General features: G+C 56.6%; 3 protein-coding genes across 6 annotated transcripts; 2 read left to right on the top strand and 1 right to left on the bottom strand.

The window, feature by feature from the left end:
- Nucleotides 1-946: 946 nt before the first annotated feature.
- PLD6 (phospholipase D family member 6) lies at nucleotides 947-2,735 on the top strand (the record flags this gene model as incomplete). Its single annotated transcript, XM_050906177.1, has 2 exons — nucleotides 947-1,325; nucleotides 1,428-2,735. Coding segments are annotated over 2 exons (621 nt in total), but the record flags the coding sequence as incomplete, so codon positions are not given.
- Nucleotides 2,736-10,175: 7,440 nt separating this feature from the next.
- On the bottom strand, nucleotides 10,176-92,936 carry MPRIP (myosin phosphatase Rho interacting protein). 4 transcript variants are annotated; one of them, XM_050906335.1, is made up of 24 exons: nucleotides 92,667-92,936; nucleotides 81,320-81,397; nucleotides 79,068-79,133; nucleotides 56,716-56,867; nucleotides 53,505-53,589; nucleotides 48,628-48,838; nucleotides 47,095-47,611; nucleotides 40,948-41,089; nucleotides 40,284-40,400; nucleotides 37,587-37,643; nucleotides 36,136-36,204; nucleotides 35,820-35,909; nucleotides 35,251-35,360; nucleotides 30,213-30,798; nucleotides 29,171-29,287; nucleotides 22,280-26,149; nucleotides 19,222-19,369; nucleotides 18,498-18,615; nucleotides 17,604-17,763; nucleotides 17,363-17,482; nucleotides 16,767-16,853; nucleotides 15,926-16,088; nucleotides 15,389-15,474; nucleotides 10,176-11,321 (listed from the first exon to the last, which is right to left on the bottom strand). In XM_050906335.1, the coding sequence occupies exons 1-24, from the start codon at nucleotides 92,784-92,786 to the stop codon at nucleotides 11,250-11,252; spliced, it is 7,341 nt and encodes a 2,446-aa protein (XP_050762292.1). In that variant the 5' UTR covers nucleotides 92,787-92,936; the 3' UTR covers nucleotides 10,176-11,249. The 4 variants fall into 4 exon arrangements, with proteins under 4 accessions (XP_050762292.1, XP_050762293.1, XP_050762295.1 ...); XM_050906338.1 differs by lacking the exon at nucleotides 22,280-26,149 and adding an exon at nucleotides 14,104-14,169 and having other exon boundaries at nucleotides 11,259-11,321; nucleotides 47,452-47,611; XM_050906337.1 differs by lacking the exon at nucleotides 22,280-26,149 and adding an exon at nucleotides 14,108-14,169 and having other exon boundaries at nucleotides 11,263-11,321; nucleotides 47,452-47,611.
- A 12,798-nt stretch (nucleotides 92,937-105,734) lies between these two features.
- Nucleotides 105,735-109,729, top strand: TNFRSF13B (TNF receptor superfamily member 13B). Its single transcript, XM_050906320.1, has 4 exons — nucleotides 105,735-105,873; nucleotides 106,981-107,097; nucleotides 107,753-108,004; nucleotides 109,455-109,729. The coding sequence occupies exons 1-4, from the start codon at nucleotides 105,735-105,737 to the stop codon at nucleotides 109,727-109,729; spliced, it is 783 nt and encodes a 260-aa protein (XP_050762277.1).
- Nucleotides 109,730-109,933: the final 204 nt, after the last annotated feature.

Genomic DNA, 109,933 nt, shown 5'->3' on the forward strand with positions numbered 1-109,933 from the left:
TCACGGGCAGCCAGCCTCTGGCTCACGTGTCATTTTTGAGCCAGGGCAAGGAAACCACTAATTTGACACTTACAAAATGCCCGCAGGAAAGAAGGGGGAGAGTTGCTGAAGTCTGTGAACCCAGGGCTCCTGCATAGCATAAAAACAGATGTGTTTGCCTGCCAGAACAGATCTATACGCAGGATTACCAAACTAATTGGGCAAGTTCCCGCAGCTTGCAGATTAGGCCGCGGGTGCTCCTTTTGCCATCAGCGATAGCTGGAATGTGCACGCTCCTCTTAGCACAACTTAATTAACAAAAAAGCATGTCTGCAGCCATCTTTCACTACCCTTCCTTCCCTCTAAATGATACGCCTTAAAGACAAACTGATTAAAGCAGGATGTTTCTTTATTCTGGCGTGATTTCCTTTTCTGCGTGGCCGAGCAGCGTACACCTGGGAGGGAGGTGGGAGCGGTGCGTGCCACAGCTGCAGGCTGCCAGACAGAGACCCACCGCCGGCGCTGGCTCTCTGGTTGGGCTGCAGTTACAGCCAAAGCCTTTTTGCACTAATTCTGCCACCCGTGTCCCCTCAGCCAGGCAGGATCCCGCTTAAAGGATCTGTTGAGTGTACGCAGCGTAGCCGGCTGGTGGTTGGGGAAGGGTTAGTCAGGTGAGGAGGACCTGGAGCAGCTCTTCAGTGCATCCAGGAGTGCCCGCGATCCGTCTTTCCCTCACCCCCGAAGCAGCCCAAGCCCCCGTGGGCCGAGAAGGCGGGCGGCTGGGGGCTCGGGGAGGCGGCTGCGCCCCGGGGCCGCTCGACACCCACCGCCCATGCGGCGGGAAGCTCCCTGAGGAAACTTCCCGCCGTCGTAGCCGCGCTCGGAGCGACCGCGCATGCGCCGGCGGCGCGGGAGAGGCGGCGGGGACATGTGGGCGGCGGGCGCGGAGCGGCGGGCGGGCCTGGTGGCGGCGGCGGCGGCGGCGCTGGCCCTGGGGCTGGCGGCCTGGCGGTGGCGGCGGCGGCGGCGGCCCGTGCGCGAGGTGCTCTTCTTCCCGTCGCGGCCCAGCTGCACCGAAGCGCTGCTGGCCGAGGTGGCGGGGCCCGGCGCGGCGGCCCGGGCCTGTCCCTGCCCGCTGCCGCGCGGTGACTGCTCCCTCAGCCGCCTCCTGCGGCGCCTCCTCTCCGCCCGCCGCTCCCTCGAGATCTGCCTCTTCGCCTTCTCCAGCCCGCAGCTGGGCCGAGCCGTCCAGCTCCTCCACCGCCGCGGTGTCCGCGTCCGCGTCGTCACCGACGCTCAGTACATGGGGCTCCAGGGCTCCCAGATCGGCCTCCTCCGGCACGCCGGTGAGGGGCCTCTGCGGGGCAGGGCACGGCCGGGCGCTCGGGGTGGCTGTGGCCTGGGTGACAGCTTCACTTACCGCTGAAGAGGTGGTTGTGTCTTTGTAGGGATCCAGGTGCGCCATGACCAGGAGAACGGTTACATGCACCACAAGTTCGCTATCGTGGACAGGAGGATGCTCATCACAGGCTCCCTCAACTGGACCACGCAGGCTATCCAGAACAACCGGGAGAACGTGCTGGTCATGGAAGACGCCGAGTATGTGAAGCCTTTTCTGGATGAGTTTGAAAGGATTTGGGAAGAGTACAATCCCATCAACTACAGATTTTTTTCCAAAGACAATAAATGATTGAGCTGCCTCACAGGCCTGGTGGAGTACTTCACAGATAGCATTCATGAACTTAATTATTATGTATAAACATCATTGTATTACCCATCTGGGTGTAATTTAGGTAAGCTCCTCCAACGAAGCGAAGTGCTCTCTACCCTGAAGTGCCACAGGTCCCTTGCTGTGCCAACTGTTTGGCGAGTTGTTTAGTGAGGATAGCTGTGATGATAGGACTGCATTCATAGAGCTGAAAACTACGGGCAGGCTCGTTGCCGTGCCCTGGCGCAGACGAGGTATGTTCATACGGTGCCGGGTCGGTGTTGCAACGGTGAAATGGACATTTTCCAACTTGGGATACTGCGGAATGGAGTTGCAGCCCAGTGGCACCTCTGCATCAGTAAAGGAAGAGTTAAGAGGGCTACAGCAAAGCTAGAGTTTGTACAGAGAGATGAAGCACATTAGTTGCATTGCTTGTTGGCATTAATTGTTGAAAGTTTGTAAAAAGAAATTTGTGGGAAACACGAAGGCAAAAATTAGAAGTACGTTTTGATTGTGTACACGTTTTCTTTGGTTTAAGATTCGCACAGCTCCAGTGTAGAAGCATGAGAACAGATACAAGTGACAGCTCCTCTTCGAGCAAGCAAGTCTAGGGAAGTCTGGAAAGAAGAAAGAAACTGTTCTTTGGGATCAGCTGGTCTTGAGAGCAAACACGGCTGGAGTTCGGTCACCGACTTCAGCGTGGAGCGGCGGAAGGCAGCCCCAGCCTACGTAGGTGGCGGGACACCGTGTCCTGGTCTGGTTCGGTGACTTCGACTGCCTGTGCTGGCAGCAGCAGGCTGGGGGACAGCAAGTGAGTAGTAAGAGGGAGGGAGGTAAGATCTCTGTCCCTACAGTTCAGGGTGGAACAAAGATGGGTGTAAACTTAGGAATTTCAAAACTCTAGCATCTGTGTGAGAATTGCTTCATACTGAATATAAAAGTGCCTCAAAATATCTCAAAATGAAAAAAGGTCTTAACAGTTTGTTACCAATGTTGCTTGATACAGTAGTGCTGTGACTGGCACGATTAAATAAACCATTTTCACAGAAAAGCTCAACATCATCTTCTGGTTTTTGCACTCCAGGCAGTCCTTGTGGGTTGGTTGTTCCAAAGATCCAAATCATTAAAAATTCCTGTGGATCCTTCGGTGTTATTTAGGATACATGGAGTAACATCAACAGCTTGCAGATTTGTTCTGTTCTGTTTGAGAAAGTTGGCATGGGTCTGGGGGAAAAGCGTTGCTGTTACCTGTGGTGTAGCAACTATGGAAGCAGCTGAGGAAGGTCTTTCTTTATTAAATCCCGTTCAGCAGCATTAGATTTACGCTACCTTAAACATGTTATTGCTATTAAAATGCTACCTGTTGCATTTTCTTTGTGAAGTGTGACTATAAAAGCAAACAGCTCACTCGTTTTCAGGCTCTGGCCTCTGCCCCGTTCTTTCTGTAGTAGTGTCCTTTTCGAAAGAAACACCTCACTACACAGCATGCAAAGGGTGGTGCAAAAATAGTTTATTACCATATAGTTAATGTAAAGTTAGGTAATTATATTTACAAAATAAAAATGATCAGCTACATCCACGGGAACCTAGCAGGTCACACAAGGTTTTGTAAGGAATAAATACTGTGAGAAAAAGTGATGTTTCTATTACAGTGAGCAGTTGATTGGGAACAGTGGCTCTTAAAATAGCGCTGAAATAAACTGGAGTGGAAGGGAGAAGGGAAGGAGAGAGGAACTCGCACCTACTGAGAAACAGGAGCCTCCAACACCCGTTCCCCTTTGCAGAGGGAAAATACCACGTGTAAGACGTTACTTCCCAGACTAATCTGTGTGGAAAATGCCCCTTAAAAGAGGCCGTTCCGCCCTACAGGACAGGGCTCGAGGACAACCGTGCTTCCTCCTCCTCCCCACCGCCCCGCTGTCATCGTTCCTGGCTTTGAGCCGCAGGGACTTCCAGTAGCTGTGAGGCTGCAGCATCCCGGCGCTGCCCTGCCGCTGCCGTCCCTGCTCCGCTGCCGCTTTGCCACTTGGCCACATCACAGGTCGGAGGCGGAGGGCTGGCCGCCGCATCGCATCGTCGCAGAAACCGGGACGTTACTCTTACATCCTCCCTACTCACAATTCCTTTGGGTCGTTTTCCAGAGTACACGTGGTAGAGCGTGGTGCGTGCGTGGTTTTATCCAGAACGAGTCCCCTTCGGTTACGGGTCAGTCATCGGTTGAAGGTGTGCTCAGACAGACCTAAGGGAAACCTTCTCTTCTCGTTAGGACGGTGGGGGAAGACTGACCATTAGCACCCGAACGGCCGGTGCCACTTCAGATACCACCCACAGACTTGCAGAGCTTCCTCCTCTCTCTCCCCAAAACGTCATCCTTTCAAATAAAGGATTCTTTAAAATCTCAAATCATCCAGAACTCCAGGTCCCAGGAGGGTGGACACGGGTCAAAGACTCTGCATTCCTATCTGCTTTCTACTTACCATAGTCTTTAGTGTTTTACAACATACTTTGCCGTCTCTAGTTTAGAACAAAGAGTGAGTGTTCTTGTCAATCTTGCACACAGGCAGTGTGTGAAGAAAGCATGAAGAAAATAATTGTAACTAACCGCACTCATTATTTACGAGTTCATGGCCAGCTGGCTTAGTTCAGTTGGTACCAACTGGTCTGGCTCATCAGGTTTCTGCTAGTAAATCCCACACCCTCGGTTTCTTTTTAGTAGTCTCAAACTGAGGCAGGGCGAACCGCTGGGGCTGACGCCCGCGTTGTTTCCAGCCTGGTGCTCCCTGCTCCTGCAGCGGTACGTTTGCGTCCTCTTGTAAGAAATGGTTTGTGCTACAGGATCGCGTAAGCTCAACTCAGTAGTAACTACGCTGTACTGAAAGTTATGTTTAAAGTTACATACTGTAAGTTACAGTGCACGTCCATGCTGCTGTAGGATGCTTGTCTGTACGGCGGGGTCTGTCGTTCCCTTGTAAAGTCTGAGAGCACGTTGAATGCGCTGCACAAGCGAGTTACAGCATTACACCGGTGCCTCCCCAACCCCGGGGCTCACCGCGACAGCCCTGAGCTACTGTGCGCGGAGAGCTGTGGGTGCTCTCTCACCGAGTAGTTGCCGCTGCTCTATCCAACGACAGGTAACAGTTTGCACGTGCACGGTGTTAATGCCACTATCAAATTACGGAGTTCTCTGAATGGAACAAAAAACCAACCCCAAGTTTATAGTGCAGTAAGGTTACAGTTCTCAAACAGACTGTACGCAATCTTTGGACAAGTATCTTCAAAACTAAAGGTATAGGTCAGCAGAGAAGGTTTGAAAAGATTTTATAACAGTCATCAAAACCAAACAAAACAGTTTATCAGGGCAGATGGGGTGGGTTGGACACGTTACACTCGGCGCTCCTCTCCCAACCCGCGCGTGGGACGTCTGTGTTAGAACAAGATTTAAAAATGAAAACCACAACTTAGTCACAAAAGAGAACCCTCCACTAATTTCTGAGTAATAAATATTTACATTGCGTGCTTTGAATACTATACAGGTTTTAAATTACTTTTTTAAAAGAGAAGAATAACAAAGCTTTTTTTTCTAAAAAAATGGAAAAAATTACAGAGGAAAGGCAAGCTACACCGAGCGTGCATGTGCTTAAGCGTTCACAACAAACTTAAGTACTGTATCCAAACCATGAAAAAAATGCAAAGGTCTAGTGGAAGTGCAATCAAGTACAGAGTTGGTACAAAAGTGACACGTTTTGCAATGCTGGGGGGCAGCGCTATTAATGCAGTCCAGTCCACCTCTGTTACAGAAAAAAGAAAAAAAAAGAGACTTTTCTGGTTTGCAAGTCAGCGCACAATTCTAGTTTTGAAGCAAATGAACATAATTTGCTTCTTTTTTTATATGTGGGCAAAGAAAAGGTTACATTTAAAGAAGGATCCAGTCTGTTTCGGGTGGAGGGGATGGTGCAAATGGTAGGAAAATCTGATGCAGGGGAAAAAAAATTACTTGAGGCCAATTAGAAGGCGTCTGTGTCTGCACCTTCGTTGCACTTGACTTTTCCTAGACCTCGCATTTCAGTACTATCAGATAGATGCGGTGTCCCGGAGAGCATCTGAAGCAGGGTACGGACGAGGCCTCGCCCCGCGGCGCGCAGCGGGCGCCCGGACCACGCCGAAAGACGAAGCCCACGGCCGGGGCCGTGCCGAGCTATCGCGCTGGGCAGCGGGACGATGCAGACGGACTTTGAGAGCCTCTAGTGCAGGCGGGGAGCTCGCCCTCTTCTCCCCATGCTTTCCCCCCCCTCTCCACACACTCTTCTAGTCTACATAGCCACTGATTTATCTTGAAAGATGGATGAAACCTGGAGCAGGAAGAAGCAATAGGGTAACTAAGGACCATTGGCTTCCCCCCCCCTTACTTTAAAGCACTGCTCTCTGCAGAAATATTTCAGTTTTCATCTGTTTAAGGGTGCTGCAGGTTCTCTCTCTTTCTTTAGAGTAAAGGCAGGTAGTGTATTGCCTCTTGCTTTGGAGAGATGCTTAGATACAAGCGGAGCAGAGCCCGAAGCCTGGAGCACAGCCTGCAGCAGGGGTTCAGAACAGCTGTCTGCATACCACAACATCTTCCCTCCTCCTTCTCCTCCTCTTCCTCCTCCTCCTCTTCTTTGTGACCACCAGAACTCACAGCTACCGCCGTAAGACATCGTATACAGTGTTCCCACCTGATGAAGCGCTGCCCCAAAGGGTGAGGTTGATCCTGACGATGCCAAGGGGCCCCTGATGCACCTTCTGTACAGCAGACCCAGGCTCTCTGTTTTAACTTTCAAAGGAGCCTAACTCCCCAGAGGAAGATGGCTGCTCCTACAAGCTACAGCATATGAGACCACCACCACCACCACGTTCATCAAAGACCCCTTTGCTTAGCGATAAATGTTTTAAACCCACGAAGTGCAGCAATAAGATTAATTGATTTGGCTTGTTAGGTGTCGCTGTGTTCCCTGCGGCTGTCCTCCTGCCATCTAACGCATTTTATTTCAGCTGTACCTGCAGTCAGTGCCAGGGTTTTTTCCCAGCAAACCTGCCTGTTTTCCTTTTCTCAGCTATTTGAAAGTCCAGAGAAGCTGGCCAATGTGCATTAAATACAAGTTCCCCAACAAAAAACCTCTGAGCCGCTGATCCCCCGGGTCTGATCCTGTTCATACAGGAGTCCTAGCGAACCTCAATTCAAATCATTTCACGGCCGTTTCAGGGAGCCCAGAAAAGGGGGAGGGGGGTGATGCCAGGACTGACACTTTCTGTACAAAAACGAACTAGAGGAAAGAGAGGAGAAGAAAATCCAGCTTCATTCCTGCTGGTGCTGGATCCCCTGGCAGTGCCTCACCGGGGAGATGCAAAACACCGTGTGCGTTGCCTCGGGTGAAGAATTGACACAAGTGGCCCAGAAGTTATATATGATCCCTTGCTTAGTGTATGGGCACATCTACAGGAAAGGAGCAAGAGCTGTACAAGTGTTCCTGGGTGACTTTTCCCCCCCACTAAACCTCAGTCTATTTTTATATGTGTATAAATAAGAATACTTCCCCCCCAGCCTCTCTTCACAGGGCAATTTAGGGCCAGAGCACAAGCAGAAAGCGCATCTCTGGACCCTCCCTGCCTCCAGTACCCGCGTGCTTTGCACAGCTCCCTGTGCCGCTGCATTTTTATCGCACCTTCTGCTGCCTTCCTGCGCTACCCACCGCCGCAGTGCTGCCGCCTTTGCCAACACGCTGCAGCGCCTTTCTGCCCATCCTCACCCCTTTTTAAAAAAAAAAAATCATATGAATGTATTTACACATGCTGAGTCAAAAGCTGGGGATGAGCCCCACCTGATCGCTCCGCGTGTGCCCTCCGCTTACCCAGCTCTTCTCTACGTTAAGAAATAAGGCTCGAAGCAGGAGCACTGGCAAAGAAATCAAGTGCTCTTTCTCGCTAGGCTCAAAACCTAGTCCCAGGCAGGACACTAAGCTGCAAGAGAGGATTTCTTGGTATGAGCAAGCGTACAGGGGAAAACATCCCTCCGTGGGAAGCCTCAAGATGCTCAGTGGCATGATGCTGTATCAGAAAGGGTCCATCCTGTGTCCTCCACACCCACCGACGTGCCAATGCAAATAGCAAGGTACATAACTTCTAGTCCTCACGCTTAAGTGCTCCTGAGCAAATGAAGTATGTGAAGAAAAAGTAGGATTTGCTAGGGGACGTAAGAGAGGTCAGGGTCCACATGGCGAGAAGGAGACCAGCACGTGTTCTGCTCGGCTGGCTAAAAAGGACAAAGTCCCACCATATGTCTTGAGAGAAGAGGAGGAGAAGGGCGTCCTCCTGGAGCCAGTGACGTCTTGTAAGGGAAGAGCAATGACAATGACAAAGCCTACATGCCGTCCTAATGCTGCGTCCCAGGGCCTCTGCCAGGAGATCACAGCTGCCAGAGAGCAGAGCTTACCACGGACCTGGAGCAGCCAGGGATGAAGTGTAAAGGTTATCCCTGCTGAGAGCTGGACAGACGACTTTGGATGGGACCAAGTCAGGCACCTGGGCCAGGCGGCCATCTCCTGATACAGTCAGAAAGGCGTATACAATATACAAAACACAGCGGATGGAGTCACCTTCCCACCCAAGTAACAGCCCGAATTTAGATGAACCTGGGCCACAGCACTGACATCTCTGCTGGTCCCGCAATCTGCTCCGCTTGGCAGGCGTTGGTGTCCCTGCTTTAACTTAAAGACTGCCTTTAACTGCTCGTAGATGCCACTGAAGTGTCACGTTCCCAGCTGCTGTGAGCACGGGGACCTGAACACGCACTCGTCACCCAACTGCGAGGTTATACCAGAGACCCAGACCTCTCACTTCTGTCAAGTGCAAGATGCCGGCAGGGAGAGAGAGAGAAACCCCGCACACGACTAGTGACAAAGGTCCCTCTTCTTCCAGAAGTGGACTTCTAAGCACAACACATGCGTGCTTGACCTGGAGAAGGCTGAATTTGGGAAGGGCTACAACCATGGAGAGCTGCATCTGGATCTCCTCAGCTGGAAGGGAAGCAGGACCCCATGCCATGGCTATAAAAAGCCACTGCTAAGCATTACCAACATACATGGGTTTATCAACAACAGTCTATGCTTTAGATGGCCATTAGCTAGCTCAGCGTGGTGAAAGCAGTTATTTCCACAGCCCCAGGACAGCGCTAAGGTGCCTGTTTCCACTTTGAGGCTCCCCAGTTTGGACTCCCATCACGCAGGCGAGAAGCTGACAGCGAGCAGCTTTGGGCGCACAGGCCACATTCCTCCACGGTGGGATGGAAGGAGGACTAAGGCGGCTGCTGACTGATGGGTGAAAGCAAACAGAATGCAAGGAGCAGCACCGAGACTCCTGGGAGCGGCTGATGGCTGATCGGAGAGGCGGTCCAGGTGGGTCATGGCTGGGAAAGCTCCCGGGTCCTCCAACGCTCAGATTACGGCGAGTGGCTGCACACCAAAACATCTTAGAGGGCATGCTGACGAGGGAAAAGTCTTTGTATCCAAGTGGTTGAGCACCTTTCCTACCCCGCTCCTATCTCCAGGACTTCCATGTACACCCAGGCACAGATTACAGAGCATCGCAGCGGGAGAGCATCTCCGTACGTGCTCTGCCCGCTGCACGGTGCTGGTGTCTTGGCTGGGGACAAGTGGGGTTCCTATGGGCAGGACCGGAGTGCTGCCATGCGCTGCCACCAGTGCCCCGGGAGGTGTCAAGCTGAGCACTTGACCATGGCAAGGCCACACAAGCTGGATGAGAGCCTGATCACGCCGCGGTGAGACGATGCCATCTCCTGCTGAGGGTCTGGTGGCTGAAACAGGGACTTGCTGCTCCAAGCGGGAGGATGAAGGCGAACTCTCCGGCACCTGCTGTGGTCCAACCTGGCAGGATTGGAGATGGCTGTCACCAGCCTCGCGGCGCTCACCGCTCCAGAGCTGCAGCGAGAGTTTGCTCTGAGGGCTGCGCCTGTACCGCCCGCCTAACGGACCCAAAATCAGCCACGACAGCACACAGAGCTGCCTGCTTCAACCACGTGTTAAGCGCCTGAAAGACAAGAGGAAGCTTTGCTCCATGTGAAGGCTAGGGCGTATCTTTAACAGCCCAGCCCGATGCGATACGGGTTGTTCGGCAGCTAAACAGGGCTGGGAAGCCAACATGCCAGAGCGCTGCTTCAGCCCTGCTCCCGGCCAGGGTGATCGATGAGGCAGGACCTGGGGTCTTTACACGTGGCATCTTGAAATTTAGCCCGGGATGAAGCCACTGTGCCTGGGCAGCCTTGCTGCAAAGCAGCGTAGGCTGCTTCTAGGAAAACAGCCTCTGCTCGGCTGGCCGTGTGCTGCATCTAGTGCTACCAGCTCCCTCAACTCACTTTTAGTTTGTTTATCGGCCTCACGGTGCTAAATTGTATGCTTTAAATGCAAAAGCTATTAGGACTGAGAAGGTCTGAAGCACATACTGGTTTTGAGATTTTTATTTCAGGAAAAGATTAAAGAATTAAAATAGGAGCTGCCCTGCTGACAAGAAGAGTTGAATTCAAGAAGCTGATAAAAAAGGAGCATTATATGCATTGAGCACTGTGCATTTTCAGTCAATATTGGCTCTACTTTCTACTCTACTTTCCTTTGACTAGGAAAAGGGAGTTTCACATGCGCACAGACCCTGGGATACACGGGACTCAATGAGAGGAAGGGAGTAACAGCAAAAAAAAGAGAGTGCTGGGCTTGATCTAACAGAGGCAAGAAAGTGATCTTACAGCTCGGCCCCCAAAACACCGACTCCGACCACCAGCGAGACGGGAGGCAAAGACACACCGATGGGGCGGACTCGATGGTGCACTTGAGTATCTGCAGCTCCCTATCCCTAACCACCTGGGCAGCCACCAAAGCTCGCCAGGCTTTGGTATCGCCTACATTCAGGATACGGCACAGTCACGGGGCAGGAGAATCATTTCTTGCATCCTTCTCCAGCGAGATGTCAGTGTTGTACCTCCAGGCTGCGTACGCCGGCACGGACTTGCGCTCCCCGACAGCTTCCCCCAGGCTTTCCCCCCTCGTAGGTGCAAGTAATGCAATTGAGATCAATGGTTAGATTAGGCTCCTGGTGTGCTCTGAGCACTGGGTCTCTTGACAGCAGTAAGAGCTAGGTATGGCCGATACCACCCAGGCCCTGCTTGCATACCAAAACGGTTGGTACGACAGAGCTAGCTTATTAACAGGCTACTGAGCCTTAATACTGACACTTAGTGTAATGGTTTACAGTAAAGGAAGGATTCTCCTACAAAGCGCTGAAGAGAGGGGGGAAAAAAACCCACCCCGATCCCTTCCTCTCCCTCTCAGAGTCTCTGGAGCGTCTCACAAGCAGGGAAAGGAGCTGGGGAGGCGAGGGGGCACCGCCACCGCGGCGCCGGGTCCCGTCGGGGGCATCAAGACGAACGACAGCAAGGACAGTCGTAAGGAACGAGAGACAAACGGTGCTGGTGCTGTGCTGCCTCAAGCTGGGAGGTGCGCGTGGTCAAGCGGAGCGGGGAGAACTAGTCTTTCTTCAAGTCCCTGGATTCAAAAAGCTTCAGGCGTTCTTGCACAGTCAGGCCTTCCTTCAGACTCTGGGAGAGACAAAAGACAGACAGCGTCGGACACGGGCGGGCGGGAGGTGGCAGGCATCTGGCACACAGAAAAGGCGTGATGCTCAGGCAAAGGAGACGTGGGCAGCGGGAGCTTCCTTGGCAGAGAGATTAGTGGGACATGCTAAGAGAAAACACACGGTTATGGAGGGCGGTTACTGGTGAATGGCGCCTAGAGAGAGGGTGAGATTGCAAATGAACCAAGCGACGTACCAGAAGCAAATGAGAGGCACACCATGCTGCAAGCGGGATTAGCTCGACTCGGAAAATGACCCCCGGAGCCTGCGGTGCAGCGGTGGCTGGGGCAATTTCAGTGGAGCTCTTTTACTGTGGGAGCCCCGGGCAGGTCAGCTCGGATCTGCTACGTTAAAGCACCACGCTGCTAGGCAGGACCTGCATGCCGGTCCTCCCCACGCCACTGCAGCACCGACTGAACGTGCGTCCGTCTGGGACGGTCCTGGCTCTGGTCAATGTGCGGGCTTTGCTCAAGGAGCCCTGGAAACTGCGTTTTTGTTGCCAGTGACAATCCCACCCTTTCTCTAACCCCACCCTGGGGGGTCTCCCAAGCCAAAGCTGCCTCTACTGCACAGGGTTAGACAGAGGACTCGCTAAATGCTTGCTTCAGGTCTAGCAGGATCTGATGGCTGATCCAATTCAGATGCAGCATTCAGATTTCAAGGCACGACACGCAGCTAGCCAACAGAAAAGCCCGCCCCCGCTAGCTCTCGGCATTTGGATTTGTGAAATCTCTCGCCTACACAGGGGGATCCAGGAGAACAGCAATGTGAGGGCCAGAAACCCAGAAGCAAATTGCTTGCCCCCTGTACGACAGCTTTAACCTGAAACTAGCCCGAGGAGACGTACAAGCCTAAAGCCAGCCTTCCCTCCTTCCTGCAGCCCCAAAGCTGTGGCATAAGAGCTTCAGGGGAGCAGAGCACCAGACAGCGAGTTGTCCCTGCTTGCTGCTTTTGAGGAGGCACAGACATCTCCCTAACCAACAGCCAGGCCCCCAGAGCAATGGCTCTGCTCTTACACGCTATGAAGGCTTTCATTGCTGGGCTGCATCTGCTCTGGGACAGGCAGCCAGCCGCCTGCCTGCACCCCGCAGGTAACCGCTGCCTGCAAGCCGATTCCTTGCAACTTGCAAGGAGATCACTCTTGCAGCTGGAACATTATTTGCTTTACAGACCAAGACATGGCAGCTTCAAAAGGCACAGACCTGAACGCAAAGCCCCTTCTATTAACGGGAAGCCATCTCTGCTTTTGCTTTTACTTCTCTGACCGTGGTGCCAGAGGACTGTACAATCATAGCAGCAGGTTAGACTTTTGGGCTGGGTTTTGTTTAACAGGTGTTTATCAAGGCAGGACTCCATGATAAACTTGGCCCGAGGCTGTGCAGATTCCCATGGTTACTGTATTTCTTTAAATGTTTCTCCTCCCACAGGCCCACAAATACACAACGGCTTTGCGAAGCAGCACGGAAATGAAAGCACCAAAATGGAGTGGTCTGAATTTACAAATGCTGTATGCTTTCTTTTCAACGGGCAGCAGAGTCTCTTGGGATGTGAGTCTCTGAGCACACACTTCCTAAAGGAAGTTTACTTTGGGCCTCTTTAAATGGGCAGCAACGCATGCATTCCAGTTTGTACATCCGATTTCTCATTAGATGGAAGGAGACAACAAAAAACATTAGACTACTCTGCCTGATGGTACAAATTCCAGCAAATTCACCCCTTAGGCAGTCTCACAACCCATTTGAGTTGCTGATGAGGGGAGCCTGATGAAGGGAGACTAATGTAGGATGAAATCTGTGATAAAGGGATCCTCCATCAGACTTCCTGGGGCTCTCCAGCCACCCCTCTGCCACCACGCTGGGGAGCTCCTCTCTTTTCTCTATCCTCTCTCTGCAGGTGCTCTAACCTCAGTCTTTACCACGGGCCAGTAAATTAACTATTGCTCCAGTTAATTGAGATGTCTGGGTCATTAGGATCAGCCTCATTTCTCATCAGCTCCCTCCTTTTGCTGGATGAGCTCAGAAGCCCGAGGCCGGCGTGTGGGATGGAGACGTAGTGCCAAGGGATGGAGAGCAGCGGGGTGGACACTGGGGAGCTGGAGGAATTCTGGAGAGCAGGAGGAGGAGGTTACTGGGCAAGGAAGACTCTTTTGCTCAGGCATGGATCAACCTAAAGAAGCACCAGTTATGGGTAAAGGAAATTTAGGGCAGCCCAGGACATCCCCTCTGCAGCTGAGATGGGAGCCACCATTTTATATGCTACAGGCCTTTGTGGGAAATGCATTTATAGGCATCGCTGCCCCACTCCTCCACCTGGCTAACAGCAAAACGGCTATTTTTCCTACAAGACCTGGATGTTGCTGAAGTTTAGTCTGAGGCATGCAGAGTCATTCAAGCATGCACACTCAGTGTCCCGCGCTCCCAACACAGCAAAGAGGAAAACGTGCCCCACCGTGTCCAAATCCTCTCCATGACGGTTAGCTGTGTTGGCGAGGGTGGGAGGAGCAGGAAGACGAGAAAGCCATATTCCCCAGGGAAGAGCCAGAGAGACTGCATTTCATACGGATCTTGGGTACACTGACTTCCCCCCTCCCCTCCCCGCTCCCCCAGTAAAATAATTAGCCATAAATAAACCAGTCAGTCATTAAGAGAAGAAGGGCTCTCGTTTGTCATGGAGGTGTGAGCAGTGCATGCAAAAGTGGGCCGCTCCAGTGGGCAGCTGCGTCGCTTGCTGGGTGCCGGTTTGTTTACCTACGTGGCAGGGAACCTGGACTCGGGTTCATTTCAGTTATCCCATGAGACCTGCTCAATAACGGACTGTTGAAGGAAAAAGCAAAATAAAGAAAAAAAAACAAAAACAAAACAGAACAAGAAGCTCATAAATCCTAAATGCATTGGCGTTCGCGCAGCCCCAGCCCCCCCGCCCCGGCAGCGATGCGAGCAGGCAGCGTGCCCAGGCAGAGCCCATGCTTGCTCTCCTCTCCTCCTTCCCCCACCAAGCAACACACACCGGGGACCACACGAGAAGTGGTCGGAGTCGAAGTGGTGAAGGGAAACCCAACTTCAGACCTGGCTCAGCAGGTCTGGGCTGCCCCTGAAATGCGCAGAGATTCTCTCTGTATTTACTCGGTGCAGCGCAGACACCCCGAGCTGATGACCTGCCGCTCGCAGAGCTCGGGTGGTGACTGTTTCCCCAGCACGGGCATCGAGCTAGAAGCCTTTTGCCTGCCCGTCTTCTTGCTCTGCCCAAGATCTCAACCACTTCAAACATCAGCATGAGACACCAGGTATCCAGTGGTGAGAGGCAAAGCAAGTTTTGCCCATGCTGATCTTCCTTCCAACTAACCTATGTTTAACGATGACTTCTGAGCGGCTTTATTTGCCCTTTTTATCCCTGTGGTCCCACAGCAACAGCCAGCGTGTAACATGATGTAACTCTGGCTGTCAGCAGGCCAAGCAGGCAAGCTTGGCACAGCATCACCGGGCTTTGGGACCAACAGCAAGTACAGAACGACCAGAGAAACACAGGGCCATCTGCACCATGTTAACACACAAGCAAAGCGTGTGTTAAACATGCCCAGGACCAAGGCATCGTTGTTCCATATAAAGACCAAAAATCTTGCAGTGATGAACACTAAAACTTAGAATGATGTGCACATTTCCACCTATTGACACCGCCTAAATTTCAACTGAAAACGGGGAGCAAATACTGGGAGAGTCCTCCTGTGAAAGACCAAAGAACAGGGTGAACTTCATCCTTTTTTTCAAGCGGGGAGCAGCCTCACGCCTCGATCTCAGCAGGGTCAGGAGTGTGTGTGCCCTGCCGGGCATCGCAGGGGGAGCGGGCCCTGCCTGGCTGCACAGCCAGCCGTTTCACAGTCGAAAGCTCCTTTTTCTTCCCAGTGCCAACGAGGCTAGCACTAGCGACTGGGAAATTCTCAGTTTTCTTTCCCTACCAGTTTCTTCCCCCCTGGGACCCCCAGTGGAGCGTAACGCTGGGCATTCCCATCAGACGGGGCAGGAGATCTGAGCTCACCTTTGACCTGATATTCCTTAGTTGCCGGCTAACACTGGATCTGTCTTTCTTCAAGAAATCAGGGTTGCTTTTTGATTTCATAATATCTGGGAAGAAGCAAAAGAAACGGCGTCAGCGTGGTGCCCACTGCCTTCCTGCAAGGAGCAGGGCTGGGGCTCTTCTGCCCTCCCAGCCCAGGCAAGTGCCCCGATGAGCCCAACTCAAGGAGCGCTGCAATAAGGGCAGAGGGGACTCTCGGGGGGTCTCCGCTCCCCTGCACCGCGTGCACCACGAGGTTTTCCCAATGTAAAATGCCAGAAGGCTTTCAAAACCCATCAGCTTCCCGTCCGTGGGCTGGAAGGAGGAACTGCCACGGGAGGGCAGCTCTGGCGAGACTGTCTGCACGGAGCGGAGGTGGGAAGCAGAATGAAACAGCAAAAAAGCACCATGCCAAGTCCCACACTCGGACCCCGTTACTGCACAAGGGCTTGTACGCCAGGATGCACGTGTTAGCTCGGGAAACCCACAATTGCTCAGAGCTGCTGGAGAAGGACTGACCATATCCCGATACAGTGGTGTTCACAGGGGATTTCTCTCCCTGAGCTTCTGTGGCTGCTTTCAGCTGCTCTTTCAACCTGCTGATATCACAGTCTGCCTTGGCCTTCACGATGCTCAGCTCCGTGTAGATGTCTTTGTACTTGTCACTGGCGTATTTCTTATCCTGGCAAAGGAACAAGAACAACCCAACGGAGTCAGACAGACAGCTGGAGCCGAGGGGTTTGTGAATGCACTGAAGAGGAGCTTGGCAAATGCCGACAGAAGAGCCAGCAGCAGGGAGAAATGCTTGGCAGGGGCAATGCACGCATTTCACACACACTCTCGAAGCCACATCTAACAGCGGTACGGGACTTGAGATAGGCAGAAAGCTGTGAGCCCAGCGGCGAGCATGCAGCGCTGCCTGTGCATGCAGCCCCTTCGTTACAGGATTACTTGTTTGTGGGTTTTAATTTTAGCAAAGACACGGAATTCAAGCAGAATTCCCAGAAATGGCCTTGGCAAAGAGGCCGTCCAGAGTGAACCAGATCTGATGCTGGGAGGCTGGGCAGATCTCTAACACTGATTATTTTTGCCATTTAAATCTGATCTGATGTGACAGGAAATGGGAAAAAACACTGAAGGGGATGTTTTCCCACACAGTCTCCCTTGTAGGGGTAAGTCCTAAGCTGATACAGTCATGGAGTGCTTTGCTGATGACACCAAAATGGGTATTCAGTTCCACTTAGGGGAAAAATTAAATATTGTTTCACATCTGGGTATAAGTGAGCTGAAATCTAAGCACACACACACAGGAGCAGAGCACAGCCCATAAGAGGATTTGCAGAAACGTCCCTGGCATTACCCTCAGTGCTGTCTGCAGCTCGTCTTTGAGGGAGCTGATCTCCTGCTTCAGGTACTGGATTTCTGATTCTTTGACCCGCAGCAGGACCTGTGGGAACAAAAGCAGCGCGTGTTCGCACCTGAGCAGACGCAGCACGATCCCGAGATGCTCGCCCACTGTGCCCAGTGACAACCGAGCCAGGGCTGGAGAGGCTCAGCCCCGCACCGGCTCCACACCAGCACTGCAAAGCTGCTGGTTCACCCATCTTCTGGTTCACACACGAAAATTACTCCTGGGTCTCTTGGGAACTTGCCCAAGCTTGCACCGCTGATGTGCTCCTTGCACACCCCTCGCTTTCTGTCTCCACTGCCTTGTGCGGACTGGATCCCAGGGGACAAGCAGGGGCTGGAGAAGAAAGAGCGGGTGTCTGGCTCGACATGGTGAGAAGGGAAGATCAGGCCTCCAAAAGCTCCCACTGCACCCCACAATGCACAGTGCTGACCAGCCACGCGCACCCGATGCGTGGAGGGATGGATGGCTGTGGCATGCTCCTGGGGGTCCACAGGCACTTGTGCCCGCCAACGCTGCCCCTTCGGCACGGCAGCGGCAGAGCTCACCTCCAGCTCGTAGGCGTCCTTCCCCTGCGTGAGAGGCGATCCAGCAGCCTCTCCCCCGCCCTCCCCGGTCAGCAGGGTCCGCAATCGCGTGATCTCCGCAGCCAGGCGGTTATTCAGCTCCTGGGAAGAGGAAAGCCATTGTGGGAAGGGGAAGCACGGCCACGGCTCGGTGCAGAGCCCGCCGTTGGCCTGTCAGCCCCCTGCCCACGCTGGCTGCCCCAGGCACGGTGGGGACACTCACCTGGTTGTGGGCGTTGAGCTCCTGGTTCTCCCGCTGGCACTGGCGGAGGGCCTGCCTCTCAGCCTCCAGCGCCTGCGCCAGGTGGGCGTTCTCCAAACACTTCTGCGAATACTGCTCCGAAAGCACCTCCAACTCCCGCTGCACCGACTGCAGCTCCTCCCTGGCGAAACACACGCCGGGTAGTGCCCTCCCTGCACACACCCACCCGTGCCCACTCTTCCTCCAGCGCCCCAGGACAACCCAACAGGGATCTAAGCACTGAGAAGGAGGACTTGCATACTCCCTTTGGGAAAAACCTCAAGCCCAGAGCAAGCCAGTCCTTCCCTCTCCTGGCACAGCGGTGCTTGGGCATCAAAGGGGACGGGAGGTCTTTCTCTAGGAGGTTAAATGGCAGGACTTCCTCAGGTTTCCAAAAACTGAGCTGAGATCTATCAAGTTTGCTCTGGGCACTTGGGACTGGGTGCATTTGCACACCTACACTTCTTACGTAGATGCATCAAGGTTCATAAAGCTGCTTGCCTGTTTTGCTCGGCTCCCACGTGAAGACAGCCTTCCCATGAAAAGCTAAATGCTTTCTCCTCGCCTGGTTAGATTTGGTTGAGCAACCCTCCCGCCGCAGCTGCATGAAAAGCAGCACCGTGTCTGCACATCTCCTATTTTTGGTGACCATAAAGCAGCTGAATTTGGGTGGGGACATTGACCTGGAGCCTGAAAGATTACGGGCAACCAGGAGCCTCTGATGGGCGCAGCCAGGTCGGGACCAAGGGAAGAGGTCCCTGCGACAACATGTCTGCCCCTAACTCATTGCCAAAATCAAAGCGGAGAAAGAGGTCTCCCACACGCACGATCTCCCTGCGAGACACAGCAACAGACGGAGGACAACAGCGGTCTTACAGGTATTGCCTTCGGAGGGCCTCAATGTCGGCATTGACGCTGCTGATCTGGGAGCGCTGGGACTTCTCCAGCTCTCGCTCCAGCTCCTCCCGGTGTGCATTCTTCATGGCTTCGATAGCTGCAAGGCACGGCACAGCGTTAGCACCCAGCACCGCTCCGCCAAAGGGCGGGGTTTTTTTGTTCGTTTTTTTTTTTAAAGGAACAAGAACCGAGTCATCCCAGCGAGCTCCCCACTGCTTTGCAGCCCCTTCAGTCTGTGCCCCTGGCTGCAAAGTGGCAAAGGGGCTTCTGCAAAGCTCACTTTTTAATAAAGCCCAAACAATTGTCCAGTTCCCATGTTATCTCCTGAATTGTGGGACTCCTAATGCAGAGACCCTGGGCTCCAGCGCTTTAGAACTCCCTGGGGCACTGAAGAATCAATTCAGTGTGGCAACAGCAATAAATTAACCATGGGAATGACTAACGCCTTTCTGAGATTGAACGGAAAAGGGCTCAGACCCCGTTACAGCCAAGGATAGGAGTACCAAGCCTGGAGAAGGACCAGGAGATGGACCTCCATCCAAAACGTCTCTCCCACCAGCCCTTTCCCATCTCCCTGTGATCCCCACCCAGCCCTCATCCCATCCCACACTCTGCTCCTCTATACTGGAGCAAACACCATCCCCATGTCCCCATCAACACGGAGCTGCCCCACCGCGGGGGACCCTCTGGCACGTCCCCATACCTGAAATGGTGGCAGCCGTTTCTTCTGCCAGCAGGCGGTCTTTCTCCTCCCGCAGCTTCTCCAGCTCCCGCTGGTGCTGCCGCTGCAGGTCCTCGATCTTCTTCTGGTGTGTCTCCTCCATGGCTGCAAAGCCCCTTTCACATGTTGCCTGCAAAAGGGATGAGGGGAAGGGGTTGGCCCGGGAGCGCGGGGCCGGCGTCACAGTGGCGGTGAGCCTGCCAGGTGGGTCGGCGCCCAAATTTCATCATGGGGATCTTCGCCCTCCTCAACCATGGAGGAGTCGGCCGAGGATGGACCTTGTGAGGTCAGAGCTTGTCCTGTCGACTCGAACCCTGACAGCTCCGGTGAAGGGGAAGGACAGGGTAGGTCTGGGGTCAGACCCGATTGGGGAATGCAAATATATGTTAAAAACAACCCAAAAAAGCTTCCTGTGCCCCTTCTTCTCTCTTTTGCAATGCCTGATTTTATGCAGCCACCTCTGGGGTGGAAAACAAATGACTCGTGACCGCAACAGGACCTTAATTCCCAACTGAGTATCGCTTCAAATGCTGCACAGGCAATTATTTGCTAATTGAATTACTAGGAGTGAACTTAGGCCAGGACATGGGAGCAGCGCTCTGGGGATTCAGGAGTCACTAGCCATGAGATCCTGAATTCCAGCCCGGTCCTGCCCCAGGCGCAGACCCCGCTCCTGCCTTTGCAGCAGGACAAATGCAAAAGCCTGTTTGCAGTTCAGCCGCCAGCCCGGCTGCCCCACCAAGGACATCAGGATCCTGGACAGACACATGGCTGCAGGACAGAGGCAGGACATCAAAGCCACGAGCCGGGAAGGGGCACGCACCGGGGATGCAGTGCACGAGCCCCATCAAACATCTGGGGGCAACCCTGATGCCAAGCACTGCACCGGGCTTTTCTCTCTCTTAATGTTACAGGCTGGCTTTATCTCCTGATTTCAATGGATTTCTTCTTGATTCACTCATGTTTTCCAGGGGAAGCAAGAACTGTCACCTAGGGACCACTGGGACTCCATGGGAAATTTAAGGGGGACAAATTCACTCCCCCAGTGACAAAAGTGCTCACGACAGTCTAACACCACTGACCTACGCTCCTCAGCATCACTTTGTTGTCTAATGCTCTGTAACCTATGTCATCCTCATTCCCAATTTTCAGCTCTGGTGCTTTTTTTCCTCCCCTTTAAGTTTTAATCCTGAGGCATTCTTCACTTTCTGAGCCTTGTTTTTCTTGAAACTCATAATTTAGTGCCAGAACCTGTCTGGACTTGGCTGACTACGGAGCGGCACAAAGCAGCCTTGCAGGATTCTTCATTACACCTCTAACGTTGGAGGAAAATGGTGAATGCTCCTCCATAGGTCTGGCTGTAGATTCAGTATTTAATGTATTGTAAATGCATTGCTATAAATCCAGGACATTTGAACATGTACAAACCAGTATCTCGTGTTACTGATGTTACGTTCTCCATCAGGTTCAGAAAAGAAGAATCGAGCACATTTAAACTCGTAAATTGGACAGGTTTGCAACTGCCTGGTTAGCTTTCTAACCGAAGGAAGTTTCTACTTTGCTGTCTGTCCCTCTGCTTCCTACAAAGGTGCACAGACAGGCCAGTTCGCCCTGTTCTCGTCCTGGACCCCTCTGCCCAGAAGATGCTGCTTGCCTTCCCACCAGGCAAACTGCAAGTTTTGGCAGAGCGAAGTTGAAAACACAGGCAGGAGGTCAGGTTCATCGCTTACTGTTATTTTTCAGCCTCTATTTTGGTTCTGTCCTTTTTGCTTCTTCCAAAGCAAGAACATCCCCCGGTACAAGCCACTCCGTTTGGTGCCTGGCTCGCAGGACAAGGCGTTACCTGTGTGTCCCGCTGACCTGAGCCGGGGGTTCAAGAAGGACTTTTCCTTCCTAAGGGTTAAGATGGAGGAGATAGCATGCAGTGAACACCACCACTTCACTCCGATCTCCCCAGCAGTTCTCCCTCCACTGAACACCCGATTCACCCCTGATGGGATGCAGCAGAACGACTGCTCTCCCCAGGCTAAAACCAGATTTTGGCTGGAGCTGAGCCACGCTTTACCCCCAACCCAAACGTGCGCCGAGGATCTCGTGGCTGGAAGCAAGCTCTCCCCCATTTTTGCTGACCCTGAAGAACGACTGCTCCATGGAAGCCTTGCCGGCATGGCCTCTGCGCGCAGCCTGCATCGCTGCCCTTTCGGCTGCCCATTCAACCTGGAAGCCTCCCTTGGTGCTGCCCAGAGTCCTCTACTGCCCTAAACCCACTTCCTAACTGGAAATGCTCTCCGATCAAAAGCAAAACACCAAACCCAAGAGTTTTTTTTAGACGCTGTACCATCTCAGTCCAGTTTTACAGCCAGTCTGACTGGTGGAGCAATGTGAACGATGGCATTTCATTGCCAGTGGGTTTTTCTGCACCTAGCCTGGGTTTCCCAGAACTGTGCACTGTTTGTTGTGTAAAGAATCACTGGTGTACACCACCAGGCTGGTTCTCCTCACAGCCTCGTGCAGAGGAGCTTTGCTTTGGTACAGAATTTGGCATCCATTTGCAGCTACTTTCCTCAGGAACATAGACTTTGAGAGCATTCAGTTTCCATTTCATCCTGCATTTTTGAGGGCAGCAGAGACAGACTGGAGATTTGATCAGACTGGGAAAGACAGAGTTGAGGAATGTGTTTAAAGGGAAGTCACGAACAAAATGTATGCCTCAGGTACGAGGAGAAACACTACGGTCCTCATATTGAAGGAGAGAGTGATGTTATCAAGTTACCTTGAAACTCTCCCTCCCTCTACACGCAGAGACCGCCTCCAATAATCAACCTTCCCACTGAGACCAAACCCTCAGCAATGCATTTAGAATACCCCAGCATGGAGAAAAGGAAAACGCCATGCTTTACAGAGGCCTTTCTAACACTTCGGGGCTTGCTTTGGCATGCTGACTCTTTCAGGGATGCCCCTCGGTTTGGCAAGCGAACCCCAGGACCGAACGCACCCTCCCGCACACTCAGCAGCAGAAAGCGTTAAACGTTATCAAGACCTTTAAGTTTTCAAAGTCTTTCTGGTATTTTTCCCTCAAGGTGGAAGCGTTCCCCTCCAGATGCTTGTTCTCCAGCTCATCCCTCATGACGTTCATCTGGGCCTCCAGCTCCTGGATGCGTTCCCTCAGGCCGTGCATGGAGTCCAGGTCACCATCGGGGCCCTGCCCGGTGCCACCCACCTCGCCGGCCACCCAGGCGTCCCCACCGCCCGGGCCCGCTGCGGGGGACGCCTCCGGGTGCTGCCTCTGGTACTCGTCAAGGGTCTCCTGCAGGCGCTGCAGGTTCTGGCTGTAGTGCTCCTGCAGCGCCTGCAGCTCTTCGCCGTGGATGACCTGCAGCTCCTTGATCTTGGCCTGGAACTTGTCCTCCAGCATTTGCATCTGCTCCAGGTGATACCGCTCCATGTTCTGCTTGTCACGGACAATGGCATCCACCTGGTTGAGGCCCTCAGTCCTCTCAGCCTTCAGAGCATCCTCCGTCCTGTTTAGTTGCTCTATCACGTTTCGAATCTCCTCCTCATACCGTCCCTGCAACTCGCTCAAGCTCTTGCTGTGTTTATGCTCTTCTTCCTCCAAGAGCCTTCGCTGACTGTCAAGCTGGGACACCTTTGCTTTGAGATCGGCATTCTCCCTTTCAAGCATGGCAATCACCTCGCCATACTCACCCTGCTGCTTTCTAAGCAAGTCTTCATACTCATCCCGAAGGAGAGAGACCGTCTTCACACGCTCTTGGCAGAGCGCATCCATGCTCTGTAAGGACTCCTTGTAGGACTTCATCTCTCTCTCGTACTCCAGTCGGACTTTGCAAGCGGCATAACAAACCTGAGCCTGAACAATTGCATCGTGGACTAACAAAGAGGAATACCGTTCAAGGTCTCCCATGCACGAATGATATGAAAGACTCTGAGATATCTTCAGGAGCTTCTGACAGTCTCTCATTGCCTCCTCAGGAGGCAGAGAGAGTAAGGCAACAGCTATCTCCTTCAGAACATTTGATTTGTCCTTTAGTTGTTGGGCAAGATCTTCCTGAATGGAAACAAGAGCTTCACTACTACGGTCTGGCAGGCTGCCAGTCTCCTCCACCTTGGCTAATTCCTGACACGGCACCATTTGGAGATGGCTCCCATCCCAGGAGATTTGGGTTCTTTCTGAAGCATCTTTTTGAATTTCAAGTGCTTCAGAAATCTGGTGCATAACTCTGTCAAAATCAGGAGTCCTGTACGCTTTGATGATCTCCTCCAACATGCATTTATGCTGCTGGAGAGCTGTTTTGGTATTATGGAGGTCTTCTTCGATTGTTTTTAATCTCTGATGAAAAGATTCTCTCATTTTCTGGGCGACAAACCCAAGTTCTGCCTTGATCAACGTAGCATCTGCTACAGCACTGAGAAAACATGGAGAAAAGCCCAAACCTGTTGTTTCTGTTTTGCCCTCAGCTTCTCCTTCTCTGGTGCTCAAATGCATTCTCAGCTCCTCCACCTGGCTCCAGAACTCCCCTTCCAGCAGCAGCTTCTTAGATAGGGCGCTGGCCAAATCGATGGCTGTATGAGAAACGTTTGCCGGCTCCAACAAAACTACCTCAGCCGTTCCCTGGATCTCTCTCAGAAGCTGAGATATCTCAGAGCTTGCATTTTTCAAAGACTCCGCTATTTGGTTGATGAGAGAGGCCTCAAATGCCACTCTCTCAGAAAGCCATCTCAGCTGTCCAGTGTCAAACATTTCCACTCGCTCCTCCTTGGAGACATGCTCCTCTTCTCCCAAAAAACCTCCTTCTGGAGCGAGGCTTTCTGCGATAAGGCCTTCACTCTGCTGATACTCCGATGGGACTGGCGTCCCTCTCAAGGCTTGGATTGCATTTGATAAGGTCGCTTCCATGCTGGACAGAGTAACAAGGAACAAATCACCCTCTTTTTCCTTGTCTGATTTGGGCAAAGATCTTAGTTGCTCCCTGCACTTCTCTAAGCAAGTCAGCGCTTGATCATTTTTCATTTGGAAACCTCCCAGCTCGCTAACGTGATTTTCTATGAGCTTGAACTTTTCCTGCCTCTCGCTCTCCAGCTGTGAGATCAGAGCACTGACTTGGGATAAGCTGGTCTGAAGTTGTTCCCGCAGCTGAGACTCTGTGCTGGCCCACTGATGGTGGAGGGCGATGAGCGTCTCCTGATTATGGCCGTGCTGGCTTTCAAGCTTCATCGTTACATCTTTGAGTTTTTCCTCTGTAATATAAAGTTTGGTTTCCAGGGAATGGATGATTGAGAGATAGGTCTCAGAGTCGCTTGTCCCTGACGATGGGTAACCAAGAGCTGGCTCTGATGACATGCTTTCTTCAGACAGCGATCTGTCTTGGCTCGTGTCTGAAGAGGTACTGCTTGTCCAGTTTTTCTCCGATCCATCTGGATGGATGTATTTTTGGCACTGGATGCTTGAGAAACGGATTCTTTGCCTCTTGGCCCCCAAGATTCCTACATCAGGCTTTGCTAAGGCTTTCTGAACCAACTCTTGGTCCTGGAGCTCTACAGCTTTGGACGGGGAGCCGAATTCCTCCGCTTGCCTCTGGCTGGTCTCAAGAACCTCATCCTCCTCCTCCTCCTTCAGTGCATAAGTCAGAGCTGGGAGGACATCCTGAGTTTGCAGAGGCTGCCCCAGTTGGGATGGATGACTTTCGTCAGCCTCGAGATTGGGGCCAAGGTCTTCCACCTCCTCAGCACATGGACCTGTGCCTACACTAGCTAATTTCTTTAAAGCCTCCTCCTTGGCCTTTAGCTTTACTTTAGTCTCCTCTAAACTGCTATCTAAAGCAACCATTTTAACCAAAGCCTCACTGAGATCTTGATCTTTCTTCTCCACAATTCTCAAGTGCATTTCCTTAACGTGTCTCAGCTCTTCTTCTTTTTCTTTCAGCACCTTCTGCACACCCTGGAACTGATCCGACACCTCCTCGAACGATTGCTCCAGATTGTGGTAGTTGGTCTCTTCCATTTTCAACTTTGCTTGCAGCTTTGCAACTTCATTATCCGACTCGGCAACCTGATTCATGAGCTCGTGGAACCGACATTTGATCTGATCTCTCTCTCTTTCGAGCTCCTTGATGTGCTCTGCGAGTTTCTGGATGCTGGCCTCCTTCATCACCAGCTGCTCCTCCAGCTGGTGGACAAGCTCGCTGCCTTCGAACTTTGCGCTCAGCTTCTCCTTCTGCAGAATCTCCATTTGCTGCTCGCTGTTTTGCAGCTGGTTCTCGTACTCGTTGGCCTTATCCTCCACCTCCTTCAGACTCCGTATTAAAACCTGCTTTTCTCTCTCGCAGCTCTCCAGCAAAGCCTCGTAATTCTTCTGCAGCTTCTCCTCCATGAGGATCCGCGCTTGCTCGCTAGCGTTCAGCTGCCTGCTCAGGTCCGCGATCCTGTCTTGGAGCCGCTGCACCTCCTTCTGATGGTCCCTCTGCAAAGCCTGCTGCATCTCCAGGTCCCGCAGCTCCTGGGTCTTCTCCAGGAGCAGAGCCTCCGCGCTCTTCAGCTTCTGCTCGCTGGCCTTCAGCTGGGAGCTGAGCGCGGCCTCGCCGTGCTGCCACTCCTCCAGCTGCTCTTTGGCTTTCTCTTTCTCGCTCCTCAGGTCGCTCTTGAGCTTGGCCAGGGTCTGCTCCTTGATGGAGAGCTCGGCCGCCGCGTTACTGAGCCTCGCCTGCAGGCTCTGAATCTCGGCTTCGTGGTGCCGGATCACGTCCTTGGCCTCGGCGTAGCTGCGCTTCAGCGACTGAATCTGCTGATTGATCAGCTCTTGACGCTGGCATTGGGCTTCCAGCTCGCTTTGGAGGTCTTGGTTGACTTTGTGGAGCCTCTGCCAGGCACCTGATGGCGAGGCGGCCACCTCGGTCTTAAAAAAATCGATTAAATACTAGATTAGTAACACTCTTGGCTCTCCCTTCTGAGTGTCACACCTCTGGCCAAGCAGGCCATGGAAAAGCTCCTCGCAGCGATTTGGCTGCTACCCACATGCTCCAATTGGGATGATTTGTTCTTGGCACAATTTTTTTTGTTTGTTTTAACCAACTTTTCTTTTTTTTTTTTTTCTTTTGGAATGAGCGACAACTGCTTTCCAGTAACAGAAAACACGGACCACAACATCAAAACAGCTGTACAGTAACAGGCTAAAAGGAAAAAAAACCAACAAAATCAAATAGAACCAAAAGACAATGAAAAAGAAACACCAGCAGTAAAACAGACGGACAGACGAGAGAAAAACGGGAAGGGTGAGAAGGAGGAGGGGATGGGAACAGGTCGAGAAGAAAGGAACTGCTTTTTTAGCCTGTTTGTTTTGTTGTGAAACAAAAAGTGCACAGTTCAGGTAACACAGTCCTACCGACCAAAAGCAACAACAGAAAGTGAGGTGACAGCAAATGACATCATATCCCACCCAAACGCAGGGAGACAGGACAGCCGGCGTGGCGATGTCATTTCTGTGACTGCCAAACAGGACTTAGTGGCTGGTCATCGCATTAAAGAGATGTTGTTATGCTAAAGTTTAAGACTAGGGAGGATGTAATTTCTCTACCTGCAAAAAAAACCAACACAGGACAAAATAAAAAGCCCGACAAGTGAAGGGAGGGAAAAGGTGTGATGAGAATGTAAAATAAAAGAAACCAACCTGTGTGAGATTCAAACCAAAGCAATGGAGCATGCAAAGAGAAAACTCACAGAGAGAGTCATGCAAAAGGTGACAGAAATTATGTATCTTTAAAAAAAATACAGAGACAGGAAGAGGCGAGAGAAGCACAGCGTTAAGCCTAGGAATTTGGCCTGCCTTGCTGTACTCTGGTTGCTGATAAGGAAAGCCCACAGATGTGACACTCAGTTACGTTAAGTTAAATTTCATGCTTTACACCAAAAACATGCAAGAACATCCGCCCGGGACAGGTTAGTACGTGACCCCTCCCGCCCGCCGTGACTGGAGCTGGGGAACGTCTCCGGTCCCTTTGCAAGGAGCAGGAGCCTCCGCCATTTCTCCCAGTAGGGTTCGAAGTTGGGGTGCCCCATCCCGAGGAAGCTCAGAGCGACAGAGGGGTTACACGAGGCCGGAGAGGCTTCGGTGCACAGCACATGCATCGGGGTGGGTATCTCAGTGGCTGCCTTAACGAAACATGCAGCGTCTTTTATGTCGGGGCAGTGCTTGGGGGTCTGTACAGGGCTGGTCATGCTGCCAAGGAGGGGCTGGTGCCCCCCCGGGGCAGCTCAGGAGGGATGGGCTAGCACTAGTCAGGCTCCTCCATCGTCCCTCCCCACAGAGAACGTAGGAACCTCTCTGAAATTAGGCATGATGGAGGTGGGGGGCACATGAAATTCAGAGGGTTCGTCCAAAAAAATGCTGTGATGTTTGCCCACAGTCTGGGGCTGCAGAACCACCCCCCCCCAGCAATTCCACTCCCGCCACCCCAGCAGGGTTTGGTGGGGTTACTCCCTTCTGCCTCAGGACTTTAATCCCTCTGCTCTCGGGGAAACATAAGGGAAATCCCCAGAACAATTAGACTGGAGCAAGCAAAAGCTTCCAACCCTTCCAAAAACCCTCTCCAACTTCTAGGTCAAAGTTTGGGTCACTTCTCACTGCAGCGATGATTTGCTCAGCCCTTCTGCAGACTTCTCCTCTTGCCCCCCCTCCTCGTATCGAGGCGTTACGGCCAACTTCAACATGGCCAATCTGACGGTGGATTCAGCATCCAGCTTTTAGCCCCATTCCCTGCTTTTTCCAGGCTCCAGACAAAGGGAGGTCGGATGCCTTTGCCCCAGGGAAGTGGGAGTTAAGTTACTCTTCCAACACTGCCCAGTGAAAATGCAACTCCTCCAAGCAAGCACTGTCAGCTCAGGGACTCCAGAAATAAATGCATTAATAAATCCTCCAAGGATATCACCGGGAAGGAAGGCAAGATGCCCCTCTACCTGGGCTGGCTCCACTGCCTGTGCAACTTCTTCAGGGGAAATTTCTCCCGTGAGAAATAAGGACGCAAGGTTCAGTGTTGACACCGGGTTTGCTGCCACGGGAGCACAGCGTGCAGCCACACACAGCCACTTCGATCCAGAGCCAGTTTTCCAAGTAGATTTGAGCAGGTCAGAATGCTGCCCCTGCACAAAACAGGACTACGGACCCATGAGAGCAGCCAGAAGCTGCCCTGCAGGCGTCACGGCTCCTCCGGGCACAGACGCTCCCAGAGGAAGGGCTGGAAAAAGTCCGCTTTGTTTGGAGGAGAGGAGGAAAGGCTTCCCAAGAGACTCTCCCGTCTCTTTTGCCAGAACCTCCAAAACACAATTCTAGGCTTTGCTGAGGAAAAGCATCTTGTAACAGAAAAAACCACTGAAGTGATCCAAGACAACAGGTCGTCCCGCTGCAAATCCTGCTCTGGCTGCGGGGAACATGCCCGGGAGATACGCCTGCGTCTGCTGTGTTTGCCCATGTAACCGCCACACGAAGTCCCTGGCGAGGAGCAACTGCCGAGCCACAAGATGCTTAGAAAGCCTTATGTGCACCCCACTGCCTGAGGGGAGTATCTGGGGCACAGAAAGGGGGAAACAGCTGTTGCATAGGCAAACACAGTATAGGATGGATCAGAGATGGACTTTGCTGAGGTCCCATCTGTCTACCATGGCTGTGTTTTGTTTTCCCTCGGGGACGCTAGTAGGTAATGCTATCTTCTGTCTACTGCATCCCAGATCAGAGGTTTTGTTAAGCAGATGATCCTGGTAAGGCTACAGAATTAGCAATATTTGCAAGAAGGTCAAATCTCTCGGAGCCCACTCAGTGGTGCACATCTCTGCGTCAACCAGGATGCCCCCACGAACACCCTGGGACTGAATCCCCCTCGGGCACAGAGGAAGATGGATTTCTCTCTCCTCCCCGCTCTCCTACCTGCAACACGTAGCCCTCCCGGGCGCTCTGCTCCCGGCCCAGTGCCACTTTCAGCTGGTCCTGCAGGTGCCGGTTCTGCTCCAGGAGCTCCAGGGCCTCCTTCTGCTTCTGCTCCAGCTGGAGGGACACGAACAGAGACAGCGTCCAGGGAGTGGGCAGGGGGTCAGCCATAAGAAGCAAGCGGCTCGGAGGGGACGTAGAGCAGAATGAACGGGGCTTTTGATGGCACCTCTGCTTTGCTCTGCTCTGGGATCTGGATTTCATTTTGCAAGGCAAAATCCCTCCCCCCTGAGAAAACTAAGTTACGCATTAGTTTAATTCGTAAAGCTCACTGCAGCAAAGGATGAACGGCACCAGCTCGTGCCAGGCATGACCCCGGCAAATCCCAGCCCGGTTCAGATCGGCGACACTCCTGGTTACTCCACGCCTCCACCCCTTTCATTCCTGCTAATACACCTTAATCCCAACTAACAACAACCTTTGTTATTCCAGGCATGGACCTCTTCCAAGTGAGCTGAGTCTCCTCCTTTCTTTTCCTAAAATCGTAAGATTGTTTGATGTAGGCTCCACAAAAAGGGAACCGTTGTGGTGTGTGCTACAACTCAAGCCACTTCATAGTTCTGTAGACATATCTGCAAACACAACTCTCTACAGCTGCAGAGGCACACAGAATTTTGAGCTTGAATTTAGAGTCTGGTTGATACGCATCCATTGTACCCATCTCATCAGAGGCAGGCTGGCTAACAACCAACAGAAGGGTAGGCTGCGTTGGCTGGGAGGGGGTAAGGAAGTACCACTCGTGCAAGAACAGCCCCTTCTGCATCCATGGGAACGTGAAAGCTGCCAGCAGGGCTGAACGGGAACGGACGCGGATCTGTGCCCTGCCAGCTCCTCAGGGGACCCTACAGCATCCCCACTCATTGCTATTACGAAGCAGGAATAAATGCAGCTTTTTTAAGCCTTGTTCAGGCTTCCTACAGTTCCTGCAGTGGCCTGAAGGGTATTTCAGCAGGCAGCCTGCACCCCACGCACCCCGCTTTACCTCCTTCTCCAGCAGTGTGGTCAAGTGCTGCTTCGTCAGCCCCTCGTCCCGCTCCTCGGTGTGGGCGAGGTGCAGGGGCGCGATGGGGATCTGCTTCTCCTCCCGCAGCGGGGTGGTCTCCACCTGGTGCCAGCGCTGCTCGATCTCCACGTGGACGTTCTGCGGTTTGATGTCCGCCGGGACGGGCAGGATCCGGTCCACCTCCATCCTTAGCGCCTCTTCCGACCCTGCCCCGTCTACGGCATCGATCATCTCGAAGCGCTTGCGCCGCTCCTCCCGCCGCCGGGCCCGCTCCCGCTCCAGCTCTCCCGGGTCAGCGTCGGTGGCACCGGCATCCCTGGGGAAGGCAGCAGAGCCGCTCTTGGAGGAGTCTGCAGCGTTTGCACGCTCCTGCGCCAGGGCTTGCTGGATGGGGCGAAACTCGGCCCAGTCAAAGGTCTTGGACCGTCCTTCTCGCCGGCGCTCCCGGGCACGGCTCCGCTTCTGCTCCGGGTCCAGCTCAGCTTGCTCCGCATCCGGCTTCTCACTCGGCTTTGGACCGGTCTCAAAGGAAGAGCTTGTTTTGCTTTTCTCTTCTGGCAGGGAGCTGCAAGGACAGAGAGAGGGTGAAGGAAAGCATCAGTGGGTGCTCAAGACGGCCAGGAGCTCCCACGCATGCCTCGAAGAGCCGGGTGGAAAGGGGCTGCTGGAAGCCCAAGCCAATGCCATGTAGGTGCCCCCCTGCCCCTCTGTCTCCCATCGCCTCTCGGGCGCAGGAGCTGCCATTGCCCTTCCCCGGGATCACGCTGGTGTGCAAAGCCTTGGTGCAAGCGGCCCTGGCTGCTCCTGGGCACCCCCTGGCCCCCGGAGAGCGGCCGACCCCAACCTCGCTCCTCCTCGGCAGCCGCCCCGGGGCCGGTGAACACAACCCAGCAGCAGCCCGCAGCCGAGGCAGCGACCCCAAACCGTCCTGCCAGGCGGGGAAGGGGCTTCGAAAGCTCCTCCGGTGCCCGCTGCCTGGCTCGCCACCCGCCTCCCCGGCTGCGGGGCTCCATGCACACACGCCGGTCGATGCGGCCATAGTCACGTGCTTGCGGGGAGGATGCCACCAGTCCCACCAAAGTCAGTCTGGCTTCAGAGCTGCGGGGTGGAGAAGCACAGAGCAGCTCCCAGAGGTCTTGGGTAACAGGGGGAAGGTATTCCTCGAGCTTGGCAAAGTCAGGGCATTAAATGGGTTGAAAACTTCTCCGTGCCACTATCTGCACTGAAGGCACAGATCTCCCCCGGGGAAACCAGCCTTGCAGGCAGCACGGGCAGGCACCCCGGCACGGGGGCTGCACGCCGTATGTGCAGTTGTCGGTGCAGCAAGGAGAACAAGAGTTATTCAACACACCGTGGAAGTCACTGAAAATGCCGATTTCTCAAGCAAGGAATGATTTTTAGTGCTGAGTTAGAGGGTGGTGGGTTGAGAGGGGAGACATACTCGTCAAGCAGGGAAAGTTAATAGAGGAAGGCAATACTGTTTCCAACCTACGGATAACCCATAGTGCAGTATTAGCTTATTAAATGTAGACATGCCAGCCTTGTAACATGCAGATCAAAATTAAAAAAGAAAATAGCAGTGTGCTAAGTTTGTAGAGGAAGCCCATCCCGAGGGAGCGGCAGGCATTTGCTGAACCCTCTTTGCTATCAGAAGCCCCTGAGATGCCTCCCGAGGCACAGCCCTGCTGCTCAGGCTGACTCCTGGCTCTCCCCCCTTCCAGTATAACCACAGCATCCCCCCGGGCTCCAGCCTCCAGCGCAGCCTCCACAAGCTTTCTAGAAGGGCGCAGTGGGAAGAGCTGGAAAGCAGCTCCCCGGGCCCTTCGCTGCAGGCAAATCACTGCTAACAGGGCTCTGACCCACGGGACCGCATGCACCGAGACTGCCGTGACTGCGAGGGAGCAGCGGCTGCACGGCTTCTCCTCTCGCCTTGGTAATGCACCCCAGCTCCCGCAGCCAACAACGTCAGGTATGTGCATATGCCCAAAACAAAGAATGGAGCAGAAGAGATGACTCTGCATGGGTCCAGGGCTAGTATCTTCCGATGCACTTCCATCCACGATCAAACTGCAGGCTCAGGAGAGCTGGGTTTCAAGAAACTCTGGCAGTTACAGGCTAAAACCAGCTCGGAGATAATTCCTTCCTCAGCTCTGTCACTTGCAGCTAATAAAATAAACCCAAAAGGCACTACGATGAAACCTCCTCGCTCCTCAACCATTAGAAGATATTGCATGACTCCAAAGCCAGGCACTCAATTTGGAGTCAGTGATTACAGCTGCATTTTAAATAAGTAAAGCGGGGATGAGACGGAGTCTTAAAATGGAGAAGAGTGCTAGGAAAAAAGGGAGTCCTGGGGCCCCTTGGACGTTGTTGAGAGACAGAAACTATGCTGCTCTAAATACCATGTAGAAGAATCTCGGCATTTCTAGAGGTGACATCTCTCGCGAGCTCATTTCAACTCTGCTGCTTTCCAAAGGACATGGGATGTGTGTCAGGGAGCGGAGGGACGGCCGCTGGGAACTGAGTTAAGAGACTCAGAAGACTGACCCAAAGTTTCTCGTTTCATCTCCCGCAAGTGCCCCATGGCTATTAATTTTGCTCAAGCACTTCACATCTCCTCCATCCCAGACAAATTAATTCACATGAAATGGGGGGTGGGTGGGTGTCTTTGCCTCGCAATGGTATTTATAGGTCAAAACAAAAAGGTTTTTTTTTAATACGGGTGGCTGTGGGAGCAGTGCAAGCTGCGAGCGGAGCACGCTGCGTCAGCGTGCAAGAAGCACACGAAGGCTGCAGGGAACTGGGGGAGCGCTGGGGAACTCAGCCTCACTGGGGCTGGGAGCTGAACAAGGACCCAGCGCTGAAGCAGCCGCCTTCTTTCTTGTGGGTATTTTGTATCTGCACGGTCATCGTTAGCAGAGTGTAATTAGTGTCTCGGCAGACTGCAGGGCACTGCTGAGGGCAGGGAGCAGCGCAGCATCTGCCCCCCCGCCCCGAGTGCTGACACACGCAGCAATATAAACAGTAATTACGACTTGAGTAACCGAGAAAATGTGTGTTTGGCTCAGCAGAGACATGGCAGCGGGTCAACGAGACACACGGCAGAGGGCTGCAGGAGTGTGCGGAGTCAGACCAGCCCTGGGGACAGGGTGAACACCGCCGCCCTCCCGGCACAGCCGAGCATCCAGACTAACGTCCCTCTTGCACCCCGGCCACGCTGTGCAGACGTTTGCCACCTCTCCATCATGAGCCTTTGGCAGTCTGTCCTTCGGCTTTCCAGCAGCCCCGTTCACAAGCTGCTCCCTGGGTGCTGATGTTAATGACGTGCCCAAAGCCAGGCGGGATGGGCTGGGATACCCCACGCCACGGCAAAGGGCTTGCGAGCAGGCACCGGGTGAACACAGCCCTGCTTCACGCACGGCGCAGCCCTTCAGCTCACAGCAACAACTTCTCAGCAACGTGACTAACCCACGCCAGACTATACCCCATCCGAAACCAGCTCGGTGGAAAATGACAGAACTGCACCTACAATTCCCTTTTCCTCAGCTCAGGATTGAGATTCTCAGTCTATTTATGCAGCGTAACAAGTTACTGCCCAACTGGTACCTGTGCTTGGACCCTCTCATGAGGGTAAGCCAAGTCAAACCACTTCACGTGGGCTTGGAGCAGATGCAAAGACAGCGAGCACAGGACTACCGTGCTACAGTAACCTCTTAGGCTATAAATATATCTGGCTCTTTAAAGGCAGAGAGGTCCCCTCAAATTTCCTTGGTCTTCATCTTCATATCTAGTCACATCGGAAGATACCAGTGCGGGGAAATCAAGTGTCAAGATCGGGTTGCTTCTTCCCTTCTCTCTGGCTTTTATTTAAAGAAAAAAATAAAGGGGGGGGGAAAAAAGAAAAGAAAGAAAAATAAATGGCAACTGCAGGACTTCCCATCCAAGGTGCAGAAAAGGAGGAGCATGCAGTGAATCACGAGATATACAAACCACAATACGTTAATACAGGAGAGAACACAGTTTTCCAACCTGGGCTTCAGCACGGATAGTTTCAAAGAGAAGTTTTTCCTGGGATTGCATGGAAATCAAACATACACAGGAGTGAGGAGAGAGGCGCCTTCCCCGAGACCCCCGCGAGATCCACCAGAGCTCGGGCAGGGCTGGGAAACGGTGGCCGAGTGCCAAGCGGGATGGGGAAGGAGAGGCTGGAGCATCTCCAGGTCAACAGCACCGGGTGAGAAGAGCCATTCCATCAATGCGGGGACAAACCTGGCAAAAACCTGCTCGTTGCAGCTACGGTAAGGACAGGAGACGGAGTTAAAGGTGAGGACATGTCCACGAAGCCTGTAAGAAGTGGCCCGTACGAGTGTGGCTGGCGCGGTTAGCTGTGAGGAGGTCAAACACCCTTTACCCGCAGCTGCAAGCGCTCACAGAAGGTACTCTGTGAAGCGGGGGGGGCCCTTCCTCTGGCACTGACGGCAGGAGGAGACGCGAGCATTACTAACACGTAAGGGGAATGAGCTGCAGCAGCTATCTGGAAGATCAAAAGAGGAAGGAAGACGATTTGCTGGCCGGACTTTAAAATATATCAGAGCCAAACAGCTTCTAAATTGAACCCTGGGCTCGTGCTGCCATGACCCGCAGAGGGGATGGGCAGCTCATGCTGAACAGTAGCCAGAGGAAAGGGGGAACCCAGCACAACTGAATCCAAGTGGTTTCACAATACCTGGTGGGAATCCAGAGGAGCCTTGATATAGGAACAGTATTTCATATTCCTATGCACAAATTAAAGCCACATTTTCAACCCTTTTTGAAATCTGCACGCGTAAGATCAACTCAGCATAGCAGCATCCCCACAAAGCATATCCAAATTAAGCCCAGAGAGAGGGATGTGAGAAAGAGCCGCAGCTTCCAGGAACGGACAGGCTCAGAAAGAGGAAAGAAAGAGGATAAGGGAAGAGTTACTCCTGCACAGCAAACCAGACAACTGCAGGGGCTGCTAAACTCCCCCCTTTACCTTGTTACATCAGGAGCAGTGGTGGGGCGAACGTGCTTCATGATGGTCTGGATCCAGTTGCGGCGAATGCCCGACGTCATGGCGGAGAGGGTGAACTCCCCTTCCTTCGTCTAGGGAGAGAGGAGGACTGGCTCAGAGCAGCTGATTGCACCCACCAGCACCTTCCCAGCCCCCCCAATACCACCCTGCACTCAGCCCCGAGCACCCAGCGCTGGGGCACAGCTCGCCAGCCACGTGGAGGTGGCACCCAGCCCCTCCATCCCCCAGCACGCTCAAGGTGAGAATTAGCATTTCTCAGCAATCAGGCTAGTTTTGCCGTAGCCGAGACCCTACGGCTGCGACAAAACCTTCCCCTTCCCCCTCCATTTTTTGTGAACCAAAAAACTGGCTCTCAAACCCAAGGCCATAGCTCTCTGGAGCGCTGTGGGGGATGCCAGGTGGCCTCTCGTAGGTGTTTGGGGAGATGTTTCCCTTGCCACGGACAAGCATCCCCAAGCAGCGGCACAGCATGAGCAGCCCCGTCGGCCATCCTGCAGCCAGACTCTTCCTCCTCCCCACATTTTCCTTACGTGGATCTGGAAGCCGTAGTTTCGCTGAACTGGGTACTCGGTAACATCGTAGCACGTGGATAAATCGATTTCTCCATCCAGGTCAGCCGCCTGGAGAGGGAAGAGGTAAAAGAAGCCTTAATGCTTTGCAACCCAAAAGTGCGGTGGGCTCGCGGGGAGGCACGCAGCAGGTCCTCGAGAAGCACAAAGCCCTGAAGAGCGATGCTCCAGGACCTTGGCATTTGGGAAGACAACCTGCCCAGGGTTAGTTTGGGAGCACCTGGGGCTCCCCTGAGAGCAGAGCGCTGGGTTGAACGCCGATGGGGAAGACACTTACCTCCTCCGCCACCGAATCCCGGTAGTATCTCAGGCTCTGGTCGGTCAGCACAAACCAGTGCTTCTTCCACTAGGAAACAACCAAGATGGGGCAGTTACAATCCTGCTCCTTCCCCACCAGCAGAGCCCGGGCAGCTTGTCACAGGTCACCCGGCAGAGATGCCCCGCAGGGAGGCAGCTCGCAGCCTCTCCCCTCCCAGCTCTGCACCCAGCTTCACCGAGAGGCCCTCCCGGGGGCAAGGGGAGACCCGAACAGGCAGCAATGCAAGGGACACCGTGATGGTTTGCACTGCCAGGACCCCGATTTCCCAAGCGCTGCCGCACCGGCAGAGCGCCGGACCCTCAGCGGCACCAACCCTGCATGTGACGGTGAAACACTGTGATAGCCACAGGCGCAGTCAGAGCCTTCCCATTAGCTCCACTGGCAAGACGATGCTTTTAGTGGCTACACTTAAAGCCTTCGAGGGACCTTTTTTTTTTAAAAAGAAAAAAGCAGTAAAACATTCATGTTTTATCTGCAGTACCTAGAAATTGAGTTGGAGCCTATTCCTGGCCCTTGCTCTATACAAATACGCCTTCTGCACGCTCCCAGTGAGGCACAGGCTTATTCAAGACAGCTTTCAGTTAATAAAGCACTCGCTCCAGCAGCTGATTCCCTCTCTGGCTGCCTACAGACGTGCCCTCGGCCCCAGGGCCCAATGCACCAGCGGATACCCGCAGCAGAGCCTGGGCCACGGCGCTCACAGCCGCAGAAGTCGCCCTCATTTTCCCTTGACAGGCTGAGCGGGAGGGAAGGAAATCCAGGAAAGGGGTGGTTTGCAAACAACCAGGGCACCCATGCCGCCTCAGCATCAGCGCCCGTCTCTGACAGAGCAGCACATCCCGCATCCCTCCGGGAATGGACAGGAGGTTGCTTCCCTCAGTGCCAACTCAGAGGCCTCGCCATTTCCCCGGCACTCAGGAGACCTTATCTGAGCCTCATTTACTGACGCCAAAGAGGTTGCTGGGTCACAAGGGAGATGAGACTAATAAGATAAAGGGAACACGAAACCAGCGCTGCTATCCAAGCTGCCCTGGCTCCCTGGAAACCCAAGACACGATATCCAGCTGTGGGGCTTTGAAACCTCCCCAGGACAGAGCACCAGCTATTCCCGCTCCAAGACAAACACCATTTGCACAGGGCTCGTGCACAACCACTGCTGCCTGGCTCCAGAGTTGTACAAATTCCCTGTCGTTGCTCTGCCCAAGCGCCTACATCTGGTTTCTCCCATCTGGAGCATGGCCCAATACTGATCTACCCTGCAAGGACATCGGGGCTTCGTCAGCGCCGAGAGCAGCCCCATGCACAGCCAGCACAGCCAGGATGTCGGAGTGAAGTGTCAGCTGCCAGAAACTGGGACCAACTGCAGCACCGAAGACCGATGCGAAGGGCAGAGCTTCCCCCAGACTCACCTGCCCGTCCTCGTACTGCTTTGTCAACCAGCCCTTCTTGAAGTTCAGCAGGTCGGGCTGCAAGAAAGGAGAGAGGCGATCAGAGGGGAGGGGAGAAGCATCTGCGCCCAGAAGACAACAGCAGTGGCTTGATAAAACACAGCACAGCAATAAAAAAGAGACCAGCAACAGTTAAATTCATGGAATCATAGAATAGTTTGGGTTGGAAGGGACCTTTAAAGGTCATCTAGTCCAAACTGGATCATTATACTGCATGGTGGCTAAACGTTCGCTTCCAGGAGGAACAGAGACCTGCTGTATGGTTTATTCAGGCTGTCCCCTTCCTAGCACTTCTCTTGCAATTTCCTACTGCTACGCCAGCATTACAGAGGAAGGAGAAGCAAGGAATTAGCAAGACTGCAGGCAGTTTTGTCCCTCTATTATATATTACGAAGGACAAAACTACGTGCTATTGATGCAAGGCTGCAGGGTTCAAAACAAGACCGAGTTCCAAAGGCTCGAAATACAGGGAATCCCAGCACTGCACCACCCAAACGACACCTGCTCTTCCCTCCAAAGTGGGTGCATCAGGATGTTGAAGCTCTGAGAAAAGCAACCAAGACAGCGTGGGATAACTCCTGCCAGCCATTCCTCCCAGCCCTGCCCGCACGCAGGGAAGGATGTGGTGGAAATGCTTTCGCTCCCTCGAGGCTGAGCTCCTCCAGCTGCTCCATGTGCTGCAGAGTGGAGGAGGAAAGGATAGCAGTGTGTGAAACGCAGCTGCAGCGTCCGAAATGGGCTACAGCAAGGGGAGCAATGGAAAACTGGGGTCCGGAAGCCTATTCAATCAAACCTATGCTGTGGGGTGGCACATGCCACATTTGAGTGCTCCCACAGTGGCGGGAACCCAGCCCCACTCCACAAAAACACAGAGGAAAGTAAATGCCACCTTGCCCTTCCCGAATCCCTAGAGAATCGGAGGAAGGAGCGGACAGACGCCAGCCTGAGCAGCCCTGGCTGTGATGTGGCTGCAGGCAATAAACTCGCAGAGCCCCATCAGGACCTGCTGGCGAGGCAGCAATAAGCCACGAACAAACTATAGAGAAAATTACATTTGCCATGACTACACCCATCTCTGAAGTAGGCTGTGAGAGCTGGGCACTCTAATCTCAGCCCTAATTTACCCTGAGAGAGTGATACCACCACCTGCGTGCTTCTCCTCTACTGAAGTGCAAGTGGGATCATGCTTCAAGGACCTGGGTCCTGTTTAAGCTCCTTCTTGTACAACAGGGGAGCGTAAAGCAAAGGATCTACATTTTGGATCGAAAATAACCAGCTCCCAACCATGCACTTTTCAGAGAAGGAAAACAGAAGGACTGCAAGTGTTACAGTTGCTCACAGGCTTGTTATTTATCAACTGGGAAGAAGTACACGGGAAGAATCTTCTGCAAAAGCAGATCAATCCCTCCTTAGCGGCATTCATACTACTTTACTACACTTCTTAGTTTCCTTAAAATTTAAGCAAAGGTGTAGAAGCAGCCAGAGAAGAAAGATGCTGCTGAGCAGTATATGCACACGTTTCAGACTGCGCTGCAGCGAGACACTACAGAAGCACCCAGAGTGGGAAGGTTTCTCCTGCAGGTCCCGCTCCTCCATGGAAACCCCTTTGCTTTCCTCTGAGTGCTCGGGCAGGCAGGAGAGCGCAAGCTTTGCCCAAAGCTGCAAAGCTGCTGCAGCACGAAAAGTTTGGGAGCAGCTGCCACTGAAGGGTGTAGACATTAGAAACCAAAAACAGATGAAGCACTTGATGGAAGAGATACCCACGCAGCACACGCCACAGCTCTGCTGTAACCCATCAAGCCTAACAAGGGATGAACTCTCCTTCAGCTTTTATCCTGACAGACAACCGATCTGATCTGACACAGCGAACCCGACGGGCAGGGGAGAATCTTGCAATCACGGTTGCAAGCCAGCAGGCGTGCACCTTTTTCTTATGCTGCTACTTTTATAGCAGGAGTGGCACAATAAAGGCATATTTAATGCAAGGAAAAGGTTTTCTTCCCACTCCATGATTTTCTTGCCTTCTCTAGATGATGTGCATCGCCACTTAATGTGCACTTCTTGCACCTTTTTATTACCACCAAGAATTTAAAAATCACTCTTGTGGCTGTACAAGTCTACATGAAGAGCTACTACAGAAACGCTAAGCTACTGCATTTTTCTGAGAAGTCCTTCAATAGAAGCTGTCCATCCACAAAAAATGCAGCTCGTATTTACAATGGCTGTGTAATCTTTTTGAGAGATTAGGAAGCGTATTTATTTTGTTCCTGCAGAAGGGTGGTGAGTGAGAGGAGAGCATTTTGTGTTTGTTCTGTACTGTTTGCCTCCAGGTCTGGTGAGCATTTGAAATATGCAAAGGTAGGAAAGCTCAGGAGGGCAGGTTCAGCCCTTCCTCGCAGCCTTCGTCCCGCTCACATCCATTTGCAACTGCATAAACATCAAGGAAGTGGCATTAGAAAACTAGGCCAAGCGTTAGCTCTCCTTAACACGCCAAGTGTGAAGCCAAGTCACTGAAACCTGCTCCGAATCCAAGCGTATCCTATGTCCTACGTGCCGGCTACGGGGGAAGCAGAAGACAGTCCAGTTTTCACTGGACCTGCCTGGGAAGGGCCTCTCACGTCCTCCCCCAAGGCAGAGGACGCAGCCCCGGTGGCTCACCGTCATGGAGGACTCCGTGGACCTTCTGTCCAGTGACTTTGCCCGGCGATGAGGGGACAGAGGAGACGCAGACACATCCAGGATGGAGCCCACAGCTGCACCTTCGCAAGTGAAGTCCTGTGTAAACAGCGTTAGCCCAGATCAGCGCAGGAACTAGGACAGCGAGTCCCACTCTCTTGGCTCATGGCATAAAAATCCACGTATTTAAGGGGCATCTCAGGCTCAGAACAACTGTCATTTCATTGGCAATACATTTTTTTTGTCCTTTCAGGCATTAATTTGTTCCCAATATATCTAAGCATATCTGGGACTCTCAACATTGCCTGTTTCTTTTGTTAACTTCATCCCATCCTGATGTGCCCTGCCATGCCGGATCTGAAGTTTCCCTCTTTCTATTTTGGAGGAAGGAGAAAAGACAGCCTGATTTTCCACTCTGATCTGCAGCTGGGCCAAGGGAGCAGAGCAGCGAGCAGCAAACCTGCACAGACTAAGCACACGCAGCAGTTTGGCTCCTGCATGAGCCTGCCTGCGACTCCAGATCCCCTACTCCACCCAGGGACAAAACCTAGAGCTAAATCCCAGAGCTAAACCCTCTGTCCTGGGCTGCCGGATCCCAGGTGCCATCCTCCAAACCCCACCACGAGACCTCAGCTGAGCAGCTTACCCGTTTCCGTGGGAAAACCCTCTTCTCGCTCCTGCCCTGCCGCGTCTCGCTGGAAAGGGCAGCACCGGCCGACACATTCGTTTCCATGTGCTCCGCGTTTTCAATATCTAATGCCTCAAATTTTTCAATTACCTGGGATCGCCTGGAAAACAGAGAGAAAGGGGAAACCAGAGCCGGTTTAAACACAAGAACAGCAACTGTGCTGAGCTGTACAATCCCACAAATTTAAGGGTGCAGAATTGCTCGACCCAGTGTTCATGCACACTTGGCTTTTGGTCCCTGTTTCGCTGCAAGCTCTAGCGTGCAGAAATCCAGGGCAAAACGCCCTGATCTGACATGCACCATTTTACCTGCAGCCAAAGTGGGGAAAAATCTCACGCTACTCAGCTCCACAAATAGTATCTTCTTAAATATCTAGAAAACCCTTGCAAAACCAGCAATAACTTTTTACTTGTAAATTTTACAGCCCTTTGAGAAGCAGGGATTATTGAGCAGCTTTGGCTTAAGCTTTGGCTTTACTCTCTAGCACTGCAGCTATCGACGGCCCCCTAGGCCACAGAGCAGGGACACGTAAGACCAAGCTGGGGTGCAGAGGTAACGGGTGGCTTCGGGTCACCCTGCAGGTTCACTGTAAAAGATGATACCCCGTAAAAACTCAGCCCCGCACAGGTAACTTCCACAGGATTGCACTGAGTGAGGAGTGTCCGTAGGTGCCTCCAGACAACGGGTCTGGCTCGCAGGGTGTGCCAGCTGAAGAGGCATGAGGAGATGAGGAGCACCCTGTGCAGGCACAGCAGGGCATCCCCTGCAAAGCCCCGGGGCTCTACCCTCCTCTCAAACTGGTCTGCAAATCCAGTATGGACAGCAGGGAGCACAACTTGGGCGCTCAGACACTGCCTCGGTGGTCCATCACACCAAGGCACACATGTCTCCGAGGACGGAGGAGAACTATGAAGAAATGTGGATGGAGCAGGAGCCAACCCTGGACCAAACCCAAATGGGATGCTCCTAAGAACAAGCCAAAACCAGGCCTTTGCAGGTGGAATTAAAAGCGCCATTTCAGCATGAAAAGCTGCTCGCTGACCCACAGGAGAGGAAATACTGGAATTTCCAAAGGACCTGCTGGTGTCCAAGTTTGCATGCCCAGGGGTTCGGGCAAGTATCAACCTCAGGTCTTTAATCACAACCTGGGAATGTGAAGCAATAACCCACCACCAACACACACGCTAGCTGAGCTGCAAGGTTTAAAGCTCAATTTCGAACCTCCTCAAAAAGCTCAATCCGGGTGGGTTCCTGACACAAAATTTGGACCCACGCATGCCGCATCTAAACTCGGGGCTGCTTGCTCTGTGTGAACCTCTAATGTGCATGAAAATCACAATGGCAACCAGGTGAAGGGAAACAGGTTATCCAAAAAACCATTTTTAACACTTCCCACAAAAAGAAACAGCAGGTTAACGACTCAAAAAACATGAGATGTTCAGTTTTTAACCAACATTTGCACCAAATTCCATAAATGAGGCGAATAGTCCGAGCACGTCACATCCCCCGGCGAGCTGGGGGCCCCTCACTGCTGCTCAGAGCCAGGCTGCCAGGAGGCTGAAGGCCACAACCAAAGAGGAAGGGACAAAATCAGCGGGGAAGACTTTGCTTTGTAAATTCAAATGTCTCTGATGTTTTTACGGGATATCTGTTCAGCCCCTGCTGCTTCCCAGTTTGCAAACTGGGAGCGGGCAGATCCTGGGCTCTCGCAGAGCTCCCAGTCCCCCTGGGATGTTCTGCTCACGAGATGTCCATTCACATAAGCCAGCCTGCAGAGCATAAATCCACGTCCTCTGTTCCCTGACAGACGGGGAACTGTTTTGGAGTCATAATTTTTTAACCTTTTTTCTACTGGCCCAGCCTTCTCTGAGTCTCAGTTTAGGAGGGAGTAAGAGGTCCATGAATTAACATTGTCTGTGCCCTATTAGGTGAAGGCCTGAAGAAAAACAAATCAGGAGACAAAAAAAAAACCCAACCAAAAACCATAAAACAAAATCAAAAGCAGGTTGATTTCTCATGAAAGGGGCTGCACCACCAGGTTGTTCTACGGCTTGAGATTGAGATGAGATGGTAGCGAAGCAGGCGAAGTAAAGGCGGACACGTCACACAGCAACACAGCAGGAGAAGGTGGAGAGCAACAAGACCTGGAAGAAAACAAGGCTGGAAAATGAATGAACAGAAGAGGAAATTATATATCTGCATCTACATACAAAACAAAATCAAAATCATTCCAGTAACTCGTCATTAAAAAAGGGAGGAGAAAAATAAATCACTGCAACCAAATCACAGCCCCAAGGGTTAATATCATCCTGATTACAGGAAAGAATCATTTTTTTTCCCATTAGCTCAACATTTCAGAGAGGTTACTGCTAGAGATCCTGGGGGGGACGAGGAGGGGAAGGGCTCTCCTCTCCTCCCCACCGCGCCAAGGAGAAAGCTGCTCCCTCTGAACAGCAGCTCCGTGTTGCCAAAACAAGGCTGCGGACAGGTACGAAGAAGCGTTTTAAAAGCTGCGGTGCCATTTAGTGCTTTCTCAACTACAAAGCTCATCCCAAGGAGTTCCTTGGCCATGCAGGCTGTTAATCTTTTCCAGGCCACTAAACCCGAGCTGCAGATCTCGGCTGTTAGGTGGAGGGGTGTGTGCGGTGGGAAGGAAAGCTATAAAGACCAGCACAAGCTATCGTTAAAGTGGTTTTCTTTGATTGGAAGAAAGGGCTTGTTTTTATTGGATTCATTCATTATTTAGCAGCAAGAAAGACAGTGAGTGTCAGGAAAAGGAAGAGGAATTTCCCCAAAAGGTCCACAAAAACAAAGAGGATAGTTTTACAAGGAAAAAAAAAACAAACTATACTTGGGAGAGCAGGCGCTCCTCTCTGCGGGTAGAAGCAGCATTCAGAGCAGAGCCTTACATCTCAAGAAGCTCCAGAGAAGGAATTTGAGAAAGGAAAGTCTTTTAAGTGATTTCAGGCAGCTCTGCTATTTATCGAGGCTAGAAACACGCCTCAGCCCCCTGACCACGCTCCTACAGCAGATCCAGCAGATGCCACAGCGGACTCTTGCCAGCGTGAGCAGAACGTGGGGTCAACTGGGAAAGCCGTGGTTTTAGGGGCTGCCTCCCTGGAAATGTGCAAGAAAAGCCAAGTTTGCCAACCAGAAATCCCAATGCTCCCCAGGGAGCTGCAGGAGGCAGGTGAGCCTGCGGCCGCACACCCAGAGGAAGGGGCTCCGGGTCTCTGCACCCCAAGGACTCCCCACTCGATGGTGGTCTCCTTCCCAAAGCCACTGGCACCCTCCTGAGATGTGTGAGGATCTATCCCTGCAGCTGCAGAGCCCCGTTGGGATACAGGGACCGATGTCCGAAGACGTCCCTGCAGCCCTCTTCTGCTGTGATTCTGTGTGCAAAACAGGCTTCAAGATTCATCCATGGGGTTTCCAAAGAGCTGCCCCTGTTCTTTTGCCCTAGGGATGGGTCTGAGATGGGAGACCGGAGGCATGGCTCGATCTCTCTGGACACAGACTCTCTCCCCTGGCCTGGTCGGGCACCCCGGCGCGATGCGGGCAGCGCGGTGCCGGCAGCCCCGTCCTGCCGCGTGCCAGCAGAGGGAACTCGCACTCTGCCGCTCTGCCAAAATCATGGAGATTATCTCCTGGTTTCTGATTCATGTTTCTGAGTGGCTGCGAGCTCAGACATCTGCATGGGGCGTGGAGACAGCGTCAGGTAGAAATGGTCAACACAGAAAATTTCCAGCACAGTCCTGGATTTAAGTCACGTAATGTCTCTTACTATAAGGAAACAGGACAAGAAGCCTTGAAAAACGGCTTTATCGGGAGCTAAGCCTACAGGTGTGTCACTCAGGATGCAGCACCGGGTCCCTAAAATAATTCTTTTCCATCCATAGCTCTGACACTTGCACTGATTTATGGTGGGTAAACAAACGGGGAGGAAGAGCCAAAAAATACCAAAAGAATCAGAGCAAGTTCGTTTGGCTGCACTGAGAGATGAAAGGCAGATCTGAACGATGCCCGGCTGGCACCTATGGGGTTGGCACGTGGGCAAGTGATTTCAGGCAAGCGTTCCCGGACATGTTAGTGGGTTACTGAGAAGGATTATTAGAAATAGCGTTAAACCCGGGGGAAAAAGCTGACCCCACAGCATGGAAGTGAGTTATTGTATTTGCTCAACCTCAAACAGCACAGCCTGAGCTCGGAGGAGAAAAATGAGAGGGATATGTGGACTAAGTAAACTCATTTAAAAAGCAGCCAAGCCAAGCTGAGCAGGGTGCTGGTGAATGTTAATTCTCTGGTGCGACGCTGGACTGCCTCTCCGTGCCCCGCCATATCCACCCGAGCTCCGGGACACACGGCCTCTCCACCCATGCCACCCACACGGGCCAATTCCCAGGTTACCAGAGGAGAAAGCAAACGTGCCCGTCCCTAAACACTGCCCACTGAGCCGTCCCTGCTCACGGCACACTCCTCCGGCGCTGTGGGATGCAATCCCCGGCCAAACCCTCTGGCAGGTAGGGACCCCTTGCCCTGCTCTCTGCCATCAACCCCCTCCCAAACGCTGGACTGGGCTCAGCCCCGCGGGCAGCAAGACCTCTGTGCCTGGTACAGTGCCTGCTCCTCTCCGTACACCCGTCCTGCTCCGATAAAGGCCCCAAGCTGACATAGGGGAATTTTTGCCAATACTGATAAAGCAATAAAAACCTGTTAACAGCCCCAGGAGCCCAGCTGAGCTGGGAAAAACAGACTTTCCCTGGGAAAAGGCACCCGTCAGCAGGCAATGACTGGGGCTGACATTAAAAAAGGACAGTCTCTGGCAGCAGCATCTTCTCCCAGGCCCCGTTATCTGCCTGTAAATCTGCTCCTCCCTGTCCTCAGCTGGCACATCCCAGCTCCGTGCCGGATCCCAGTGCTGCACGATATCCGCGGGGCTGGAGCAAGGGACTGTCAGCACTGGAGCAACGTGCTGTCCTCTCACACTGTGGACAGGCGCTGGCCAGGGCATCCTGTGCAAGCAAACCCAGCAGGGACACGATCTCACCCACACCTGAGCCAACACGCTGCACCAGTTCAGCCTGCAAACCAGCAGGCACCAGCCCTTCCTCAGCCCTGTCCCCAGCCGGGGTGGCCAAGGGACCTGTGTGGCATCCTTCTCCTCCATCCTGGGGAAGATCCAATTCCCAAGGCAGAGAAAGCCAAACCGTGCTCTTCTCCTTTATTCCCAGTCCAGCACTTGCTGCGCACGCTGCCAGGGCTGGGCTGGGTTTGGGATCCTCCTGCTGACCGGCAGCACCGGCACAAAGTTACGCCATGCTTCCCAGACCCGCTTCCAGCTCTCGGAAGCCAGGCTGGAAAACAGTCCTTTAGGGGCTGGGAAGAAACGGAGGAGAAGTGCCTGCTGAAACCGTGCAAGAGAGAACATGCCCGGAGGAAAACCAGGGCAAGAAAATCAGACTGGCAGGCAGCCCTCTCGCCTGGAGCCCGTCTCCCGGTTTGCTCTGCTGCCCTCACCGCACAAATGCGTCTCTCCCAGGGCAAGTCGAGCCCGTCCTTCGCCTCGCCCAGAGAGCACCAAGCACGCCGGTGCACAGTGCAGGCGCGTGTGCCGATGCCCTCCCCGTCCTCCTCCGCACCGAGCTGTTTTGCAGCCCTGCCTCGGCACTGCACCCGCCTCTCCTCTCCCAGATTAATGCCGTGACATTTTGAAACCTCTCTCAGCTCATTAGGCGGTTGCGTAACGCACCCGGCACTAACACCATTTAGACAGCTAACCTAATTAATGGTGCCAGCTGCCAGCGTGTGCCGCGCCGGGGAAGGGACAGGGAGGGTGGGTTTGCTTGCAAATACAGCCACCGAACGTCACCCACCTCAGTCAGCTATCCCCAAAGCAGCCAGACAGGGTGACACCTGCCCGCTGCCACTACTAAGGACATCCCACCGCCTGGTCGGTGTGGACGGGCATCCTTAAACCCAGGAGCACTGTAACACAAAGGGGCTTCACCCAGCAAATACCACCTGCTCCGTCCAGGGCTGCGGCAGGGACGCAGCCTTGCTGCCGTTGCAAGCATGCAAGGAGGAGATTAGCCACTCATGCCTTACCTTCTCTCATTGCCAAAGAGCCGGGCCACTTCTTCTCTCCCAGGGCTACGGGCCCGGGTTCTCCGCTCTAGCCGCTTCCTCTCCACCTGGAAGGCCTCACGATTACTGATCCTAATGGCCTTGGGAACGTCGGCCAGGGTGGTGTACTGCCGGCTGGCTTTAAAAGAAAGGGGACGCCCCGATTTTTCAGCTCCCCTTCCTACATCTCTGCTGCTGGAGTCCTTGTGCATGGGGCAACTGCTCTTCGAGTCCAAGGAGTTCAGAGAGAAGCTGTGAATCATTCGGTCGCCTGATCGGGTACCTGGGGAAGGAAAGGGCTGGGCATGCTCCTGCGAGGGCGATTTGGGATAACTGTACCTGTTGTTCGGGGTGCTGGGGCTGGGTGGGCTCGGCGGGGGTGGCAGCTGCTGCTCTTCCAGCTTCGAGTCTTGCTTCGTCTTCTCCAAGGAAAAGTACCCACTCTCGACACGCGTCTTCCGCCCACAGTCTATCCGGTCTCCGTTCATGGAGCTCTCGTCTAAGGGACAGAGAAGTCATCGTGCTTGGTTTCAAGTCCGAGTTCTGCTTTTAACAAAAAACACCCTGATTCCACCCAGGACAGGGGCAGGAAACAAGAGCAAAGACGGTCTGGGCCCCAGCCCCACGCTGCACCACCTCTTGCATCCTTGGCTTTTCCACCCTGACCACCCTTAATGCCCACAGAGATGGTGGGACAGTCTGCAGGGAACTGGGGATGCCGGTCCAACCCTTGGGTCAGGCTTGCACGGATGAAAGACCTAAACCTTCAAACCAAGAAATGGATGGCTGCAGCCACCGCTCTGCACCCACGTCCATCCCTCTCCTTCCCAGCCTGGCATCGACCACAGCTCCGCGGGCGCAAGGCGACGGACACCTCGCTTCTGGCAGTCGGGAGCGGGCGGAAAGCATCCCCCATCCGAGCGGGAAGATAAAGGAAATGGCTGCAGCGCATGGGACCTGTCCACGGCTCCGGCAGGAAGAGTCCCCAACCTCTATTGTTCCAGGGAGAACAATGCCACGGCCCCAGCGCCTTCCAGGGACTATATCGGGGAGACCAAATGTAAACAGGGGCCTGACGCAGGGGCCAGAGGAGGAAGCGGCACTCAGGGCTTGGCAGCCCCGGCAGCCGGGCTGAGCGCAGCATGGCCCCGCACCCTCCGGATGCCCCAGGCGGGGATGCGGAGGGTCTAGAAAAGGCATTTTCCCCCTCATTTTGTTCCCAGCACGAGGGCAACATCACCTGCAAGGGCAGGCAGCCCTATCTCCCTGCCGGGGCAGGATTGGGCCCCACGCTGTGATTTTCCAGCACGTGATGCAATTCCTGAACTCCAGCCCGTAATGCCTCGCTCCAGTCCCCGCACAGCAGGGACAAGGTCTGCCTCCCCCTCCTTGCTGGGATGCTCCAGGAACCAAACCCACAGGAAACTTTTCCCTCTACGATGGTTTTCTGCCAGCTCTGCTGCCCGAACTGGGTCACCGCAGCGTCACACCGGTGCTGGCACCCCCGTCCCTCACCTTCCTTGCTGTCCAGCATGGGATCCTTCAGGGAGCTGGCAGCCCCGGCCTGGCCTTGCACCGGGCTCTGCGCCGGGCTGATGCCGCTGCCCCCGTCCGCTTGGTCTTTGCCCCTCAGTTCTTCCTGCCAAAGTGTGGACTTGGTGGCAGGGACCTTCTCCGCACTGGGGATGTTGCTGCTGGTCACAGCCATCTTAGCAGGACCAGGCTCCTAAAGAGAACGGGGGGAGACAGCAGGGTTAGAGGGGTTTGCCCCAGCTCTGCACCCAGGGTCCCTATGGGGTGATCCCCAGAGGCATGGGTCCCACACGGCTTGGGTGCTGCCCACGACGCATGCCACAACAGGACGGGGACAGGGATGGGATGGGGCTGCTCAGGCATGTGCCACCACCGCATTCCCAAGGGGACAAGCTCACAGGTGGAAACCCTGCCCCAGGGCAGCGCGGCAGGGCAATGGGTCAGGAATTCCTTGGCCAAAGGGATCAGCGCCGCTCTCGCAGCCAGAGTGGAAATGTCCCTCACCGTCCCTCCCCAGGGAGGGCTCCCAAAACTGGCCGCACCTCTCCATGCATCCAGCTAGGAAAAGATCCAAGGCAAAGGCGAGCCGACAAACAAAGGAGAGCTTCGGCTGGTGCGGTGGCAGCGGAGGGGCTCGCTTTGTTTTTGGATAGGAACTGCCCATCCCGGTGCGGTGTGCAGGACACTGCGGCCACCAACACGTAACTCCTTGGGAAAAGCTTATCTCCCGCTCGCGCAGCCCAGTCCCGAGTGAGGCAAAGCCCCGGCTCTTCCCCCGCACGCAGGGTCCCACGCAGCTCTGCTTACGCTCCAGCACAGCAGCTCTTCCCAAAAGCCGCCCAGTGCACACGTGGGGCTCGGCATCCGAATTCACCCGCAACGCCGCAGATCCGCAGAGAAACGGGTCTGTCGGGTCCTGACTCACGGGGAACCTGAAAATGCTCCCCTCACCTCCGCCAAAACCCAGTCTGGGGTGACAGTGCACCCTCTGTAATTAACAGATGCCAATAAACACAGCATCCCCCATTTTCCTCTCCATGTCCCCGGTCCTTCTGTACATCCCCGGTCCTTCTGCGCATCCCCGGTCCCTCTGCGGGATGTCTCACGGGCAGCCGCTGCCTTTCACAAATACAGACCAACACCAGGCTTCTCTCCTGGGTCCCATTTGCCAGGACTGAATTTTCTCAGCTTTATAACTAACATCAAAAAAACAAAAGAAATCAAGCTAAAGGACACGGGATGGAGGAGAAAATTAATTCCCTGCCAGCAGCAGCTGTATTGTTTGTTTGTCACAGCTGGTTTGCTACGGGCCACTGATAAAAAGAATAAAACCCAATCAGCGCTGTACTCCTCCCTGGTGCTTCGGCTACCTAATAGGCCGCTTGTTTTAAAAAGGAAATAAAACATCGCATTGAGCTTCAGCTATTTTAAAACAATACCCATCATCTTAAATGCTGCTCTAGCTAACAAGGGGCTCTGGAGTCCATCAGATGATGATGCCATTTTGGTGGCCGCAACCCAGGCAGCCCAGATTTGGTGCATGCCCCAGAAGAGGCAGCAGCTTTCACAACTCGTTTAGGGTTTGGCTTTGTTCGTTAGCAGATGTTTTGCTGTTGTCGTATTAAGCTTCTGCATTAGCAGGTTATTTTCCTTAAAGCCACCAATAAATCAATGACAATTAACTCCCCTCCCAAGTCTCCGCGTTGTGGGAAGTTTCCCAGCTGCTTGTTCCCTTTCCACGGAGCAGGGGGAATCTAGGAGCACCCGAGCCAGCAGCCATGGGCTCGGGACACGGGCTGCGAAGAGCATCCCCTCTGTCCCCCCTCCGTCAGCCGAGCTGCTGGTGGGTTTTAGCCCTGCACCTCCAAATCGGCATTTGCAGGGCTGCGCCGGAGCTGCCGGGGATCTCCCAGGGAGATCCAGCAGGTCCTGGCTCCGTGCACAGCCACAACAAGCAGCAAATGACCTCAATTTAAAAAAAAATCCCCTTGGAAATGTCACTCTAAAGGAATGCAGTGTTGGAGGTAAATGATCCAGAATTCATGGGCATCCCGCTCAAGGGGACCCTGTGTGAGCAGGGGGTCGGACCAGACGATCTCCAAGGTCCCCTCCAACCTCAACCACTCTCTCATTCATTGATCCGAAAGCCCAAAGCTAATCGCCAGCTCAGGATATATATTTTTATATATCCCTTACACACACCCCCATATAATTATTTGTAGATACGTATTTAATTAGACAGAGATATGAGGGCCAAAAAGCAGTCTATAAGCAAGCAGAGAAATTAACTCTTTGCCGCTCAGCAGTATGAACAGCTCCAAAAAGAAGCGTGCACCAAAATTGGCAAAACTGGCCTCCAGTCGCATTAAGTATGCCTGGGCATGCTCTGCTTACCGAGCCTGCCGCACCCCTGTGCAAACCCGTCCTGCGACAGAGGGCAGTGCCTCAAATTCCAGATTTCAGCCCCAAATCCTGCCTCGATTTCCTGGGGACAGCAGCCAGGCAAAGGCAGCAAGCCCAGTCTCTCCCACTGCCTGCACCGCTTTGCCGGAGCACGGCAAAAGCTGCAAGAGAAACCTGCCCTTTTTCCCCTAAGACCGCAACCTGCTTGCAAAGCAAAGGCGAAAACACGTCTAGGATTGCACCTAACAACTCCTGATTGTCCAAAAATCTGCAGCTGGAGCGATATTCCCAGCTTCGCCTGTGTTGCTCCCACCCTGGTGATTTTGCAGGGGGAAGACGCAAAATGATGGGGGGAGCTGAAAATGGCCCTGATGCCCCAGGAGCGCCCAGCTGCAGCCAAGCTCTGCTGTAGCACAGACAAGGAAAAACTATGCGGGAGTGAGAAAAAGCAGAAATATCCATTGTTTTCTTTTTTTTTTTTTAAATCACAAAGGTGTCTGTCCCTCCCTGAGCAGCTCTCAGACATGATCTGCTGCCAGATTAGCGTGAGGTCGTCTTTAGAAAGAAATTAGGCTTTCTCCGCCAGCACACAGAGAGCGAGCTGAACAGTAGCCAACTTCAGGAAAAGCCACTTCACAGAGGGGGATTTGGTGCTGATTTTCTCCCCAGCATCCTTTCTCCTTCCCCGGACCAGCCACCTGCATCGGCAAGATTTGGGAGACAGAGGAAAGATGCTGCTTCTGCCTTTGCAGGTCGCTCGTGAGTGCCTGACACAACGCAGCATCCGTCCGGCAGCAGGTCCCACACGGAGATTTTTTTTGCAAAAGTGAATTTGAGGTTTTTTTCCGGCACCACGGGGCCGGGAGCGATGTGATGGAGAGGGTGGAAGGAGGGTAACAAGCAGGACAGGGCTTGGGGAGGACCACCCCGCTCCCTCCCACGTGAGCTTTAGCTCACGTGGGAGGGAGCGGGGTGGTCCTCCCCAAGCCAAGGAGGGGACAAGTGCCACCAGGCTCCATGCTCACCCCATCCCCAAGCACCTGGGGAGCCCGTCTGCTCGCAGGGAGCCAGCATCCTTCCCGCAGCCGCTTCCCTTATTTGGTGCTCAGGAGCTCGGATCCTGTACCGTTTCCAAGAAGTTGCCATGGTGATGAAATGTAACCCAAAATGATGTTTTTCTGGCTCTGCGCCCCTTCTCCTTTCCGCCCCGTCCCCCTCCTGAACCCAGCCTGGGTTTAGCGTTGCACCAGGGATGGGGTGAGCATCCCTGCCCTGCTGCATCAGCTCGCTGGGGTGCCCCGAATGCGGCAGCCCCCTCCCTGGGGCTTGAGGACGGGCAACTCGTAACATGTCAGCTCTTGGCCATGGAGGGAGGAGGCATCTTCCCTGGAGCATCACTGGAGCCAGCACTCGACGGGCTGTGACAACCCCAGTCCTTGGCAGGGGGTGGCTCAGACTTCCAGCCTGGTGTGCAAAAAAGGATCATCTTCCCCCCAGTTTTTTTTCCCACTGCCCAGAACCTCTTTAGCCGGTGGAGTGGTGGAAACTCGATTCAAACAAACACCGTACAAAACCCACCCATGGCCCGGTTTGCACCAGGACCATCCTGGGGACTTCATCGAAGGGGACCTGAAAACCGGGGCTCAGGGGAGCCCCGATGCTGTTTTCAGTCCCCCAGTGCCACAGGCCAGCTCGGCCGGAGGAGCCCTCCCAGCCGGTCCCCCGCGGCGGTGGGACGCATGCCCGGAGGTCAGGCGGCCTCAGGGACGCGGCTGTTCTCAGCCCCAGTGAGGGACGAGGGTGGCCTCGGGGTCACGTTCCCCATCTGTGGGATTCTCCCCCACTCCGGCCACGTGGGAGCCCGGCAGGAACGAGTGAGTCATGGCCGGCCCTGCTTTTTACCATTTATAGTCAAAGTGAGCACGAAGCCACCGCCGGGTCCCTGGAGAGCCCAGCTCCGGCCCCCGGAGCTCCCAGCCTGGCCCTGGCCTTTAGTATTTTCCTTTCATTCCCATTATCTCTGGAGTCATCTCAAAGAGGGTAACCGGAGCCCGATGGAATTTCATCCTGTTTCTGCCGAAATGGCCCGTGAACGGCCAGCACCTCTTCCCGGTCCCCACGGGGACCACGTGGCTTTGCGGCCGCTCCCGGGACAGCGTGTGCAAGGCTGGTGCCACAAGACAGCACCCGGGGGGGGGCGAAACGTGGCCCCAAAGCAGCCAGGAAAGCAGCAGCAGCAGCGTGTGACCCTGGGAAGTGATGACCAGGAATTAATTCACCCTGTCCTGCTGCCCTGGCTCGCCCCAGCTCTCGCCCTCTGCGCAGGCAGCATCAGAGGGTTGACAGCCCGCTGGTCCAGCTGGTTTGGGGGGGATCTTCCCCAGGAGCAGAGCAATGCCGTGGCCCTGAGAGGGAGGCAAGGGACTAGGCGACAGTGTGTGTCCCCCCGGGGTTACCTGGGGAGTTGGGGGCTCTACCTTCCTCTTCTTCTTCTGATTCTGCTTGTTTGTCCTGGGATAGACTATCAGCATCTCCAACCACCTGCAGGCAGAGAAAGCAAAAGGTGAAGTCTGCGTCGAAGGACAGCGGGCAGGGATGGGAGCGACGCTCACGCTCCACCATGGGGTGTAACGCAGCTTCCCACAGACTGCGGACCCCAAAGCTGTTCCCCCCCACGGGTGGCTCTGACCACACTGCCCGGGGAGACGCTACCCCATCCCACCTCCAGGACAGGCTGCCTGCAAGCTCCAGAGATGGAGCATCCACATTTCACCCCTAAGCCCAGCCTTTCGGGGTTTGTAACTTGGCCTTAAGCACAACCCCGAGCTGGAGCTGGGCACACGGAGGAGCTCAGCTTCTCCAACCTCGTCAGGGTCAACACGGTAAATAGTACCCAGAAATCATCCCCACCAGCTCCTGGGGGAAAAATGAGGCAGGACAGAAGGGGAGGAGGGATGACCCCAGGGTGCTTTGGCTCAAACCCTGCTCACTGCAAGAGCGAGGCCACGGCCAAGGCTGACATGGACAGGGATTCAAGGATCCTGAAAGACAGCCGAGAGGGACAGAGCCTCCGGCAGGACCTTCCCCCTTCAGCGATGCCAACGCCCGCACACTGCACACAAAGCGCTTTTGTCCAAGGAAGAGCAGCGTGAACTTGGCATTGAGAAGTCCATCCCCTGCATAAGTTGCTTGTTTGGGGGACCGTCCCGTGCCCTCCCGCTGCGGCCTGACGACCTGCCCCTGCATCCCTGTGAACTCCACGGGGATCTGTGGACTGCTGGGAAACATTCCTGCTTCAGATGTCCCTGCTTCCCTCTCCTGTTCCCCCACTTCGCACGCTGCTGCTGTAAAGCGTTTTGAGATGACCACATCAAGTGGGTTTTGGTTAAGCAATAAATGCCAGAAGCATGCAACGAACGTAAAACAAATTCTCCCCCGGCCGGGGAAATCTTCCTGTCGTGCTGCAACTGCAAATGAAACCCGCCTGGCTCGGACCCAGAGCGGGACTGTTTCGGGATGATTAATGCTTGCAGTCAGGAGCAAACGCACTCCTTCAAAATCCAGCGCCGGGCCAATGAACAATAAATCAGCCCCACCTTGCTCTGCAATGCCTCTCCCTCTCGCACGGCTGGCAGGACCGGCAACAAAAGGCTGAGCTGCGAACCGGAGCGTGGGGAGAGGGAGAACAGAGCAGGGCACGGGGGTTGGCCATGTTTTGGGGCACAGCCATCGCTCTCACCTCGGCCAGAGGAGAGGAGCCAGCTCCCCCATGCCTCTGCACCCTGGCTCCACAGCCGCTGCAACCCCACCGCTGCAAACGGGACCAGGGGGGCGGCTGTGCCACTGGAGGACAGGTCTGCCGGCCCAAGGCAGTGCACGGAGGGGGAATCACCCATGCTCACGTGTCTCAGTAGAGCAGGGAAGTTTCAACGCATGAAAACATACATCTGATCAAAATCCCAAGCTCTTGGTAGAAAAAAGCCTATTTCAACCACTATTTACCAAAATGGGGGGAGTCACAACCAAAGAAAATGCTTGGAAATAGAAATCATCTCAACAGAAAGCACCGACTCTGCTGCTGCCAGGGCTCAGGCAAGCAGGAGATGCTGTGCCTCGGGAAGAGCGGGAAAGAGAGAGTGCTTCATCCCTTCAACTTTCTGCTCTACTTTCAAATGTCAACAAATTTTGGGAGGGAGGCACCGAGTTCCAGACATCCCACATGGGAAACGTTCGCAGGTGAGCAGCAGCACCGTTGCAGTCCGTCGCCGCGTGCCGGCGGCGCGGCTCTCCCATGGCTCCGTGCCCTCACCCGTGCCAGCTTCAACCCAAGCTGGCAGGTGAGCGATGGACAAAGGATGTTTCTAGGTCACCATCCAACACCTGGAGTCGGGAAATTTACTGCAATTTGTTCATTTTAGTGGCCTAATCTTCAGTGTTGCTGAGCAACCACATCCCAGTGGCAGGCGCTCCTATGAGCAATGATATTTTAATCATCCTCGGAGGTCAGATGCTCCACTGGGACCAGGGGGGTGGGCTGCATCCGCCCCCTCTGCCAGCCTGCCCGCAGGGAGCTGAGCGGGACGAGGCGGGCGCTGCGAAGGCGAATCTGAATGGGGACGGGGTAAATGCAACGCGGGCAGCCCCAGGAGACCACGTCTGCCCAGGGACGGACGAGGACCAGAGGGCGTATGGTGCTCAGGGTCAGACGCGCCAGCCCCGGGGACTACAGGACCTGCCACTGGTGTGGGGACAGGACCTGAGCCAGAGGGTTGGGTGCCTGATCAGATGCTGTCCTAAAAGCATCGTGGGGTCACCCCAGCACCCATTGGTTCCAACTGCGTCCTGGTGTTCACACCCTGTGGCCAAGCTTCTCCCCCTGGCCAGTAAATAGCTGCTTTCTGCTGGGGCTGAAGCTGCCATGACCAGCCCAGGAGAACCTCGGCATCAGATGCACCCCCTGAGCATCCCACAAACGCTCCAGTGTAGCTCAGCTTGGTCCCAGGGGTAAACGCCGCTGGGAGTGTTGTTCTGCAGCAGGGAGCAGGATATTGCCCAACAGCAGACAACAAAACCGACCTGAAAACGGTGGCCTTCATAAGTAACGAGTGACTCAGGAGCATCTCGGCTCCAGGATCCTGGTCAAGGCTCGCGGCAGAGGCTGAGCTTCCTTGAGCAGAGGCTGAGCTTCCTTGAGCACTGGCTCTGAAAGGTGTCCGGCATGTTGGGAAGCCTCAGGCTCCAGCCCAGCACGGCCAAGCATGCGCACTAGGCGCGGAGGAAGGACTTAAATCATCTGCTGCCGCACAGGTCTCCGCTGAAGTCAGTGCTCACGCTCACATCATAAATCTGGTGGCTCGGGGGGTGCTCAGGCCCCTGCTCTGCTGCAGAGCACCAGGCGATGGCAGGGGTCCACCAGGCAGGGGAGCGGGAAGGGGAAAGAAACTCTGTCCTTGCCAAAAAGATGGAGAAGACCGGAGCTGACCATGAGGCAGCAGCTACAGCCGGCCCCCAGGTCTGTCCCAGCAGCAGGCTGTGATTGTCACTTGGGGATCAGCCTGGGTATGCACTGCCACAGCACCCGGCCTTGAGCAAGGTCCTACTTGCCCTCCTCTTCCTCCCGGCTAAGGGAAGAGCCCCACAGCAGCTCGGCCCTGGACCTGCACTCACCCGCTGATGATCTCCTTGTTCTCGGCCCGGATGAAGTGCTCCTTCTCTGGCGTCAGGATGCACAAGGAGAATTTCTGCCCCGTCCGGCTTTCCCCATCCACCACATCCGTGCACTGGTTCATGTTGATGGTGCCCTGTGGGAGGGTTGTTGGCTGCGAGGGGAAGGAGAACAGAGTAACGTTTAAGGAGAGAAGAGCAGGTGAGTGCAGAGTTGAGCCCTAAAACCTCTCCTTGTGGACACCAGGATCCTACACGCCAAGATACTCTGCCCATGAGTACCCAGACCTATCCGTGTGTCATGCCGGCACACAGCAAAGCCCTGTGCTGGACATCTGGGATCACAGACCAGCAGGCACAACTCCTGCCAGCCCAGTCCAGTCCAGCCCAGCCCAGTCCACTGCTGCCAGCAAGACGCTTTTTCTATGCCGAACACCCAGGGAAGGACGGCTGCCCTGCTGCAGCACAGGGACACCAAGGCAAGGCACCGAGTGGCCCGGCTTTGGGTTTTCAGCTGCAAACCATCTGGGGTGGTGGGGTGGCAACTGGGAACAGGGGGTGGCAAAGCAGCAAGGCCCCACTGCCCTCAGCGCAGGCCAGCTCAGGCACTATAGACAGACAGACAGACAGACACACATGCCAAGTTTTTCCCATTAAAGTTAAAAAACATGGAGTTCGCCAGGGAGGGACCGCAGCATGGAAGGGACCTTGTTTGTCTAACAGGCTTTGCAAACACAGTGTCACCTCCCGGCCCCCTTGCTCCAAGCAGACAGAGCAGAGTGGGACAGGCAGTGGCCCCCCTGGCCCAAGGGGATGCGGAGGGACCCAGAGGGGTGTCAGCACTGACGAGAACTGACAGGTCCATCTGGAGCGGCGGCGGTTCATCCGATTACAGCGTGGCCACCCGCTCCCAGTGCCTGGCGCCCGCAGCCCTCCCTCCCCGAGCAGCGATGCCATGTCTCCCCCATCCCCAGCCTGCTTGTGCCCCACCAGGCTTGGTGACACTGGGGTCCTCCCCACATCCCGGCGCGAACCTGCACCTGGGGCATAAATGACCGGGCAGAGGGACCCCTCCGAGCTGCCAACAGCACCAAAGGAGCACCCAAAGCAGCCCGCGGCCACCTCCTCACCCCGCCAAAGCCTCCTTGCACCCTCCAGATGGCCGGGCCAACGGGGAGGCGGATTTTTGGCAGATGCTGTTAACGTTTTCACCATGGAAACTGGCTCCCCTGTCAGTAAAAGCCCTCCAAAAGCAGCCTGTGCCATGCAAAGAAGAGGCAATTGGGGAGAGCTTCGAGGCCCCAGCCTACGACCCCACGAAATTCAGATCAGCCCCCCCGAGGCTGCTAGTTTACCCATCTGCGGGCCATGGGAAATAGCCCCCTTCCCCAGGAAAAGGGCTTTCCGTGTGGCTGTGTCCCCAGGCAGGAACGTGCTACAACAGTCCAGGGGTAGCACGGAGCCATCACGGGTGCTGCAGCATTGGTGCCCAGCATGGGCAAACGAATGGGACCGGTCGCACATCAGGGACACCAAAACCTCCTCTTTTCCTTCGTGGAAACCAGCATCAGCATCCACAGACCCCATGGGAGGGAAGGAGGGAGGGAGGGAAAGCAAAGCCGAGCCCAGACTCCCAGCACGGCGCATGCACAGCTGCCCGCCCTGCACTGCTGTGGGTAGTCGGCTCCTAAGAGGATTTTTTTGTCTTAGACAACAAAAATAAAACCCCGCTTTCCGGGAGCTATAAAAACCCAATGGAAAAACTTTCTCCTGCTCCAAATAGAGTCTTAGAAATGTTTTTGTCTCGCTGGCCTTCGGCACAGTCAAGGCCTCCAGGGTCTGGGTCTGACCCTCTTCCCCACCCAGAGCATTTTTGCACCAGGGAATGCAACCAGGACGAGGGAAAAAAAGGATGAAGGTGGCTCCAGGAGGGAGCCCCAGTCCCTCACGGGGACCCCGGGCCACTCGGTCCCTCTTGCCACAGGCACCCCTCGACTCCCTGGGAGGCCCCGCAGAGATGTGGTAGGGAGCTGGCACAGGAGGAGAGGAGGAGACGGCTCCCTGCAAAACCCGCCTGCTCTCCTCCCTCTAACCCCACGGCAGTGTTCAGGGCGGCTTCCCCGGCTGCTCACACGCAGCCCTGACCCAAGCGTGCCTGGAGCGGAGGAGCCGGTTTGGGGCCCCCACACCGCTGGGCCAGCCCTGTGAAGTGGTTTTGCCGTGCACCCCTCCTTGCGAGGGTGAATACTGGCATCTTGCACAGTCTGACGCATGGGTCCTCGTCCACCACCGTACCTCTGAGCCAGGACGCCAGGAGAGGGGCTGCGAACAAAGCTGGGACTGCCCCTCCTTGCACCTATGGCCGGGGACACGACAGGCACCAGGGAGGAATCTTCCACCCCACGACAGCCCCCCTACACCCCCACACCTCTCGGCAGCAGATGAAACCTGATGGGCCAGCAGCCTCACTCGCTCGGGATGTAAATTCCTTTACACCATTTATTTCCTTCCTTGGAGGCAGCGCAGGCACTTTGAAGCAAAGCGAAATGCAAATGGTGCCAGCTGGAAATGCGCGCACGCACACACGCAAACTCCACCGAGGAAAAGGACGGGGCTTGGGCAGCACTGCACCCCGGGAGCGCCTCGAAACCGGCCGGGGATCCCCGACAGAGGAGCTAGCGATGGCCCATGGCTGCTCTCCCCGAGGAACCAGGAGAACAGGGACAGCCCTCACGTGACGAAGCTGCGGGGTGGTGGGGCAGGAGCAGGGGAGATGGAGAGGCTCTGCAGCAGGGGACGAGGACACATGGACCCCTTCCCCATCTCTGAGCACCCGTTTCTGTGCTGGTGGGTTTCTCAGGGCTGGGAATCCCTGGGGAAGGATGAGCAGAGCTGGTCCCCGGCTGGTCCCAGGCCAGGTGAGGACTGCGTGGCTCCGGCAATTGGAAGGGAATAAATAAATGCGAAAGTAGGGAGGTGTTATACGGCAGAGACGCCAAAACAATAACAAGGCTGGGACTTCAACCAGCCCTTTGAAGAGCAGATGTTTTGATACAAGGTCAAACCCAGCATCGGACTCTGGGGCCACGGGGAGGCTTCGCGTCCGGGTGAGGGAGGAGTGGATGCTCAAGCTCAGCTCTGGCTCCAGCTGCTGGCTTCTGCCGGTCCCCACCTCGGCAACAGCCCCGTCCCCAGGCGCTGGCCCTGCCTTTGCCATTGCCCATGCTGCTGTCAATGGGATGGAGCACACAGCTACCCCACGACTGGATCTGGTGCCTGGGTGTGTCTTTTAACTGGGGGGATGAGTGAAAGCACAGCAGGGTGCACCAGTAGAGGACACCATTACGGGCACCATCAAGAGCAGCAGCTCTCCTTAGTGCCACTGGTTGCCTCCGGCCCGGAGAGCGGAGCAGCCCCCCGCTGCTCGCCGGTGCGGGGAAGGCAGCACCCGCAGCGTATGAGCAGCTACAGCTCTCCACGCTGCCAGTATCAGCAGAGGAACTGGAGCCAAGAAAACAATCGCGTTGCTGTTTCCCTCTGGTATGACAGATCCGTATTTACACACACATGTGCTCACAGCGTCCCTCTCCATGCTACACAAAGCCTATAGTATGCTCTCCTCCTCCTCTCCCTTCCTGGGTGCCCAGGACATGAGTCACGCTGTGCTCTCCACATCCACAACCCCACCAGCCTCCGGATGAGATGCAGGGACCTTCAGATGGATGCTTTTAGGATGCAGATCCCAGCAACTGCAGCAGCCCCCACCTTGGACAGTGGAAAGGAGGGAAAGAAAGAATGGGGACCTCTTACAAGCCTGAAGGAAGAAATCCCAAGTGGGGCATTACGGGGGAGACCCAGGTGCTCTGGCAGGAGGATGCACAGTGCTGGATGCTCCGTGGGCAATGAACTCCCAGGCGCAGGGGCTGATGCTGTAAGTCAACAGGGTTTATCTGCAGGAGTCCCTCATTTCCATACAGTTTTGCAGGGCTGAGGTAGAAATACAAGATTACTTAGATCCAAAAACTTCTGAATTTTCTCCAAGTACCTTCCCCATCATTTCTAACACGTGTGCATTGTAGGAGCTCAATCTAAAATACAACAAAGCTTTGCTCAGCAACTGTACACAAGATGTTTTCTGAGCAGGTAACCCCGCGGTCAAGCTCCCAAGGAGCGGCTCTGCCACGGCCTCGGTGGGACACGGCCAATGCCCACGCCATTCTCCAGGGCTATTACACAACGTGGGTTGATGAAATCTGGAACACAACCTTTAAAGAAAGGCGATGGGGCAGGGGGAGGAGGAAACCAAACAAAAGGGACATTTTACTTTCTGCCAAGAACCAGGAGGAGAAGAAAAAAAAAAAAAAACCCAGCCATTTGTCTATCTCGCATGGCGGGCTCGTTGCCTTGGCACCGGAGCCCAGCCGTCCCGAGGGGGGGAGATCACAGCTTTGCCGTCCCGCTCCGCCGCGATGCGGCACGGGAAAGGCTCGGGCTCCCGCTGGCTCTGCCCTGGCTCCCAGCACCGCCCCAGAGCAGCAGCGAGCCTGCAGCGCCTGGGGAAGAGACATCCACGCTGCCTCCATAAACGCTTCTTGACAAATGTTAATTCTCCGAGCTAAAATATTCATGAGGGTGGCTGCTGACGAGCGCGCTGCTCATTCGCAGCACTCTTGAGTACTCTGCAAAGGCAGTTGCCGTGTTTGCTAAAACCTTCGCCCATCCCCAGTGCCCAGGCTCGGCTGATTACGGTGCTCAAGGCGGGATGCAAGCGGGATCTTGGCTGGGCTGCAGCATGGGAGAGAGCAAGAGTCCACTGCCCCGTCGCCACAGGTGCACCAGAGCAACATGGAGACAACCATGCCTTGGGCGAGGGCAGTAATGCAGCTTCGCCAGGCAGCTCCCGGCACCAGCGTGGCACAGGGAGCCCACACCAGAGCTGTGTCCACCATTCCCACCCCGAGGCCATCAGCAAGAAAGCACCAACTCCTTGAAAAGTCACAGGGAGCTCCCTTTACAGCTGTGCGAGGCTATGCACAGCCTCCCTAAATCCCACCTGGGGATGCACCGTGCACGCACCGGGGCTGGCTCTGCCGGTGGGCTCGGCCGGGCGCTGCCGCTGGGGTGCTCAGCCTACCGGTGCCAGCGGGGTGGCCACGGCGTGCCCTGAGCTGCCCAGGCGCCGGGCAAGTGGGGCCGGCACAGCAGCAGGGCTTTAATGAGTGTTTTAGGCTTCCTGCCACTAAGCCCAAGGCTATAGATAGGACCACAATGTGACTGGACCTCTGCGGTGGGCAGATTTTATTACACTTATAGATGGTCTAACAGGCTGAGCATCTTCCCACCTGCAGCCTTCCTGTATCAGCAGCTACTGCTCAGTGAAGACACTGAGAAACCTCCAGCTTGCTCAGGCTGTGCACCAGGCAACAGAAAAGCAGATTTTTACCGCGGGCAAGGGAATGCAACGGAGGTATCAAGCAACACCAGGTGCCCCCTGCACCTCTGCATGCACACCTCATGCCCCTGTGCAAGAAACAGGGGAAGATGTCCCCAAATTTCACTGCTGCCTGGACTCTCCAGCCAGCCAGAAGCCATCGCCCCCTTTCACAGATGGAGGCACAAGCAGTGCTCTGCAGATGCGGCCTTGGCACGTGCCGGCATGGCTCTACACCAGCACCAAACCTGGCTCACGGTGCCACCAGCAGCCGTCCTGCCCCAGTGCGAGGAGGGGACAGGACACCTGCCCCGGTGTGCAGCCAGCGATGCAAAAACAGCCCCCCCGGTTGGATAAATGCCATAACACTTCCCCATGCCCCATCACATATTTCCCCACCATTGGCCCCTGCTTGTTCATCATGGGCACCGACAGCCAGCTCCTGAAATTTGTTTTGCCGGAGGAACTCTTCACAGCCCCAGGTCACCCATCCCAAGGAATCGGCTCAGGGAGGTGGGCTTGGAGGACGGGTTAGCAAGCCCTGCATGCCAGACCCCTGTAGAGCCCTCCCAAGCCTCTACCAGGAGATAAAACAACATCAGCTCCGCTTTCACCAGGGGGAAGGAATTTTCTTCCCTGGGAGCAGTTTGGGGAGGGGGCAAAGCGCAGGGGCTGGGCAGGAGAGTTCAGCCAGGGGCCGCTTTTAAGCAGAGTCGGTGTTTACGTCCACAGACAGCGAGTCTAAACACTGAGTGAGGCCGCGAGCTGCCTGCGAACTGGCCGCGAGCACCCCGGGCTTCTCTCCCACCCAGTGCCACCTCAGCAAAGCATGGGCAGCACCCATCCCGGAGGTGCCCAGGCAGCAAGTGTGGGGCCACGAATCCCATCCGCAGCCCCGTCCCCACGGGCACCCATCCGGGGAGCTCGCACTGGAGCGGAGCGAGCCCAGCCGGGGCTGTGCGGGAGGCTGAAGCCGGCTCTTCTTGGCCTTATATGGCGATTTTCGCACCGCTCTTGCAGCTCCCAGCTGCTCCCCACCCCAAAGCGGGGTCGGGAGCTGGCAGCCAGCGCCTAGCCTGCCTCCTTCCTGTTAACCTCTTTCCTGCTGAACGGCCTCCGAGGGGTCCGTGCACGATGGAGACAGCCGTATCCTGTCCTGACACAACCGCCCGCACCGGGCAGGGAGGGTCAGCAAACCCGGTGGTTGTCACCAAGTGGTTGTAACTTCCCTCAGCGCTGGGGTCTGACCCTCTGGGTCCTCGGCAGCATCCCCAAATCCAGGGAGCCCTTTGGGGGAGCTTGCACCCGCGCACACGCATGCTCCGTGTCCAACGCTGCTGGAGGGGAAGAGGGACAGAAGATGCAGAGAACATCGGCATCATGACGGGAACAAGACCAAGGTCCCACCGGCATGGGGGTCGAGGGGACACTCCGAGCCACAAGCCCAACTCTTTGGGGATCAAAGCAAAAGCCCAGCATTGCACAAGGAGCTTGGAGCAGCCGCTCAACCCTCATCCCGGCTTTTTGGGGACCAAAGCAGAAGCCCAGCATTGCACCGGGCACTTGCTGGTCCCACTATGCTGAAGGCACCATCTCGCAGCCCTGCAAACCCAAGAGTTATTCTTCCCTCTTGCTGTCCGGGATTTAAATGCATTTAAAATGCAAAATGTCCTCCTCCCCTCCTAGGAGCGGGGTGGGAGGAATATATGATAATGGATCCGACCCCATCTGCTCACAGCTGCCAGCGTGGCAACTTCCCTGCTCCCTGATGCGCAGGCACAACAGCTACCCAGCCAAAGGGGAAGCAAATATCTGCAGCGTTCAAGCGAGTTGTCATGGTAATCAGCCTGATGGCAAAAGCCCGGCAAGACGACACGCCGGGACAGTACACGCGGCGAGGGACCGGAGCTTGGTGCAGGGATCACGGCGGGCGAGTTACCTGGAGAGGGAAACGCAGTCGTTTGGGGGTGGGAAGGAAAGGCGGGCTTCGTTTGCATCTTGATATTTGAATTTTAAATTGCACTGTTCCAAATTGGCCTTATCAAATTTATTCTCCACCCCCTCGGTGTAGGAGACAAGTCCCAGGTGGTCCCTGCACCGCACACTGCCAGGCACACACGTGCAGGTGCTCACCACCACCTCTGTGCACGCCGGCTTGCACATCCCTCCTCAGGAGCAAAGGGTTTCACCAAAACATCAGAAACCACGTCCCCACAGCTGGATCCGTAAGGTCACCTGCATACTGACGGTCATAGACACAGCGATGCCAATTTTGGAGACAGCCCAGGAGGTGGAAAGCTTGGATAGAGGCAGGGTGATCTCCACCTGTGTTGGCCAGCCACCCAAGCCTTGTTCAACTTCAGCTAGACCTGGATTTCTGCTTCATGGGGGTGAGGGAAATGGCCTGAGCATCTGTCCAGGCATCGGCTGTGCCGGAGAGCCGAGGCTGAACCAGGGCGGGCTCTGCCCAACGGCCCAGGCTGGCTCCGCTAACCGGTCACACCAGGGCTGCGGCTGCTGCACTGACTCTCCAGAGACCTTTCGCTTTTGAGCCTAGAGTTGGGTAGAAAAACTGGCAAGAGGGGCAATGCCCTCGCTCAAGATCCTTACGGCAGCTACGAAAAGGTGCGGAAGACATTTAAGTGAAAAGGGCTTCGTGCCTTGGGAAAAACCTTAGGAAATGAACCCAAGGCAAAGCTCCCTCGCTGCTCGATTTTGGAGCCAGTCTTCTTGCAAAGTGGGAAAATAACTGCAGCTGATGTGGGCTTCAATGTTATTTACAGCACGAAGTGCTGCTGGAATGACTCCCAAGGTCTTCTGTTCAGCACTGCTCCGACCCAGGGGCAACTCCCACCACGGCCAAGGGCCACTCGAGGTGCCACCACCCTTGCAGCATGGAGGCGTGCTGCAGAGTGCACAGAAACTGGGCACTGGTCGAGCCGTACGAAGCCACCCTGCTGCATGTGGCACCCAAAACAGGACCGTGTGGAGAGACTCGGGAAGATCAAGACTAGAAATCTGGGAGGAGAGAAGGGGCTGTGGAAGGAGCTGCTGCTTCTGTCTTCTCTGAATCATCAGATGGGCATGGCCAAGGTAAGAGCCATCCAAGGAAAGCACCAAATTAAGTCAATCAAAGCCCTGTACCTCCGTAAGTGAATCCATCTCCCCTCCAGCCTAGAGGGGAAGGAGGGACAGGTCTCCTGGTCTCCAGCTATCCCACCACCTCTCCTACAAACACACCTGAGCAGAGGCATGAGAGCAAACCCACAACACCAGACCAAGCTATTAGCACCGTCACAGCCGTGCAAAGCTGCCTCCGACAGCCACTGTCTTCAGCTCTGGATAATTTAAGGCCCTGCATTACGCCGGCCCAGGAAGTGCCATGAACTGCACACAGAGCAAGCTGAAAAATGGCAAGTGCTTCCCACAATACAAGAGTAAATAAAATGGCAAGACATTTCCTAGTGTCTCAGCAGAAGAAGAAGAAAAGAAAAAACTTTCAGTTCCATATGAACTAGAAATTTTCTTTTTTTTCACTAAAACACAAAAATAGAAGAAGGAAAGCACCACCTCGCAATGAACAAAGTCAGCAGAAGCCTCTCAGCAAAGCTCTGCTGAACACTCTCACAAGACATAGGGTTAGACCCACTCAAGCCAACTCCATCTGACCAGCTGACCCAATGCTGTACCGCAGGGCCACGGCTGCGCTTTCTCCCCAGTTTGGCTTCTTTTGGGCTCAGCTGAACTGAAAATTTGCTCAGCAGAATTTGCTTTACAGCGGGTAAAGGCAATTTATTTGTGGTCAACAGTCTTCCCACCGCACCACACGTACACAGGTCACCCCATGCCCGCCTGCTCTCCTTTCTGCAGGGGAACAGTGGACTCCGGTCCGGCTGCAGCAAACTGGACGCCGGTTACGTCCCACGCTGCGTATCTCCTGTGGGAGCCATGCATACAGCGCTGCTGCCGTGGTGGGGTTTCCCCCAAGCCCAACCTTCAGCCCCGAGGACTGTCAATACACCAGCGCTCACCGACTGCAAACAAGGTGAGGACAACCCCGGGGATCGGCAGCACCATATCCGCCGGAGGCTTGGGCAACTCCCACGGGCACAGATGCTTCAGTGGAAGTTCGTGAATCCGGTCAAATTAGCCTGGAAATCTCATTACTCCCCAGTGCTGCTCTTACAAGCTTTGCAGAGCTTCCTGCCGGGCTGGGAATACCACGCAGCCAGGCTCCCAGGGCGCTCGGGGGTCTGCAGCTGGAGGTGTGAGGGCCAACCCAAGCAGAAGAGGTTGGGTTGTGTTGGCCAACCCAGTGACGGCAACATCCTGCACCCCATGCCTCACCCCTATAGAAAACCCCATACCTGCTCTGCTCTGCGTTGCTCCCAGCAGCTTCCAGACAAGCTTGGACCCTGCAGACCTTCCCAAAAGCCGAGGCAGCGGCCAGAGAGCGTTTTCCAACCTTTGACCATTGGCCATCCCACCAAATGGCACAAAATGGGAGGCTTTTTGGCCAAGAAAGGCAGTTCCAAGGAGAAAAGCTCCCAACAGGGGCACATGGCTGTTGCGGGCAAGGAGACCACCCGGCAACAACTCGAGCTGGGCTTTGCTGCCACATGCAAGGTGCAGTGGAGGCGCCAGTGCAGACAGCAAGGAGCCGTCCTGGCTGGGCATGCGCTGCCAGGTTCAAAGGCAAAGAGCATCCACGGGGAAAAGCCCTTTAGGCACCTGCCACGGCCAGGGACAAAGGCTGGGAATAACACACCAGGCTGCCAGAGCCGTTCCTAGGGGAGCAGCGTTTTCTCCTTAAACCTGCTGCTCCCATCTGGCTCCTGCACTTGCAGAGGAGTTCAGGGAGAGGAGCAAGTTCACGGCTGTGAGCTGCTCCTGGGAGCACTCCCCGCAACCTCTCCTTCGGGAGCAGCCGTTCAGCCCCGTTCAGCGGAGAGGAGCAGTCTGGGCCTGGTGCACTCGAGGGGGATGAGCCCGAGGAGGTTTCTCCATCCCCCATGCCTGGGATGACAGACTTCACCCCCCAGCATCGGTCTGTGCATGGCATTAACTGCCCATGCAAGCCAAACATCCCCTTCCTCCACACATCTGCTCCGTCCATAATCCTTGCTGTCCCTCCCCTAATGGGAAAGCAGCCAGAAAAGCAAACCAAAACCCTAATTATATCCCAGTAGCTCCCCAGCGCCCCGGTGATCTGCTGTGACTTTATCGATGCGGTTGCAGCAGGGCTGACGAAACGAGGAGGAAAGGGCCAAGGCTGGGCGTGCTCCAAAAACCCACCCTTTCTCCCCAGCCACAGCATCACAACGGGTGGAAATCCCGTGCAAGCTCAGGGGTGCTGCTGGGACATGTCTAAAACCAACCTGTGCTCCTGTCCCCTCTGCCTCCTCTCCCCAGGGACCCCGTCACCCACAGCAAAGGAAACACTGCAAGCATCACTGTATGGGGACCAAGAGAGCGGTGACAACCGTGGGCTGCAGCAAGAGAGCAGCCCATGGCCTCACTGCGGGTCCCCAGGGCACTGTCTGCCCATAAAATCATAAAGAGTCACAGCTACGGCACCTGGAGCCACAGCACCCGCGGCATGGGACATGCAAGAGCGGGGACCAGGTCATTTTTCCAGGAAAAAATGGGGAAAAAACCCTCCCTGGTAGGTGGGAGCCTTCCCCAGCTCTCCCTGGCCCCCGGAGCAGCCCCAGCCCCACACGCAGCACCTCTGCCCCAGGGACCTGCTCTCCCTTAAAAGCAGAAGAGGTCGCAGAGGAGCCGTGCTGCCCGCGGCGGGTGGCAGGGTGCAAGCCATGTTAATATACACAGACAAATCAGCTCCTGGATCCTGCGGGAAGGAGGTGAAGGGTAACGTTAAGTTGCTGCGCACATGATTTACCTATGGTAATTTTAACTTTCAGCAAGACTGACTGGCTGTTTTATCTTGTTGCCTACTTGCAGTCAGAGTTCAGTGACTGCAGGGAAGAGTCTCTTCCACAGCTTTGAAGGGACGGGGCAAAATAAAAAGGTCTTACAAAGTTATGTATTACCAAAAGCACATTCACACGCTGTTACCTGGTCTGGCATGAGGGAGAAGCAGTATTTTCCCGGCATTTTTTTTCTACCTTATGTATCTTGCAGCCCGTGATAACTCAATGATCAAGACCAATAATAAAACCTGCCTGGGAATTCTCATTTTTCACCAGAAATGCCTCAAAACAGTGCTGACAAAAGGTAGAAGACTTCAGCAAAAACCCTGCATTTGGTAACCCTGAGAAAAGTCGTTTACAAAACCTTACTGAAGACCTCGGCTTGTCTCCACGCAAGTTTTAACCTGACAATGTCCCTTTTACAGACTCCAAACCTCATGAATAATGCATGTCTGGGATAAAGCAGAAATATAATATTCACTAATGCTTACCGTAACAGAGAAACAAGGACTACGAATAAGTAATTTATTAACCCCAAACCATGTTGCTGCTTGAACAGAGCACACACTTCAGCTTTCGGCCCCAAAAACACTGGTGGAAAGTTTGCTCTTGAGCCATGGCAAGAGCATGCTGAGGGCTGGCTGAGACTCCCCGCTCTCATCGCACCTCCAGCACAAACATGGCTTGTCCTGGTTGCTGCAAGATGCTGATGGGGGGCAAAGCCCCCGAGAGCAAGGCTGGGAGCTGCCACCCTCCTTCCTCCTCCTCCTCCTCCTCCTCGGGGGCCGCAGCTGCACTTTCTCTGCCGGGAGGAGAGTGGTGGTGGGAAGCCCACAACCCTGCGCTTGCCCGTGGCTCCGGCCGCTTTCTCAGGCATTCCAAAATTTGGCTGGAGCCTCTTTTTGCAGCACCACCCCCCATAGCTGGACGCCTGCCTAATTGTGTATTTATTTATTTCTGCATTTTCCCAGCTCCCCACACTCATTGGCGTGGGGCGGGGGGAAGCCGAGGCCGTCTCCCAAGGCGGATCCAAAAAAACCAAAAAAAAAACCGGGGGGTGCAGTTCCCCCCATTCCCTGGAGGCTGGGAGGAAGCTGGGAAGCGCGGGGCTGGCCGGGAAGGGGGTGGGAGCGGGAGGTAGGAAGGGGGGACGCCGGCAGCATCGCCCACCCCCTTTGCTTTGTGCGCGCGCTTGGGGAAATTAAAAATAGCCGCGTCCAAAGAGTGGCTGCAAGCGCCACAAAGAGCGTGTTGAGCAGAGGCAGCTGCAAGCTATTTGCTGCCCCCGGTAATCAGCATCTCAGCTTGCAGAGCCTCCCCTGGCCCCCCCGGCCCCCTCCTCCCCTGCCAGAAGCCACCACTGCCTTTCTCCAACCCACATATGTCATGTCAACAATCAATGAATACAGGATCTCTGCTGAGAAAAAAGGGGGAACGCGCTTTGATTTTTGGAGCAGCTTTGTTGCCTTGTTCGATTCACATCCTCGTCCTCCTCTCCGAGCTCTCACCGAGGGTTTTGCAGCACCGAATCCCACCAGGCGAGGCCAGGATACCCCATGCCACCCGGCAGAGATGGGACCCTCGCCGGGAACAGGGATGTGCCAGCCACCGGGATGCCACTGCTTCTAGGGATTCCTTTACGCGACGGGAAAAGGGGTGCTATTGCCCAGCGTTACCCAACCGGTAGACCACAGCCCACTGGTGGTCCTCGCCAACCTCAGCCGGTGGCCTGCGACAGGGCTGGAAAGAATTAAAATCAACCCCGTCCCCACCACCACGCAGTGCAGCTGGCAGGTACGGGGCTGTGCCGCAGGCAGCTCATTTCACACCCCCTCCTCAGCACCAAGCAACAGTGGGGCAAAAAAAATTGTGGTTTTGTTGGTTCCTTGGGTGGGTCGGTCATTCATGTCTCTGCAGACGGGCACGGCCACCCAGGGACCGGGGGATGCTTGGGAGTCCAGCGCTGCCCTGGCTTGCAGAGAGCTGGGATCAGGCACCCACCGCTGCAGCCCCTTCCTCAGCTGCCTGCAGGGACTACAGCAGAGCTCCCACTGCCTTCATTTCAACAGCTCCACCAGAAAGAAAAATGGAAGAAAAAAAAAAAAAGGAAAAAAGGAAAAAGCAACTGGAGCAACTGCCTGTAGTAAATACCAGTGCTACCATCTGTCACTCGCTGCTGCGGTATTTGAGGCCATTGCCGGAGTGCTGTGTTTTGTTAGACATTTACGGCACGGTGGGACGCAGAGGAAAGGCAGGTCCGAGGCCACCGCGCGAGGCGGAGGGTGGGAACGCCAGCCGGGGCCCAAAGGGCTCGCATGAGGGTAATCGTGCGCTCGGCAATTAGCTGTGTCATTTCACTACCAGCTCTGATATCTTCACTGCTAAATGCTGTTAGAGGCGGGTTTGATTTCTGCATTAACATCTTACAGCGGATCACAATTTTTCATTCACCGAGAGCCTGCAGCCAGGCTGGAGGCCATGGGTACGGAGCCCAGGTTTCCAGAGGTCACGAAGAAGAAATTCCAGCTGCGGCAAGCACGTGTATCACTCTGCCTCCCATAAACTAGATAAATGCAATTTAAAACCCAGCTCATTTCCCTCACTGCTCTTGCACATGTCTTCTACACAAATGTCTTTGCTAGGTCTGAAGAGATGGAGGAGTAGGGAAAAAGCAGAAAGGACAGAGCCACTTGAACCTGTTCTCGTTGCTCAGCATAAGAGCAATTCCAGCTTTGCAGCTCGCCCTGCAGAAGACAATAGGGGCTGTGTTGTTTCCAGGAAGGAAGCACCTGGACCAGGTCATCAAAGCTGCTCGTTCATTAGGAGGTCGCTAGCTGTATGGAGCTCTCCCAACTGCACTTTCATCCTCTCCCTGTTAACTCCCAAACCTCCCACCACGGACTGCTTCACACCAGGGCCTCTCCCGAGCAGCTCCTGCAGGCACCAAATGCCCTTCTCGGGGGACTTGGATGTGGACATCAGCGTCCCCCATCCACGCTCAAGAACACGTGAACAGAAACAGCCAGCTTGATCCACCTAAGCTCCCAGTAAACCCAGGCACTTTTGGGGCCCCAGTGATGGTCCTTGGCCATGGACCCCGGTGCCAGGACTGGTGTTGGAGCCATCCCCAGAGGAGCCCTTCCCTGTTCCCTGTTCTCTCAGCCCCCACGAACTGCCCTTCTGCAGCTCAGCAGTTTTACTTCCCCAAACACCACACTAAAACCAAACAAAGAGGTAAAATAGAAGAGGGTAGGGTAGGGAACCCTTCATGGAGGTGCCCACAGGTGTCTAGACAGCAGGACCCACCTCCAGCAGCAACTGGGGCCAGACACTTTGAGCAGACAGAAAAGGGAAGACATGAACCCCCCTGAAGCCACCATTATGGGATCCCCACACCCAACGCCAGTAGACAAAACGACACTGGATCAGCATCAAGCAAGACATCAATATCAGAAAGACCACGAATTAAGATCTGCATATCCTCTCAACCCCTTCAAGGCTGGTTGGTCCTGGCTTCAGCAATGTCCTGGGGAACGAGTTCCCAGGGCTCCCTGGAGGTTCATGAATTTGTTTCCCCAAAAGCAGTATTGAAAATTAAACACAACAAATGCATCAAAGATCTCCAAGCTCTGCTGGGAACCACCAGCACTTGTGCTGTCTCTACATCTCCTGTAGAGCAATCACAAGGATGTGCTTTGTCCCCTCTCCCTTGCACCCTGACTTCAGGTGTCCCTCTCCTGCCCAGCCCTCCTGGAGAAGGGATCGCTGCTCCCCAATTATTCCCAACAGTTCCACATTTCTACTGCATCATCTTTGAGATATGCACTAAACATCCCAGGTGAAACCTCCCCACAGATCATCTTCCACCCCGCTCCCCACCAAACCAGTTATTTCCCCGGCTCTGCTGCCCACCGCTGCCCATCACTCCCATCCCAGCCAGTTCACATCCTGCATGATTTCCCATCCACACCGCGACCATGAATCTAGGAGCTCCTGGATGGAGCCATTTCCCCCTCCACTGCATAAACTGGTGAGACTGGCAGAGCACGATCACCAGCATTCACCGAGGTGACACAGCACCTCTGGACCATTGCAGGATGCGGCCGTGCAAGGGGTCGCTTTCCCCCTCCATTGGGGTCGAACCGAAAACCAGAGGAGCCGGGAAGAAAGTCCTCCCGCTGCAAGACCAAGTTAGACCCACGCCATGGAAAAAATCTGGGGTGGGGGTCCCTGCCGCTGTTCTAGCCTCACACAGCTGCTCCCCTGCAGCCCTTTCTCTTTCAGCTTGCTTTCAATTTGAAACACGCTTTGATTCAAGCCAAAAGCTTTTTATGCTAAACAGAAACTGAAAGTCTTGAAGAACCGGTGAACAGAGGCACTGGCAAAATTGTGTCCGTGGGGGGGAAGGCCGAGGCCAAGGGGAACGGGGGTTTGTAAAGCCTGGTGCTCCCATGGAAAGGGGGGGTAGGCAGGGAGAGCTTGGAAACGCTTAAATGGTGAAACGTGTGGAAAAAGTAAGGACAGAGAGGCCAGGATGTTTAAGGTTCATTTTTAATCCCTGCCAATGAATTTCCATTCCGTGCCAAGACTGAAGTAAACTGCTTTGATCTGAAAAGGAAGAGAAAAACACACGCACAGATTCTTGGCTTCTTAAAACATTATATATGACAAAGGAGAGAACTGTGATGAAAATTAACACGGCGCAGCTCTGCTGACAGTGACGTTTTAAAATGCCCCTTTCTTCGAAATAAAGAGGATTTTGGAGGGGGGGGGTTGATTAGGAAACAATAATTACATGCATCTACGCATGACAGCATCATTGGGCATGCATCCCTCCCTCCCTCTGATCCCCCACCAGCAGCCACCGACTCTTACACCGTTCTCCTTTTTCACCCATTGATCAATTCCTTAGGTTTCCGCAGCCGGGAGCGGGGCCTGGGGCCCCGCGGGGCTCCAGATGTGACCTGGCAGCCCCCTGCGCGGGGCCAGACCTCCCACCTCCGAGCTGGCCTCTCTTCTCCTATTTATACACCCGGTCCAGGGGTCCCGGTGCTCCCCTAACCATTGCCAGATGCCGAGCTGACCTCACTCTTCATCCCGTCCTGGTCCCATCAGCTCCCAGCTTCCTCCTGACCTCCCTCCCAACCATCGCTGGCTGGAGCAGGGATGTCTGCTCCATCGTACTGAGGTTAACGCTATTACGATCTGCCCGAGTTCCTGACTTAGGAGCAGGACTGCTGTGCTCCAAGCTCGGGAAGGGTCTGCAACACCGCCGTGGAGGATGCAACCACCCAACCCCATACGCGTGAGCAAACTCTGGCACGGAGGCGGCTGACTACTGGTTTAAGCATCCTCTTAGACCCCCCCCCCCCCAAACAGCGGTCTTAATGCCCTCCCCTCCTAGTTTTAGAAAGCAACTTGACTCCAGCAAATAAGGGGTAGTGCAGAGGCAGAGCTCACAGCCCATCCTCACGCTTCGCCCCACCACGCTGCAAAGCATCAGACACGGAGCGAGGCCAGTTTGTTGGGAGAAGGAGATGTCGTGCCCAGGGATGCTCCTCCTGATCCCCCGCAGGGGAGCTGGGAAAGCCCATTCAGAAGACGCTCTCACCTTGGCATTAGTTATCCACATCACCAGCTAGTCTGAGATGCTCCCAGGTGAGCCTGAATTTTGTCCTGCTTTCAAACCAGCATATCCACAAAGAAAAAAAAACCCAAAAGTAATAGTCTCAGGCAGCCACCGAAAGAAGGCCTGGTGTGATGGGAGAATACCTCCAGGGAGGATGCAGCTCTCGCTGGGGGCAAAACAGTGGCACAAATGCCAACCTAGTATAAATCCCAGCCCAAAGTGGCAGAGGGGTAAACTGAGGCACAGAGACTAGGCCTGGCCCATGGACACATAATGAATCATTAAGAAGCTGGGCTGGAGATCCAGACCTTCTCCTCTGACCTGCTCTAGCCACAGGGCTGGATCTGTCCCCAGGCAGCGCTGAGGCCATCACCCACCCGCAGGTCCAGGGAGGGATGGGACAGCGCTCTCCATCCCTGCAACACCCCTCCTGCGCACCCACTGCCTCTCCACTACGTTCCCACGCAGCAGGGCTCTATTTATAGAGACCTCAGCCGCTAATTATAGATCGCAGCAATCAAAACAAAAGGAGGCAAATGCTCTGCACTTGCCATTCTCTGGCTCCATCTCCTCAACCCAGCACTATTTTTTGTGGCAGCTCCCATACCTCAACCAAAACCTCCCGAACCGCCCCGGCACCACGGTGTCAGGCTGCTCTCCCACTGCAGCAGCGGCAGCGGTTTCGCTGGGGACCGCAGGCTGTTTTACCAGGAGGACTGAGACCTTGCACAGCGTGAGGCAACATCAGAGGGTGCAGCCCCCAGCACCAGTTTGGGCATCTCCCCCTGGACAGGGTGTGCTGGGATGCAGCCGCCGGGCAGGCAGCAGCCAGGGAAGGTTTCGCTCACCGTCCTGGCACAGGTCCCTCCTCACCCCCTCGAGTGACTGAGCACGATCCCTCCCAGCCCAGGCAGGGCTGTTTCCCCACAGGCTGAGGACTTTATCCTTTCTAGTTTCAAATATCCTTAAGTACCAAAGGTCTAAGCTCTTTGGGTGATTCTTCCACCTCCAAAAAAAGTCTCTGGACACTTTTGGCTTGGCTTCGGTTTTTTGGCAGGCTTTAGTCTCACACTCTGTGCAATGAGGAATCAGGGAACATATCTCTTGGGAAAACCAAGGAAGTGCCACAGGACTGGGGAGCTCACAGAGGCAAACGTCCTCGGACACTCACAATGCAGCAGCTCGTCCCCAAACCTGTCCCTCACTCCCTGTCACCCTCTTTCTTGCCTTCCCTCAACTCAATGTAAGAGCGGTTTTGCCATCCTCCAGCTGCTGCAGAGAAACGTCAACCCCTGTACATCACCCGGCCCAGCACGGAGGTTTATCAAACGGCAGGAGCAAGCCAGCACCGAGGGGTAACTGCAGCAGTTCAGCATGGGAAGGCAACTCCGAGCGATCGCACAACCTCCACATCCACCCGCGGCTGGGAGGGAGGAATTTCTGCACGTCTGAGCAGGCTCGGCTTAGCCAGGGCTCGGCAGAGCTGGGAACGGCTGCTGGCACGCTACCTGCAGAGGGGAAGGGTATGCGCTCCACTTGGCCTTCCCAGTGGCCAGGCAGGCTCTGGGTGCCGGCACGAGGCTAGGGCTGCTGGCAGGGACAGCACCCAGCGTCAAAGAGGGAGACCCCAGGAACACGTCTGACAGCTCAGCCTGGGTCCGAGGGGATGGAGGTCCATAGCCTGTGCATGTCCTCCCCATCGCAGCCATCGTGCAGAACGGGTTTGAGTTTTCAGACTGGAAATACGGCAGAGAAAGGACAGACGGATGGAAGGATGGACATACAGAAAGAAGGTGGCCGAGCAGGAGCACAGACTCAGGATCAGCTCGGGGACACCCATGGGCAGGTCTCAGGAGGGAGCTGGATGCCAGCGGGGAGGCTGGTGCCCGCTTGTCCCACCTTCTGCTAAGGGATCTCCATGCCCAGAATGCTCCAATCCAACACCAAACTTGACCCACCCCATGGCAAAAGGCTCCTGTGCCCAAGGCTGCCCTGTCCCATGGCCTCTGTGTAGTGCAGCACCGTCTTTGGGAACCCCCTGAGGTCTCCCCAGCTCTTGGCTGGGCTTCAAGCCACCCCTCCACACCCCACTGCTCTCCAACCCACTGGGAGCGAGGAGCAGAGTCTCCCTGGCCAGGCACGGGAGCGTTTCCGCAGCCACTGCCAGCCTGGGGCTCCCCTCCCGAGCCCACCCCTCCCTCCCCTCCCGCTTTTAATAAGAGCAGAAATTGCCAAACCCACAAAATTAATGTCTAAAAGGTTCAAGGCAGAGCAATTCAATCCCGGCTTGCAACTGCCTGGGAGGTCTCCGGCCAGCTGCCACCCGGCTCCCAGCACGCTGCGGAGGCTGCCCCTGCACCGAGGCCCCCACGGGACCCTCATCCATCTCCCGGGGCGGGGCGGGGCGGGGGGCAACTGGGGCACACTGGAGGTAGATCATCCCTGCATGGGCTGCAAAAAACTGTGCATGATCCCCCATGCAAAAAACTGTGTCCTCACTGCACATGAGACAGGCACGTCCTGGGCAAGGCCCCAGCCCCGTTACTCCTCCCTGGCCCGCGGAGGTGGTGGGGACACGGCAAGGAGCCAGCACAGCCGGAGGGGTGGAGAGCCGCAGGGAGGGAGCAGGCGAGCACCTCGGGGAGAAACCAGTGTCCCCCAGCAACCCCAGCCAGCAATGCCTGAGGTGTGGTGGGCACAGGGCTGGGTTCTCACATCCCCCACAGGGATGTGCCTGCTGACAGCCTGACCCAAGTGCCACCCATCCCCTCCAGTGACCATCAACACTCAGCCATCACAGCCTGATGCTGTGGGACGGTGGCAGTAGGTCCCAAACCCACTGGAGCCGTGGCACCCTCTGAGCCATGCTCTGGCCCTGCCCGGGCAGGAAAGCTGGACCACAGCTGAGCCCCAACGTGCTCAACACGCTGTGCCCAGGTACTCCCCACAGGTCCCCCCTCCTCGTGCAGACCAGCTGAGGGCTGCAGGCTAACACCTCCACGGACACTTGGTTCTGGTGTAAGGGGGCTTGCTGGGGGAGGTACTGGGATCAAGGTCCTGCTGGAACGGAAACCTGCGTTGTGACGGGCATGGTTTACCCCCAGGGACCCGCAGAAAAGCTGTGCGGGGGTTACCTGATCTGCTGTAAATACAGCCTCCCGGCATGCAGGGAGTGAGCCTGGCCCTGCCACAGGGGACAGGGCGAGGGCAGGGCTGTGCAGGGGCATCACGGGCTGCCAGATGGTTGTCCCAGTCCCACCAGCCGAGCCGTGCCGGCACCCAATGCAGAGGGGTCAGGGACTGGCTGTTCGGCAGAAAAACAATTTCCCCCAAGGTCAAGCAGAGGACATGCCGCAGGACACGTTCCCACATGCAGAAGATGGTCCCTGTCTGTCCCTGTCTTCCTCAGCCCCCCAGCCCTGCTCCTGCATGGGCCGAGTAGCACCAAAACCACCCTGTCTCCTCCTGCTTGAGGGCTTTTGCTCCTGCCCCAGCCCAGCCAGCACGGCAGGGGATGCTCTGGTACCACGGGCTGGAAGGGGCCGGGGGAGGCTGTGCCCAACTATGGCCAGGCAACACCTTTAGCAGAGCTGGTGCAGACAGCAGCATGGATCCCACGCAGTGATGTGCTCCACAGAAAGGTCAGGAGAGTATTTTTACACCATGTGTCAGACCCCGATGAGGAGGAGGAAGCCACAACCATCCCCTCCATCTATGGCTACGGCAAGGTCGGAACGAGCCCTCCTGCCCTCCTCCAGTGGGACCCATCGCACTGCGAAGAGCCGTGGGGGCAGCGAGTCCCAGTCCCCCGTCCCAGCGGTGCTCTGCTGGGTCAGAGCCGTCCCGCAGGGCACGCAGGGCTGGGGGGGTACAGGGACCTGGCAGCAGCCGAGGAGGGGGTCCAGCGTGGAGAGGTGCCAGCACAGCGGTACGTCGCACTGCCCGGGACACTGACCCATGCTGATATCTGCACACTCCCTTTTTGTTTGTTTTTTTCCCCACTTTTTCCCTTCTCAAGGGGAAAAAGCCCAAGAGGTGCCTGGAGAACTGTGGGATGCTCCCCCTGTCCTCTGCGTGCTCTCCGGCAATGGTCCCCTGCAGTGCCACGAGGCACAGGGCTGGGGCACTGCTCGTGTGCTCCTGCCCAGATGCAGCAGCACCTAGGGCAGGTCAATCTCCACAGAATGCAAAGCAGCAAAAAAATATTAAAAATTGTGTTTCCCAACATCCTTGCCCCTCTACCTTGGATTGGGGCATCTCCCCACTCCAGCCAGCTGCCCACCGCTCTCCTGTTGGTGTAGGACATGAAACACCAGCCCAGTGCGGAGCCAGGTTGCTGAGACACTAAAAATGTATTAAAAGCCTTCGCTGCTCCTACCCAAGACATTTAAATTATTTAGGGCACTTGGATCAACCCCAAGAAAAAATACAAACAAACAAGGCATGAAACTCGAGCAACGCTCGCTGTGCTGCTGTGCCTCCCCGTCCCACGGTGCCCTCGCAGGAGGCATCGGAGGAGGACCAAGGCGCGCCGCCCTTGCAGGGAGCCTCCCTGCTGCAGACGCAGGTCCCCGCACGTCCCTGTTCCACGTGTGCACACATGCTGCCCCGCATGCCGGCACGCCTGGCTTCATAAGCCTCCCGCCCAGGCAGATCCCAGCACATGGGCGCCTGTTGTATCGTGCCAGCACGCTCAACCTTGGGCACCCTCCCACGGACTTGCTGTAGCCGGGAGGATAAATCAGCAGCCCTGGGCGGTCAACAGCAGGGTTGACCCCACTGGGCTCATCGGCCCCACTTCACAGCTCACAGCGGACGGGTTTCCCTTCCTTTCGTGTCCCCGCTCTGTTTTACTGAGGGGAGCAGCGCCGGCGGCGTGCCGCGGCTCCGGGGCGGGCAAGCAGCAGGAAGGCGTTCCAGCTGACCTACTTTCCACCAGCATCGCCAGGCAGGGCCTCCTTCCCGGGCACTGCCAAGGCGATTCACTGCCACCAAACCCCAGCTGGCACTGAGGAACGGGGCAGAAAGGAGCGCGGGATGACCTTGAGGACCACCCCCCCCCCCCCCAGCTCTCCCTGCCAGCGTGGGATCTGTCAGCAACCGATCAATCCCACGCCAGGTGGGACCCACACGCCTCCAAAACACCCACCATCCTCCGCAGACCGTCCACCAAGCTCCCGTGCAAACCCAGCCTGGCATTAAGTCAAACCCAGCAAGCACAACTCTTCACCAGTTTGGCAGAGACCTCCCCACGCCGCATACCAGGACCATCACCCCAGGCTCCTCCAAGGGCAGCAGAGGTGGACCCGGCTGATCTCCGTAGCCTGAACACGGCCCCGTGTGTCCGCCGGGCAGCACTTACCATCTCGTCGAGGGCGTAGCGCAGCAGCCCGTGCTCGTAGAGGATGAAGAACCGACGCTGCCATTTCTGCAAGAGAAGAGAGCGAGGCGGGTCACGGCAGCGCCCACCAGCACCTGGGCCTCACCGGTGGCACCGGAGCTGCACACCACAAAGCTGGGGCAGAGAAAAGGCACCGAAACCCCGTCGTGGCAGGGGACTCGTGACAACAGGGCACGTGCTCAGGTCTCACTGAACACCAGACCACAGATGCCAAAAAAGTAGAGGGGACCGCCCCAACACCATGGGGACCGTTCCTAAAGGGTGATGAATGTTGCAGAAGTATTTCTGCTCAGCCCCTCATACCCCAAACCCACCCGTTCGGGGTGCCGTGGGGCTTTGCAAAGCAAGGCTCTGCTACGCCAACTGGCAGGGCTCTGCCGGCGGTCTGCTCGCACCAGCCCACATTGCTCAATGCTGATTTACTGCCTGGCTTCATGGTCACCCAAGAAGAGGCTGTTCTGGGGCTGCTTCCCCACCCCGCTCTTCTCTGCATTCAGACAGACCCCAGGCTGGCCTGGTTTAACCGTACAGGGGACAAAACCAACCAGAGACAGAAGACTCCAGCTCCTAGGCTGGAACCAGGACTTTCCTCCTCCTCTCCCAAAGGACGTCCACAAGCCCCATCACTGCTCTCCAAGAGACCCAAGACCTGCAGGACACCAGAAGGATCCCCCAACTAAGTGCTCCCAGACCTCAGCTTCATCCTGCGTGGTCTATTCCAGCACCCAGTGTTGCAGGGTGTCACGCTAGATGTCCCCCAGCAGTGCATGAGCTCAATCTGGATGGTGGCTGCACCTCCGGGGGTGGCACTGCCCAGGCGGTCCTGCCTCCCCTGGCACCACACTGGCACTACTGCTTCTGCAGCCGCACAGCAAACCAGACTGGAGAACTGATCTGTCTGGAAGACTGCCTTTTTTTTTTTGTGTGTGCCAGGTTGTTTTCAGCCAAGAGCAAAAACTGGTTGAGCAGGCTGAAATAAAAAAGGTCCTAGATTCATAGCCCCAGTGTAGCAAATCTTATCTTGCTTTTCTCAGCCCTTCAGGCAAAGTCCAAGGTGCTCAGGGACAAGCAAAACTACCGAGGACCCTGTGGACCTCCGCATGCCCCAGGTTAGCAGGCAGCCTCTGCTCCAGGGGGGCCCAGAGTCCCATGTCCCCTTAACATTGGGCCAGCAAGCCTGAGACTGGCTGTGGCTCAAAATAATGACCCATATACCCGAAGCTGAACTGAGAACCCAATTCTTGTTCACTCGGGAGAGATTTTTTATTACTAGCAGCTCTGAGAGCATTTTGGCTATGTGACAGAGGGTTCACGGACCATTGCCACCCCTCCCACGCACAAGACAGCCCTGTCCTGGAGGCCTCAGCAGCAAGTTCCCTGGAAGAGCAGTTTGGAGACAGGCTGGGAGTCCTCGTCACAAGCCAGCGGTGAAAGAACGTCAGCCTGACCATGTCCTTCTGGGCCTCACACCCCCCAGGGCAGGAAAGTGGGGGATGCTCCGACCCCACACGATGCTGCTGTTTCTGCAAGGCACGAGCAAACCCCTTTGGGCAGGAGCTGAGTGTGCCCCGCTCTGTCTGTGGGTCTCTTGTGCCAACGCACTCTGCTTCAGAGCTCCGCAGGGTTATAGCAAACAGGAATCACCTCTCAGTCCCTTCCTTGCTGCTGGACTTGCCTGACACAGGGGTATCCGCATTAGGGGATGGGATGCGGCATCCCTCCAGGGCGCTGGGCGTGCCCATTACGAGCTGCAGAAAATAAAGTAGTTGTTTCCAAGCACCAAAAGGGAAACTGGGTGCCTTGCTGATGGTCCCAACACGGCTCAGAGCCTCACAACCCACATCCCGCCAGCCTGAGAGCCTTCCTGTCAGCGTTGCACGTGTCAGGCCAACCAGACCCCAACCAGAGCAGCATCAAGGCATCAAAAAGCAACAGCAGCAAGCAACAAAACTGCACGGACTGAGCCTGACCAGCACTTGCAGTGCCCCAGCCTGCTGCCCAGCATGGGAGACCTCACATCCCAGAGAAGGCATTCGAGCCCTGCTGCAGGAAACACCTCCTGGCTTCCTAGTTTGCACAAAGGGACGGGTGCATGGAGGTGCCTGTGGCACTCCCGGGGCCGCAGCCGCCTCCGCAGGCAGGGACAGGCCCTCGCCGCTCCTCCTGCCACCCCCACCCATGGCATAGGGAGAGGGTGTCTCAGCTTCGCTTACCCGGGAGCGATGGACGGGGTTGTCAAAGTCCGTTCCTTCCGGGGCCAGCAGCAGCCAGCCACCATAAATGGGTTTGGCCTGCAAAGAAACAGCAGAGAAACACATCAGGTGCAGAGGAAACCAGTTCACCGTGGATCAGCACCGTGGGGGATCAATGGTCGGCGACCACGGGAAACTGCACCAGCCCCCGGCACGAAGGCAGCGGCATGAGTTCAGGCCCCTGCACACAGGCAAACTCAGCCCTGCCAGTGCAGTGAACACGATGCTCGATGGCAACCCATGGTATTATATACACTGTGTGCAAACGGGACTGAGGTGAGGACTCGGGAGGAGGTAAAACCTCAGCCACAAACACCAAACTCGGCTGCTTCTGCATGGCATCGTGCCGAGAGCACCAACCTCCCGGGTACTGCTAAGCTGCAGAGCCCGTCCTCACTGACAGCTCTTCCCCTTGCCATAGGCAGCGTGCCTCTACTCCAAAGCAAAAACATACTCCAAAGGAGAGCTCGATGTTTTCCTTTTGTTAATTAAGAGAGGAAAAACTACCCAGTGCTGGCAGTTCTCCAGCTCACAGCCGCTTCCCGTGCCGTGCACATCCAACGCCTGTTTCCCCGCAGGGGCGGCCCCTGCCAGCCCGCTCCTCCCCGCCAGCAGCTTCCAGCAGCCCATGGCCGAGCACGCAGGAAGGTCAGAGCCAGGCGGAGGGAAAACAGCTCATTCAGCCGGCCAGGAAGAGAAAGGGAAAGAATACCCGGAAAGAAATGCCTTACAGCACTGCCGTTTATCAGTGGAAAAAAAAACATCCAGGCTCTTTCCACCAGTGGTTTGGGTGCAGAAGTGGCCGGCGCAAAGCAGACCCACACCACGGCGAGCGGTGGGATGGGGATGGGCACCGGGCATGTCCTCCCCCGCAAAGTCCTATGGGCACCGCTCCTGCTGCCTGCCAAGCTGCAAACTATTAGCTAACCCCATTCCTGGCAAGGGCTGGGGCCAAATCCTGGTGCAAGAGTGGCGAGGCATTGCCACACCGGCGAGGCGGAGGTACCGCAACAGGCCAGGAGGGAGGAAACCCAAGGCAGATCCAGCTTCAGGAGTCCCTGGGTCCGGGGACGCTGCTTTCCACCATGAAACATCCGTGCACGCCCAGCCCCAGCCCAGCCGCACAGCGACAAGGAACACATGTTCCCAGCTCCTCTTGAAATTATTTGGTTAATCTTGTTGCTTTCATTTTTTTTTTTTTTCTTTTTTTTCCTTAAAGCTTAAAACTGTTTCCAATTCGGTACCTCCCCTAGATTCCTCCTGCCAGTTTCTGTGGTTTTGTAATGTTAAAAAAAAGTTTCCCCTCTGGAAAAATCCCTGCAAACAATAGAAGAAACTGCCTATGCACCAAAAACTGTCAAATGCATGAAGCACTGAGTAAGCAAACTGGAAACAAGCCGGAGGAGACCTTTTACTGTTTATAAAGTGAAAAGAAATAACAAAATCTCTTATCCCCCCCGCAACGTGACATATCAGCTCTAGGTGTTGCTCTCCCAGCAGCTGGGAAAACATGATTTGAGAAGACCTTCCTTCCTTCCTTCCCCCTCTCTTTAAAGGGGTTTAAAAACAATGAAAATGGAGTGCTGGGAGCGGGATCCAGTTTGGGGGAGTTGCTTCTCTCCCTCCCAGGGGCCTGGAGCACCCCTGCACTGGCCTGTTCCCACGACCAGCACTAACCTCAGCCACTCCAGGGGTGGCACAGAAGGGCACCCCACAGGCACTGCAGCCCCCAGCCCTCCCCAGGTTCGGCGAGAAACCCTCGGCCCCCGCCACCCCCGTCCTGCTCACCTGGGTGCTGGTGCCCTGCTCGCCCGTGGCCCCCATCTTGCCCCCCCCAGCCGGCAGCAGCACCCGCTCTGTGTTCGGCCCCACGCCGCCCACGCTGCCAGCGCCCGGCGGGGTGAGCCGTGCTCCGCCACTCCCCCGGCGCACCCCGCCGGCAGCCCGCCCCACGCCCCCACCCAAAGGCACCCATGACGCATCTGTGCCCACGCGAGGGGAGGACTTTGGAGCAGGGGCTCCCACCGCTCCCTGCCGTACCGGGATGTGGCCACGGCCACCCATGTGGCCTGGGCAGGGCCGGTTGCAACGGCCTTTCTCAAATTTCTCTTCTGTTTTACAGGGGGGAAAGCAAAATTGCAAATAAATAACTAAAGATGATGCACCAGCGAGCCGGGAAGTGCCTTCAACGGGTCCCTGCGGCAGGGAAGCAGGGGTCCCCAAACTCCCACGAGAGGCACTCACAGTGAACCTTGAGCAACCAGCTCCAGTGCTTGAGAAGATATAGTGAGTAGCCTCCACCACCCAGGAACAAGGAAGAGGATGACAGCAAAGGCAGGACGCAGCATCCCCAACACTTGGCACCGCCACACCAAGGCAGCACCCCAAGGAGCCCTTGGCGGCGATGCTATGGGCAGCCGAGCTGCTTGCAGGGCTCAGCCCTCCTCCATCCCCTGATTTTCCCCTCCGTGCCCCAGTACAGCCCCTGGGCACGGCCAAGTGCTCAACCCAGCAAAGCCCCACGAGCAAAATCTCTCCCCAACACAAGCCACAGCCCTGCAGCCCTCCCGGCGGGACCATCCCACGCCACCCCGAGCACCCCACTTGCACCCCAGCAGCATCCAGTCCCACACAGCCCCCAGTGTGACAGGCAGCAGGCAAGTCCAAGTGCCACACCAGGGATGAAGTAACCATGAAACCCAAACAGGGGACACGACCACAAGGGTCAGCAGCGAGCAGCCTTAACCCAGTATTACAGGCGTGAAGCCCTGCCCTACCTCAGCCCGGCTCACACCCCTCAGCAGACATTATTTTGCCCTCAACCACTCCAATTTTGGCTCAACTGACTGTATATAAAGCACCGAGCACCTGAAATACATGCCCTTAACATAGAGCACGGTCATTTCTTTACCGGCGTCATAAAAAAGCACCAGTGGGCTATACTTATTTCGACAGAAGCATCCAATTTCAGATATTGAAACCAAAATAGCTGAAAGGTATGAATTAGAGCCAGCCAGCGTGGGCAGCCCGGTTCCACCCGCTAACAGAAGAACAGGCAGCAGCGCTTTTTAAAGCCAAACGAAAACAAGCTACTGCTAAAACCAAGCAAATGCCCAGAGAGGTACAAGCCTAAAAAAAAGGGATATGAATTAGCACGCAAAGTGTCTGAAATAAACCCACCACACCTGCATTGGAATGGCCCTGCTGGAGCGAGGTTTAAAATAAACCCGCTCGATGCCGCTGCGAGAGGCAGGTCCAGGGGAGCGTTACCACACCAGGATGGAGCTGGAGCCACACGTCGCTTCGCACCAGCTCAGCTTCCTCCGGAGAGCTCAGCAACAGGAGGAAAATGCAACACCCAGCACCGAGCAAGAGCTCGGAGCAAAAACGTCCCTCGTCCAAGCAGATCTGTCCAACCTCACGTTAAGGGACGGCGTTAGAGCAACCCCAGGGTTCCCAGGATGCCTTTGACCACGCAGAGCCCCGTTTGCCTCCTGTGAGCTCCGGCGATGTCCGAAGGGCAGCTCTGGGTGGTTTTCCCCGCCAGTAGCAGCCCCACGGGATGCTCGAGCGCTGGGCAGCTTTGCTTTTATCCGGACGGTACCTGGCCAAAGGGTGAGCCACAAAACGACATGGAAAGCAGAGCGGAGGGCAGCTGCTGGCAGCGCGATGCATTCACGTCTGGGGTGGGGTGGGGTGGGGCGACGCGACGCTCGCAGGGCGGGCAGAAAGAGGAGAGCCAGTTTCTCCAGCACTGCTCGCAGTGACAAAGCCAACCACCCGCCACGACCTCGGCCGGGAGGTGCTGGAGCCGCTGCCTCGCCGCCCTGGGAGAGATCCGCAGGCAGCTCGCCACCCAAAAAAAAAAAGTGATACAGCCGAAGTGCCTTCCAGGGGCACCACCACACGGGACGTGCGGCCGGGTTGGAGCCCCACAGTGCCCGGTTCCGTCCCGTCCCGTGGGACCGGCTGGCGGAGGCTGACTCAGGCAGAAACGCCCCTGCGTCACCGCTCCGCTTCCTGTCGCACCTCTGGGAACGCCCAGGCATCCCGTCCTGCCTCGGATCCCGCCCGGCCCTGCTTCTCTTCAGGGCCTGCTACAGGGAGCCGTGGCTGCTCCACAGCCCCTCACCTGCCCCCTCAGGTCGCTGCCCCAGCCACCGCATCCGTCCCCTCGGCCTGCAGGCCTGCGTTGCATCAAGGGGGAAGGACGCTGCCTCCAGCCTCGCGCCCCAGGCCAGCGCTGGCAGCACGGCGGGTGGGAGGAAGCGGAGAAGGAAGCGGCCCCAGCTCAGTTTACACAAAGCTGTCAGGCTGCTGCGCTGATGCTGCCCAGGCACGGACAAACCACCCCACCCCAACCAGCTCCACCAGCACTGGAAATGCGATTCCCAGCAGCCTGGGGGACCGGGCTCAAAGGATGTGCAGAGCCACTCAGCACTTCCCAAAGCCCAGGGTGATACAGGAACCCCTGCGCATCCCCAGGGCTGCAGGGCAGAGAAGGCACGGTCACCTGCTTCCAGTGGGCAGGTTGGGTCACAGAAGTGTGACAGCCCACAGAGCACCAGGTCACGGGGCCGGAGGTGGGCTGTGACACCAACCAGCGTGCCCGTCAGACAGGCTTTCACGCCTGCTGTGTTTGTCGGTGGTACCTTCACCTCTTCCCTCCCCCATGCAAACCAGCCAGCCAAGCAGGGTGCCCGGCAGCACCGAGCAGAGCCACACCATGCCGGCCATGCGGTGCCCCGCAGCAGCTCATTGCACAAGGTCGAAAAGGAGAGCTTTGCTGACATCCACATCTCCTCCTAGGGTCCAGACTCAGCCCCATGGCAAAGCACCCACATCCCCACTGGGGTGCTGGGACGCCTGGGAGGGCTGGGGATGCCCCCACAGCCAGTCCCCACCCACCCCAACGTGCTCTGAGGGAAGTCCGAATCCATCGCCGGGAGAGACTCCTGGCTCCGAGCACGTGGCGGGAGGGATAATCTGTTTAGGCTGCCGGCAGACGTAATCAGCCTGTCTCGGGTGGAGGCAGGGCTTGTTTTGTTTAGGCTTGGCAATTGAGCGGGAAGGGGAAAAAAAAAAATGGACCATTGCAGCAGAGCTTTAGCCTCTGCCTCCAACACTGAATGCAGAGAGCCCTGCGCACTGCGGAAGCGGTGCTGGGGCTTCCAGCAGCCCCACGAGAAAACGATGTCCCCAGCCTGGCCCAGGCTGTGGAAGAACCCATGGTAACTCCTGTCCCACCACCTTTATGGGTTCAGTCCCAACATTCACCAAAGGAGCCTCTCTGAAAGCAGCGACAGCAGCGCCTGCTGCTCCCTGCACCCAGGGAGCACAACAGGGTCACAGCTCTCAGCCAGACCCGCAGGAGAGCGTGGCCCCAGAGCGGGGACGGTAAGGTCATCGTCCCCTGTGCACCGACTCCTGAACCACTCAGGGCTCCCCAGAGGCAGGGACCAGCTTCTGGCGCAGCTCAAGAGGAAAGTCACCACAAACACTGTGGTTGCAACCTCAAAAGAGGAAATCTGGGCGGTTTCAGCTCCGCTCTGCTCTCGGTTTTGCACACCTTGGAGCCAGAGAGAACATTGCTGACGAGTGAGTCGGAGCAGCCATCACCTGGCAGGAATGGGGAATGTGACATGGTGTTTGGGAGGGAATGGGATGCGATACCCAAGCAGGCCTTCCTGTCCACAGCACAGCTCCTAGGAACTGAGAGACAGGCATCGCTTCACATTTTGCATGCTCCCAGCGGGATGCTGCATGGACCGCTGGAGACCCACGACCCTGGCCGGCGGGAGGCTCTGCAAACACCGCTGTGCAAACCCACGCTCCAGCGGCAATCCCAAGGGCCACGGACATAGCCCAGCCTCGGCGGTTAAGCTGCTTACATCTCTCTTTCCCTGCCCGTACGGTATTTCCCCTCTGCTGTATGTCACTTGGCGATGCGCGGCGGAGCGAGGCCAAACCCCAGCACAGGAGGCTGCTGTGCTGCCAGTGGGCATCCACAACAGCTCCCGGCGTGAAAGCACTCTCCATCCCCCAGCTCTGCATCCAGGCGGCTGCTCGCTGCCCCCAGGTTTGGTCCAAGCTCAGCTTTCTCCAGCCCGAGACCCAGGCAGCATCTGGGGACAGCTCTGGATGCGTGGGGACAGCCCCCTCTCCATCCACCTCCTGCTCTCCTGCAAAAATGCATTTGCACAGCACAGGTATGGGCATCAGCCGGCTGCTGCCGAAGCTGCAAATCGCCTGGGCCAGGCTTTCACCACCAACACATCTCACCGTGCAGGAAGAGGCCAAACCAGAATGGACAGACTGGACTCGGGGCATGAGGAGCACAAGGCACCGCTACCGTGGGGCAGCTGGTGGGCACCGTGCACGGTACAGCCCTCCTGGCACACCGGCAGCCCTGTCCCAGCCGTCGGCAAACCCCAAAGAAAGAAGCTGCCCAGGCAGTTTGCCGTGTGGGCAGCAGGAGTGACCGAGCGACCGGAGGAACAGGAAGGGGAAAGGTTGAATTCACCCTTCGTGCAAACAGCCGGTCTCCTTCTGCAAATACCCTGGCCCTGGCCCCAGGGCTGTGCTTGGGTCCGAGCACTGCCATCGGCTTGGGCAGTCGGAGCAAGAGCTGGAAGAGGCCGGCTGCAGCACGCACAGGCAATTTGTCAAGCGGCAGCAAAATGGAAGTGGGAAGGAACGGGCTTTGCAATCCCAGCTCCCCCTCCTCTAGCAGCCCCAAAGCCCGGCTTGCCCTGCAGCGAGCAGGCGTATCTAACCACCTCCCACAACGAGGCTTCCTCAGCGCCTGGGAGAAGCCGCAACTTCTCTCCAGAGTGCTAGAGAGGGGATTTATCACTTCCTGGGGTGCCAGAGTAGATAAGGTGTGGCGCCATGCAAAAAAAACCAGCAACAAATAAGTGTGCAAAGGGGACGGTTCTCCAGCACCCAAAGGCACCGCCGTGTCCCTTCCCTTGGGCCACGCGCAGGGTTAAGCGCACCCAAAGCTGACCCCAGCACTCAACCTGACAGCCCTCCCGAGCACCCGCTGCCGCACTGCCTGCACGCTCCTCTCCAAGGGTGGGATGCTGCCCGTGGGGAACAGCCGCCACGACCCTGCCCACCCCAGCTCCGCCGGCCGTGTCCCCCAAGTCCCTGCCCACTGCAGCCACCGACGGAGGCGGGTTTGACATTTGCAGAGAATCTCCCCCTGTTCGGTCCTAATAATTAGTCAAGTACAGCCGGATTTTTGCAGCATGATACAAGCAGCCAGGAGCAGGGAATGCAAGCGCGGGGGCTGCTTTCCAGGAAAGAGGGGGCTTTTCCTCCCCCACAGAGCAGGGGGTGGAGGCAAAAGCGTGCCCGGGACATGATCCCTCGCCCTGCCACCCTTTGGACAATGCACAGAACCAGGATAAGACCCTGGCCCAGAGCATCACAGCCCCATCGATGCAATGCCCCAGAGCAAAGCCAAGCCTGCGACCCAACACCGACACTCTCCAGCCTCAGAGCTGCTGGCGGCTGGCTGTTCAGCATCCAGAACAGTAGGAAAGTGATAATGTCCAACAGAGGAGAGATGGAAATAACCACCCCTCCATCACTGGGCAGGGGTGTCACCGGCCGCGGCGGGAGGAGGCAGTGGGAAAAGTCAGCAAGCTCCATTTTCTAACTGGGTGGTCCTCTGGGCATCCATGCCATGATCTCAAAAAAAAAAAAAAAAAAAAAAAGACACTGGTAGCTGGAAAGACATCCTCAAATTCCTCTATCTGTGCCAGTCCCCATGCCCCGAGAGAGCACACGCATGGAGAAAATTAAAAGCAACTGCTTTCCGCTCTGCTCTTCTTCCAATTCAGGCCAAGCGTAATTTTGAGGTTAATTCCCAGCCTGTTCCTGTTGGGGGGGCTTCAGCTTCCTTACGAACCAAAGGCACGTGTGCGCAGGCACGGCTCGGCCCAGACCAGCCGGCGTGGAGAGCAGGGACCGCACAGGGACACCTCACGCCTGCAAAGCCCTGAGTGGCTTCCTTGGGAAGAGGGTCCCGCTGGCCAGGCCAGCTTTCTCCTGGAGATGGAAGAGGGTCCCCAGGAACCGTCCATCTTCCCAGGGCAGGCTCTGGAAAGCTGACCTCCACACAAGGTTTGCAGGAGGTTAAAGGGGATCATGCAGTGCCAGCACAGACACGCCTTGCCAGGAAAGAGGGAATTCCCACGAAAAGGGAATTTCTCCTTTGCCGGGAAAGGGGCAGCACAAAGGGAGCTGGCAGCAGGTAGGTGGAGCAGCCAGGACAGAGCCATCAACAGCACCACGTCTGCCAGGGACCACAGGCCAGATCCTGCCACCACGCAGGATCGCAGGGCTCCGAGCACCCACGCCAGGGCTCAGGTTCATCGGGGCAGACCCACAGCAATAGATTTTCCCAAAGGGGGAGCAGACGCGGTGACTGATCCAGTTTTTCCCATGCCGTGCGGGCACCCCAGAAGGTCAAATGCAGGTGGGGGGGGTGGTGGTGGTGGTGGGGATGTCAAGGGCACGTCACCTCCCACCTGCAGCCCGGGGGGGACAGCCAGGGCTCCAACGGGTGGTGGGACCACACGTAGCCACCCCAAGTCACACCGAGCCCCATCCGGCAGCACAGCCACGCACAAAAACAACTCGTGAACGCAGCGCTCCCGGGATTAGGGACTTAGCGTCCACGCAGCCCTTTGAAGTTGGAAGCACTAAGTCTGATTATTATTAGAGAGCTCCAGCTCATTAATCCTGATGTTTGGGGCTGGATTCCCCCCTCCCAGCCCCATTCCTAATTCAGTTCCCGAGTACGACGGGAATCCACTACTACCACTAAATATTTGTGACTCTTTGCAAATGTGCACCGATCCCTGCCCCGAGCGGCTCCAGCACCCCGGAGCACCCCGGGAAGCAGGAAGGGCAGCTCCTAACACTCACACAGGTATTTTTATATAATAAAAATCCAAAAAAAGACATGAGTGCGTAAGTGTGAAGTACCTTCACCTTTCCTGCAAGCCAAGTAGAAAGGTCAGATGACTCAAAAGGACTTTTCTAGCCTGACTCTAGGTAATCACCAACACGGTCCCTGTCCATGGGGTGAGCGGGACACGCCGAGCACAGAGCCCCCACGTTGCGGTGTGGGATCCCCTCTACCCAAACCAAGCTTAAAAAAAAAAAAAAATCAGTAAGGCAAAAAAAATTCAGAGCTGTTAAATGAACCGTTATTCCTGGGTGTGCTTCAGAGCGAGCACACCCCCACATCCAGCCAGGCTCCTCGCTGCAGCACGGAGCCTCCTCCTCCTCCAACAAGGGGCACGAATTCGGAGAGGAGGCAGGCAGGGTGGCAGGGAAGCGTTGGGCTGGCCAGGGCTGGGGGCTCCTCGGCATGGGGGGCTGCGCGGAGGGGTGGGAGGGTGCGTGCGTGCATCACACGCTGCCAGAGCCACCATCTTATCTGGGAAGCAGGATTACTTCACCCCAGCTGCAAGCGAGAAGCCGAGCAGGATTGCGCCGTTTTCCCAAGCGGAGTCCCCGCACGGGGCCTGGATCCGGCCACAGGGCTGACCCCGTCCCACAGGAGCCGGCCATGGTGGCAGCCCCCCCCGGGGCCACCCACCACCCTGACAGGAACAAAGCAAACGAGGGGCTGCCCAAAACACGGCTCTTGGCCCTGGGTCCCCAGGGAGGGCGACGGGCCCCCCACGGCAGGGGCGGGCAGGCACTATGGGGGACAGCGTGCAATGCTTTGAACCCCCCCAATAAAAATAAAAAAGCATTGCACCCAGGAGGCGGCAAAACCCCAGGCGGGGCAGCAGGAAGGAGCCAGCCAGGAGCGGGGGGCTCTTCCCAAGCCCCCTCCAGGACGGCTCCTTTGTCTGGGCACGGCCGCGACGCTCCCCACCGCCCGCCCCTTCCCGCACACACCACGGCATTTTTTCCAGTTACATTTTTTCCATATTAGCCCTCAGATTTCATTATGCACCCCCCCCCCCGCCCCCCCAGTGAGCGCAGCAATATGTCTGATCTCATTGCCATAATAGGATTGGGAGCGGGGATGTCAGCCCTGGCCCAGAAAGGTGTGGGAGGAGGGAGAGAGGCCCTGCTCCCCGCACCCCAACACCACAGACAGGCCCCCGCACCCCAAATGCCCACCCGCTGCGGGTGCACGGGCCTCCGGGCCTGCATCAGGCCTGGGAGGAAGAGGAGGAAGAGGAAGGCCCAGCCGTGGCAGCCCCCTAGCCTGCCCGCGCTGGGCCCTCACCGGGAAGGGGCAGGGGTCACCTTCCCGTCCCCCCAGGAAAGCGGGGGGCTGCAGGATGGGGGGGGGGGGGGCCACGTCTGGCACATCCAGGAGAGGATGTTTTGTTTCCAGTCGAGTTTTTCCCAGGACTTTCAGGATCTTCCGATGGAGCCCACAGGATAACCCCCACCTGCTGCCCTGCACCCCAAGAGGGGCTGGGATCCCCCCAAGCGCAGGGGCTGGTCCCCAAACAGCCTCAGGAAAGGGGTGAGGCCCCAGGGGAGGAGGCACTGGGATGGGCCACGGCCTAAGGGACCAGTAGCCACTGTGGGGATGCTGGGTGCCCCGTGGGACACCTGGGTATCTGTGGGTTCAGCAGGCACCCCATGGGATCACTAGACACCCTACAGGAGCAGAGAGCACCCATGGGGCTCCTGAACATCCCATGGGATTCATGGATACCTCTGGGTCCCTGTGCTACCCATGCGGTCAGCAGGCACCCCATGGGACCCCATGCCACCTACGGGGTCAGCAGGCACCCCATGGGACCCCTGGACACCTTACAGGACCAGAGAGCACCCACGGGGCTCCTGAACACCCCATGGGATTCATGGATACCTGTAGGTCCCTGTGCTACCCGTGGGAGCAGCAGGCACCCACAGGGCCCTACAATATCCATGTGACCAGCAGGCACCCCACGGGACCCCTGGAGATCCCATGGGAACCCACGCTAACCATGGGGCCAGCAGGCACCCATGGGACCTTGTGCTATCCGTGGGACCCTAGGACATCTATGGGACCCTATACTATCCATAGGATCCTGGGCTATCCACGGGCCACCTGTGGGACCCTAAGCTACCCAGCGGACCCCGAGGTACCCGTGGGGCCATCAGGCACCCACGGGGCTCTACATCATCCACGGGACCCCGGGCTACCCACGGGGCCAGCAGACACCCCACGGGGACCCAGGGCGCCCCGGGGCCGGACGCATCGGGGCGGGCAGGGGGCGGGGCACCGGCGCGGATTTTGGGGGGAAAACAGCGGGTTTTGGGGGGAAAGTCCCACCTGGTTGAGGTCCTCGTCGTTGAGCAGGTGGGACTCGCGGGGCTTGAAGCAGTTCTGGCACTTGCTCTTGTTGAAGATGTTGGCCTGGAACTTCCTGCAGGGGTTGTCCTTGGCGGCCATGGCGCGCCCCGCGCCCGCTGCGCGCCCGCTCAGCGCCCCGCGGAGCGCCCGCCCGCCGCCGCGCCCATCGCCGCCCCGCGCCCGCCCTCACCGCGGGCCGCGGCCTCCGCCTGGCGCCTGCGGAGCGCGGGGGGGGGGGGGGGGAAGCGTCAAAAAACCAAAACCAAACCCCCCAAAAAAACCCGATAAATAAAAGAGATTAAATTAAAACCGGGGACGGGAGCAAACTGCAAGGCGGCCGCCTCCGCTGCGGCTCAGCGGGCGCGCATGGCCGGGCGGCGCGGAGGGGCGCGCAAGGGCCGCGGTGCCCCCGCCCTGCGGGGCTGGGCTGGGCTGTGCCCGGCGGCGCGGCGCGGGGCCCCGCTGTGCTCCGGTGCGGCGTTGGGTGCTCGGCGCTGGGTGCTCGGCGCTGCGGGCGCCGCTGACCGACTGCGCCGCCCGCAAAGTTTCCAGCGTCGCGGAGCCAGGCGGAAAAGGGGGCGGGGCCGCAGCGCGGACGGACGTCCCCGCCTGCCAATGGAGGCGGGCATCCGCCGCTAACAAAAGGCCTCCCTGGCCAATGGGATGCAAGGAGAGGGGAGGGCGCGGCGGGGCCGCCTCGGCCCCCCTCGGCCGTGGGGGAGGGGCGGTGCGCTGACAGCTGGGGGCGGGGCCGGCTGGCTCGGTTCGGCTCGGCTCGGTTCGACTCGGCTCGGCTCCGTTCGGCTCGGCTCGGCTCGGCTCGGCACAGCCCCCGCAGGAGGAGTTGCGTGGGGCCCCCCCGCACTCTGCCCTCGGCGCGGCGCTCTGCTGCGCAGCCCTGCCGTGCAGGGACCCCCCTCACCGTGCACAGACCTCCCCCCTCCCCTGTACTGACCCCCCCTCCGTGCACGGCCCCCCCACCCCTTGCACTGACCCCCCCCCCCCACGCACGGCCCCTCCCATGCTGTGCACCAGACCCCTTGTCTCACACAAGCCCCTTCATGCACTGACCCACTGTGTGGGGACCCCTGTGCCACGCACCGCCCCCCCACCATGCATGAAACACACCCCCCCCCCCCCAGTGCACAGACCCCCTGCACCACGCACGGCACCCCCATGTTGTGCACAGCCACCCCCCCATGCACAGCTCCCCCATATAGTGCTGTGACCCCCCCACTGTACAGCCCCGTGCACAGCCCAGGCCCCTCCTGGTCACCCAGCAGTGGGGACACAGTGCAACGTGTGGGGTTTGCACCCCCAGAGCCACCCCCCAACAGAGGGGTGCCCCAGGATGCAGCCCTCCCCGGGGCCAGCCCACACTGCTGCCCCCACACTCAAGCAGTGTATGGTGCCATGGCCCCATGGGTGGCACAGACCTGGGGTGCCAAACCCCTGCAGCAAAGGCTCTGCCCCCATTAACCCTGACCCCGTCCCCAACCTTGGGCACAGTCCCAGTCCTGGCATGGGTGGGCACATGGGGGGTTCATCACCCGCTTGGACCCTCAAATTCAGTGGGGGGCAATGCGGCCTCGTGCCCTTCCTGCAGTTCTGTGACGTGCAGCACTGGGGACCCACCGGGGACGAAGCAGGGACAGGGGTGCACGTCCCGCCTCAGCCACATCCCCCGCTGTGCCACCGCCCCGGGGCCGGCGGGGAACTCCTGTTTGTCCAGTGCGTTTTTATCTGGTGGAAACCAGCAGCACCGGCGGGTAAATACACCCAACCGGGCGATAAGAACCCGGCACGAGGGCGCGGGTTTGGCCTCCCGGCTCTGCCCCTGGGGGTGGCCGAGGGACCGACCCGCGGGGTCTGGTTTTAGTCTCCCAGCCCTAATTCTGCACATCAGCCAGACAAGGGCCAGAGCAGGGACCTCAGCGCCTGTGAAGCATCACCGGGGCAGGAGAGAGGTGGGAATGCCGGCCCTGGAGCTGAGGGACGGGGCGAGTGTGCCAAGTGGCACCTCCAAAATACACCCCAGCCCGGCACGTCCCGCCACGCTCGGATGCTGCAGTGGCACACAGCATCTCCCGCTCACCCCAATATCCCCCGCTGGCATGGGATGGAGCCCTGCTATAAGGAACAGCCACGCAGACCTTCCCGGCTTTGTTGGGACCAGGAAAAACCCGTTGGAGAAGAGGCGGCGGCGCAGTCCCCTCGCACCCGGCACTGCCCCGCCGTTTGATGTGGGGCCCGGCCTCGCCGGCCTCGCCGCGCCGGCTCCACACTGTCATCCTCAAGTAAATAAAGACCAGCACAATTGCCTGCTTGTTTATTAATTTTTGCTTCATCAAAGGCTGCTTTAATCATCTCTCTCCCTCCTGCCATCGCCACTTGCAGCACGCACAGTGCTGGTGTGCCACGGATTAGGACGGCACAGCGGATCTGTGGGGCTCACCCTGCTCCCACACCAGTGGCACTGCTGCACCCTCACCCGGCCCCGCACCGGCTGCCCGGGTGGCCCCGAGCCCATGCGATGCTCCCAGGAGGGAGATGAAGGCTGAGGGGTGGCCACCAGCCCCCCACGCATCACCAGTTTGGGTGGATTTGCTCACCTTTTCCTTGATCCTAATGTTGTAAAAGCAGCACGGCCCTTCCCCAGGGAGGGAGGATTTTTCCCTCCGGGATTTACAGACCCTGACGCCCTCGCCACGGGTCCAGGGTTCACCTGGCACATGACTGCAGAATGCTTGCTCTTCAGAGAAGGGCAGATAGTTCTCCCAACCCGCTCTTATCCTGCCCTGATCCCCGCTTCCTCCCTCCCTCCATCCCCGACGTTGTCGGATTATTCCCCGCCACATCCCTTGCTGAGGACCTGGCGTGCCCTGCATCCCACAGGTCCCAGAGATGCCCAGCATTTTTTTTCCATCAAAAAGCCCCTCTGCAGCTCTCGGAACACCTCTACGTGCTGTCCTGGTGGTCCCCAGCTCTTTGCCACCTCCTTGGGGCTCCCCGCGAGGTGGCAGAGGCACAGAACCCATGGCCGATGCGAGGTCCCCCGCGCACAGCATCCTTCCCGTGTTCCCCAAGCGCGGCCGGGATGAGCAGGGCACTGCACCTCCGAAAGGGCTTTGGGTGGGGAGCTGGGGGAGAGGGAGACAGGGGTGACCAGTGCGTGCCCCCCCATTGATGTGCACAGAGATGGGGCAGAGACCCCACAGGCTGGGGGGTCCCTCCAGGAGAGAAGAGGCTGCTCTTTCCCTAGCGCCATGGGGCACTGTCCCCCCCCAAAAAAAGGGCACGGCGTTGGCACAGAGCACGGAGCAGGGGCCAGGGCTGGCGTCTCCCACGCCGCAGGCTGTGCCTGCCCTGAGACGCGGCCAAGCTGCACCGTGGCTCGGGGCCACGACCTGGCGCCACGCACGGCCCCGCCGGAGCCGGCAGCACCTCGCGGGAAGCGGCTGGTGCCGGGGCTGGCTCCAGCCTCTCCAAAAATCCAGCCGAACGGGACAGGCCTCTCCGCAAACCTGTCGGGCTGCATTCAGCCATGCCGGAGCCGGCATCCGCGCGCGCGCTGCCGGCCGCCCGTGTGCCGCGTTCGACGTGTGCAGCCGGCGGGGCCGCCGAAAACTCATTGCCGATGACTGTCCCTGCATGCCCCAGGCCCCCGGCACGGCCGTGGCACAGAGGTCCCCCACGTGTGCCATGGAGGCGAGTGTCCCACCCCGCCGTCCCCTCATCGCCCCCGCCGCGGGGATGCCCGGTTGGGGCAGCCGTGCGTAACAGGTCTCGTCAGCCCAGAGCCAGTCCGGAGCAGTTTTCTCAAACGAGGGCAATTAAAGTAATGGGAAAATGGAAAGTATTCGTCAGGGAGCTGCTGTGGCAGAGGGGGAAGGCGCTGCGGTGAGTCAGCGATCCAAACCGAAGCCCCAGCGCCAGGTAAACAAGCTGCAAACCAGGAGGTGTTAGTCACCGGCTCTGGCTGCGCCAGCCCCAGCCTGGGAAGTGCATCGGCGAAACCCTCCTGCTCCGGGAAAGGGTTCGGCGGCACCAAACCCCACTGGCAAGAGGAGAGCAGCACCCACTCCCCGTCACGGCGTGGAGGTCCCGCCAGGACCATCCACAGCCTCCGTCCGTGAAGACGTCACTGGGATGGGGATGTGGTACATGTGGCCGTGCCTTGTTTTGCAGGCTAAGCTGTGATGCGGTATGTTTTCCCGCGGGGCCGGGTGCTGCCGGGGCAGGAGCAGGACGGCTGGGTGCTCCTCCTGGGTGGCCATCGCTCCCCGCAGGACCTTGGGCAAGTCATTTAATCTCTCTGCGCCGCCACCTCACCGTCATTACGGTGGAGCCAGACGGATGGATGCCCAGGGGAGAGGGCAGGATTCATGGTTTAAAGCCGGCAAGCCCTGGGATCCCCACTGGATCCAGGCTGGGACTGAGCGGCGCCTGCGAGGGCTCCCCTCCTCCTGCCCTGCACCGAGTGGAGTCCCAGCCGTGGGGTGCTGGATGCGGCCCCTTGAGCCAGCCAGGCTGGCTGTGTGGGGGTCCAGAGCCCCCAGCCCAGCCCTGCCTGGGGAATATCTGGCAGGGGAGCCACTGGCCAGGGAGGCTTGGATGCCCCTCAAGCCACCCTGCGTCTAATAGGGGTGAAACCCACAGATTACAAACCTGTATGGGGGTGAAAAACACCCTCATGGATGGAGGGAAAGTCCCCCGGGCTGCCCCAGGTACTGTCTCTGTGCCCTGCCCTACCTGTGCCCAAGTTTCCCATTGGGAAAAATAAAAGGACCCAAATTATTCACTGGAGGAAATCCACAGCACTCGATTGCAGCTGATGCAGCCCAGAGAGGAGGATGCAGCTTCCACAGGGCTGGAAAAGACCACGAGGATAGTCCAGCACAGCCCTCTGCTTTGCTGGGTGCACACACACACACACACACACGCAGGCTTGAGCTTGTCCCAGAAGCCGCATTAAATCATGTCCCACCAAGCAGAGATTTCCTCTTGTCCAGAGACGCCAAAAGCCTGCGAGTTCATACCCTTCTCCTAAAATTGGGCCAATGGTTAATTACGCTCCCGCCCGGGTTATCGGTGACCGGGTCCCATGGCTGCTTCCTCCCATTGGACCTCGCTGTGCTTTAGCAGGGAAAATCCGGCTCTTTTGTTCCCACGTATGCCCCCGCCTTTTGGCTGGGCCCTGCCTGTTTGGCCGGGCAGAGCGGATCCCCCTGCGAGGGGAACGGCTGCCAGCCCTGCCAACTCTCCTCTCACTGCGAGCCTCAGCATCCCTGCTAAAGATGTTGTCCTGTGCAAAATCGGGTCCCTCCAGCTTCCTCCATTGCTAGCCCCCTTGGCCACCGCCCCTGAGCTGCCAGCCACAGCCATCGGATGTCTGCTCTGCTGACTCCATATAATGCAAGTTTTACAAATGAAAATGTCACATGGCCATAAATTAAATACTTTGGAGAAACCCATTATAATGCAGCAACACAATTAGCTTTATCAGCCAGCCCAGAGACATGCCAAAAACCAAAGCCGACTCACTTGACAGGAGCTGCCATCCATGAAACCAAGCTAACGACCTTAATTACATTTTTAGCTTCTAATTTTTGGCTGACAGTATCCCCAATTACCCAGCCCATAATTTGCCCAGAGACTGCGATCAGGCTACCTGGTCTGTAATTCCCAGGGTCAGCCCTTTTATCCCTTTTAAATATTAGACTCCCACTGGCCGCCCTCCAGCCCTCTGGAATTTCCCCAGGGTTTTTGGTGTTAAAAATTAACAGCAGAGCTCCTCGGCAGCCTGCAAGCCCCTTCCTGCGAGAGTCCTGCCAGAAAAGCCTCTCGTCCTGAGAAAAGCCAGCGATGTCGGAGGTGGGGACGGGGAGTTTGTTCCCGCCAGGTTAAAAACGCCGTGTTACCCAATTCGCTGCTCTGGCCAAAGATTGTTCTTTGACTCATCTCCCTTATCTGCCGCCCACGCTTCACACCTCAGCATGCAGCCCCGGCGCTTGAAGCCTCCTTTCCCTGCCCCTTCGCTATGCATTTGTAGGGTTTTATCCTCACTTCTGTGCCAGCCCTCAGGCAAGCCGGGTCTTTTCCCATCTGGCTGTCCTGGCTTTCCAGCTGGCTACTGGGTTCGGGGAGCCAGCCCTGAACACAGCCTGGTTTTCAGTAACGCTTCCCTCTCCTGATCTGTGCCGGGTTTTGGCAAGGTGGCTCTTGTAGCATCACCCCCAATGATGCACAGGGGCACCTCTGAAGGCTGGCTCGTCCTGGGGCTCGCACGCAGCCCCCCGGCACAGCCGCTGTGAGAGGGCAGACCCCTGGCACAGGGGCTGCCGCAGCGCCCGACACCGGTGGGTGCCGAGCATCCTTGGGATGATGCCCCGCTGCAGCCCCGTGGGATGGTGGCAGGATGAGACCGCGGTGCAAAGGGAGGAATGGAGCAGTGCGGGGTGTATGGGGGCATCTGAACCCCACCTTGCTCGAGGGGCTGGTGTAAATGGAGGTGCTGGGGCCCGGCTGGCCCTGGGGAGCGGGCAGGAGCCAGCCTGGCTGCTGTGGGGCAGCATCCTCCTTGGCACAGAGGCTCTGGCCTGGCTGGGTGAAGGCAGGGCTGGAGTGGCCGGTTGGAGGATGTCTGGGCTACAAAGGCAGCCAGAGCACCCAGCACCCAGCACCCAGCACCCAGTGGGAAGCCAGGTTGGGCTAGCCAAGGGTGCCATCTCCTGGGGAGAGACCCAAACAGCCGGGAGCACGGCCGGGCCCGCCGTTGCATCCAGGTGCAGGATGCATGGGCACCCCTGAGCTGCAGGAGTGGGGAGCTGGAGCTGCACCCCGGGGCTCTCCGGCCCCCCAGACTGCGCCGTCGCTGCCCTCGGCTCCCAGCTGGGCTGCGGCATTGCAGGCAGAGCAGGCAGCCAGGGCTGCTCGAGACACGGCCGCAAGCACGCCGTGGCAATTCTTCATGAACGGGATGGCCACAGCATGGCCGTGGCTCTGCAGCTGTGCATGGGTGCAGGTCCTGCGCAGATACCCGGCGTGCCGCCACGGACCCAGCCATGCACCCGCCTGCGCCGAAAAACCAGGCAGTGGCGGTGGCTACTGTGCACCGGCAATCCCGTGGCTTCGGTCACATAGCAGCTCTGCACTTTGCCACGAGGAATCGGTGGTGGTGGCAGGACACGGAGGACAGCCAGGCAGTGCACGGGGGACGGGCGCATCCTGACCCCAGCGTATTTGAGAGCATGCGTCCACAGGGAGTTAGGGTGAAAGAAATGAGTCCTCAGCAGCTGCGCTCGGAGCCATCTGTGCTCAGCCCGGCCTCGCAGTTGCCGGTTTCGACCCAAAATGACTCCTCTTCCCCTTCACCCCTCCACAGCCCCTTTTTTCAGGTCCCAAAGGGAGCACGTGTGAGAGCAAATGCCTTGGCCAAGGCCCAGCCCTGCCCAAGCCCAGGGACTGCAAAAGGCAGATGGGCTGAGGAGAGGCTGGGAGGAAAATATCCCAGCAAAGCTGCTCAAAGGGAGGGCCAGGCATCCCCGAAAAATTTTCAGAGCCAAACATTATCCACCCTGTCTGCCTGTTACCTGCAGCTCTCCTTGCAGCAATGCCACTGGGGCAAAAGCCCAGAAGAAAAAAATACTTTATCGTCGGGACAAAACTGGGCTCTATCACCCCAAATTGACCGTGGCACCTCTGGAGTCAAATGCAGATGGGTGCTGAAGGATGCAAAACGATGTGGGGGATGCAGAGGGGATGCTGTGGGATGCAAAGCCATGCAGAGGGATGCAGAGGGATGCAAAACGATGTGGGGGATGCAGAGGGGATGCTGTGGGATGCAAAGCCATGCAGAGGGATGCAGAGGGATGCAAAACGATGTGGGGGGATGCAGAGGGGATGCTGTGGGATGCAAAGCCATGCAGAGGGATGCAGAGGGATGCACCACGCTGGGAGGCTGCATGGGGAACTGCCGATTGATGCTCTCCCACCAGTGGCACACAGCAGAGGAAGGGTTTAACCCAGGAACCCAGAACAGGGTGCTGGCGGCTGCTGCCCAATCCCTGCCTGTGTCCCAGAGCACAGGGACAACTCCAGGCAGGGCAGGCTGGCAGCCACCGCCTTGGCTGTGAGACGGCAGCTCACGGGGGACCGTGCTTGGAGGTGCTTAAGAGCCACACACCATCCTCGGAGGCTGTGGGAGCGGGTGATGCCACTCGGGGCACAGAGGGTCAGGCTGCTGGGACACGCAGCCGGGGAGATGGGGCTCCAGTCACAGCATACACTGAGAATTTTAAAGCCGAAATCACACTGCCTGATCTCTGCTCGGCGAGGAGGGACAAACCGCCCCCAAGTGCTTCTCACTTCCCTCTTGAGGGCACACCAGGGTGGAAACTGCAAGTCTCCCGCTGCTATTTACAGAGGGAGGTTTCACCTGCAAAACCCCAAGAGCCGGAGGGCAGGGCTGGGGCCATCGCTCCAGGGCCACGCTCCGCCACGCTCAAGCAGGGCAGGCAATGCCAAAATCATGATTTCCTTTGCCGTCGGCTTTAGCTCTGCAGGCGAACGGGCCACGGGCTCTGCCATCTGCCGAGGGCACAGCGCTAGTGGGACGAGTCTGCGCATGGACGGCCACCAGCTATGTGCAGTCAAAGGTGCATTTTCCCCCAAGCCCTTGCATCATGCAACCCCCGCTCCCGGCCATGCCTCTGCCTTCCTGCTCCCTCCCGGGACCCTCCGCAGGTCTTCCCAGCGGGAGACTCAAACCCAGCAATGATCCCATCCTTTGCACCAGATGCACGTGCAGAGCCACGAGACGCGGCACAGCATTGGTGCCGCAGCGTCCCTGTGGCCATGGTGTGCCTCCTCTCCCAGTCCTCGCTCCAAGCCCCGTGGTCCATCGGATGGTGCCGATGCTGGTTCCCTCCCTCCCACAGGAGCTGGGACACGATGGGCCACATCCAGCCACGGCGGAGCCAAGCAGCCATGAGGTGTTGGATTTCTTTGCTTTGGGCTTTGTTCCCTGTGAGCAGGTTCAGCCTCCAACGTCCCTGCAATGGACACAGAGCATCGCACCCTGCAAGGGGCCTTTTGGTGTCTCTCAGTTGCAGATCACCATGGCAAGCACAGAGTAGGAGTTTTTGAACTGAACGGAAAAAACCTTGACGCTGCCCCGCTGATGTTTATAGAAAGTAACAGGTATTGCTTCTTCCTTCCCCCTTCAGCTGCTTCTGCAGAAAGGTTCCACCGGGCTGAGCTGAGTCACTGTCCTGCCGTGCTCCCAGTGCCCCTCGCCCCTTCCCAGTGCCACGGCCACGGCCACGGCCCAGCCCTGCCCAGCACCTCTGTGGGAAGGGGGAGAAACCTCCAGAAACGAATGCACTGCCAGTGGAAAAGGGGGAAACCAGTAACTGCACAGTCTGGCTTTGCTTTCACTAGACATTCCCTATGGAGCCTCGTGCCACCGGCCAGATCTACTCAGGGTATTTTGCTGGTCGGAGGCACCAGGGCAGCTGTGGCGGTGATCGCAGCCCGCTCCCTCCTGCGCCGGCTGAGCAAGGGCAGATGCTCTCAGCACCATGGTGCGATCTGAATCCCACCGCTGAGGCAGCCCTGGGGGTGCCTCCTGCCTGCTCCTTCGTGGGTTTGCTGATCAAGCCCATTCCACTTGCAGGGTGAGGTGAGATCTAAAAATAAATATACAGCTATACTCTTGGAAGCTGCCACCAGCGCAGAGGTAGCTCTTTCCCTCTGTGAAAACCAAGCTGTGTTATTAATGCGTCGTGTACCTCCACTGCCAGCAGCGAGGGCAGTGCTGGGCCCGGAGCCCAGCCAGGACCCCCATTGCCCATGCAGGACAGGGCAGCACAGGACAGCGCAGCCTTCCTGCAACCCTCCCGCCTCCAAGGCACGGACGTGCTACAGAAAAGTGGTGTTTGAAGGATGTTATTGGGGCCCACGAGATGCTCTACATGCCGTGAGCGAGAGACAGGTGAGTGACGTGGGCTGACCATCCTGTGGACAGGGAAGGGACGGGTGCCCAGAGCGGTGCTCAGTCCCGGCCGGAGGCAGGGTAAGCCGCAGCGGCTCCGGCAGGCGAGGGTGGCCGGCCCTCGGTGCCGTGCAGCATCGGCGGGATGTTACCCACGGGGCTCTGCCGGTCGTGACACAGAGCCCCGGCGAGGGGACTTGCTCCTTTCCACCTGCAGCCCCTGTGCAGAGGCATCCCCTGTGGCTGCATGGCCTCTTGCTCCGCCAGCTGCTCCTTCTCGGCAAAGCCTGGGAAAGCAATAACCCACAGGGTCGCCCGCCGGCTCTCCTGACCCAGGATACCTCTTTCCTCTACAGAGCAAAACATCCTTCTCTGCAGAAAAAAACGTCCCAATGCAGCCAGGCAATGCAAGGGCCGGTGCCGCAGAGCCCCCACCCCTGCAAGCCCCTCTGCGACGTGGCCGCCTGGCCCAGGACACCCTTCCCCGTGCCGGGTGACACACCGCCCCGGAGGGTGCCTCCCTCCCTGGCCCCCCATGCCCCAGGCAGCCCCGGGACACCCGGCGAGCCAATGCAATGAGCTGTGCGTGCGGCCGATTTGCATCGAAGGGATAAGGGGAAACCCCAGGAAACGCATGGCCCAGGCATTAATCAAATCTATCTCTAATAATAAACCTCCCGAGCAATGCGCGGGCTCAGGGCTGGAGCTCGCAGTGCAATGGCAGGAGCCGAGGGGGACTAGACGCTGCGGGAGAGTTAAACGTGAGTTACCCCATGGAGGGGCTGCGCGGGGAGATGGGGGTGAGGGGCTTGGCCGTGCCAAGGCTGGGGGCCACGGCGACATTTCCCGAGTGCTGGCAAGGAGCGGAGGGTCTCCCCAGGCTGTCACGGGAGGAGCAGAGCCACCACAAAGGGCTTCCACTCTGCTGGAGACGGTCAGCGTCATGGGGCTGGAGATGAAATGGATGCTTAATGCTTTGGACGAGGGGTCCATAGGGGAATTTGGGGTGCTGGTCCCTGGTGGGTGCAGAGGCAGAGGGGGAGGCGCACCCGGCTCTGCTGGAAAACGCATGGGTGCAAAGCCCGGCTGCGCCGTGCGGGGAGCACCACGCATACCTTGAGGCTCCCCAGGGAGGGGAGCTCAGCCATCAGGCAGGATTTTTCCTAGATGGGGCCAAACACCCAGCTTGGATCTGCCCTCGCAGGAGAGCAGCAGCGGGGAAGGAGCTGCCCAGCCTGCAGCCCCCCAGCTTAGACACAGCCCCAAATCTCCGTTTCCCATGCAGTTATCCCACGTGAAACTCCACCGTGGCTCAAGGACGGCCAGGCTCACTGCCATCCCCAGGGCTCACCGCCATCCCCAGGGCTCGCCACCATCCGTCAGGGTCTTCTCTTTCTTCTCTTTGGGTACAAAATATCTTCAAAGAGCATCTGAGGAGAGTGCCGGCCTGAGCCTCGCACTGCCCTGGGGAATATCTTCAGTCGCCTCGATAGAAAGTAATTATTTAATTTTATAGCAATGTTAATTGAACAACTGGGACTATAAGGCCAGCATCCCTGCGCAGAGTGGATTTATCCCCGACCCCCTGAGAATGGGACACAAAATATGCTCCCCGGGTAGGAGCCAGTCCACAGCAGGCAGCGGAGGAAGCCCATCCTCAGCCCCTCTGCAGGGAACGTGCTGTGCAGGCAATGGCAGGACAGACGGACACGCAAAGTGCCCGACTGCTGCACGCTCCCAACTACTAGAGAGGAGAGATCCCAGCCAGAGTGCAGGGGCTTTTCTCTATAAAAGTCAAAGTTTGGCTTTGCAAAGGCTGCGGTGCAGCCTTTGGGCACGCAGAGGCCAGCGCCGTGCTGCAGCATCGGGGAGTTTTAAACCTTTCGGGCCCCGTCAGCACCGGCATCGTCCACCCATGCAGGAAACAGCTGCGGCTCCCCGGCGCGGCTCCGCAGAGGGATGCGGTCAGCAAACGGCACATTTCCACTGCGGCCGCCCTCGTGCTGGGTTAGTGCTTCCTGCAGTTTCTCGGTCGTGCTCGCCGCAGACCCTGCGTGCGGCGCGCATGGCACGGCACGGCACGGCACGGCACGGCATGCTGACAGGTACTGCTGAGCAGCGGGGGATCAGCAGGGACCAACACTGGCACTCGGGTTGCCTCCAAGGCCAAACCTTGCGGTGGCACGGGTGAGGCTGCAGACAGAGCATATGCAGCACCCAAAGATGGGGACACGCACAAATATTTCAGCTGCTAATAAGTAGATGCTCATTAGCAAGCTAATTCTTGAAGCTGTAAGTTGTTGGCTAGATTTTTGTGCTGCTGAGGGCTGCTGCCTCGCTCCTGTGCCTTCGGCATCACACCCAGCTCACACGGGCACAGGGCGCACCGCGGCAGAGGAGGATGGGATGAACGGCTCCTCGTGGGGACAAGAGCACGTCCACCTCCAGGTGTCCCAGCTGGCACTGGTTAAACCAGTGCTTAAAGCTCTCCCAGAGAGGTGTCACTCCTGCTGCTGCTTGGGGGAGTTTTACACATCAGAATCAGGTTTCATTATGATGCCAGAACACCAAAAGGAGATGTCAGAAATTACACACAGGATGGCACAAACCGCCCTGACGCCACAGAAGTTTCCAGAATTAAAAATTGTTTCAGAAGACATTGCCAGTGGTCATTCTGGTCGTATTTCTGTTTTTTTTCAGAAAAGCATATAAAGACAGGAGCAGTTCCCACTGCTCTTACTCCTGCAGGCAGATGCATGCATGCCCAGACCCTCAGGGCGCAGCACAGGGCCGCCTATAAGCCGGGGTGCTTCTCCCTGCGTGTCCCCAGGGACCGGCACAGGACATGCTCATGTAGCGTTATAATTTGAAGAGTCTGCTAAGCCTGAAGCAGATTTTGCCGTATGCTCTTGCCCAAGCTTAGGACCAGAGAGGGCTGAGGCACAGCCGGGCATCCCCCTGCGAGGGGTCCCAGCCCTAGGAAAGGGACGAGGCGGCTGCAGGGCAGCCCCGTGGTGGTCACCCCGTACCTACTTGCCTGTCATTCTGCAGCCATGGATGGGACACACGTCAGGTGGGATGCCATGAACAACTGCACCGATCAGCAGTACTGGGACACCCTCGTCTGCCAGTGCATCCCCTGCAGCCTCGTATGCGGCCGGCCCACAGTGAGGAGGTGTGCTGCCCTGTGCGGTGAGTGCCGGGCGGCCGGTCGTGGGCACCGTGGGGCCATTGCCTGTGGAGCTGTCGCTGGACCAAGCAGGCAGCGATGGGGCAAAGCTGGGAGGGGGGATCAGGCCCCAGGAGGAACCACAGGGCAGGCTCCGAGCCAGCTCAGCTTAACAGAGCTTTGAGCCAAAAACGCTGGGGAACGTGACAGCTTCCCAGCAATGGGCTGGGTCTGGCAACAGCTCAGCACGGACCAGGATCAAGTTGCCCACATCTCTGTACTGCTCCTTTCTGGGGTCACAGGGAGCCTTCGCAGAGCTGCATCGACGCTCATATCCCCGCCATCGGTGACACCCCGCCTTCCAAAGGCAGGGCCTCGAGGTACGTCAGGTTCAGTTGATGCGGATAACGATAAACTCAAGCTGTAGGTTTGCAAGGCTGTACTGCGAGCCCTGTGCTGGGGCAGGCACCAAGGCGTAGTGATAACAGCTGGGGAGGAGGAAAAGAGACAGATGCACTTTGCACCCAAACCCCGTACACAACCCCGTGCACGGCCCCTTCCCTCCCCGGCGAGCCACGGTCTAGGACTGCTGCACCCTGTCCTAGGGCACAGGGGCCCCAGCCCTGTGGTAGGGCTGCATGCAGCGACAAGTCCCATCTCCCCGTTGAGGATAGGAGATGCCATCCCCGGGGTGCCAAGCTAGCGCTCAGGCAGGTTTTGGTGTGTCCTGAAAAGCCCCCGGGCAGCAGGAGCTCTAAGAGCAGCGACCAGGAGCTCCCTGCCGCAGGTGGGTATGGCTGCACATGTCTGGCTGCGTACTGTCCCCTCCCCGTGCAGCTGCCAGCAGATGCCTTCCCCCAGTTTTCATCATACGGCCAAACACTACCGCAAATCCCATGGATCTGTCACCCTGCCAGCCCTGGAGAGGTTGTCAGCGCTTACAGCAGCGTGCAGGTCTCGCCCTGTGCCTGTTGGAGCCGTGAGCTTGTTCAGAGCGGCCGCGGGCTCGTCCGTGCACGAAGCCAGGCGCGGGGGCGGTGGGAGGGCAGCGGTTTGGGAACCTGGTGCTCAAATGACAGGGGAGGAGGACATGCTCAGGACACCGTTTTCATCTCCCTCCCCTCCCGCAGAGTCCAGGGACTGCAACAGGAGAGCCGGCTTCTACTACGATGAACTCCTGAAAAAATGCATCAACTGCACCACGGTCTGCGGGCAGCACCCGAGGCAATGCGCCCCGTCCTGCGAAAGTAAGGCTGCGCGCAAGGGCAGGCAGAGTGGGGATGTGGGGCAGGACCCCCCAGGGCTGGGCTGGAAGAGGAGCCAGGTTATGGGACCGAAGCTAGGAAAGGGGCAGCAAACCCCCCCCTCTCTCCGTCCTGGGGGGTTCCGTGTTTGTGCGCTGCCATTTCACCGGGACCGGGGAAAAGCAAAGCAGGGCATCTGCCTCCCTCCTGTTTTCTCCATCGTATAACTCCATCATACAGCGCGTTTTCCCTTTTGCGTGTCGGTGTTTTACAGACCTGTCCTGCGGCTCTACCAGCCAGGGGCAGGATCAGGAGCTGCATTTCTCACCTCGCGGAGCTGCCTCCAGCCCTTGGGGAGGGGGAGCGGGAGGGGACGGGTTATTTTCCTTGAGATCTGCAATTCCCACATTGGGGTTGAGACGTGATCACGGAAGAAGGGGGAATGGTGGGAAGGCGGGGTGGGAAGGCGGGGTGGGAAGGGATCTCCTCTGCCTCGCCATGGAAGAGAAATACAAGCAGAGGCGGTGCATACCTGCTTTCAAATTCTTTCCAAGCAGAATGCACAAGTGCTATTAGCACTTTCCCTATCAAAAAGTCAATAGTGTGAAGCATGTGCCTGAGGGGTTTCTAAGCACACCCATCTCTGCCTGGCCCACAGCGGGTGCCCTGGTGGCCACCCCACCTCCGCCAGCCGCCCTGGTCACGGCCTCGCCGCCCACGGCCGTGCTGGAGCAGAAGGTGTGCGTGGAGCAGGAGCCGTGGCTGGTGGTGTACCTGCTGCTGGGGCTCTGCCTCTGCGCCCTCATCTGCTCCCTGCTCCTGGGCTGGACCCACCTGCGGAGGAAGGGAGAGGTGGTCTCCTGCCAAGCCAGCGCTGGGACCTGCCACCGCAGGGAGGACTCCTCCAAAGGTGAGTGCTGGCTGCGCTGGGGGGGACTGGGAGAGGATGGGGAGCTTGCGGTGGACACGCTCCCAGGTACCGCTGGGAGGGACAGAAAGCAGAGCCAGTTCGTAACAGGGGTAGGGAGGAAAAGTAAAGCCAGGGATGTGCAATGCGGTTGAGTCCGAGCCTGGAAGAGGAGGTGGACTGGACCCCTGTGCCCTGATTCTCCACTGTAACCCCCTTCTCAGTCACTCTCTTGCAAAGTCGCAGGCACAGCTTCCCACTGCCATGCAGGGGCTGGAGCTGCACCGTCAACCAGCAACTCTCCGGTCTCCATCCAGAGGCCGAGGGGCAGCTGAGCCGTGGGGAGGAGGAGTTCCAAAAAGCCAACCCTCTTCCAAAGTGAATCACCTGCCCGAGGAAGAGCCAGGGCTTTCGTGGCAATTGCAGCTCTGCGTTCCTTCGCTCGGGGCTGTGCTGGGGCTGCTTTGGCCTGGCAAGAACCATGGTAACACAGGCTACTTGCTCCTTCAAACAGGCTAACGATGTAGCCGGTCTGCTGAATTATCTTGCAGCACCAAACGCCAAAGTTTTAGCTCTGGAGCCAGAGTGGCTTCACAAGTCTTTGCTTTAGGGAGAAAAGATAGGGAAAGGATAACATACAGCAAGTCAACATAGAAAAGATGTTTTTATTCTCCCTCCTCCTTTCCTCCTCTGCCTTTAAAAATAAAAAGGTCTGTCTACCTATTTATGCACACACATACATGTTTACATACGTACACTTCAAAGCCAGTCATGCTGGATGTCAAAGATCACAGAGGAAAAGCCCACAAGCTGGTGAGTGGCTCGGAGTCACTCTCCAGCAGAACTGTAATTCAAGCCATTCCTATCTGCTTTGGCGAAGGACACGGTGGCATTGAACGTTCACTTTTAAGGGAGGCCGCCAGGTTCAAAGACATTTACTGTGTGCTTTTTAATACCCCTGGTCTAACCTTGCTTATCAGATCTCAGATGACAGAGCAGAGCCCTTCGACAGAGCATCATGGGCCCTTGAACCGGCCGTGGGCAGCCTGTCTGCCACGCTGCGCTCGCCGGAGCTCTGGCACCTCGCACAGTGCTGCACCATTGCATTTGCATATGCTACAAAAGCAGCATTTAATGAAAAGACAATTTACATGTAACGTTATAAGTATTACAGTTGCTTTAGTGCTAAACCTTCAGCCTTCCTCTTCAAGTCACTTTCCAATCTCCCCCTCAGATCTCACCTCCCAGGGTGGCAGGACGAGGTGCGAGCACGTAGGCGATGCATTACCTACAACACACAGTGCCGTGGGCTTTATCGAAGTGGTGGGAGGTGGATGTCCTCTCCAGTTCCAGGACCAGCTCTTTATAGGCTCTAGTGCAGCACTGCAAAGCTTTTCTTGCGTAAAAGGTGCTCCTAAAACCCCTTAAGCTAACACGCATAGTTTATTTGCAGATCGTCTGGTGGAAGCAGGCAGGGCTGGTGATGGATCCACTGGCGGCAGGGTCCCAGAGCCGGTGGAAACCTGTGGCTTCTGCTTCCCTGGACATGGCTCCGCTGTACAAGAGACCAAATCGTGCCACAGCACCTCCTATCACATAGGGGAAGGAGCTGCTCCCTCTCACACGGGGATATGCAGCATGGGAAGCGCTGGGGCCATTCCTAGCCCTGGTGATGGCCACTTCAAAATCATATGTTCTCCTTCACAAGAGAAGACGCCCATGGTGTGACCGTAGTGAATGTCCCTGCACAGGATCAGAAAGGAAGGATGCTCCCCCTGCCCCCAAAACACAGCTGCTTCATCCTCTGTTCCCAGTGACTGTAACAGCTTCTACCAGGACCGGCGGACCTGGCACAGTCTTTGCCCAAGGGCTGTAGGCTACAGACAGTGCTGTTTTCTTCCACTCAGGAAATGAAATGCTCCTTATTCTTGT

Source organism: Gymnogyps californianus, chromosome 15 (assembly GCF_018139145.2).
Source record: "Gymnogyps californianus isolate 813 chromosome 15, ASM1813914v2, whole genome shotgun sequence".
In the NCBI taxonomy this organism is placed as follows: Eukaryota; Metazoa; Chordata; class Aves; order Accipitriformes; family Cathartidae; genus Gymnogyps; species Gymnogyps californianus.

Excerpts from the sequence above, each read along its gene's own strand:
- MPRIP (XM_050906335.1), bottom strand. The coding sequence starts at position 92,786 with ATGGCCGCCAAGGACAACCCCTGCAGGAAGTTCCAGGCCAACATCTTC. Across the intron at positions 81,398-92,666 it reads ACGACGAGGACCTCAACCAG|GCCAAACCCATTTATGGTGG; the intron begins GTGGGACTTTCC and ends GTTTCTTTGCAG. Across the intron at positions 26,150-29,170 it reads GGGAGGGCTACGTGTTGCAG|ACCGAGGTGGCCGCCTCGCC; the intron begins GTAGGAGAGCGG and ends GATTTTTTTAAG.
- TNFRSF13B (XM_050906320.1), top strand. The coding sequence starts at position 105,735 with ATGGATGGGACACACGTCAGGTGGGATGCCATGAACAACTGCACCGAT. Across the intron at positions 105,874-106,980 it reads GAGGTGTGCTGCCCTGTGCG|AGTCCAGGGACTGCAACAGG; the intron begins GTGAGTGCCGGG and ends CCCCTCCCGCAG. Across the intron at positions 108,005-109,454 it reads CAGGGAGGACTCCTCCAAAG|ATCGTCTGGTGGAAGCAGGC; the intron begins GTGAGTGCTGGC and ends GTTTATTTGCAG.